The sequence below is a fragment of the Xyrauchen texanus genome, chromosome 11 (genome assembly GCF_025860055.1).
Source record: "Xyrauchen texanus isolate HMW12.3.18 chromosome 11, RBS_HiC_50CHRs, whole genome shotgun sequence".
NCBI lineage: Eukaryota > Metazoa > Chordata > Actinopteri > Cypriniformes > Catostomidae > Xyrauchen > Xyrauchen texanus.
In genome coordinates, this window is record NC_068286.1 from 31,923,080 (window position 1) to 32,067,258 (window position 144,179).

General features: G+C 40.1%; 1 protein-coding gene and 1 long non-coding RNA gene across 3 annotated transcripts in view; both read left to right on the plus strand.

Moving 5' to 3' along the window:
* Positions 1-3,358, plus strand: part of LOC127651221 (uncharacterized) — a 5,044-nt gene extending 1,686 nt beyond the window's left edge. Inside the window, exon 4 of the long non-coding RNA XR_007971538.1 lies at positions 1,306-3,358. This is a non-coding gene — a long non-coding RNA (uncharacterized LOC127651221). The remainder of the gene's footprint in view (positions 1-1,305) is intronic.
* Positions 3,359-41,542: 38,184 nt separating this feature from the next.
* Positions 41,543-101,501, plus strand: LOC127651217 (E3 ubiquitin-protein ligase HECW2-like). Of its 2 annotated transcripts, none has more exons than XM_052136949.1 (29): positions 41,543-41,989; positions 51,265-51,372; positions 52,414-52,508; positions 55,719-55,794; positions 59,454-59,623; positions 62,088-62,230; positions 62,436-62,536; positions 64,034-64,722; positions 66,778-67,090; positions 67,713-67,814; positions 68,233-68,383; positions 69,175-69,275; positions 69,393-69,517; positions 73,476-73,661; positions 74,251-74,403; positions 76,504-76,603; positions 76,868-76,964; positions 77,128-77,211; positions 77,554-77,663; positions 80,089-80,209; positions 80,298-80,411; positions 82,540-82,692; positions 83,775-83,873; positions 84,804-84,933; positions 85,393-85,539; positions 96,045-96,159; positions 96,703-96,788; positions 96,873-96,985; positions 98,420-101,501. In XM_052136949.1, exons 1-29 carry the CDS (start codon positions 41,656-41,658, stop codon positions 98,529-98,531), a joined length of 4,428 nt encoding a protein of 1,475 aa, XP_051992909.1. In that variant the 5' UTR covers positions 41,543-41,655; the 3' UTR covers positions 98,532-101,501. The 2 variants fall into 2 exon arrangements, with proteins under 2 accessions (XP_051992909.1, XP_051992910.1); XM_052136950.1 differs by having other exon boundaries at positions 74,251-74,385.
* The last annotated feature ends 42,678 nt before the right edge of the window (positions 101,502-144,179 follow it).

Consider the following 144,179-nt stretch of genomic DNA (forward strand, 5'->3'; position numbering starts at 1 on the left):
CATTGTTTACTCATTCAGTTTTAACGGATGTTAATCATAGATAAATATAACTTATTATGTTACTTTTGATATTTGATTATAAATATTGCATAATATATTATTGATCAAGATAATTTGGTAACATTGGACTCATTAAAACTACAATATTTGAAAGGCTCATAATAGTGTGATATTATGAATTAATTTTTATTTTGCAAGTTTTTGCACACAGTTTTTCACATTCAATTAATGTGATTAATTGTAACTTAATCATTTCAGGAAATACAGTAACTTTTACTTACAAATCTGATGTACAGTACATTGTACATATATACAATTATTAATTTTAAATGACATTTTTTTTAAGAACATTAAACATTTTGAACTTTTCGTATTATCACCATGACATACCACATACATGACATTACATACAAAAGCCTTCCACAGGGAATGCTAATGCATGCTATGTAGTCTATAAGACAAGTCACCTTGCATTACAGGATTGATAGAATCATAATACAGATCTGCGCACACAGACCTCAACACTTGGTGCACAATATATGGTGATGGTAACAACAACAGGCAATTTTTTTTGCATTAATGGATAAATTTAATAGTACCCATAAGTGGGGTCATTTAAGAAAAAATTACTTATTTATTTACCTCAAATTAGCGAATAAATATGACAAGGTTTTCTACTTTAGGATTGATAAATGTTGATGCATAATTTTAATATAGAATTAGCTAGTAATATTAATCTAATATTTACAACAATAATATTAGTAATAAGTATTTGTAGTTTTTTTGTTGTACATTTCTATTGTTGCTAATGCACCATCATTTTATAATAATTGCTAATAAAATCTTGTTAATGTAACTATTATTAAAACATTATTTATAACAATAATAATAGTAAATTATTATTTTGATTGTTTTTGCTGCTAATGCACCATCATTTCATATACATTATTAATCTTAATACTAAAATTGTTATTACAATATTTGTTTAAATTATTTTAATTGTACAATTTTATTAGTAGTAGTATTGTTGTTGTTGTACCTCTTTATGGCAGCTCATGAACTACAGTTTCACAATGATTATTAATAATATGATTTCAATATCTTAACTATTATTAATATAATATTTATAACAATACTATAAATAATAAATTATTTTAGTAGTAGTATTGTTGTTTTTGTACCTGTCTAACACAGCTATAAACTACCTTATAGAAGAATATCTCAGCTCTGTTGGTCCATACAATGCAAGTGATATGTTCTGAATGGAACCTGTCCTGTTAAACTGCTGTATTGTCTTGGCCGCAGGACAGTATTCCAGCATGAATAACGACCCCAAACACACCTCCAAGATGACCACTGCCTTGCTAAAGAAGCTGAGGGTGAAGGTGATGGACTGGCCAAGCATGTCTCCAGACCTAAACCCTATTGAGCATCTGTGGGTCATACTCAAAAGGAAGGTGGAGGAGCACAAGGTCTCTAACATCCACCAACTCCCAGAGTGCAAGAGGACTCCAGTGGCAACATGTGAAGCTCTGGTGAACTCCATGCCCAAGAGGGTTAAAGCAGTGCTGGAAAATAATGGTGGCCACACAAAATATTGACTTTGGGCCCAAATTGGACATTTTCACTTAGGGGTGTACTCACTTTTGTTGCCAGCGGTTTAAACATTAATGGCTGTGTGTTGAGTTATTTTGAGGGGACAGCAAATTTACACTGTTATACAAGCTGTACACTCACTACTTTACATTGTAGCAAAGTGTAATTTCTTCAGTGTTGTCACATGAAAAGATATAATCAAATATTTACAAAAATGTGAGAGGTGTACTCACTTTTGTGAGATACTGTATATATACGGTGCATCCGGAATGTATTCACAACGCTTCACTTTTTCCACATTTTGTTCTGTTACAGCCTTATTCCAAAATGGATTAAATTAATTATTCTAAAAATCCTAAATTCTAAAAAAACAATACCCCATAATAACAACATGAAGTTTGTTTGAAATATATGCAAATTTATTAAAAATTAAAAACGACAGCCTTTGCTCAATACTTTGTTGAAGCACTTTTGGCACCAATTACAGCCTCAAGTCTTATGAGTATGATGCTACAAGCTTGGCACACCTATTTTTGGGCAGTTTCTCCCATTCTTCTTTGCAGGACCTCTCAAGCTCCATCAGGTTGGATGTGGAGTGTCGGTGCAAAGCCATTTTCAGATCTCTCCAGAGATGTTCAATCGGGTTCAAGTCTGGGCTCTGGCTGGGCTACTCAAGGACATTCCCAGAGTTGTCCCTTAGCTACTCCTTTGTTATCTTGGCTGTGTGCTTAGGGTCATTGTCCTGTTGGAAGATGAACCTTCACCACAGTCTGAGGTCCAGAGCGCTCTGGAGCAGGTTTTCATCAAGGATGTCTCTGTACATTGCTGCTTTCATCTTTCTCTCATTCCTGACAAGTCTCCCAGTTCCTGCCGCTGAAAAACATCCCCGCAGCATGATGCTGCCACCACCATGCTTCACTGTAGGGATGGTATTGGCCAGGTGATGAGTGGTGCCTGGTTTCCTCCAGACACGACGCTTGCCATTTAGGCCAAAGTGTTCATTTCATCTTTGTTTCATCAGACCAGAGAATTTTGTTTCTCATGGTCTGAGAGTCCTTCAGGTTCCTTTTGGCAAACTCCAGCCAGGCTGTCATGTGCCTTTTACTGAAGAGTGGCTTCTGTCTGGGCCCTCTACCATACAGACCTGATTTGTCGAGTGCTGCAGAGATGGTTGTTCTCCTCTCTCCACAGAGAAATGCTGGAGCTCTGTCAGAGTGACCATCGAGTTCTTGGTCACCTCCCTGACTAAGGCCCTTCTCCCCCGATCGCTCAGTTTGGCCGGGCGGCCAGCTCTAGGAAGAGTCCTGGTGGTTCCAAACTTCTTTCATTCACGGATGATGGAGGCCATTGTGCTCATCGGGACCTGCAATGCTGCAGAAATGTTTCTGTACCCTTCCCCAGATCTGTGCCTCGAAACAATCCTGTCTCAGAGGTCTACAGACAATTCCTTGGACTTCATGGCTTGGTTTGTGCTCTGACATGCACTGTTAACTGTGGGACCTTATATAGACAGGTGTGTGCCTTTCCAAATCATGTCCAATCAACTGAATTTACCACAGGTGGACTCCAATCAAGTTGTAGAAACATCTCAAGGATGATCAGTGGAAACAGGATGCACATGAGCTCAATTTTGAGTGTCATGGCAAAGGCTGTGAATACTTATGTATATGAGATTTTTGCGTGTTTTATTTTTAATAAATTTGCAAAGCTTTCAAACAAACTTCTTTCACGTTGTCATTATGGGGTATTGTTTGTAGAATTTTGAGGAAAATAATCAATTTAATCCATTTTGGAATAAGGCTGTAACATAACAAAATGTGGAAAAAGTGAAGCGCTGTGATACTTTTTGGATGCACTGTATATATATATATATATACTCTTTTTGTAAATGGCCTCTGTTATGATTTCAGGAGTTATTATGAGAGCAGTGAGTTGCCGTTTGCTATTGAAGCTCTGGACAGACATCCTGAACTGGTCTTACATGACTGTGTCAATTTGGCTGCTGAACTCTTCATAGCCGATCACCAACATGACAAAGCCTTAGAGGTGAGAGCAGACAAATATATCATGAGTATTTTAAAGGAATAGTTCCCCCTAAAATGAAAATTCTGTCATAATTTTCTTGTTCCAAACCCCTATCACTGTACAATAGTCCAAATATAGTACCTTTTTAAAGGGTTTTCACACTGATGGAAATGCTGAAACTTATGTGTCTTTTGGCCCTGGTGAAGTTTTGTGGCATCACACTGAAGAGGGAGGAGAGGGAAGAAAAAGACATGGGTGACCAGACACCTGAAGCAAGAGAGAACCAAGTGCACAAGCAATTTGTGGAGTTTTGGTTTTCATTAGCCTTTTTTACACTTCAAAGGCAACTCCAAAGCCACATCTGGCATACATTACATACCATGTATTTACACTTGATATCACAGTGTATCTTATACTTGAATGTTGATTCTCGTGCCAAGCAGACAGAAAACAAGTTTTTCTGTTGGTAGTGGCAAATTTAAAGGGATAGTTCACCCCAAAATGAAAATTCTCTTTTAATTTACTCACCCTCATGCCATCTCAGATGTGTATGACTTTCTTATGCTGAACACAAATGAAGATCTTTAGAAGAATATCTCAGCTCTGTAGGTACTCACCATGGAAGCGAATGGTGACCAAAAATTTGCAGCATAAAAGTAATCTATATGACTCCAGTGGTTCAATCCAGGTCTTCTGAAGCAATCTAATTGATTTTGGGTGGGAACAGACCAAAATTGTTCTCCTTTTTTCAGTATAAATCTTGATATCTGCAGTCCCCTTGGCGGTCATGATTTCAAGCTCGATTACATCTAGCGCTCTGCGCATGTGTCAAGCACTAATCAAGCATGTAATCATGATTGTGCCTAGAGACAGCAATGGCAATGGCCATTTGGATTTCTTTAGAAGACATAGATTAAACCACAGGAGTCGTATGGATTATTTTATGTTGCCTTTATGTGCTTTCTGGACCATCAAAATGTTGGTCACCATTCACTTGCATTGTATGGACCAACAGAGCTGAGATATTCTTCTAAAAATCTTTATTTGTGTTCTCCAGAAGAAAGAAAGCCATACACATCTGGAATGGCATGAGAGTGAGTAAATGATGTGAGAATTTTATTTTTGGGTGAACTGTTCCTTTAAGGTGACTGTGATACTAAAGGGTGTGGTGGGTCAGAGCTGATACATTTTATGTGTCATTGCATCTTTACACTAATGCTTTTACATGTGTAAAGGGATCAATGGAAAGGAGGAAGCGAGAACCGGCTTGACGATATAAATAATAGTTTAATGATAAACTCAAAAGACAACATAAACACACACACATGACGGACATGTCCGTAAACGATCTCTCTCTCCCTCACGGTCCCCTGCAGTCAGCATAATTAGCCTAATACGGGACCGGGTGCGTAGGATCACGACTCGGCCCCGCCCTCCGCCCTGCCACATTCCTCCCTCGTTCTCTCAGGCTGGGGAGCCCCCGCCCTGACGTACACCCCCCCCCCCCTTTCCCTGGGGGAGGGCACGCCTTCTGCGCCGTCTGCCGGCAGGTCATCCCCATCTACCTGGACGAGGGAGGGGACAAGGGTAGGGAAACAGAAATAATTAAAATGGGGGGGGGGGGGTACTTCCTGTAACAGTGTAGTACCCCCCAAAAAACTGTAAAATTTTAAAGAGGGAAAAGGCCAACGCAGAGCGACAGTGAGAGAGAGAGAGGAGAGAGAGATGAAAAAAAAATACAAATCTTACTCGCCAGTTCTCCGATACGCCGCAGCTTGTTCCTCGGCCACTCCTCCACCCTCTATCGGACGACAGCCGCGTCTCTCCAGGCGGATCTGAGGCAGTCCTCCAGCCCCTGGCGAACGGAACAACCCGCCGCATTCTTGGGGAACAGAAGGGGTCTCCCCCGCCCCTGGCAGCGGTTCTCTCGCTCCAGGCGGTCGCCTGTGAGCCCCTCCCCGCTCGCGGTCGGCGGTCTTAAAACCCGCCACATTTCAGCGGCCGGTAGGCGACTCCTGCACCCCTGGCAGCGGCCCTGACCGCTCCAGGCGGTCGGCTAGGTCGGCTAGGAGCCCCTTCTCCCCTCGCGGTCGGCGGCGGCGGCTGCTCCATTGGGGTGGACGGTAGTGGCGAGAACTCTACTACCGCGTATCCCTCCTCCTTCCCGGGCTTCGCCACCAGTGTAAAGGGATCAATGGAAAGGAGGAAGCGAGAACCGGCTTGACGATATAAATAATAGTTTAATGATAAACTCAAAAGACAACATAAACACACACACGACGGACATGTCCGTAAACGATCTCTCTCTCCCGCACGTTCCCTTGCAGTCAGCCTTTAACCCTCACGGAGGCATAATTAGCCTAATACGGGACCGGGTGCGTAGGATCAGGACCCGGCCCCACCCTCCGCCCTGCCACAACATGTTTTAGGGAAAATTCTGCCAATCCAGATTTGCCTACTACATAGAGATTTCCCTACTTTTTTTGGATAGTTGAGAAATGTCCATCCCGGTTTGAAAATGCCCACTGATTAGGAAACACACGTTTTTGTTATGCTGAGACCTATACTTTGGAAAAGGCATGAGTGTCATGGAAATTAATTATTCAAGATGTGTGAGAACCCTGAAAGATACACAAACCTTCATTTATATTCAAACATTTATGTTCTGGGAAGACATTTCTTGCCATGTCTTGTTTTAGGCAACAATCTAGTATGCAAAAATGTGTTGATGAGATGTCTGTGAAAGAGTGTTTAATCTAGAAAGCATTGATTGTGTACTTTTTTTTTTTTAAAAAGCAATTGAGTTGGAGCAATGGAGATTTACATGCTTTTTAAATCAAAAACATTCAAAAACATCTGCTCAATGTTTTAACATTCAACTTGGAATTTTTCAGTTTTAATTTAGTTTAGAAGAGTAAACGCTTTAAAAATGACATTTTCCACTTGAGAACGCAGACGTGGCCACCATACTCTGTTGTATTGAACTTTATCTGATTAGTTGGTCTATATTGGTTAATGTCTGATTCATAGGCTGATGTTTGTGGTAGGGCTGTCAACTAGTTCTGTCAAATAATTTGTATAATATTCACATTTTAAAGTCAGCGAATTTTTTTAAATTGACGTTGTTTCCTTAGTCAACAAGAGGACACATTAAATACAATAACCATACAGCACCATTATATTACTGCAAATAACATTCCTGGCTGTTAAATAAAAAGCATTCCATTTTCAATTAATGTGCGTAAAATAAACAAATATAACGTTTTAGCTGGTCCATATTTTCAAATGTTAAGTCAAAATCTTCAATAGACAGTTCACATGGTGTTACACTTACTGATGCCACAGTATACTACCCCTGAGTCACACTTCATAAAAACAGCAAAATACCACATTGTTTTTTATTCATTACAGTGTATGTAGGGTAGCAATATTCCCAGATAGCAGTGGTATTCGGCTGAACTCTGTTGAAGTGGCTCAGACTATGATCCCAGGCAAGGGGCTGTTCAATGTGATGGTACACAACAGAATGGAACCAAACGTGAGGATCGCGAGACAGACCCACATTTCCAAGATTAACTCCTTTCAAAGCATGTAAAAGACTAATTGCTTAATCTGAGAAACGCTTATTAAGAGAGCAAGATGCAACGGCAAAGAACCTCCACCAACTGTAAGGGGCTGTTCACTCCGAACGCTTTTGCAACCATCCATTTGTTTTTCTATGTAAACGCGTACTAGACGAACATCTTTGTTTCGCTTTGTTATTTTTATTCAGCATCTCGAGCTGGAGTGCTGTTATTAGATTCTGTGTCTAATTAAAAATAACTTTAAAAAGCATATTGAGACACCTGCTTTCTGTTAAACTGTATTTGTTGCACTGTGTCTAGCTTTTTTTAACACAAGAATGTGATCGATCTGAAGTCAGCCATGTGCTTGGCACAAAGCCAGAATTTGAATACACAGTTTTAGCATTCGAATGTGCATTTATTTTTTGTGTTTTTAATGTTCATACTGCACTTTTATGCTCAGGTTTTCTATACAGAGGACAGAATATAGCCTCACAATTCATATGGACTCATTTTATGATATATTTATACTGAATTTTTGGAGCTTGACAGCACCGTCCCCATTCACTTCATTATATGGAAAAGCACAGCCAGGACATTTTTCAAAAATCCCTCATTTTGTGTTACCAAGAAGAAAGAAAAACATACACTTTTAGGATGACATGAGGGTGAATAAATGATGTATTTTTAACACTTGCATGTTTTACAGTAAGGCCAAGAGTACATCTGTCTTGCGGCTTTTCATTATAAAAAATGTAGTATAATGTAAAATTCAATAGAGTTCAATAGAGCTTATCTCATATGTATGTATACCAGTGTCTTTTTGCAGCAGGGGAGCCCATTAAGTAAATATTTTTGTTTAAGTTTGTTTACGTTTGTGTATATTTTGACCCAGGAAACACTGACACATATTTAATCAAGCAGTAATATTAATAATGTGTAATATTATTTTTCTTATAATTTATAGGGAATTGATGAGGATCAGGTGGACTTGAGAAGAGAGATTGCCTACAATTTATCAATCCATCATTTATCAGTCAAGTTGAAATAAGGATATGGCTCGACATGTCATCTATACTTGCTGTAATATCTGACTGAATTAACGACTGGACTAACGTGATTGTAGTTTTACAGTTCAGCTCACAGCTGCTTATTTATGCAATATATATATATATTAGAAAAAAATTAAATAAAGTAATTTATTATGGCCATGCTGTATTCAATTTTGATTTACATATAGCTTATAGAATCTTTTATAGAGTATTTCATTGTAACCAGTACATGGAGGAACTAGAATAAAATTATCAGCATATTAGTTAAATATTTATCAATGCCTAATGTATATTTGCAGTCCATGACATCACTTTGTTATATATTTTCGCAAAATTCTACAGCCAGGATCTGTGTTTGATATATGATCTTTGTGTGTGTGTGTGTGTGTGATGAAGTTATACAGCATATAGACAGGACATCTTGCAAGGTAAGCACTGTATTGAAATTCATCATGCTAATGTAACTTTTCTGTAATAATTATTATTTTTTATTTTTTAGATAATTTTATTTTTAAAGAATAACTTTAATGTTTTATTTTACATTTCCACAATTTTATGTGTTAGCATTGCCAATCCATTTTTGCTCCATCAACTAAATCGCAATCTCCTTTTCAGGTTAATTTAAGTGAAAACTTAAATTAACCTGAAATTATCTGGCTTGCAAGCACCGGTATTTCGTTAAATTATTATTATTATTAATACTCTTATTATTATAATTTTTTGTTTTTAGCCAGTAGAAATCCCCTCCGCTCTTGTCCGCCCCCTCTGTGGGATAGCAGTGGGAAGTCGTATTCATTTTAATGAATTAGTTTGTTCAGACGGTTTGTTTCAATGAACTGGTTCAAAAGAATGATTCCTTTAAGCCATCATAAAAATGCATCTGTACTCCCCTCTTGGCATTTTAAGCTGCAATTTTGTACTAAATTAAAGTCAAATATTGCTGTTTATATTATATTTATTTTTTAATTATATTACGTATTTAATGAGGTTGTTAAAGATTGTAAAAAATTTAACTTTTTCAAATGTATTCAGCTCTGTGGAACAGCATGATTGAGTGTGTATTAATGTTTTAACAGCAACTCTAAAAAAAAAAGAAAACATTGTCACATTGTCAACAATTCTAAGTTTCAACTTCAACTTCTCCTTTTCAGGTTAATTTACACAAAAATCTTTTAACCTTTTTTTGGCTGGACACCTTAAAGGGATAGCTCACCCAAAAATGAAAATTCTCTCATTATTTACTCACCCTGATACCATCCCAGATGCGAATGAGTTTATTTCGTCTGCTGAACTCAAATAAAGGTTTTTAGAAGAATATCTCAGCTCTTTTGGTCCACAATGCAAGTGAATGGATGCCAAAAATATTTAAGCTCCAAAAACCACAAAGTCAGCATAAAAGTAATCCATAAGTCTCCAGTGGTTAAACCAAGATTGTCTGAAGCAATATGATAGGTGTGGGTCATGCCAGTGCAGTCATGCCAGTGCAGCTCCTATCTACTTGAATGGGGGAACACCAAAATCTCAAAAAGAAATCTTGGTCAAGATTATGATCAAAAAACATATTTCAAATAAGCAATACAATTTTATAATATTGGAATAATAAAATGTGCTTCTTTACCTCATATTATGCTAAACTCGCAATTTTCACAGCTGTATGGCTAATGTGCATGCGCATTAGCTCATTGATTGACAGGCGATGTCTGTATCTAAAAGGAGATTGGCTCTTTTACCTGTAAGGCAGGACTTCCTTTCTACATCCGTTGTAGCATTGGGCTCCAGCTTCTTCTTCCCATTAATTTAAATAGAAGTGGCCCATCTCTGCTGAATACTCTCTGGTGAGAAACAGATCGCTTTAATATTCTTCTTCTTGTGTTTTTGGTGATTCATATTCTTTATGCATATTGCCCCCTATTGGGCAGGGAGAAGCATTTCAAGCAGAAAAGTGCTTAAATATTGATCTGTTTCTCACCCACACCTATCACATCACTTCTGAAGATATGGATTAAAACACTGGAGTTATTTGGATTACTTTAATACTGTCTTTATGTGCTTTTTGGCATGTCAAATTCTTGGCACCCATTCACGTGAATTGTAAGGATCCACAGAGCTGAAATATTCTTCTGAAAATCTTAGTTTGACTTCTGTAGAAGAAAGTCATACTCATCTGGGATGCATGAGGGTGAGTAAATGATGAGAGAATTTATATTTTTGGGTGAACTATCACTTTAATGAATGTTAGTTTTTTTTTTCTGGTCATAAAGTGTATCAAGACTCAAGAAATACATTTATTTTGATTGAATATTGATGGAGCATCCAAACCTGGGGGAAAAGGTTCTCTAACTTTGTGTAAAAGGCCCCCAGGGGGGTTATGTTGATATGGAGTGTACAGGGCAATAGTTATAGGGCACACTTTGTCATCTTATGCAAATACCTTTAAGACAGCAAGATGCTTTTGAGTAACAAGTTAAGATGCAGCTTCAAAATAACCATTTTAGAAAAAGGAGTATAATTTCTTGTTCATTTCAATCACATTTGGCATTTCATTGCATCTCAAGTATTCAATCAACAAATGAATCTCCTTTGTGATTGAATCAGTCAATGTGAGCCCACTTTAAAAAAAATTCATAACAAATCTATTTGCTCCATTAAGAAAAATAATGTGTTTTATAGGGGCCTTTACCCCCTACAACAGGGAGACTTTTTACCCCAAATACCATCCTTTCACTTTTTGGACAGTCATTGCATTTAATTTAATATTTATATAATCACCTTGGAAAATTCCAAATAAGTATTTTGTATAAAAATAAATATGATACTTTCCAGGATATTCATTAGCTAAATAAATTTGCAGTATCTTAAAAAAAAATATTCAATATTAGATCAAATTGCCTCAAAATTAAACTTTAGATATTACATGCAACATTCTCATGGAACAGGAAAATTTTGCAGTACATTTTTTTAAAGGCGTTTAGGAAAGTAATGTGGTAGTTTTTGTTGCCATAAGGTGTTTTGGGAGAAAATCAAATCAAAAGAGCCTTTAGCCCCGTTTTACCCTAATATTATTCTTGTTATTAGCCAGTAGAAATGACCTCCACCCACCCACCCACACTGTGTGACAGCGGAGAAGTCAGATTAATTTAATGAATCGGTTCGTTCGGACAGTTCTTTTCAATGAACTGGTTCAAAAGAACAACTCATTTAAAGGATCATGGGACCCCCCTACTTTCAGCTCAAGTCTACCTCACACCTGTCAGTGGCCTGGCCCTCACTAAATATCAGGGATAATATGTAACGAATTTTAAGATTTGCAAAGTTAGCAAAGTTACTTAAAACTTAATGCCCTAGTTAATTAAATGAATCATAATATCTTATAAATGTATAAATATAAATGTACATATACATATATTATAAATGTATAAATCTAAATGTAGGCCTATACATACAATATAAATGCATATATTTGAAAATAAATGTCTAATTATTCAAACGACGTCACTAAAATGCGTCTGTATTCGCCTCCTGGTATTTTAAGCTTCAGTTTTGTACTACAATAGAGTGAAATACTAGTACTGTTTATATTATGTAAATAATTAGGTTATACAAGACTGTCAAATGAAACGTCATTCCTCGTTCTTGCATAGAAATCAAACATGGAAAGTGCATCGGAAATGGATTAGAATGTGTTTTTTCAAAGTTAAACGACCTTTTACTCCACACCCTGCCACAGACAGGCCACAAATTTCTCTGTTTGTCTCTTGTCCAATAAAAAGTAATGCAGAGGTAATGCAAGAACACGTTGCTATTGCTAACTCTCGTTGGCTTTTGTATCACAAATTCCTTATTTATAGTCAAAATTTTACGTCGTTTTGGATTAAAGCCTTTGCTAAATGACTAAATGTGAACGCACGTAACAAACATTCAGTTGATTAGAGTAGCGCTTTGCGAATCGGTTCATAAGAACAACTCACTCGCGATTTGAACATTAAAACAGAGTGAGTGAACGCCTCCCTCGCATCATTTGCGCGTATGTATGCTGCTGATGCTCAAAACATAAACAGCAGAGGGCAAAGCCCGTGGAATTAATTTAACACAAATGAAAAGCAACAATCAACATAACGCTATTACGCGTTTAGGTGATGCTTTACGCTTGGCCACGCGTATGTTTTTGTTCCAGTGCGAGGGCTTTCCGCGGGCATGCGGTGGCACAGAGCGGATATGGGGCTCTTTCTAAATTAATAAGAGATGAAAGCAACTGGATCCAGACTGGCACGACGTGCGCACGGATATAGACCGACATTGGGCAGTAAATATAATTTGGGTTTGTTTTAGTCCGGAGTTCAGGAACGTTTGGTCGAGTTGTTGTGCCGTTGACACAGATGGCTTGAGAAGGAAGAGAAGAGGGACGTTCAACACGAAACCCGCGAGAAGCGCTCTGGATCCCGCACTTAAATCCGCACAGAGGCCCGTGGTCCTTTACAGCGACCATCATCTTTTCAATCCATCCCGGTGTTTATGTTTCAGTATACACGCTGTCTGAAATTCATCCTCAGATTCGTTTGATTGTAAGTGATAACATATACCTGTACATTTAATTTGGATTTATTGCTAAAATATTGATTGCCTATGTAACACGCACATTAGAATAATAAAAGAGCATAATACGTCCAGATTTTTTGTGTGGCAAATGTATTATAATCAGCACCCCCATTTTCCTTAGGACATTGATTTAAAAAGAAAATTAATTTATATTTATATAATGTTTTGTAGGTGCAACTTAAAATTTGCCACAGGTTCTGATTCTGAAAGGAATTTCGACTAGGTTCCAGGGTCAATACAAGGTAAGCCGTATTGACAACGTTTCTGGCATGATGTCGATTTCCACAGAAAATTATTTTAACTCTCCCTCGTTTTTGATTTCAATGTACGATTAAAGGAAACGTTGCGACGCATTTAACGATAAATGTGCACCATTTCGAAATTATATCCACAAATCTGAAACATTTTATGTGTTGACATGAGACTAGTGTAATGACAATTCTTACTAACCCTGACTGTGCAAAGTTTTTTTTTTTTTCTTTTTTTTTTTTTACTTGCGTCGTGACTAGGGCTGGGAATTGTAAGGAATTTAACGATTCCGGTTCCGATTCCTCTTAGCGGTTCCAGTAACGATTGTAGTAATTCCTTTAATACCTTTTTAAAAATAATTATTTGGAACTAAAAATGCATTTCTTATTGTATTTACTACCCTCTACTGTCTGTTACCAAATACTGGGATAATTTCTGATTTCTACAGAGCAGATATAACAAATCACAAATACATTTAATGCAATTCTTGTAAAATGTATGTTGGCAGACTTTTTAGAGACATAAATACAATCCAATAATAGATCCTAACTATATTTTAGATAATCAAATCTAAACCAACAAGAAATGCGATGGCATATTTTATTAATTAATTTATTCTTTTATAAAATTCCACTTATTACAACAAAACTTGTGTATCTTTAATTATACATTGTAATATGAACAACCAGTCAGTAACTGCACTGCTTGATTTAAATCTCAAAGGTCATCATTAAATAAACAGAAACAGTTCCAGAGACAGTTAAGACTGTGTTTTGTAAACTAATGTTGTACTTCAGGCTTGTGAGACTTCAACAGATCTTATTGAATTTTGAGTTAGATATTCAAAACGTGCGTATCTGTATAATATTACTTGAATACCAGACTATACTGGAAGAGCTGTCTGCTTCACACTGTAGATTCAAAAGAACCAGCTCATTAGAATGATTCTTTCGGGAATCGGACTATTCCGGAAGCGGTGTATGTTTCGTGCTGTACAGCCAAAAGAGCTGGCTGGAGAATCGTTCGATCGTGAATCAAATACACTGGTAGAGCTGTGTGTTTTATGCTGTAGAGTCTGTAGATGTCAGTGTTGCACTGCTGGAAACACTGTCAGAGTATTTCAGGATGGCGTTTCAGCCGCATCGGTGGAAAATTGCACGGAGAACCATTAACGGAACCAAAATTCACGAAGATCATACGATTCTGGTATTTAATATTTTTTTATTTGTATTTTATCCCCTTTTTCTCCCCAATATGGAATGCCCAATTCGCACTACTTAGTAGGTCCTTGTGTTGGCACTGTTACTCACCTCAATCCGGGTTGCGGAGGACAAGTCTCAGTTGTCTCTGCTTCTGAGACAGTCAATCTGAACAATTTATCACGTGGCTCACTGTGCATGACACCGTGGAGACTCAGAGCATGTGGAGGTTCATGCTATTCTCCACGATCCACTCACAACTTACCACGTGCCTCATTGAGAGCAAGAACCACTAATCACGACCAAGAGGAGGTTACCCAATGTGACTCTACCTTTCCTAGCAACCAGGCCAATTTGATTGCTTAGGAGACCTGGCTGGAGTCACTCAGCATGCCCTGGATTCGAACTCACGACTCCAGGGTTGGTAGTCAGCATCTTTACTCGCTGAGCTACCCAGGACCCCTATAAATGGGTTTTTAAAAGCTGGACTGTTTTTAACTTGATGTGGCTTTTCACAGTTAAAAAACACAGACACGCATGGTCATTGTTGAAGACGCAAAAATGCGTCCTGTCTGAACAGCCCCTTAGGGGGTGGGACATTCTCATTCTAGAGCAGTGGTTCTCAACCTTTTTTGAACAAACGCCCCCCTGACCTCTTCATGATCCTCTTAACGCTGATACCTGAAGCCTGAGTTTTTGGTAAAAAAAAAAAAAAACTGAAACAGAAGTTTCTTATTGTATTTAAACTACATGTAAAAGCCTCAAGTTGAGTAATATTGTGAAAAAAATGCAAAAACACATGGATTGTTTGAAAGGTATTTCAAATGTATTTAGAAATTCAAACAAATTCAGGCTCACACAAATTTTTTTTTAAGATGAACCAATCACGTGAACAATAACGTAACTAACCTAAATGGCCAATGAAAAAGCAGCGGTCGTTCACAGCACTCAATTAGGCTGATATACTAGGCTTCAAATTTGAATAGCCTACAAACGGTCATTTCTACCACTCTGACAGCTGCGGCATTTGTTTTTAGGCGTTGCTATGGAGATCATTTGCCGGTAACTAGCCGAGTGGGTTATTAGTAACATTTAAATATGATTTCATTAATTTGCACAGACATAATTTTATTTTACATTCAAATGAACATTGTATGAGTTGTCAGAGGCTTAAACGTTGTGATGAATAACAGTGAGTAACGTAGGGTGACCACCTGGCTATTGCTCTGTTGCAGGTCAGCAGACCTGATTTTGCGGGACACGAGGGAGAGAACTTAAGTTAATATTAATATACTAGGTGAATAACTGCAGAAAGACAAATAATATAAAATCAATATTTATATTATTATGACTTTATTATTCCCATCGGACAATTACACATTGCAGAGTAGAGATGCGCGGATCAGCTCTAACGTCACCCGAATCAGCTGTTAAAAACAAACTCACCATCACCAATGATTTTCTCCGATTAGATATCCGCACCCGATCATCACATTACAATTAAAATTCTCAGGGCCAGATGTACTAACGCTTTTGCGCCCACTTCAGGCGTATTTGTTTCGGAAAGTGCGCATAAAACCATGGCGAGGTATGTACGAACGTGACGCACCGAGATGAAAGCGCAGATTGCCTGTCGCAATTGAAAATGGCAAAATGCGCTTTTCGTGTCATGCATATGCATTCATGGGATGGACAAGGGGAAAGTGGGAGTGTCACCTAAATAGATGGGAGGGGAAGCGTAAACTGCGCCTAATTATGTATTCCGCGTTATGTACAGAAAAAGCCGGTGAAAGCGCGCCTCTATTTTGCGCTGAAAATTCTCCTCCTATTAAAAGCATGTGTAACTTAGGAAGCGGCTCTCCTGGCATATCCTCCTGGTGAAGTGGCAGCAGTAATCCGAGCAAGATGAAGACATAGGCTAAGGAGAAGAGCTGAAAAGATTTTTGCGCAGGCCGCCTGTTGAGTACCTCTGAGTAACGCCCCCCCATTTGTGCCTTAGCGCCCCCCTCTCTGCTGCCTCGTTCACACTGCCCCCCAACACTGTCCAAACGCCCCCTAGGGGGCGGTACCGCCCCCGTTGAGAAACGCTGTTCTAGAGCATTTTATTGGACAAAACTTTTCAAACACCCCTGAGTTCAAGATGAGTCATGAGTCGTTTCATTGTTGTTTAGGCATGCTATTGCATTACTGTGGTGGAAACATACCTGATTAGGGGGCGATAGAGTTACAGATGTCGGTGTAATTAAGCTGGATGTGTTATTATTTGAGTAGCTAGCTGTATGTCAACAGTTTGGCAAAATTTCAATAAATTCTTAAAATTGTTGCTCTGCCATGACATTACTTAACAAGAACGAGAAAAGTGACTGTAGAGGATGTCCGTTTATGCTAACGCTGGTGATGACACATGATTTTGAGCTTGCGAAGCTAGAAAAACGTGCGTTCTTTATACTTAACGTAAAGTATGTATTCGCCTTCTAGTCGCACACCTTACAGTAACGATAGATTGTATCACAACTGTGAACATCACAACATCAAAACTGTAAACCATGATTAGCTACTTGCTAATTGGTTGGAGGTGGTCTAATGGACCGTTCACACAGAACACATTATAAAAATAGGCTAGATTAAATGAAATTCAGTTGTCTCTAAATGCGTTTTATAAAAAATGAACTGTGCTTAACTTGATGCAGCCTCTTAAAAAAGTGAGACGCTGTAAAAAACACAGAGAAATATTGTCATTGTCAAAGATGCAAAAACACGCCCTGTGTGACCAGCGTTTTAGGGGGAGGAACATTATCATTCTAGAGAGCATTTTAGTGGACAAAATTTTGCAAACACCCCAGAGTGCAAGATTTGTCATGAGTCCAGTTGTTTCGTTATTTATAAGGTGCATTGTTGCATTATTGTGGTGGTAAAAAAGTTAATTACTTTAGGGGCCGATAGAGTTACCTTCAGATATCCGCGTCATTAATTCAGATGGGTTATTATTTGATATGCTAGCTATAAACTGTTGCTTCACCATGACAGTAGTTGACCAGAATGTGGAAACTGACTGTACATATCTTTCTGCTAACGCTTGTGATGGCGCCTTGTGGCAACGCTGAAAATACAATGCATACTTGCATTGCATTATGAAATGAGATGTGTCACATTATGGAATGCAGTGACACACAATGTTGAGCTTGAGTAGCTAGAAGCATTTGCATTCTTATGTAATGTATGTTTTTGCCTTATAGTCACACACATTACAGTAATGATAGATTGTATTACCTTTTGATCTGGTCTGGCTGTTTTTCGTGCTTTTCTTTGGTTGAAATGTTCAAAGAAAGTGATTAATTGAATACAACCGCCCTGTAGAAGGTTCTGTAGACTAGATTTCATCATAAGGAATGAGGTCATACGAGGCTTTGCTTTTTAGAGTATCTCCAGAATCCCAGCACAGGACTATTTAGACCATGAATGTGATCTGTGGATTAGACGACACAGTTAAATCTGGTGGCTCAGTCATTGGCAGCTGTCTCTACCTTCAGACTCAATTTCAGGGTGGCCTGGTTCTCATTCAATCAGATATTCACTTCTCTAACAGGTTCAATTGGCTACATATCCATGCACATTAATTTCCAAACCGGGCCCAAGCATAGTATAATATAATCTACTTTAAAAACAGTTCCTTAGTTTTCTCTCTTAAAGTTGAAGTATGAAACTTGTTCTGTGTTCAAATACTTTTTCCTATCCTGGCTTAATATATATAGGGACAACCACGAGTAAGCCATTCATAGGATAATTTTGTTCAAAACTGTAAACACTGTTTCTGTGGCACAATGAAAATTCCTTGGTTTTTCTAGTGTCCTGTCTTAAGAGAGACAACAATATTGACTGGACCAATGGTGTGAGTTGTGGGCGGGACTATCTGTTTGTTTTGAAAACAATGTTTATTTTTGCAATTCCTTTTGGTGGCGCAGAAATTACACACGTGAGCTTTAAGGAACATCTACTTTGTTTAAATTTGATTTATCGAGAGAATTAAAAGACAAAATTTGTTCACTCACATTTTTAAAAAAAATCGTGTTCCATCCATCCATCCATCTTCAACCGCTTATCCGAAGTCGGGTCGCAGGGGCAGCTGCTCCAGCAGGGGGCCCCAAACTTCCCTATCCCGAGCCACATTAACCAGCTCTGACTGGGCGACCCCGAGGCGTTCCCAGGCCAGTGTGGAGATGTAATCTCTCCACCTAGTCCTGGGTCTTCCCCGAGGCCTCCTCCCAGCTGGACGTGCCTGAAACACCTCCCTAGGGAGGCGGCCAGGGTGCATCCTTACCAGATGCCCAAACCACCTCAACTGACTCCTTTCAACGCAAAGGAGCAGCAGCTCTACTCCGAGCTCCTCACGGATGACTGAGCTCCTCACCCTATCTCTAAGGGAGAAGCCCGCCACCCTTCTGAGGAAGCCCATTTCGGCCGCTTGTACTCGCGACCTAGTTCTTTCGGTCATGACCCAACCTTCATGACCATAGGTGAGGGTAGGAACAAAAATTGACCGGTAGATCGAGAGCTTTGCCTTTCGGCTCAGCTCTCTTTTCGTGACAACGGTGCGATAGAGCGAGTGCAATACCGCCCCTGCTGCCCCGACTCTCCGGCCAACCTCCCGCTCCATTGTCCCCTCACTTGTGAACAAGACCCCGAGGTACTTGAACTCCTTCACTTGGGGCAAAACTTCATTCCCTACCTGGAGTACGCACTCCATCGGTTTCGTGTTCATTATTATATATTCAAATACAAAGTTAAAAACAAAATAGTAATAACAATAAACAGTAATTGCCCATGATTCATTTGTTACCAATATTGAGCTGTTCAAGCTCTTAACCAGAGCACAACAGGGAACATTTTCACATAGGATTAATGGATGATGTCTTGATTCCAGTATTGATTGTTTATCTCTGTGGGTAAGACTGTTATTGGACATTAGATCAGACTCTCTTGGCTAAATAACAGCAGCAGATGCAAAAGATGAGAGACAAAGTCTGACATCATTGGAAACGGAGTGTAACGCAAAGAGTCAGAGATATATGGTCTGACAAGGCTGTATATGACAAAAACACCTTTGAGTAAGGGATCTGATGTAATGGAATTGATTTGGCTCAGTACTGTGCTTTATTGGCATGACAATAAACACAGTATGACTTTCTTTTTGATGACTCAGTTCATAAACACTTACTTTTCACCCTGTTCCACACACAATGCTATCTTGTGACATCCAAAACTTTCGAGCATAACTGGAAAGGTGATATATTTTAACATTTGCATCACATAACTAACTAGTGTAGTGAAATCGCACAGTAGCTCAGATGATGAGTATTGCACTTGCGATGCCAAGGGTCAGGGTACAAATCCTGAAGAGCATGCAAGCTGGAACTTGAGCTGAAAGTGTCATTGGAGCACCACAAATTGACATAGTTGCTTCAGCAATTGTGCTTTTTATCTCACATTTGCTATCTATCTGTTAGGTTTAGATTGAAGGTTTAGAGTAGGGAGGTAGATTTTGTTTATTTAAAACTTGATAGAGTATTAACCTTAATAACCTCTTCTGTTTGGGACTCGTTTTTAGCACCACTCAGTGGACATTTCACATCTAAATGTGTAAGGCAGGGGCGGACTGGCCATCGGTGCCACTGGGCACCAAATGAGCTCAAATGGTACCCCCGCTTTTGGGCCAGAGTCTATGTAAATCCTGGCCCGATTTCTTTTCCCAGTCTGCCCCTGGTGTAAGGTGCCATTCAATATCATTAATCCAAATATTTGGCCACAATTACATAATTTTCACGAGATCAGGCTGGAATAGTTTTGTCGTTTGATGACTATTCGACTATTCTGAACCATTCCTAGTCTAAATGAACATAGACGTGTCTATAAAGTTGACTTTTGTTTACATACATGTGTCATACTCTACAGTTGAACCTTCAGGTTGACGATTCAAAAATTGTACGCAATGGTTTGTGCATGAAATATTTTTACATCTGTTTGTGTTTTGCTGACTTTGAATGGTGTGGACATCTTGTTGGTATCACGTGATTGTTTATGCATGTACATGCAGTTTAGACTGTTAATGCGTCAACAGCATTATAAGCAAGCGTCTAATTTTGTACATTTGTGTGTGTCATTGTTTCTGCGTCATTGTGGTTACTGGCTGTTTTTTGTTTTAAGTTTTTGTTTTTTTTGACTGTGTGTTTTTATGCATACAGTGCAATCGCAGGAAGAAGTCAAGGATTTTCCTGGTGTTTCCTTAAAGAGATTGTACACACACAATTTAAATTCACTTCCCAAAATACATCATGGCCTATTGTTCATCCAAACAGTGCTGTCAGACTGATGTGGTCTCCTTAGCTTTGTCAGTTAAGATGGGACGTTTAATGAATACATTCGCAGTGATATTTGTTGATTTATTCATCAAAAGCCACAATGTTATTGCTGAGCTTTTTCTAAAAATCCATAGAAGTAAAAATAGGCACAAATTAGATCATTGTTGGCATACAGCAAAACCTTAAAGCTTTACAATTAATGTGAATAGCATTGTTCTGGTAACTGGGTCTTAGAAGAATTTAATGAAATATTTGAGGTTATATTGTAGTGACTATTGATTTCTGACTTTTGTGTCTTGGAAAATCTGAGAACATTGTTTGATCTCTTCTGAAATCTTTTATGAAACAGTTGAGATGTTAAAGATAGCTAATTTGTGATTTTTCCATCATATATTGGCCCTCCTTTCTGCTTGCTTGTCCTTTGCTAATTCACTGTTTCTGTCACAACAAACAAATCTTTACAAAGAAAATGTCATTAATCTAATCTATAATGCTAAATAGCCAATATTGTAATGCATATCTGACATCATGTGTGAATCAAAGGACATTAGTACACAGCAATGGTAGCAAACATGTTAACATGCTACATTAGCCTATTGTTTGCCCGTGAGCGGCAGCTGGCATGCACAAACCCACCTCAGATATGGGTCAGTGCTTTGGCATTCGAGTGCCCAGGATGTGCTGGCTCATCTATAAATAGCATCACCCTCAACGCTGTATAAATAAAGGATGAAACGATACAAGGTGTTGCTGCTTGGCGGCTAGGCAAATTTGGGGGAATGTTTGTTCCTGAAAATAAACCATTTATTTACACTTTACCTGAGAACATTAAACACAGGTAGACAATTTTGCAGTTTAATCTGTATTTAAGGTACTTTAAGCCCTGAAGAATTATTGTTAACAGTCAGCATATTGCAGTTAGCATACTAGCTAACTAGAATGCAGCTACTTTTGCTGAATAAATAAAATAGCTATTTTGCCTCTGTCTGTATTTAACTTTTTAGGCTATATTTGAAGTATCTTGCAGTTATTAAGTCATCTTGTTAATTTTTTAGACTGCCGGAGGTGTCATTAAAGTCAACATGAAATGGCCAGCAATTTCATCTGTAATGTGCCGTTTTTCCAACTGAAAAAGGATATTCATCACATTCAAAAAATGTAAGGTTGAACTTAAATTTAATAATATCGCTAATTTGCTACTGTATGTACAGTACACTGATCAGCCATAACATTAAAACCACTGGCAGATGAAGTGAATAAGATTTATTATCTCGTTACAATGGCACCTGACAAGGGGTGGGATATATTAGGCAGCAGGTGAACAGTCAGTTCTTGAATTTTATGCTTTGGAAGCAGAAAAAATGGGCAAACGTAAGGATATGAGCAAGAGTAAGGACTTTGACATGGGCCACATTGTGATGGCTAAATGACTGGGTCAGAGCATCTCCAAAATGGCAGGTCTTGTGGACTGTTCTCGGTATGCAGTGGTTAGTACCTACCAAAAGTGGTCCAAGAAAGGACAACCAGTGAACCAGCATCAAGGTCAAGGCGCCTAATGTTCATTGATGCGCACGGGGATCGAAGACTATCCCGTCTGGTCCGATCCCACAGAAGAGTAGCTATAGCACAAATTGCTGAAAAACGTAATTCTGGCCATGATAGAAAGGTGTCATAACATACAGTGCACCGCCAAAAGTGCCTACAATGCACAATTGAGCGTCAGAACTGGACCATGGATCAATGGAAGAACGTGGCCTGGTCTGATGAATCATGTTTTCTTTTAGATCATGTGGACAGCCGGGTGTGTGTGCGTAGTTTAGCAGTGTGATGCTCTGGGCAATGTTTTGCTGGGAAACCTTGGGTCCTGGCATTCATGTTACTTTGACATGTACTGTACCCCCTACCTAAAGATTGTTGCAGACTACATACACCCCTTTATAGCAACGGATATTCACTGACGGCAGTGGCCTCCTTCAGCAGGATAATGTGGCCTGCCACAGTGCAAAAATTGTTCAGGAATGGTTTGAGGAACATGACAAAGATTTCAAGGTGTTGACATGTCCTCCAAATTCCCCAGATCTCAATCTGATTGAGCATCTCTGGGATGTGCTGGACCAACAAATCTTATCCATGGAGGCGCCACCTCGCAACTTACAGGACTTGAAGATTTGCATCTAATGTCTTGGTGCCAGATACCACAAGACACCTTCAGAGGTCTTGTGGAGTCCATGCCTCGATGGGTCAGAGCTGTTTTTGAGGCACAAGGGGGACCTATACGATATTAGGCAGGTGGATTTAATGTTGTGGATGATCTATGTTTTTGATGTGAAATTACAAGATTTTAGGTTTTTAAATATCTTCCAGTATTAAAGTCATCTTGTTCATTTTTTCAACTATCTCTGGTGTCATTGAAGTCATAATGAAACCCATTTTACACTCATTTTACTTCTGAAACAGGATATTTGTAGAGGAAAAATGTAGAGTGGAATTTTGATGTCAAATGACAAACATTTAGGCGATTTTAAATACACTGAACAAAAATATAAATGCAACATGTAAAGTGTTGGTCCCATGTTTCATGAGCTAAAATAAAAGATCCCAGAAATTTTCCATACGCACAAAAACATATTTCTCTAAAATGTTGTGCACAAATTTGTTTACATCACTGTTAGTGAGCATTTCTCTTTTGCCAAGATAATCCATCCACCTGACAGGTGTGGCATATCAAGAAGCTGATTAAACAGCGTGATCATTACACAGGTGCTCCTTGTGCTGGGGACAATAAAAGACCATTAAAAAATTAGCAGTTTTGTCACAGAACACAATGCCACAGATGTCTCAGGTTTTGAGGGAGCGTGCAGTTGACATGCTTACTGCAGGAATGCCCATCAGAGCTGTTGCCAGAGAATTGAATGTTCATTTCTCTACCATAAGCCGCCTCCAACATCGTTTTATGGAATTTGGCATTACGTCAAACCGGTCTCACAACTGCAGACCATGTGTAACCACGCCAGCCTAGGACTTTCCACATCCGGGATCGTCTGATACCAGCTACTCGGACAACTGATGAAACTGTGGGTTTGCACAACCGAAGAATTTCTGCACAAACTGTCAGAAACCATCTCAGGGAAGCTCACCTGTGTGCTCGTCGTCCTCACCAGGGTCTTTACCTGACTGCAGTTCGGCGTCGTAACCGACTTCAGTGTGAAAATGCTCACCTTCGATGGCCACTGGCACACTGGAGAAGTGTGCTCTTCACGTATGAATTCCGGTTTCAACTGTACTGGGTTTGATTGCAGACAGCGTGTATGGCATTGTGTGTGCGAGCGGTTTGCTGATGTCAACGTTGTGAACACAGTGCCCCATTGTGGCGGTGGGGTTATGGTATGGGCAGGCATAAGCTACGGACAACAAACACAATTGCATTTTATCAATGGCAATTTGAATGCACAAACATACCATGACGAGATCCTGAGGCTCATTGTCATGCCATTCATCTGCCGCCATCACCTCATGTTTCAGCATGAAACCCATGTCGCAAGGATCTGTACACAATTCCAGGAAGCTGAAAATGTCCCAGTTCTTCCATGGCCTGCAAACTCACCAGAAATATCACCCATTGAGCATGTTTGGGATGCTGTGGATCGACGTGTACGACAGCGTGTTCCAGTTCCTGCCAATATCCAGCAACTTCGCACAGCCATTGAAGAGGAGTGGGACAACATTCCACAGGCCCAATCAACAGCCTGATCAACTCTATGAGAAGATGTGTCGCGCTGCATGAGGCAAATGGTGGGCACACCAGATACTGACTGGTTTTCCATGCCTCTACCTTTTTTTTTAAGGGTATCTGTGACCAACAGATGCATATCTGTATTCCCAGTCATGTGAAATCCATAGATTAGGGCCTAATTAATTTATTTCAATTGACTGATTTCCTTACATGAACTGTAACTCAGTAAAATCTTTGAAATTGTTGCATGTTGTGTTTGTATTTTTGTTCAGTGTATATTGCAGTCATAAATTCATCTTGGTAATTATTTCAACTAACACCGGTGTCAATAAAGCCACCTTGAAACAACGTTCCTTGACATTTTACTTCTGTAATGTGACATTTTCCAACTGAAACAAGATATTCATCTGGGACCATGTAGGGTTAACTTTTTTTAATAGCTAATTTGCTTCTGTATTGGTACTTGATGTCAAATTACAAACTTTTAGGCTATATTTTATATTTTAATGGGTGTCCTTATAGTCAATATGAAACAGGAAGAAATAGGAATAGCAATGCTTCCTTAAGCGTGCACCAATAGCCTAATAACTATGGTATTTTGGCATAAACTATGGTTCCCATGGTAACTTTTTGTAAGGGAAGTGACCTGCTGAGCCCAGAAAACCTTTCTGAAACCAATCACAGCATCTGTTTATGTGGTAATTTCCTTATCATGGCTTGAGAAATTATTAAAGGAAAGCAAAAGCTGCATATTGATGATGATTGAGATATATAGCCAGTACGACCTCAGAAATCCCAATTTTATCAAGTAAACTAGTGCCTTTTGCTACTAATGCGTCATTGTATACGTGTCCTCCTGTCAAGCCAGCATTTAACCTGAGTGTTTAGGTTCAAAGGTAATGTCTCTCTGGAGGCACTAGACAGGATTTAGCCTTACTGTGTCAGACCGGGAGAGCTGAGTCAGTCATCCGCTGCCTTACTGGCTTCAGAAGGAAGAGCTCCAAGGAGGGGACAGGATGTAAGATCATTAGCTAATGGATCTCAGGTGAGCTGACAGTTCCTGGCAGAGAAAGAGCCACAGGCATTGGGAAGTGTAGATATCTGCCCTCCCCCAGTGCTTACATTATATTGGCACAGTCCAGTTCACTTGAGGTTATCTGGTCTGTACTAACAATATTGATAGAGGGTAGGAATTACATAAAATACAGATATTAACAAGGCGTTTCATTCCGATGACACTGCTCCCATTGGAATGAATTGAAAACACTCGCTTCACTTCACTTCGACACCCAGCATAATGCGCAGTGTAATGGTTCACACGGAAGCGACTTTATGCACCAAGCATTATATTGAAATTTAAAAAGGGGGTAATTTTTATAGTGGGCATGAATGGAATGTAATGGTGATTGAGAGAAATACCTCAAAGCCTGTTGTATCATATTTGATACATATGGATTTCAACCTTCTTTCAATAAAATAATTTCTATCAGGAAGACTCACAGACTAGAGTGAAATTGAAGATGACATTTATTTGATGAATATAAAACAGAAAAGTAATGTCTCTCTTTGGTGTAAGCCCCGTCTGGTGGTCCGAATTTGTAGTACTCTGAACCGTCATATCCTGCCGGAGATGGGAGTCAGGGGCGAGGAGCCTACTCCCGTGCAGGACGGGACTCAACTGGTGGTGGTGGGGTGGTGGAGGTTGCCGCGCAAGCACACTGAAGCAGCAATGTGATAGATTGTGAGCAGACTTATAAAGCAACGGCTTACATGTGATTGGCTGGGGGAATTACCCAGCTAATAGTGCGATGATGTACAGCTGCTAGTCTTCCCGCTAGAACTACGCTGTGCTTACATTTCTATCAGGAAGACTCGCAGACATGAGTGAAATTGAAGATGACATTTATTTGATGGATATAAAACAGAAAAGTAATGTCTCTCTTTGGTGTAGGCCCCGTCTGGCAGTCTGAAGTTGTAGTACATGGAACAGTCATATCCTGCCGGAGATAGGAGGCAGGGGCGAGGAGCCTACCCCCAAAAGAGAGAGAATGTAAAATACTACCCCAAAAGAGATGATCCGATCTGGTATGAGCCAGGTCTTGTGTTCATTCTTTGCAATAGAAAAAGCCGTGCAATAGGGAAAGCCGCATATTTTTTTTTTCCTTCTCCTTGAGTTTGATTTTGTCCTTGTGCATCGAGGGCCCCTGGTTGTGTAGAATCTTTGCCAAAGACGAACAATGTGGTATGCAGCCCTACGGTAGGCTGGCGTTGCTGTGCAGTGTTTTTGTTTAAAGATAAATAACATTTGATTATGAAAACCCTCCGACGAGGGAAAAGTTGTTTGAGGTATCTTTGCCGAAAGGGGAACAGCATGCATAAAGCCATACAATTATGGTGACGTTGCGTGCAATCCCTTCGTTGAAAGAAATCAACATGTGATTATGGAAACCCTCCGACGAGGGAGAAGTTTGAGGTATCTTTGCCGAAAGGAGAACAACATGCGTAAAGCCATACGATTATGGTGATGTTGCGTGCAATCCCTTCGTTGAAAGAAAACAAAAATTTTTCAAAGTGTCTTCTTTCAAAAGATACTACAACTGTGTCCATACTTCAAAGGGTCCAGTTAATATAACCATTTAAGTTCAGGTATGTCATTTTCATGGTTTGTGCTCAAAAAGGGGGCACGCATCAACAGGTTAAACTGTGATGCCATGCTCCCTTGGAATGCCCACATCATGGGCTCGGTCTTTCCTAGTGAGTAGGGCAAAGGAATGATAAATTGTATTGGAAAGCACCCATTACGTGATTTGGGCGAAACAGGGATATCTTACTTAATGGTGTAATGGGACCCTGTACAAGCTCTGACTTTACATGATGATAGCCCTTATTAATTATCTTAATTCCCTGATGGGGAACGCTCGGGCATGCAGCATGGTGAATGACATGTGAATGAACCTTGACCGAGTTGCCCTCATGAGATCGCGCAATTGCCTGCCATTACTACGAGAGTGAATGCGCTTTTGACATGAAATACTGGCTTTTGATATTGATGCGGATACGTTATGATGAACAGACAGCATTGCAACTTTATGATGAACAGGCATTCAGATGAATACATCTGAATGCATTTGATGGATATGATAATAACTTAGCTTATTTCTGATGGAAACCAGCTGCTGCCGGAGCCGATGATTTTGACGGACTTGACGTGGAGTGCGCTCCTTCTACGCCATGTTTTGTGCACTGGTTCTCCTGTGGCCTGGAGAGGTTGAAACATGTCTATTTGCCGTGTTAGCACACTGAAACAGCAATGTGATAGATTGTGAGCAGACGTATAAAGCAATGTCTTACATGTGATTGGCTAGGAATTACCCAGCTAATAGTGCGATGATGTACAGCTGCTAGTCTTCCCGCTAGAACTACGCTGCACTTACATATATCAAATATTAACCAGGCATAAGTTGCTTATATTCAGCAAATCCTCATTTTAAAATGTAAGTAACAATTTAATCATTAATGTCACTTTTACTTTTGTCCCAAAATAAGAGTCATTTTTCACACAAGTCCGCCGGGATATATATAAATAAAAAAGATTATCCCTTTTCTCCCAATTCCCACTACTTAGTAGGTCCTAGTGGTGGCTCCACTAGGACCTACTAAGAGGTTCTAGGTTACCCCAGATGACTCTACCCTCCCTAGCAACTGGGCTAATTTGGTTGCTTAGGAGACCTGGCTGGTGTCACTCTGCACACCCTGGATTCGAGCTCATGAGTCCAGGCATGGTAGTCAGCTTCAATACTTGCTGAGCTACCGGGCCCCCAGTCCGCTGGCAATTTAAATAGATCGATATAAACATTGAAACCACTTTTTTTCCACAAATAACAACTAGATGGTGCCATAAACATGTGAAACTTACATACCAATCGGTTTCTGGCTTTTCATCTTGAATAGATTGAAACGGACTGTCAAACGTTGTGTGTCATATTTGATACATACGGTGTTATAGGGTTAGTTTATGCAATACAAATGACTGATGTATGTCATTTACCTGTAATATGCTTCTCTGGTCTTGTTCAAAACCTCAATGTTTGCTTTCTTCCATAGTACACAAAAGTTATTATCCTTTTAAAATAATGTTTAGGTTTAGCATTGGGTAAGGGGTCAAATTTAGGATAAATTGTAAAAATGCTCATTCAAAACTACAATGTTCTCTTTCATTAGTACACACAAGTTTTTTCTTATTAAAATCATGGTTATGGACTATATGACTGATCATGAGACCGGGTTGGTTATGTTCTGTACAACAGCACTCTTGCTCGTTTCTATTTCTTAATTATTACACAGAATGCTTAATAGGATGCTTTATTCTGTAAATCATGTAATTTGCTGTCAAAAATGTATTTATTTATTTAGTAAGCAGAAAAATGTTACCTGAATGACTTTGTATAGAGTATAGATGACTTTGTAGAGAGAAGTGTTCTGTACTTCAGTTATTAATATTTTGTTACATTTCAGTATAGTTATCTACAGATAACATGTGCAAAATAGAGAGCAGAAAAAAATTGATTCATTGATTTGAAAAAAAATTTAATAAAAAAAAATTAATAGCATTATAATAATCTATAAAAAGAGAGGCATATGCTGTGTAGTCTGGTGAAAAAACATGCAAGGAAAAAATCCCAACATAATGAAAAACATAAATGAGGAGAGATGCAGGAGGGAGGTAGGGATAAAATGAAAGATAGTTGTTTGTGAGGAGAGAGAGAGAGAGAGAGAGAGAGAGAGAGAGAGAGGGTGGTGGCGGGGCAATCAGGCAACAGAGATGAGACTGGAGTGGTAATACAGGGATTAATAGAAGCGTTCTGTCACCGCTAAATCCAACCATTCTCCCTCTAATCCTCGCCCAGTGATCAGCAAACACACCTACTGTACAACCCAAAATCCGAAAAACATCAAATAACGTTTTACCTTGTGAATTTCTTTTTTTTTATGTACAGTCATTTCAAATCAGATGTTTGCAACTGGGCTAATTTGGTTGCTTAGGAGACGTGGCTGGTTTCACTCAGCATGCCCTGGATTCCAGGGGTGGTTGTCAACGTCAATAAATAGATCGATATAAACATTGAAACCACCTTTTTTCTACAAATAACCACTAGATGGTGCCATAAACATGTGAAATTTACGTACCATACGTTGTTTGGCTTTTCAGCATGAACAGATTGAAACAGGGACCGTCAAACGTTGTAATTTCAAATCAGATGTTTGCAACAAGCTCCAAAAAAGTTGAGACAGAGGCAATTTAAGACTAATGACAATTTGATGAGTTAAAATAACAAGGCAATGTGAAACAGGAGATGTTAAACAGGTGAGACAGTTGTGTTATAGTATATGAGGATCCTCCAAAAACAGCCTAGTCCTTCAAGAGCAAGGATCATTAGATACAGTTGAGTCAATTTTCCAACAGTTGTTTCAGCTAACAATCCAGCACTTTGAGAACAATGTTCCCCAAATACAAATTGGAAGGATTTTGGGCATTTCACCCTCTACAGTGCACAATATAGTTAAAAGATTCAAGGAATCTGGTCAAATCTCTGAACGTAAAGGGCAAGACAAAAAACACTTCTAATTGCGCGTGATCTCTGATCCCTCAGACATCACTGTCTTAAAAAAACATTATTTGGGATTACTTTTGTAAACCTTTGTTAGTCAACACCATTCACTGCTGCAAGTTAAGGATTGACTATGCAAAGCAGAAGCCCTACAGCCATAGACGGAAATTGTGAGGGTTGTCCCCCCCTAAAATATCATTAAAATATGTGTATTGTAAATAATATAATGATATATTCTTAAAATTATTGTTTAAGAAATAAAATAATACAAATGCAAACGGGGCAACAACAAAAAAAACCTTGGTGTTCCCTTCAAAAATTGCTCTTGAGAATTGTTTATTGTCCCCCCCAACATTTTGATGAAATTTTCGCCCCTGCCTACAGCAACACAGTCCAGAAGCACTGCCGACTTCTCTGGGCTCGGTCTCATCTTAGATGGAAAGTAGAATAGTGGAACCATGTTTTTTGGTCAGATGAGTCCACATTTCAAATAGTTTTTGAAAAACACAGCCATCATGCTCTCCAGACCAAAGAGGAAAAGGACCATCTAATCTGTTATCAGCATCAGGTCCAAAAGCCAGTGTCTGTGTGGGTCAGCGGTGTGTCAGTGCCAGTGGCATGGGTAGCTCGAACATCTGTGAAGGCACCATTAATGCAGACAGATATGCACAAATTCTGGAGGAGCATATACTACCATCCATCACAGTCTTTTCCAGGGATATCTTGGAATTTTCAGCAGGACAACTTCAAACCACATACTGGCCGAATAAGCAGAGATTGGCCTGCCAGCAGTCCTGAGCTTCTCAAATTGAGAATGTGTGGTGCATTATGAAGTGCACAATATTGCAACGAAGACCCCGTACAGTTGTGCAGCTGAAGAAATCCATAATGGATGAATGGGGCAAAATTCTGCTTTTTAAACTTAAACTTGTGTCTTCAGTGCCTATATGCTTAATAAGTGTTATTAGAAGAAATGGTGATGTTTCACAGTGGTAAACACATGACTGTCCCAACATTTTTGGAGTGTGTTGCAATCATCTGATTTGAAATTACTGCACATATATATATATATATATATATATATTAAATTTACAAGGTAAAACGTCATAAATCGTTTAGTTGTAGTGCTTTCAATATAGCAAAGGTTGAATATAATTTACAAATCACTCCTTTTTGTTTTTATTTGCATTTTCGGAATTGGGGTTGTATGTGTACCAGTTGATATGCCTTTGTCTAAGCACACGTGCCCATGACAACCTAGCTTAAGTATACGTTGATTTATTGAAAAAAACATTGGGTATAGCTCGAACTTGAAACCGGTGTTAAGTGATTCATCAGAGATAAGGCCGGATTAACACCTGAGAGGCCCATGGGCCAGCACAACATAGGGCCACCTTTAAGCCATGATGAAAAAATCAGCTTTGGAGATGCAGGGAACTTAATTACCTCCAGTGAGTAAGTACAATAATCAAACAAACGCTGTCATAGCTTATCCTTCTTGCTTGACCGTGAAATTGATTATGTGCACCAGCTATTATTCCTTTTCTTTGCATCTTTACATTCTTTGTCTTTCCATCGAGTTCGAGTTTGCTTGCGCCATGAAAGGCAATATACAAATCAATGGTGCAGCTACAAAGTTGGCCGACTGTGCCTGTCGTTCTTTGTTGCGGATGAGTAATATTAAATGGCAAATGTTCTAAACGTGAAAGGTAACGGCTCTACCCGGATCAGTCAGCGTGGCTCAAGGCTCAATGGACAGATCAGTGCAGAGACGTGTATTTACATGTGGACTGGTCTTGAGCGCTCAACCGCTCAGATGATCAGAAACAGCGCTGCGAGAAGTGTGAGCAGGGTCGCATATTCAGCATTGATTATTTGTTTAAAACCTCTATGAAAACCAATAATGTGTTGATGAATAAATGATCTCTCTCTGAGCATTCATTCAACATTAAAAAATGTTAGTCTGGAGCCCTGTAAATAAATACATAAACCAAAAAAATATTTGCTGTGGCATTGCAATAATTAATTTGCATGAACTAATCTAGAAATTAGAAAAGACGCAAATTTGTTGGTTTTTTCATTACCCAGTTAGCTCTCTTGTCAGTTTTGACCTCATTAAACAGCATACCTATGTTATTGTTTTTTGCATAGCTGAATTTTAAACATTACAAGTAAACACGCAACTAAGATGGACAGAAAACATGGCCAAGTTAGATAGCTTATCCACCCCCTGAGTCGATGGGGCTGGAGTCAATATTTTCCTTTTTTTTATCATTTGTTTTTAAATCTTTTCTTTTTTTGGCTCCACTACAGGACCGCTGAAACGCCATTATTACATTCATACACCAACAAACCTCACATCTATATCAACTACAGCTAATGTGAAAAATGTGTGTGGGGTTAAAAACTGTCCTATGATTGGTCCATACTATTTCTGGGAAACGAAAACCAATAAGAAGCTTTTATTTATAAAATGTTCATAAAATGCCATCCATTGGCTAAGAGAAAGCGGACGTGTCTCAGACTGAATCTCTGCAAGTGGGATTCTGCTATTTCAGAACATTGCATTAATTATCTCCTCTCGTAAGCCATAGGGCCTTAGACATCAGAGGCCCCTGGGCACCGGCCCAATCGGCCCCATTGTAGATCCGGCCTTGATCAGAGATGTACTGGGACTAAAATCAGCCCAGCACAGGGAAATGGTGACACAAAATGAAAAATTTTAATAATTATGCTCAGCTAAAAATACAGAATTATGTTAAATATACTGTATACTTTAACATGCTTACATACATTTATAATATTCTAAATTAATATTTTATTTGTCTAAGAAGTGTTTTCACTGATTACATCTCAAATATTGTAATGTACGCTCTAAAATGTAATAAATTCAGGCATCACATTTGACATTAGGATGATATTCCCCCATAGCATTTTTATACATTATATTAAAAATCATATATAGGAGATTAGCATAGCACTATAATTAGACCTCTGTAAATTGTCATTTTCTCTCACAGTGCATATTCATTCTGGCGCTTAAGATAGACATTCGATCCCTCATGCTAAACTGCATTATTGTAGTGTGCTTTCATTGACGTTACATATTAATATTGTTATGAGTGCAGATGAAGGCAGACGTGGAGTGAGGATCTATATGCAGTGTTACTTTATTTGAAACGGTGAAAACTAAACAGACAAAACCAGAACAATGGGGAAATAAAACAAAAACACGAAAAACATTGAAAGGTTGAACAGGCAGGATAAACATAGAAAGAGCACGGAAACAGGCGTCCACAAACATCAACGATCAACAAGGGAATGGAGAACAAACAGGGTTTATATACAATGGAGACATGATGATGACAAACTACAATCAGGTGAGCACAATGACACAGGGCTGGCAGTGATGAGGGCCGGGGATCACGGGAAGTGTAGTTTTGGACAAAGACAAGTGAAACCCAGGGCAGACAACAAGGAAATCGTGACAAATATCATATAGATGTTAATTGAAGAAGCACAAACACCCCCTCGATTGTTTATCAAGAGGATTTAAGTACCTCCGAAGTGCGTGCGCATATCAGCCTGCGAAGCGGATAATATGAGATGATGATCATTGTTTATCATTGCTTGTTCTTTACATCAGTTTCAGCTGAACCCACAACACCTGCTGTTAGTGTGCAATAAAGTTATTTCCATTTACATGCCCGCAAGAAGTAGGTATAGGATGTTGCGTATATTGGATAGAATAGACATGAAAAAAATCTCCACAATGCGCATCATAACATTTTTAACCATGATATATTGTCCCACGATAAACCATTACACTCCTATTATTGCGCGAATATCATATTCATGTGAGTACTTGACGTCAAAGTATGTTAAGATTTTTAAGCGCGGTCACATTTACCTTTGCACGATGAAATTCTGTGGGTGAAGAAAGTGTCCACTGACATTGAGCGCGTGTGAAACCAGCAAAAAACAAATAGCCAAGCAGCCTCTTTTTAATGTTCTGGGAGAGTGGCATTAAAAAGAAACTCACTGCTAAAATGATATCATTGTCCATTCTGAACATTAAGTGTAACTATGTAAGAAGCACTGCCCACACATATGTCACTGCGAAACAAGCAACTTACTATTGATCAGTGCAGAAATTTCACCTGTCAAACAAATTTGAACACCATGCGAAATCCGTGAGGGGAAATTGCCACCGGAAGTCCATCGTGCGAAATTCCATTGAGATGACTGCATTTCACCTGCTGTATTTCACCGTGCAAATTTAAATGTGAAGAGTTTTTTTCTCACCAAAACCTATCCCTTCAGAATACTTAGAATATGGTGCACAATCTGCAAAAATCTTTTGCAAAGTATGCTTTTGTGTTCCAAGTAAGAAAGAAAGTCATTGGTGAGTTATCCCTTTAAATAGAGCGCAACATTGCCCCGCCCACTTAGTCAGCGTGTGGGTTCCAGAATATCTCTTTTATAATCTTTTTTTCATAAAATCCTCAATAAAAGAGTTCTAAGGCATAAACCAAACCAACCAGCTCTGAGGTAAATCACAACATCACAAACTTTGTTTTGAGGGAAAAAAGTACTTGAAAATCTGACAAAAAGACAAAATTACAAAGCTGTGTACTTACCGTCTTTCACGGGGGTACAAACCACAATCCCATGAAGCACTGTGAATGATGTAAATAAAAAAGATTTTTTTGATAGGAATATGTCAAACTATTGATTTTAGGTTGTTGATTATAAGAACAGAAACAATATATTTTATGTTATGTATATTTAGCTAAGTAGTTTAAGTGTAAAGGGAGATCGACTCAATTGCATCACTCACAGTGCATCGTGGGAGTGGGAGGTCGCACCAAGGCACCTTTGCGGGCACCGTTGGCTGAGGTTCTCTTATTTGTGAAGCGTTCTTTACTGTACCTTGGGTAATGTAGCTGTTTACAGCGAATATTTAAATGTCATCAACAGCACGTTCATGAGTCATTCAGTTGAACTCAGAGCTTGACAGAGCAGCACCGCGGATGTCAACCAGAGCAGCTCCTTTCCGGAAGAGCGTGTGCAGTGCTTCTCAAACGCTCTGATGCGTGTGCTGTTAGCATAGGCTCACACAAAACTCCCGTAAAGATTTTCCAAACATAAATATAAACTTCACTTCACTGGTTTTACTATAATTGAATTATCATTTGATGGAAAATGTTCCAGGTCATATCTTGTTCATACAATCAGTGTTAATGACACGCAGTGGAGGAGGAGACGCACGCTTACTTTACATTATTTCTGTGGAGGGATAAAATCTCAAAGGTTATGCTTCAGCAGAAATAAAGGCTTGTTTGTTTAGTCAAAGAGAATTTAAATAACATGTCAAAGTGAAGAAATTAGCATAGAAAATTGTACTATTGCATAACATAATCAAATTTAATGTAATATTATATGTAATAATTATAATAAAAATGTATACAACATTTTAATTTTTTATAAATAAGTAATTTTTTCCTTATTTAAAAAGTTATAATTAAAAATAAATTAATTGTTATTTTGAAACCTATGTATAAAATCATGACCACTCACAGATGAAGACTTAAACCATATATAGGCAAGCTTATTAACGCTGTTTTATTCTACATGGAAAGGGTCTCCTCATGGGTGCTGCCTTATTACGATCACATAACTTGCCGACTAGCTTAATCTTAGTAACCAGCCCTGTTATGGAACACTTTCAATAATGGATTAAATTAGTAATTGCTGACTGTGAATAGTGACTTCCTACAATGGAATCTGTAACTGAAAACTATTGCACTGCATCATGCTGCATCCAAGCCGCCAGGTGTCAGTGTACATACAAGACAACATAAAAACAAAAAGTACTGAGTGCACCTTTAAAGTTGCTAGTTTGTTTATCGTGGAATTTTTATTAAGTTGGGCCAAATTCATGAGCGACTAGGAATTTTTGTGTAAATCGTTTTAAGGTTTGATTATGATTGTTGTTTTTCAGACTGTAGAATATGATTCCAGTGAGATTTTAGGGAAAAAGCACGACACAACATTACGGCAGACTCTACAATGCGTAACTTATGTTATTGGCCCCAATCGTTCTAATTGACAGCTTTGACAGGGTGTTTTATCTCTTTTTATAATTGAAGTTTCAACATTTATTTAGCTACAGTTAGTTACTCTTCAACTAATGACAAATAATGTTTTCAAAGCGTCCCCTCAGTTTAACGTGTGTTGCAATGCATTCCTCAATCTGCTATTGATGTTGTAAAGTAGAGCAGTTGCTCCTCTGAGAATTTGCTCTGACAGCAGCGTACATATAAGCAGATTGGTTGAATTCTTGATGAACACTTTTATCAGAAGCTTTGTGTAACTGTGATGATAGCTAATTTTAGCAGAAAGAAAAGGTGACAACAAAAAAGACTTGAAATGTATGATGTTTCAGTGAACACAACACGCTGCAAGCGAATCAGTGTGCCATCTGAAATACTGTGGTGAACATAATCATCAATATTAGATACTATATTGTTAGGCCACGGCCACACTGTTTTTAGAAACGACCCATTTTCGGTGCTCAAAACGCCGTTCCAGTGATTATGAAAGGCATAAATGTTGCCAGATTAGGGCTCGAGGAAAATCGAGGGGGACAATGACCCCTTTAACCATGTATGCAAACAGTTTTTTTTCTTGCTTATTCGATATAAAAGTATTTGATGTACCATGTAGATTCAAACTTTCAGAACTCCTCAGAACTTCTACCCTTGTCCACCCAGACAATTTATGAAATCTAAGGGGCAAAAATTGTCACAACCATTAACATATGTCCACCCATGTTTACATATAGGTATTAACATTTAATCAATATTCAGCACCTTAACATGGTGTAGTCACTCATAACACATGCAAAAAGATTAGCCAATCATAAACGAGGTCACGACATATCTAACATTATAAGTGTACTTAGAAAATAAAATGCTACAAAAGTGTAGAAATATATTCCCTTTAAGTAATGTGTTATTTAATTATAGTGAAAAAGAATTGACCAATGAGTAGGTTAATACAACATATTACATCATGCAAACCTTAAACCCAATACAAAATTCAAATGTTTTACCAGTTGAGACATTAAACCATGATTTTAATGTTGCCACACCAATGCATGGGGATTTCAGCACATTTTTATAGGTTTGCATGTTCTGTTTGCCAAATGTGTGCTGCAGAATAAGACCAAAGACACAAACACCTCACAAAAAGGTATACATACTCCACCTGTCACCTCCCCATCTTTCCCTCACTTTTAAACAATGCTGCAGAAATGTGTGGGAGAGTGAAAACTGCATGGCAGTTGCATAAGCATCAGACTGCCCATTAGGACCCCCTCAACTCCAGATATAAAGACTGATATACTCACTTGCTCATACTTTTATCACTCACTGTTCTTTAATCACAGTACATCAGGGTATTCACATGCTAAACTGAAGCAACATCATTAGTAAGTCATGAAAAGACTGCTGGATTTATAAGGCTGATATCCCTCTTACTGTTGCTTGTACATAGTTTTGTTTACACCTAGCAGTGTAAACAATATTTATAGCCATTTTTACAATTAACTGCATGCTTCGATTTATATGCTACATCCGAGATATGGTTTTCATCACAGGTTACATTCATTTCTCTCTCTCTCTCTCTCTCTCTCTCTCTCTCTATGTCCCTGCTGTAGTTATGTAACTTCTACTCTTCCATCACACTTTCACTCTCTCTGTTTATCCCTTTGTCTTCTGATTCTCAGTTGCTCAATCTGTCTGTTTCTTTCCATTTCTCTGAATCTGGGTGATTGGATCCGTATTACCAATCCAACCGCTATTTATCACAATGTTCACTCTGTTTAATGCAAACATATGTGGTGTATTTAAAACATAAAATTATCAAATACAATCTTATGTCATTGGCAGTGGACTAAAGTTATTGTTTGCTTTTTATATTGACAGTGTCTAACTGAGGCAGACCTAAATGGGAATCTTGCAGCACTAATGTATTTATAATATGTATTTATTAACTGCCCCACAAAGTACTGTGGTGGTATTAGATGATAATACCATGGTAGTTTAAGTGGTTCCTGTTGCTCAACTTGTAATGCATGGCGCTAGCAAAGCCAAGATCATGGGTTTGATTCAGGGAACACTTAAACTGATAGAATTTATACCTTGAATATACTGAAAGTCACTTTGTATAAAAGAGTCTTCCAAATTCATGAATTTACTTTTAAAACATGGTACTCTTTGATTACTATTTTGATATAACATGGTATTTACTTGCTACTTCAATATACTTCAAATAAAACCATGGTACTAGAATAGCTATAGTGTCCAAAAAACATGGTATTATCATGGTAAATCTTCAAAACACTGGTAATTGGTTGGCGATAAGAAAAACATGTACATCATGAGCCCTGAAATTTTTGGTCAATATCGATATATATCATGTTTGATATATATTGAAATGTGAAGGGATGCCCCGATACGATACTGATATTGGAATCAGTTCCGATGCGCGCTCATGTACATGTACTCATGACTTTTAAAAATGCTGTAGGGTTTCTGTGGGAATCCAAATAGACATAATAAACACAGTGTACACGTAACATGCGACTCTCGTGAGACATTACGTCTGGATGGTTACCTATTAGACATGACCCCAATTGAGCAAGATGTTAGCATGTTGCTAGGGTAATATCACGATACTCTAAAATGCAATAAAATACTCTGATGGACCTATGATGCCTGATGTTCAGTAGGTTTTGGAACAGAGCTACTGTTTGCCATAGAGATATTTGAAATGTTGGTATGTGTTTGCTCATTTTGACAAACCTACGGACATTAGGGTCGTTTGCCAGAAAATACCCTGACCCATTAGCACTGTGAGAAAGCTTGTGGTTGTATACAGAGTCATTTTGGCAGTAGTATGCAGACAGCTCATGTGCTTGTGTTTAGTCTGTTGCCAGGACATGCTGAGGTAAACTGGGCAGGCTGCATTGCTGTTTCACACCCTTTTGAAAACCATCAATGACAACTGATTTAGGAGCCGCATGGGAGACGCACTTTTACAACAGGATGAATGGAGAGAAAGAGAGCGGGAAAATGGGAGGAAAGAGATGGGATAATCTGTGAAGTGTAAGGAGAGATTAAAAAAGAGATAAAATAATATATATCAACGTAAACCTTTTTGCTGTTGAAATGTATTTGAAATTAAGAGTCAATATTCAGCACAATCTTTTTCAAAGGCCAATGCCGATATCTAGAAAGCAGTGTGGCCGATAGCAAATATAAAAATATCATACACATAATATAATTTTATGATAGAAAATAAGATTTTCTGAAATTGAATACTTATTTTACATAATATTTACTATAATACTTGACAGAATTCTCTACAACATTCTGTAAATAGAAAATGTTTATTATGCATTAATAAAGGCAATGGTTGATTTAGAAACAACATTTACAACCTGCATTTAGCCACTTCTGTGTGATGTATTGACTTATCTCAGCATGAAACAGGATATTCAATGAGAAAAAATATATACGCATACAAACGTAGTATAATTTGAATTTTTTGTTCTAGTGTACCTCGTAACCCTGCTATTTAAAGTCATCATGAAATGGCGTTCGCAACCCATTTTACTTCTTTAATGTGAAGTATTTCAAGTGAAACAGGATATTCAATGACATTTTTTTTAAAAGAGGGATTTGGATATCATCCATCAAGCATTGATTGGTATGTGAAAAGTGTTCTCTATATGAAAGGTGTTTGGAGGGGTGGGGTTGAAAAAACAAGAGGCACATGTGATGTCAGCCGAAAAAGGGATGTTGTTTCAGAGGCAGAGCAAGATATTAAATTTTGATTAAGAATTAAGAAAACAAACATATTCTATTTTTAGAATAACTGATGAATCATTCACTAAAACACTGTGAATATGTTTTTAGAAAATCACATAAGGTTAATTTTGATTTCATGTTGATTTTGTTACCAATACCATCATCATTGTCATCAAAATTATTGTCATTGATTCACAAATAGAATCCACTGTTTTTCTACCACATAACATTTACCCCTCCTCTTTTCTCCTTTTTTTAGGTACCATTCTTCCTCCATTTACGTCTATGATATCTGCCCCATTGACCAACCCCAGCATCCCAGGAAACCTTCTGAACCTGAATATAAAGTGGAGATCAGATTTATTATATCACAAATTCAATTCTTATTCCAATTTCGGTTTTCACAAATGGACAGGAGAAATTCAGCCTGCATCAGATAGAGGAAACAATAATGCAGATAGCAGGAGATGTCCAATTTTCATTCAGACAGCAATTTTAAGAGTGATGATATTGAGAAGGTTTTTTGTTCACTTTATTATCTGCTTACTATCTTTCCATGATATTATTCCTTGGAGAGTCTGAATATGGACCTTTGAGAGATCCGGTTGGGATCATATGCCCAGTGAGTTGGGTTTTGGAAGTCCAGCCTTCTTCTGGATTGGATGTCTTTAAGATACCTTAAGATTGTAAACACAAGCGTGTTTTGTATGTTGGAACTGGATAATATATGCCAAACCCAATCTCCAGAGAACTTAGAGAAGGAGAAACACTTTCCAAACTAGGACCAAAGTGGTTTTGTTGGCCCTTTTTGGGCCTCAATCCAAATCTCAACCTTTTTTGTCCCATTTTCTGCATGTTTGTCACCTTTTCCTTACACCCTAACCTCCGCCAATCCTTGAAGACTCTGAATATGGACCTTTTAGATATCCGACTGGGATCTGACATCCAGTGAGTTGGGTTTTGAAGCCCAAGCTTCTTCTGGATTGGATATGTCAAGGTCATAAACTCAAGGGTGTTGGATATTTTGGAAGTGGATTATAGATGCCAAACCCTACTTCCAGAAAACATTTTGAGAAGGAGAAAAACTCTGCAAACTAGGGCTGTGAGTGGGTTTGTTGGCCCCTTTTGGGCCTCAACCCAAATGTCAACTTCTTCGCCCCATTTTTCTGCACATTTGACACCCATTTAATTCTTCCCCGACCTCTACCATTCCTTGAAGACTCTGAATATGGACCTTTAATAGATCAGCCTAGGATCAGACACCCAGTAAATTGGGTTTGAAAGCCCAGGCTTCTTTAGGATTGGATGTGTAAAGGTTGTAAACTCAAAGTTGTTGGATATTTCGGAAGTGGATTATAGATGCCAAACTTTCTTGAAGACCTTCGAGAAATCTAGATGGCATCAGCCACAATGTGAGCTGGATTTGGGATGCCCAGCCCAACTCTTTCTTTCTGGGATTGGATGCTTATTAGATTTCTCAAGGGTGTTGGATATTTTGGAAGTGGATTATCTTTTTAGATCCCAAATCCCACTTCAAGGGAACTTTTATGAGGAGAAGACCTCTGCAAAGTAAGGCTGTGAGTGAGTATTTTGGCCATTTTTGGGCCCAAACCCAAATCTCAACCCTGTTTTGTGCCCATTTGGCACCCATTTCTTGCCCTCGTCTCTATACAACCTCCACCATTCGCCCCTCGCTAGCTACGGCAGTCCTCCCTCCCCGTTCCCGCCCCCACCCTCACCCTTCTCATCACCCGACCCCTTCCCCTCACCACACTCCTCACCCCTCTACCCAAGCCACTATGGCCACCGGCACTACCACCACTGCCCGTGAACATCTCCTAGTGGTGCGGAGGCGCAGCCCACATATGCGCTACATGCTAAGCCCAGAGAATCTCTGCAGCCTCTCAGCACAGAGTGGTTCTGGGAATGTGGGGAGTTCTAGAGGAGGACCCCCAGAACCAATGGGCCTACAGCGTGCCAACAGCGACACCAACCTGGTGACGTCGGACAGCCGTTCCTCTTTAACAGCCTCGATGTACCAGTTCACGCTTGGGCGAGGACAAAACCTTGTCATCTCTTGGGACATTAAGGAGGAAGTGGATGCCACTGACTGGATTGGGTTGTACCATATAGGTGAGTTGTTTGGGCTTAAGGAAGTGATGTTTCAAATGCACGTGATGTGTTGCCACTAGTTTTATCATGTTAATCAACCTCAGGCCATCACTTATACAGTATGTCAAGTAATGTACATATTCACACAGTGTGGGGTTATGGTAAAGCATTCAACTCACATTTGCAAGGTGCTGTCTAAACTGAATTTTCTGTATTTTATTTCAGTTAAAGAAGTACATCATCTAGGTACTTATAGTACAATTCTTTTTCATTGCATTTTCAGTGTGAACACACTATTCCTTACTCTTCAAAATGCCACAGAAGTGTGATGCAGTATGCGATTTGGACATAGCTATTTTAGAATGTCAAACATTGGAGAAAGTGTTTCAAGAGATTGTATAGATCTTTGAACAGTATGTAGAAAGTTTCTTTTAAAAGATAAAATGTAACATTATCACATTACCCCATTATGAACTTAACTACGTACTTTTTCTCATCTGCAGTTTGCTAAAGCTCTCTGTTTCGGAACAGTAGTGCTATGTTTGGCTGGCAGATCTTTTTGTGGACAAGTGATTGGATCCCCTCCATATACTGTAGTTTGCATGCAAGGACTATACCCCTTTATAAACTTTGAGTTGCTTGCAGTTTAGAGAGTTACATGTATTCCATTAGTTCTAAAAAGTAATCTAAGTAAAACATTCGTTAATTATTACGTATTACCCCCCAACATTTGTTTGGAATATCCAAAAAACACAATAAAAATCATTTCTGTGTAAATCAGTCAAAAAACCCAAAAACATTATTACTTAAATGATTGCATCATTTGACAGATTGCACAGAAAATCATTTGGTTTGGGTGATTTTTGAGAGATGTATGAACAGGTTTTGGGAAAAGCATCTTGAGTTACAGTGATGTACTAATCAGGGGAGTCATTTCTGACCTGAAAGGGTGGCTGACTGCTGGAGAATGGATGATTGTCTCTTTTACTGCTCCACTAAGCTAAATATGAACAGGCTGACTTGTGTTTATTATGAGAGAGGCCTAGCATGACAAAGAGCTATTGAAAGTGAATGAGCAAATAAAGACAGAAAAACTGCTGAGTCAGTTATGCATCTGCTTAATTGCACTGTCATTAACTGCCTTTTATCTATTGTTACCCTCTCGCTCTCTTTTTCTCCTTGTACATCAAGCCTTTACATGCACTGAAGGATAAATCTAATTACACAGCATTATTGCTGATGGCCTTGAGAGCTCATAACCGCTGTAGTTTTGATTTGTAGAGGAGAGGTGGGAAGATGAGCTAAACTTTTCCCATGAGATTGTAACCAACCATGAGCAAGCTCAATGCACTAGTAGCCCAAGAGACAGACTGATCAGAACAACTGCAATGGAATTAACCATTAATTGACTTTCTTTTGAATTGGAGTGAATTATTTAATTAAACTGTTATATATTATACAGATTACATGTGTCAGTAAGAATAAGGTTTTGCTCTCATTCTTCTGTAATCTCCACCCTTCTTTGGCAGCAGTAGTATAGAGCACATGGTTTTAAGGGCCAGTTGACAGTCATGGTCAGTGAAAGGCAATCCTTCACATTACTATAGCCATCTGCATGGAGCCATCGATCTGAACTGGGAAAATCCTCTGTGGCCTGTCCCAGGGAAAAGCCTCTCAGGGACTGTGCCAGCCATCAATTCACTCAGAGCCTCTTGAGCTCCATTTATAGCCTTAAGAGTGACTGAGCCTGACGTATGACATGTGTTACAGAGAAACAGAGCTACGGGCTTAATCTAGATAATTTCTTACAGCAGGGTTAAAGTATCAGAGGTGTGATGGATTCATTTGGAGGTTGACGTATAAGTGCCTTATTAGTTGCATTGAAAATGGTTTTGAAAAAGTTAGTTTATTTATTAATGTAGTTATTTTCAGGCTGGCCATTTATCTATAGATATTAAAATAAATTATGATTAATCACATGATTTTCTTTTTTAGTTAATACAATTTATCTTTCTTTTCAAATGTGTTCAAATAAAGTGAATAAATGAACATTACATTTATATAGCACTTTTCTGACACTACACTCAAAACGCTTTAGACAGTGAACAGGGGACTCTCCTCAACCACCACCTTTATGCAGCATCCACCTTAGTGCACAAGTATGCTCACCACACACCAGCTATTGGTGGAGAGGAGAGTTATAGAGCCAATTAATGGTTGGGTATTATTAGCAGGCCATGATTGAGAAGGGCCAATAGGGGGAATTTGGCCAGGACACCAGGGTTACACCCCTACTCTTTTATGAGAAGTGCCCTGGGAATTTTAATGACCACAGAGAGTCAGGACCTTAGTTTAATGTGTCCTCCAAAGGACGGTGTCTTTTTACAGTACAGTGTCCCTATCACTACACTGAGTTGTTAGGACCCACACAGACCGCAGGGTGAGCACCCCCTGCTGGCCTCTCTAACACCTCTCCCATCAGCAACCTTAGTTTTTCCCAGAAGGTCTCACATCTAGGTACTGGCCAAGCTCAACCTTGCTTAGCTTCAGTGGGCAACCGGTCTTACAGGGTGACATAGCTGTATTACTCTTTAAAGGGAAGAAACAAATAATATTTATCAAATATATTTGTATTTCAGCAGTTCATCTCTTCTTATTAACAGGATTTATTACTTGTAGGTGCTATTTCATACTTGAGCTTTTATGATAATTGCATCTCGGCCATACCAAGATTGCAAATTCTAAAATCTCACGAAACCTGTCAAATATATCCTGGGTCATATTTTAATATTTAAAAGAAACAAGAAATTCTATTAAAGCTTTATATATATATATATATATATATTTATAATTTTTTTTTTTCACATTTTAGAATAATAGTAAAGTCATCTAAACTATGGAATAACATAAACGGAACTATGGGAATTACAAACAAAAATCCAAAATAAATTAAAACTGTGTTATATTTTAGCATCTTCAAAGTAGTCACCCTTTGCCAAGAATTTGCAGACATGTTCTATTGACATTTTCTAAACCAATTTCTTGAGGTATCACCCTGGGATGCTTTCTAAACAGTATTGAAGGAGTTCCCATCTATGTTGGGCACTTATTGGCTGCTTTTCTTTATTATATGGTCCAAGTCATCAATTAAAAAAAAATGTAATTACATTTTGGTTTTATAATGAAATAAATGTATTCTGGCACAATTATTTTTTTGTCTACAAACTAATTTCAAACATTTAAGCATACACCTTCAAATCTAATTTTTATATCGTGAGAAACATTTCAGTCAAGTGTTTCAAAGGTTTTGACCGGTAGTGTGTATATATTTATTTTTATTATAAAAGCTTTTGCATTGTTTTAAATATATAATTTTGTAAAATATATTGAAAATATAATGGATATTTAATATATATATATGTATATATATTAGTGCTGTCAATCGATGAAAATTTTTAATCGAATTAATTACATGGTGTCCCGATTAATTAATCGCGATTAATTGCATATACAAATATTTGCTGGGAAAGCCCCTCATATAACAATAACTCAATATATAATAATTATACATAGTTATCTTTAAATATTAAAAAATTATATATATATATATATACAGGTGAAACTCGAAAAATTAGAATATCGTGCAAAAGTTCATTAATTTCAGTAATTGAACTTAAAAGGTGAAACTAATATATTATATAGACTCATTTCAAGCAAAGTAAGATATTTCAAGACTTTATTTGATATAATTTTGATGATTATGGCTTACAGCTTATGAAAACCCCAAATTCAGAATCTCAGAAAATTAGAATATTGTGAAAAGGTTCAGTATTGTAGGCTCAAAGTGTCACACTCTAATCAGCTAATTAATCCAAAACACCTGCAAAGGGTTCCTGAGCCTTTAAATGGTCTCTCAGTCTGGTTCAGTTGAATTCACAATCATGGGGAAGACTGCTGACCTGACAGTTGTGCAGAAATCCATCATTGACACCCTCCACAAGGAGGGAAAGCCTCAAAAGGTAATTGCAAAAGATGTTGGATGTTCTCAAAGTGCTGTATCAAAGCACATTAATAGAAAGTTAAGTGGAAGGGAAAAGTGTGGAAGAAAAAGGTGCACAAGCAGCAGGGATGACCGTAGCCTGGAGAGGATTGTCAGGAAAAGGCCATTCAAATGTGTGGGGAGCTTCACAAGGAGTGGACTGAGGCTTCAAATGTCGTATTCCTCTTGTCAAGCCGCTCCTGAACAACAAACAACGTCAGAAGCGTCTTACCTGGGCTAAAGAAAAAAGAACTGGTCTGTTGCTCAGTGGTCCAAAGTCCTCTTTTCTGATGAGAGCAAATTTTGCATCTCATTTGGAAACCAAGGTCCCAGAGTCTGGAGGAAGAATGGAGAGGCACACAATCCAAGATGCTTGAAGTCCAGTGTGAAGTTTCCACAGTCTGTGTTGGTTTGGGGAGCCATGTCATCGGCTGGTGTTGGTCCACTGTGCTTTATTAAGTCCAGAGTCAACGCAGCCGTCTACCGGGACATTTTAGAGCACTTCATGCTTCCTTCAGCAGACAAGCTTTATGGAGATGCTGACTTCATTTTCCAGCAGGACTTGGCACCTGCCCACACTGCCAAAAGTACCAAAACCTGGTTCAATGACCATGGTATTACTGTGCTTGATTGGCCAGCAAACTCGCCTGACCTGAACCCCATAGAGAATCTATGGGGCATTGCCAAGAGAAAGATGAGAGACATGAGACCAAACAATGCAGAAGAGCTGAAGGCCGCTATTGAAGCATCTTGGTCTTCCATAACACCTCAGCAGTGCCACAGGCTGATAGCATCCATGCCACGCCGCATTGAGGCAGTAATTAATGCAAAAGGGGCCCAAACCAAGTACTGAGTACATATGCATGATTATACTTTTCAGAGGGCTGACATTTCTGTATTTAAATCCTTTTTTTATTGATTTCATGTAATATTCTAATTTTCTGAGATTCTGAATTTGGGGTTTTCATAAGCTGTAAGCCATAATCATCAAAATTATATCAAATAAAGGCTTGAAATATCTTACTTTGCTTGTAATGAGTCTATATAATATATTAGTTTCACCTTTTAAGTTGAATTACTGAAATTAATGAACTTTTGCACGATATTCTAATTTTTCGAGTTTCACCTATATATATATATATATATATATATATATATATATATATATATATATATATATATTCAGATAATTAAAATGCATTACATTCCTGTAGCAGAAGAGTTAATCATTGATAAGACCATACAAAAAGCGTCTTTAGAATACAATGTATTGTTTACTTCCATATTATTTATCATAAGTCAATCATTGGCATACAGTTCACAGCAATCCATTTCACAAGTGAATTTGTCAATCAGTTGGAGATTTATGATGAGGGCTTGTTTAAGAGCCCGTCAATTTACACCTACATCAGACGTCTCTGGTGTGTTGCGTCATAAACATAAAATGTTTAGGTCACTGTGTCAAGTTAAATATAGTTTAATACTCAATCTTTAAACACATCTTGAGATCCCTTAGATCGCATTTGCGCTCTTTCGAGTGTTATGAATGCAAGACCGTAACGCATGTTTGTGTTGTTCTCCCTATTGAAGTGTTTTCTTCACTGTATAAACTGTGCGTTGCTCATACAGGTTAAATTTCACATACTGCCCTCTGGAATAAACAGGTAGTAGTACAAGCTTGCATTTCTCAGGAATCTTCCTTCTTATGGTCCGTGGGCATGCGATTAATTGCCAAATTTGTTTTAACGCGTTATTTTTTGTATAATTAATCGCACTGAATTAACGTGTTAAATCGACAGCCCTAATATATATATATATATATATATATATATATATATATATATATATATATATATATATATATATATATTTAATAGAATATATCATATATTAAATATACTAACAATATATATTTTAACTGTAATACTGAAAAAATACTGTATTACAATAATAACTATGTATTTAAAATCACCACTGAGAACAATGAAAAGGACAAACAAAAAACAAAAAAGTAAAACACATGGCTTGTTCACAGGCTTGGAGCATATATATCCTCACTGAGCTCTAAAGGGATTTAACAAGTTTTTCTGGGAAACATGTTGACGTAAGATGCAACTGATCTCTAGACGAATGTGATTGAATTTTACGGGAGTCATGTGACACAGAAAAGTGAATCGTGGCTCTTGTAGACATAATGTAACTGATGCCCATTGTCAGCTCTGTGATATACTTTTACATGAGTTGCTATAGATCACGGTATACAAGGCTAGTCTGTTCAAAGAGTCACTGACAAAATGAATAGTGTTGTCCCACAATTACACATCACAGACTACCATCATACCTCGAACAAAACCGCTTCTCTAAATCTTTCCTCACCAGCAGGACAGCAGCTTGGCTATTTCCAGCAATTAAATCGCTTTCACTGTGAATGCACCTTTAATCCAAAATCTCACTGGTCAAAATCCCACTACGCATGCACATATTAAACATTATATGTTCTGATTGGCTGTAAATGTTACTTTAAACAGCATGTGCTTTCATTGTGTGAATAAATAACTTTTTGCTGTCTACTTTTGCGTCACTACTGGTTAGGATACAGTGTACGGTAGTACTCCCTAAATAGAACTTATTGGTAATTGGGTGTTTTGTCATTAGATGTTTTTCACTCTTTTTGTTCAGATAATGTTTGTCCTGAAGCACGAAGTGGAAGGGAGAGAGCAAGAGAAACTCATCAGTGGGTCATTGGGTCTTTGGTTTGTGTGGCTGTATTGATTATACAGGCTCAGACTGGAAATTGAAGCTAATGTGCTGATGAACTCAGTTTACCCACAATGCCGTCTGTCTGCTCTGAATAACTGACAATCAATTTGGTAGAGCCTTCTTTTTACCTGCCTCTAGATATTATCGTCTTTCAGGGAGATTAGTATTATACATTGAGCATCAACTATATTCAATTAATAACTAATAACTAAAATTATTAAAGCACTTTATCTATAGAAATACATGCAGCCTGTGCATGAAGTTATGAATTTACTATTGTGACAGGGCGGAGGACAGGGCCGGGTTGTGATGCTGCCCAGCCCCTAATCAGGCTAATCAAGCCTCAGAGAGGGATAAAGGCCGACTGGAGACTGCCGTGGGACAGAGAGAGAGATTTATGGGCAGCTGTCCAACACCTTTGTGTGTTTGTCTTTTTCATTCAGTTTTATATTAAACAATGTTTTATATTGTCAAGCCGGTTCTTGCCTCCTCCTTTCCATTAACCCCTTAATACTGGTGCCGAAACCCGGGAAGGAGGAGGCGAGAACTGGCTTGACAATATATATAATAGTTTGACATAAAAGAGTCACACATAATACCAGTAAAGGAGAGTCCCCTGTTCACTGTGTAAAGCATTTTGAGTGTAGTGTCAGATAAGTGCTATATAAATGTAATGTTCATTCATTCATACAGTAAACCATCACATCACAAATTGTAGGCCAAATCAGAAAAAAATGTTTTGAGCTTAGATTTAAAAATAGGTAGTCTGGGGGCTGTTCTAATTTGACTTGTTAAGCTGTTCCAAAGTTTGGGAGCTGCTACTGCGAATCCCCGATAGACCCTAGACTTTAACCTTGATTTTGGAACCACTAAAAGGCTTTGATCGGCAGATCTGAGAGCTCTCAATGGGCGGTGATCTATCAACAGGTCAGAGATATATGAGGGTGTTAAATTGTGCAATATAGATGCATTCTGTCTCCTAGAGATGAACATAGTTTGGTGCGAAAAGTGCAAATCAATCCCAGAACAACAGCAAAGGACCTTGTTAAGATATTGGAGGAAACAGGTAGACAAGTACTCTATATATATATATATATATATATATATATATATATATATATATATATATATATATATATATATATATGTATATATATATATAAAAATGTGTTTACTTTGTCAGACCCTGAGTTTTAATATTAATCTATGAAATTCTATTATAATAATACAAATATTTACATGTTAAAAGCTATGATAATCTAAACCGAGAGTGAAATAAACATAAAACATTAAAACATTTATTGTGTGAAAATTATTTCTATATATTTTTCAAAAAATACAACTGTCCCAAACATTTTTGTCCTTAATGAAGTTTCTGTACTTTCTAACGAAGTTGATAAAAGTGTCAGCGAAGAACATTTGAGATGAAATATGAGACATGAAGTGATGTTTGAAGGAAACAAAGAATATTTAAGGTGAACATCACTTAATAATTTTTAATAATATTTTTATTGGGCGTCATTTCCAAGCAAGCTTTAATTTTGCCAAATTACGCAAAATGTGTGAAAATATTATTTAATTGTATCTTAAGGATACATCAAATATTAGCTATGATATTAGACTTGTAAAATGCACCTTATTTCAGAGGCAAACAGTTATGTGTTGTATTTTAGAGTGAAACAGGATATGAAATGTGAAAAAGTTTTGTGCATGTTATTTAAAAAAAAAGTGTCCATCCTCTCCTATGACAAATAACATGCACTGATAAGTTGTGCACAATTGGGGCGGCACGGTGGCTAGCACTGTCGCCTCACAATGCCACTGCGATGTGCCAAATGGGCCGCGATATGCAGAAAAAACTTGGGCCAGTTTTCATGTAAAATCCAGGGCAGATGTCTATTCCCACACACATCGTTTCAAAGCAGCTTTACAGAAAATTCAACTACAGAATCTACTGTATTTATTATTATATAAAGTCACTATACTATTTCAAGTATACTGAAGCAAATGCTTGACTCGTTATTGGTTTATATAGAGCTTTTTCTTTATGGTGCATCCACTTGTGTGCTCTGTGTTCATTATACATTCACATTAGTGCATTTAGCCACTGTATATAACTGCTTTCTGTATAGAGTGAGATCTATAAGTGTGCCAAACAGATGGGAGCTGGTAGGAGGTCTGTTTGATCAGGGGCGTGTTCAGTTAAGAAGTTAAAGAACAGGAAAAACTAACTCAGAACATGTTTCTTTATCCTCAGGGCAATACATTTTGGCATCAATTTGTTTTATAAAGACTTTAAACCCTAGCGAGAATAGGTCTGAGGTTTTTCATGGTTGTAACTATGCTCGTGGCACCATTAATCAACCAATCAATCGTGTTGTTCCACAGCCATGTGCTTATAGTGGGAACTATTGACTCCTGGTGGAGGCTTTTCTTCCTCAGTTCATGATTTATTTAGATATAAACCCAATGTTTACACAGTTTTGTGTCTGCACAGATGAGACATGTCCCGCTAACGTTTGGGATTCGAAGAACCGTGGCATAAACGGCACTCAGAGGGGACAGATCGTCTGGAGGTTGGAGCCTGGGCAATACTTCATGGAGCGTAAGTGAAAACTTAAGTTGACCAAAACCACAGTTGATTCACAGGCTTTCTGATAGGTATTGTACAAAAAAAAGTTTAGCTCTTTCTTAATCAGTAAAGCTGTAATCTGATTTGGGCCGATCTGTGTAGTCCAATTCCTGAACGAATGATTCTTATGAGCCGGATCTTTTGAATCTACAGCGCGAAACACACAGTGTGACCAGTGTTGTCCAATTCCTAAACAAATTACTTTTATGAACCAGTATTTTTAACTCTACAGCATGTAACATACAGCGTTACCAGTTTAGTCTGATTCCTGAATTAATGACTCTTATGAGCCGGTTCCTATGAATCTACAGCATGACCAGAATGGTCTGGTTACCGAATGAATGTTTCATTAATGTTTCATTTTTTTTAATCTACAGTGTTAAAAATAATGCACGAGCAATGTAGTTCAATTCCAGAACAAATGACTCTTATGAGCCGATTCTTTTGAATCTACAGCATGACCAATAAAGTCTGGTTTGTGAGTGAATGACTCCAATGAGCCGGTTTTATTTTTAATCTACAACGTGACAAATAATGCGCGACCAATGTAGTTCAATTCCATAACAATTATGAGCCGGTTCTTTTAAATCTAGTGCGTGAAACCGAATGTGACCAGTGTGGTCTAATTCCCGAAGGAATTACTCTTATAAGCCAGTTCTTTTGAATCTACAGCATGAAATAACAAGTAGTAATATAAACCACTATTTATATTAAAACCCTTTCAATCTTGCACTATAACACTTTTTAGCACTATAAAAAAAGCCCAATAAAAAACGTATCCATGAAATATATAAATATATATATACAATAATTCATAAGAAATTCATAAGAAACTCCCAGAAAAATAGCATATAAGCAAGCTAATCAGTTTTGAGAAAATGACATTTCCGTATACAATATGCATTAGCGAGTTATACTTATTCAGTATATAATAATTATACTTAAAATCTATGAGCTTTTGAAAAACACAGGATGACATGTTAATATTTGTATTTCTATATCTCCTTTTCTCAGCTGAGACCAAAATCTGTTTCAAATATTACCATGGAGTGAGTGGAGCATTGAGGGCCACAACATCCTGCATCACAGTCAAAAACCCTGGAGTTACAGTAAGTGTGTGTATAAGTGTGTACAGGCATAGAAGTGTAGCTGATGTGGTAAGATGGGGGTGTGTGTACCCTCCGGTCTTTCTATATCTTTGATTTGTGGTAGGAATGAATCTTTGTCCCTATAATGAATTTTAAATGTGATTCTCGTACAAGATTTCTAAACATCATGAATTCTCAGAGGATTACGTGGCACAACATCTCTTATTCTTTGGAATGGCATGATATTACATTATAATAATAGTGGTTTGTGTATGTTTCATTTTCCTTTTCTTAGTGCATGTGTTCCAACACATTGAGCCATGGTTAGGGCTGCACGATTATGACAAAAATCACAATTGTTGTTTGCCTTGATATTGCAATTGTGATTAATTTTGAATAATAGAATTTACATTCAAATTATTATTTTGGGTGGATCATCTACATGCTTTATTCTTTATGCCTTCAACACATCCAAAACAATCTGAGAACTGTATTCCTAAATTATTTTATTGCTGTTTTATGCATCAGTAAATCAAGAATAATTGAACGATCAACTTTACATTTATAAACATAAAAAAAGTTTAAAATTAAAAATAAAATGGAAACATTTGATGCAACATAGGGAAACCTATGGAATGCTATAATTGACACTATTCATGATTACTTAATTGTGGCAACTGTAATTGTAATCTCGATTATTTATTTGATGAATTGTGCAGCCCTAGCCATGATGCTCATTTGGGCTGCACGAGAATCTGGCTTGTAACATTTCACAATCCCGTCCACCCTTCTTCTTACCATATTTTCTGTCCTCTCCACTACTTTTGATAAAAAAGACAAAAATATAAATATATTCATAATCATTGAACTGGATTTAAGATTATCAATCTAAATTTACCCACTCTAGATTATTTGCATTTTTTAATTAACCAATAAGCCACCAGAAACCATGCTTTACAGTGATTGTACCATGGGCAAAGCTCCTTTTACTATGGTAAAATCACTATAACTCACTATGCAGTGGTTCTTAACCTTTTTGCCCTCTATTGTCCAAGACTATTTATACGAAGGCCCCCTTATGTAAGAATTTCTCTGCTATTTCTGCTGTAATGATGACAAATCTGCTTGATTTCAAACAGGAACACCATAATGATTAAAAACACAAGTGTGTTTTTATTCATCATTATGATGTTCATCATTATGATGTTTCCCCCCAATATTAAAAAGTTATATTTTTATATATGAATAAATATGAATATTTTAATATGAATACATTTAAGTAATAATAATAATTATTATTATTATAACAAGCCTCACTGTAACTGTAGACTATTCTTGATTGCCAAGCAACTAGCAACTAAATGCATTAATATACAGTAGAATTACATTTATATGAATTGATTATTGATATTTTTAAGTGAATTGATTATTAACAAAACCTTTAAAAACAGACCTACCTACCATGTTAATCGATGGTAAATGCTTCAGCTTCAGTCATCAGTCTGCATTGTTTCAGTTAAAAAAAATCATATTAAATAGCTAAATTCTTGGTGAAAAACTACACTAATGATCCAGCAAAGAAAGATCCAATAATCAGAAAATCGTGGCAAACAAAACGCATCAAACTACTTAGATATATGTAAATAACTAAATATTTTGCAATAAACTTAGCGTATTGTTTCTATAATTATAATTGACAACTTTGAATCAAGAGTTTTTAATTGAATTACATCATTTGAAATGCTTCATGGGATTGTAGTTCTTTCCCTCATTAAAGACAGTAATCACACAGTCTTGTGCTTTTCGGTTTTCAAAATCTTTTTCCTTCAAATCAAAGTTTGTAATGTTGTAATTCACCTCAGGGTTGGTTTGTTTGGTTCATGGCTTACAACTCTTGTAAGAAGGACTTAATTAGACCCCTATTAATAGGAGAAACACTATGCTCTGGCAGGCGCTGTTGCATTCAATAAAGGCTTCAAACCAGACTCATCCAATCAGATCTGTGAGAACAGTTTGATAAAGGTCACCATACAGAGATTGATAACACACCATCACTGATGCACTAATGCAACACATGTGCAAATGATCATTGCATGCCTTACAGTTTCACATCACCTGTGTGTGTGTGTGTGCGCGCATTGATCTTTCTTTGCCTTTCAGTCTGAAAGATCCATTACCGTGCAGTAGATTTTGAGTGAACTCCACAGAGACATATCATGTTCAAAGGCATGCAGGGAATGCACAGGAAGAGAGCACTCTTTGAAATGCTTTGAGACTGGCTGACGACACATGGTTAGCCGCACAAAAATAGTGCAAAGGGCGCATTCCACATTCATTGACATGAAACTTACTGTAAACTTCCAGAGATCTCAGTTAACAGACTGAAAGAAAATAAAGAACTGGGGTTGCTCAGACAAATAAAGCATAATCAAATCTAGTGGAATGGAGATATATTTTTGGATCTGAAATGGATATTACTCTTACTCTCTACTTATTTTGTCAATTCACATCATGTGTAGTATGATAACACACCAAAAAATATTAAGCTAATTGTGAATTAAATGAGCATCGAGATTAACATGATGCATATGGAAATATATATTGTAATATTAGAAGTAGTCATGTTAGTGTTCTGTTTCTGAACAAGACTCCATAATCATAAATTACATACTGCCACATTAACGAGAAGGAGCATTATAATGTAGCTGAATTATTCATGAGCTGGAACCTGCACAAGCAAATTACTTCTGTCTGAGCTCTCTCATCCCTCTCTTACAAAAAATAAAAAAATACAAGTAGTATTTGCTGGTGATGTGATCTTAACATGGCATTCTCCATTAGGGGACACACTCCATGTAGAATAAAACAACTTAAAGCTACTGATATCCTGATTTTATACATTTATTTCAAAATTGCTTTATAATTTAAACTTTTTTAATGTGGAAACAATTACACCTTTAAAATAAATAATTTATATACAGTTTCATTTACATGTTATTGTAATTTAAATATAGATTTCTCTGGTTTGTGGCCTCTTTTATTCAGTCCTGTCGCTTTAAAAAATTATTTATTTAAGCCAGTGGTTGCAATAGCTAACTAAAGTGACTGTCCATTTCGTTTGCCAGCCATGACTTAAGTTCTGAAACCAATGACATTTCATATACATCTTCTAGAGATATACATGTATACATCTTGTTTGCAATTAATCATCTGTTATGGTGCCATCTACAGTTGGGCACAGAAGGGCAGGTGGACGGCCAGTCTGTAACAGAACACTGCAGGAAATTGGTCAGCTTTACTCTATCAGGTATGTTTGAGAGCTAATTACTCTTACCCTAGCAGATGAGACATCATGGTTACTGTTGTAACCTCCGTTCCCTGAGGGAAGGAATGAGATGTTGTGTTGAATGAAGTGACACAAGGGGTCTTCCTGGGACGCCAAACGTACCTCTGAACCTGAGAAAAGGCCAATGTCAAGTTGGCAGACAGAATTTGCATGCCCCGCCCCAGACATACAGGTATAAATGGAAGTGGGGCAGTGAGTGCCAGTCAGGATTTTGCACTGAGGAGCCGAAAATAAGGTACGGCCATTTACAGTGGTAGGTCTAGTGCTGTGGCAGGAGGGACACAATATCTCGTTCATTCCCTCGGGGAACGGAGGTTACAACAGTAACCATGACGTTCCCCTTCTGTCACTCACTTGACGTTGTGTTGAATGAAGTGACACAAGGGGTCCCATATAATAACGCCAAGCAATGACCATGTTACGTGAACTGTCGAGACAGGTGCAAGCAGGATACTGCGTGCTAGAGGCAACTGTGTCGGCTGCACGTAGCCCTCCCCAACGCCCCCAAAGAGATGTCACATACAGACCTTAGGTTCCCCGCACCCCTGAGGGTGGGAACAGGAGCTACATGACTAGCATGGGAGCAAGCTCGGCAGCCGTGGCCTTCTCTCTCACTATGTCTCTCACATAGGACGTGAAGTGGATGGGGCTATCATAATGCTATGAAATGCATTGGGGAAGACGATCTTTCACAGTCCTATTCTTTCAGGGGGAAAAGACCCTGTGGGGGCCACATCCTGCCCAGTCTAGGGGGAGGTAACATGTGGCAAATACACCACAAGGGTTGTGAAGCCATACCTGGGAAATGACACAGTGGTAGGTCCAGCCTAATGAGGGGGACTCTACAAGCATGGCGACCGGGGCAGCGGGGCTGCCCAAGGGAAACGCGGGTCCGCTGACAGGTGAATACATCACGGGGAGTTTGCCTGAAAAGGGAACTAAGCCCGTTGAGCCCGACCACAGTACAGAGCACCTGTGACTCGTAGTGGGTCTGGACACCAATTGCTGCCTTTGCAGGCCAGAAGGCTAGGGAGGACGGCCTGGGTGTGATAAGCTAAATACCATCAACGACCCAGTGAGCTAACCTCTGTTTGGAGACGGCGTTCCCTTTCCGCCATCCGCCGAATCAGACAAAGAGCTGCTCAGAACATCTAAAGCTCTGCATGTGGTCCAAACAGATACGCAAATCACATACCGGACACAGCAACAAAAGGGCTGGGTCTGCCTCCTCCCGGGGCAGTGCTTTCAGGTTCACAACCTGGTCCCTGAAGGGGGTCATAAGAACCTTGGGCACATAGCCCAGTCCAGGCTGGTGTCGCTGACAGAGAACGCTTGCAGGTCCCCAACCCTTTTGATGGAGGCTAACGCGATCAGGAGGGCCGTCTTCAGGTAGAGGGCCTTGAGCTCAACTGAATCAAGCAGCTTGAAGGGGGGTCTCTGAAGGCCCGAGAGGACCACTGAGAGATCCCAGGAGGGGAATAGGCTAGGCCGGGGAGGGTTCAGTCTCCGGGCGCCTTTCAGGAACTTGATAATCAAGTCGTGCTTACCTAGGGACTTGCCATCTACTGCGTCATGGAGGGCTGCGATAGCAGCTACATACACCTTCAATGTGGAGGGGGACAGCCTTACAGAAGACTCACTGGGGGAAATGCGTTCTTGCTGTGTGCCAGCACGTCTGTCCCGAGAGGAGCTCCTGTCAGGGAGTACCAGAGCAGGCAGCGGGAGTTGTCTCCGGAGGCAAAGAGATCTATCTCTGCCTTGCCGAATTGGTCCAATATCAGCTGGACCACCTGGTGGTGGAGCCTCCACTCTCCGCAGGGCGAAATCTGCCGCTACAGCGCGTCCGCAGTCGCGCAGGGTTGCCAGGGATGTGAGTGGCACGCAGTGACCTGAGCGGCTGTCTCCAAAGGAGGAGATGGCGGGCAGTTGTGACATATGATGAGATCACACGCCACCTTGGCGATTTATGTACGCTACCATCGCGGTTCTTTCTGAACGGATCAAGACGTGCTTGCCCCGGATTAGTGGGAGAAACCTCTGTAGGGCAAAAGATACAGCCAACAACTCTAGGCAGTTGATGTGCCAACGCTGCCGGGGTCCTGTCCAGGGGCCAGCGGTAGCGTGCACATTGCACACGGCACCCCAACCCTTTCGAGTGACATCTGTGGTTACCGCGATACGTCTGGACAACTGCTGCAAGGGGACTACGGTCCATAGAAAGCAGAGGTCTGTCCAAGGGTTGAAAGTCTGATGGCAAGAAGGGGTGATTGTCACACGGTATGTGCCGTGGCGCCATGCCCATCTCATTACATTTACATTTATGCATTTGGCAGACGCTTTTATCCAAAGCGACTTACAGACCCCTTATTACAGGGACAATCCCCCCGGAGCAACCTGGAGTTAAGTGCCTTGCTCAAGGACACAATGGTGGTGGCTGTGGGGATCGAACCACCGACCTTCTGATTAACAGTTTACCAGTTATGTGGTTTAGACCACTACACACATGGGTGTAGTGGACTCGAGTCTGTAGCCAGCACTGAAGTGGTCTCATATGCATCCCGAGAGGCCATGGCTAAGGATGCCATATGCCCCAGGAGCCTCTGGAATTGTTTTAGAGGAACCGCTGTGCCGGGCTCGAAGAGAGGGAGGCACCTGAGCACTGACGAACTTGCTCTTTTCCCAGTTGACCTTACGTCCTAGACAGCTGAGGTGCCTGAGGCACACGAGGCAGCTTCTGTGGCCGTCTGTCTTGGAGAGAAATCTACCGCATCCAGGAACAACACGGGGCGGAAAGGCATCTTGAAAGACGCGTCCTGAAAGGGACGTTCAACGCCACGGTGTATTGCTCTTTTGTGAGTGGAAAACTCAAACTCTTTTAGAGAAATAAAATCTCTTTTAGGAGGAGAACACAGTGAAAATTTATTTAACAGTGAAAAGAGCTCTCGAAGCGCCCAGGGGCGTAGACTGCACATCCTGCAGAGAGAGAGAACGCCAGCTGGAATCGCACCGTAGATCCAACAGCAATGCTTCTTGCTGACAGAGGTGAGTGAAACAGTGGTGAACTTCAGCTTGCTGTTGCACAACCGTTCGGCTCCGAAGAAAAATTCTGACTGGCACTCGCTTCCCTTTATACCCGTATGTCCGGGGCGGGGCATGCAAATTCTGTCTGCATGCAAAAATGCAAAAACTTGACATTGGCCTTTTTTCAGGTTCAGAGGTACGTTTGGCATCCCAAGAAGACACCCCTTGTGTCACTTCATTCGACACAACGTCGATTGAGTGACAGAAGGGGAACTGAAGATATTGGTTTTTAAAGAAATAGACCATGAAAGGATGTGCTTTACTGTAGCACACCGGCTCGAGTGCCTTATAAAAACATGGCTAATCAAATCAGATTTTGGAGCTTTAACTTTTCGTTTTATTAATTAGAAATGTACTATCTCACATCCAAGTGCTAAAAGACAATGAAGTGTTGTCAACCTTATTAAAACTCTGCTATATAATGGCCCTCTTGTGGTAAAGACTTACAAGTGCATGCAAAATTTCATAGGTTTGTTTACATCATGACCACTCACCTTACTATTTTTATGAGATCTCACATTATGTGTGTGTGTTTGCAGATATCAGGGCTCAGGGTTTGAAGAAGGGAATGTTTTTTAATCCTGACCCCTATCTGAAGATGAGCATTCAGCCAGGCAAGAGGAATGGCTTCCCAAAATTTACCCACCACGGCCAAGAGAGACGAACCTCCATCATATCCAACACCACCAACCCTGAGTGGCACGGAGAGGTCATTAACATGTATATTAATTTGTAATTAACTATGCATTTCAGGCTGTGTTGAAAGCAAAAAAAGTTGGAAAAATGGTAGCGAAATGGTTAAGTATCCAAGTTGGTCACTCAAAGGCTTTGACTGGGGCAGTTAATGATGTGTACTATTGAGCAAGGCACTTAACCTCTCGCTTCAGGGCCATGTGTCTGCAGTTAGTCTGTTGTAATTAGCTGAACAATTGATGAGAGGTAACTAAATAGGGGTGACTCTAAAACTAGATGTAACAATGTCCAAAGTTGGGGGAAATGCATCTCAAACGGTATGTTTATTTTAAACTCAAAATTCACACTTTTTAGCAGGCACACTCAAAAATATGCTTTTCAGCGGGCACAGATCAGTACAGATACCAACAGGTGATCTGCGCGCTGGTATCCTTCATGTGATGGAGCCACTGGATCGGGCCGTGGTCTGAACAGATGGTGAAAACCCATCCTAGGAGGTAGTACCGAAGGGTGAGGACTGCCCACTTGATGGCCAGACACTCCTTCTCAACAGTGCTGTACCTTGCCTCCTTCGTTGAAAACTTCTGGCTGATGTACATCACCAGACGCTCCTTCCCCTCCACCACCTGGGACAACATGGCTCCCAACCCCCTGTCCGACGCATCGGTCTGTACAACAAAAGGAAGAGAAAAATCAGGAGCATGTAACAACGGCCCACCACAAAGTGCAGCTTTCACCTGCATAAAAGCCTATTGGCACGGCTCCGACCACTGGACCAGGTCTGGGGCTCCCTTTTTAGTGAGATCGGTCAGTGGGCTGGTGATGTCCGAATAATTAGGCACAAACCTCCTATAATAACCAGCCAGCCCCAGGAACTGTCTCACCTCATCTCCTTTTTGGTCTTGGGTTTTGAGCAGGCCGCAACCGCTGCGGACTTATCAATTTGGGGGCGCACCTGCCCGTGACCCAAGTGGAACCCCAGATACCGTAAATCCACCCATCTAATTGCATATTTCTTGGGGTTTTCCGTGAGTCCCGCGCCGTCGCAGTGACCTCAGAACCACCCCAGATGCTGCATGCTGTTGCTAATCATTATTGTATATAATGATGTCATCCAGATAGGCAGTGGCGTTCGCTGAGTGCGGTCTGAGGACTCATTCCATAAGGCGGTGAAACTTAGCCAGGGCCCCAAACAAACTGAAAGGAAGGGTTACAAATTGGTATAAGCCAAATGGTGTGGAGACATTGGTGTTAAGGGGATCTGCCAATAAGCCTTCGTTAAATCCAGTTTAGAATAAAAGTGAACCACGCCCAACCAATCGATCAATTCATCAATACGAGGCATTGGATAAGCATCAAATTTAGACATCTCATTGACCTGTCTATAATCCACACAGAACCGGACCGAGCCATTGCTCTTTGTTGCCAGTCGAGGCCTGGTATTTACCCCCCCCCCATCATGGGTATGCAAAACGTCCCAGCTTGATTGGGAGTGGCATGTGGCACATCGGGGACCCAAACCAATGTCCCCACCTCCATCACCGGGCATTGGTCCCGGAAATATCCGAGCTCTCTGCAGCTCCAACAGACCGGCCCAGACTCCCTTCGTGCCCATGACAGCAGATCCACCACCCTTGGAGTGACAATGGAGAGGGGCAGGGTAAACCGGCAGGTAGTGCAGTAGGTAGGAGCTCCTCCCTGTTTCCAGAGAGGAGGAATAGGACTGAAAGCAGGGTGAGGAGGGGAGACAAGAGAATGAGAGAGAGAGAGAGAGAGAGAGAGAGAGAGAGAGAGAGAGAGAGAGAGGATCTCGGGGCTCGCCGGCTCCCGAACAAAGGACGCCTTGTGGTCCTTTGCCAGCTGGATGACTGTTTAGAGCGACGCCGGGCGGTGGCACTGGACCCACTCCGCCGTCCCTCTCGGAGCTGGGACCGGCTTGACAAACACGTAGACATTTAATAAACACATTTCAGTGTGTAACAAAACAAAAACGCACTGCTTTTCAGTCAGCTACATATGAATATAAAGACACAAGCAGACAGGCTTTGTGCATATCTCTCTCCTCACTGGTGTCCGGCTCGCTCTTATTTGAACAGCTGTTAGAGACAATCATTGCCAGGTGATGATTCTTATCGTTCTCATCTCCTGATCTCATTCTCCATTCAGAAGCCAGTGCTCAACCATGCCCCCACCACCACACTGGATTTTTTCAGCCCATGAACAAAACACATAACCCTAAGTTTTTCCAGCAGAACTATTCTTACAATTTGTTGCATTTTGCTAAACACATGTTACTTGAATTTAAGTGTTCGTCTAATTTATGAACAGCTTAAGGATTTATGCAATCTAGCACACAGATATATAGCCAGGAATGTCATCATAGACAACAGTAAAGTAAAAAAGTCAAAGTTTTAGATTGGCTGGGTAGATTGGCTCAGTATCATATAAACGAATACTGTCAATTTCTGTTTCCTTTTCAGAAGTACACTTTTGTTGCATTGATGACGGACGTTTTTGAAATTGTAGTCAAGGACAAATTTGCCAAAAGTCGCCCAATCATCAAACGCTTTTTAGGTCAGCTGATAATACCGGTGCAAAGACTGCTGGAGAGTCATGCAGCGGGGTCAGTATTTCACTAATAAAAAAAATCCCTCAGTATCCTGTATGAGCTCCCTTTAAATAATAGGTTTTTAGGAAGTATTTTGTCTTGCTTTGTATTGCATGTGTGTCACTATAATGTTTAAAAACTTTTGTAAAAGATATTACAAATCTGATTTAATTTGATGTAAACATTTGATTTAAACAAATTTCTCTGCGACTGGAAACAGGGATCAACATGTAAGCTACACACTTTGTCGTCGTTTGCCGACGGAACATGTGAGTGGGCAACTTCACTTCAGAGTGGAGATCACCTCCAACGGACATGAAGGTAAGAATAAGAGTGTGTATGTGTGTGTGTTTAAGTTAAATGTGCTATATGTTATATTTTTACTGTACTAAAATGGTCATAAAATTACCATAATATGTCATTAGAGAATTAGGAAACATGCTAAGTTGAAATACTAGCTTCTCCGATAACAATGTTACAGCCAGTATATTCTACATTTGAAGTTTCCATTCCCGGCCAGGATTTCTGTTTATGTTTTGGCCTTGTGATCCCGCCACTGCAAATACCAATAGTATTTGGTTGCCAGATTTGAACAAGTTTGCCGGCAAACAACACTGCATGCTGCAGCCATGGAAGCCAGCAACAAACTGGATCAGAGATAACAGATTCCACCTGACCTAAAAAGCCTCACCATCCATCTAAAAACCACCCTGACCAGAGGTGTTAGTAAAACAAGAATAAATATTAGAGACACCTTTGGAAGATTGAGATGGCTTAAAGCCTAGAAATCCTTTAAAACGAATGCTGAGTTGGCTAATTTGCATTTCAACATTCTGGCAACCCACAAGAGCTTCGAGTCTGGGGTGGGGCAGACAACTCTCCAATATTTTGAATTTGGACTGCAGTACCCATTTCAAACGCTTTTTGTCAATCTTACCTATAGCACCTTTAATTAATAAATAATAAAGGGCTGTCAATTGTTTAAGATTTTTTATTGAATTAAGTACATTTCAATCAAAAGAATCACAATTAATTGCATACTGATTATCAATATTTGTTAAGGTCCCCAAATATAAATGATTCAGTATGTGATTAAATAATTCTAAATAATAAAATTTACATATTTATAAATATAATTAATGCTATAAATATAATAATTCAGATATTTGAAATACATTACATTATTGGGGTAGACAAGTACAGCATTGATTGACACATCCTCATCTTGTGATGTTGCCTGTACAGCTGGAGTTTCGCTTACTGCCCCCAGTTGAAAACAGGTGGTACATTAAGCCTCAAATGCATATTACAGGCCAGGGACATGATTAATTGTGTACATTTTGTAATGCATTATTTTATACTATTTATAATGAATCTGAATTAACTTGTTAAATTGACAAATCTAATATCATATTATGCTCAAAAATTAAGATTTTACCACTGTATATTGCTTTACAAACAATGCTAGACAATTTCTAGGTTGAAGGATGTAGTATGCATTTCCATTAAAAGTATTACTTCTTACTTAGTTATGCATATCCATAGAGTACAGTATATCCCTATAATGCCTGGCCTTGAGTCAAGTTTGTAAAATCTAAAACTAATTTGCAGTCATTTTTAATAGTAAGTAAGTTTTGGAGTCATGAAAGTGTGTTTACCTTAGTTTAAAGTTGTATTCAATTATATTAGTTTTTATTTTGATGTTAACGAATATGTTTTCGATTAGTTTTCCTTTTAGTTTTTGTTAACAATAATAATGTATGGCCTGTAGTGGCTTATTGCTTTGACAAACCTCTCATCCTTTCACAAACTTCACAGATGGGGTCATGGGGTCACTGCTTGGAGCGTCCTCTGTGAACGGAGACCCTGGGAGCCCATCGGACGATGAAGACATGTTGCATCCTGCCTCTCACATGACCCAAGGCCCCTCGCCCACCGGCTCTGAAGAGTCCCTGCATGGTGATGCCTTTAGGACAGACCAGTGCTCGTTAGACCCTGATGAAGATCGGCTTTTAAGAGATGGGGTCCCAGACTTGGCTGAAGGAACCCTGGGCCTCACTCACCGCCAGGCCTCACTTAATGACTATCTGGATGCCATTGAGGCCCCTAAGGGCCCCGGAGACAGGCCGCTGGGGGCCACATCCCCGAAACTACGTTCAAGTTTCCCAACAGACACTAGACTCAATGCTATGTTACATATAGACTCTGATGAAGATGAGGAAGGACATGCCAACCGTGATACCGCATTGACCAATAGGTCTCAAGGAGCTAATGGACATGCCGCCCCTGAACAGAACAAGGGGAAGGGTCCTTCTAAAGACAGGATGAAAACTGAGTCAGAAGCGGCATGCAGCACCACATATATGGAGGCTACTGTGTCGGGGTCAAGTAATAGCGCAGCAAAAATCCAAAATGGTGGTGCTGAGGGCAGCCAGGAAGGATTTGCCACCTTTGGAGACATGACTCAATCCACTGCCAACTGTCAGCAGACAGCTCCAAAAATAAAGGTCTGTTGGGTTTCTCAGTTTGTTCGATCTGTTGTAGAAATTATGCTGGGGATTTTGATTCATCCCAGTGACTGAAAATTTGAAATTGATCTCTGAAAAGATTTGTTCAGTGACCAGTTATGCAGATGACATATTTATGGCAGTAGTGTGCGACAAATGGGCGAATTTGAATATATTATGAGTGAGTTAAATATTGTTCTGTACAGAAGCCCTAAACCGCAAGGTGGAAAAAAAAAATTTGTGTCTTAAATGTTTTTTTCTCTTTTCAAAAAAAGGAATGCGGTACCGATCTTGGCCACCTCTATCAGTAAACATGTAATCTTGCTTCCTCTGTTGCTATATGTGATGTGCAGACTTTCATGGTGATATTTTATTATAATAATATATTTTAATATAAAAAGTTGTCTATGCTTTTGAAACACACTGTCTACTGTATTTTCCACCCAGTTTATCAAAATGAAATGTTTATGGTGAAATAATTAAGAGAAAGCATTAAAAGCATAAAATTACATGTTTACTGATAGTGTCACTTGGTGGCCAAGGTTGGTACTGCATTCATTTTTTTGAAGAGAAAAAAAAAATTTGAAGAGAGAAAAAAACATTTTGAAGAGAGAAAATATATTTTTTTTTAAAGAGAGAAAACAATTTAAGACTTAGACCTTGCGGTTCAGGGCTTTCATAGTTATGGGACGTTTATGAAGATTACATAATGCCAGTAAAATTTGACAAATGGGTGAATTTTAATGTATTATGAGTAAGTTAAAGATTTGTTCATTGATCGTTTATGCAGATTACATATTTACACCAGTAGGTGGTGAAAAATTGGCATATGTTATGGATTATGAATGAGTTATTGAATCACAGACTCAATCTGATTAGTTAAAAAAAGCACTGAGCCGGCCACGACTGTAACAGTGGACGTGAAAGAGAATGAGTTTTTTTTTTGAGAATTTTGAGAATTTGTTTTTTTCAAAAACACAAGCAAAACACCATTATATGGGAATCTGAAAGCATGTTTTATTGCCCATTTTCCCTGCAAGCTTCACACAGTCATGGAAAACCTAGAAATATCTGAGATCTTTATGGTGGTTTAAAAATATGGAAATTAATAAAATCTTATTGTGTCAGTAGTCGATATTATTTTTTATAGTTAGGCAGCTAGAAATTGCTCATTGTAAATGCATTCACTATAAAATTATTTTATAAAATCCTTATGCTGTAATGACAAACTGTTTCTATTGCTGAAGTAGCTCTTGATTTTTAGCTTAAAATATTTTATATATACACCGATTAGCCACAACATTAAAACCACCTGCCTAATATCATGTAGGTCCCCCTCGTGCAACCAAAACTGCTCTGACCCATCAACGCATGGACTCCTCAAGACCTCTCAAAGTGTCCTGTTGTATCTTGCAAGACGTTTACAGCAGATCCTTTAATTTCCGTAAATTGCAAGGTGGGGCCTCCATGGGTCGGACTTGTTGGTCTAGCACATCACATAGAATTGCAATCTGGGGAATTTGGAGACCAACAACTTGAACACTTTGTCATGTTCCTCATTATCCTGCTGAAGGAGATGATCTGACCCAGTCATCTTGCCATTTCAATCTGGCCCTTGTCAAAGTCACTCAGATCCTTCCGCTTGCCCATTTTTCCTGCTTCCAAAACATGAAATTCAAGAACTGACTGTTCATTTGTTGCCTAGTATATCCCACCCCTTGACAGGTGCCATTGTAACAAAATAATCTGTGTTATTCACTTCACCTGTCAGTTGTTTTAATGTTGTGGCTGATCAGTGAGTTTGTGTGTGTGTGTGTGTGTGTGTGTGTGTGTGTGTGTGTGTGTGTGTGTGTGTGTGTGTGTGTGTGTGTGTGTGTGTGTGTGTGTGTAAAAAGTAATATATATATATTATTTTATTTTTAAATTTTTTTATGTAGAATTTTTATAAAAATCACTGTCACCGATTGCAGCAAGTGGCTTAATCCTTTAATATAACTAATTAGTTCAATTCATAGTCCTTACTTTGTGTCATTACAATAAATACATTTATAACAGGATGAAGATGAAGTTGCACCCAAATCAGGAACCAGGGAAGAGGTTGTTGTACCTTTGGAGACCTCTGAGACATCAGCAACTGCTAGTAATGTTGCTACTGAAGGGGGCGGTGCCACTGCATCAAAGCAATCAGAGCAGGGGTGTTCTAATGAGGCGGCCAATGGGGAGGAGGAAGATGGAGAAATCTGGCAGAGAAGGCGGAGTTTACAGGCATCGGGGAACGCATCGGAGTATGAAGGGATGGAATCAACCAATGAAGCGAGGAGGGCAGCTGACTCAGCACAAGCTGCCACGGTAACAGATGGAGAGACAGGTAACTTCCTGTGTGACGATGCAGGTTATATACAGTATAAAGCAATTGAGTTTTAGGAGTTTCATCCACTTTCCTGTTAAAGTGTACTTTCTTGTACATTAATACTGCAATATTAAATGAAAAGTTCACCCAAATAGGAAAACTGGAACAGAATGGAACAGGATAGTTCACCCAAAAAATGTTAATGGGTGAACTATTCCTAAATATTTTGGTCATTTTATAATTTTATATTATAAGTACAACATTTTTAAATGTTTTAAAAATAAATAAATAATATATTCATTGTAAAATATGCAGTATATTACTAACATAAATTTTTAATACATTTTATTGAATTAATTTAATCTACAATTTTATATATATATATATATATATAGTGTATATATGTTTTTTAAATGTTTTTTTTTTATAATACAGTTATACATTAAATGTATCACTGTAATTTATTAATTAAATTATTAAAACTATTGTATTATTGATTTATTAATTTCCTGTGTGACTGACTATACAGAGTAAACTTTGAGTTTCATCAAACAACTGCTATCTGTGTTTAGTATCTACTTACTGCAGATAATATGTTAACATAAATGTAATAAAATGTACATTTGTTTCATTTGTGTAGGGGCCAGTGCTCAAGTGAATGGCCATCAACCAACTCGTTCAATTCCTTCAATGTGTCATGACATCAGCCGCTATCAGAGAGTGGACGAACCTCTTCCACCAAGTGAGAGAGTGTTTTTTTCTCAATTATTAATGGTATTATTAATGGTATTAATAATAATACAGTTAATACATTTTCAGGCAAAGAAGTTTTATATGAACATCATCTTTTTTGAGAGACACACTTTGCATCTATTGTTAAATAAGTCATGTAACCACTTTCTTAAAGGGGTCATATCATGGAAAACAGTAATTTTATTGCTCCTTTTCATACCATAAGTAATTTACATAAAGAAGTCTTAAATGCACAGCAGCAAAACAGCCTGTTTAATTATTAGGATTAAAGAGTGGTTGGAAAATGTTAATCAAAAAAGATTTTGGTGAAAGAAACCTTCACTACCATGATCAATGGACTTTAGGGAAAATAAATAAAAGTAGAGTATGACTCCTTTAAGGTTGTGATTATGATATGTGTGTTGTAGATTGGGAAGCTCGTATTGACAGCCACGGGAGGATTTTCTATGTGGATCATGTGAACAGAACCACCACCTGGCAGCGGCCCACCGCCCCACCTGCACCTCAGGTCCTTCAGAGATCCAACTCCATTCAACAGATGGAGCAGCTTAACCGAAGGTTAGTCCCACTGACACAAACACACGCAGCCATTAGACACGTTCGTACACATGTGCTTATATAGGCAGATGTATGTCAAGATGGCATGAAACAACCTGTGAGTTTTAACCTTAAGACCTCATACCTTGGAATTTATTTGAGTGTGAAATGTCACTGTGGAAAAACAGCTTGTTTAAAATGTCACAGCAGCAAACACAGCCCTCTCTCACTCTCAATTTTATTCAAATTAGTGTACTTTTTTGAAGTGAAAAAAACTGCATTCATAGAGAATGTATTTGCAGCATAACCTCGTACAATAAGAAATATTGCAAAATAAGTAACATACAGCAAAATAAAAAAGGTGCACATGAAGTGAATATTCTAGTAAAAATAAATTAAATTAAATATATTAAAATGAAAATGAAACAAATTTAATTAAATTAAATAATTTAAATATATTTAAATAAAAATGTGTTGTATTTTATTATTATTTAATAATTTATTATTTTCACTATTTACATTATTTATATTATTGGGTATTCATTTATTTTCCTTTATTTAAACTTGCAATGCAATTTTTACTATAAACATTGCAAAATAAACTAATCTAAACTAAACTAATACCAATCAATAAATTTAACAAAATGAATGAATTCTGCAAGTAACTTTAAACATGAATAATTAAGAAGGATAAAGTAAATATGAACACAAAACGCTAAATATAATATTAAATGTAAAACAAAGTAGAGTAAAGCAGAAACAGATGCAAGGTAAATGATTCTCTCTCCCATTAACATTTCTTGTTTTTATAGGTATCAGAGTATTCGAAGGACAATAACTAATGAGAGGACAGAAGAGCAAGCTGCAGAGATGCCTTCAGATGATACTGACCTGATGCTTCACTCCATACCTGGTACTCTCACATACACATACATGCACAGCATTCTAGAATTATACAAATAGTACCTAAAAAGCATGCACACATACAATATACACACATGCACACTCTGTAAGTTGTTGTCTCTTTCAGAGTACCGTCGGGATGGTGTGGTTGGGCCCAATAGTTCTCGCTCCCGTCTGTCTCTGCTGCTTCAGTCCCCCAGCGCCAAATTTCTCACCAGCCCGGATTTCTTCACCGTACTGCATTCCAACCCTGTTAGTCTCCAAGCGCATTCAATACTCACACGTTACTCAATTATTACCCACAAGCATACTAAAGGTCGACCGATAGTGGATTTTGCAGACAACGATATCTAATGGCACTTTTCCACTGCACATTACGGTTCGACTTGACTCTGTTCGCTTTACTTTTCTGAGCTTACTTTTCCACTGCAGTTTAGTGCAGCGTCAACGGGGTGGTATTATAGGCTGATCATCATTGTTGTGATGCCTCTACTGCCATGACATCATCTTAAACGCGACACAAACATTACTGACCATAAACAATAACACAATCGCTCATTGTGCTGCATAAAGCAGTTGTTACATGGTGATTTTACACAAGTGTAACAGTTACATTGGCCTGGTTGTTTTAGAAGCAAGCTTCCAGTAGCTGGTCAACTAAAAAAAGTGAAGCTTTCAAGCAGAATATAGAGTTAGCATCCTCCATCGTTGTGGCAGGGCAGAGGGCGGGGCCGGGTCGTGATTATACACACCCGGTCCCTTATCAGGCTAATTAAGCCTCAGAGAGGGATAAAGGCCGATGGCAGATGGTGGTGCGAGGATAGAGAGATAGTTTACGGACATGTCCGTCGTGTGTGTGTTTGTCTTTTGGTTTAAGTTATTCATTAAAATATTATTTATATTGCCAAGCCGGTTCTCACCTCCTCCATTCCATTGACTTCTTTACAATCGTGTACTCCAATAATGCCGTGGCTGAGTCCCGGGCACTCTCCCTCCCATTGCTCGCCAGTCTATTGCCATAGATAGCGTCCATTTGGTCGAACCACTTCCACTTTCTTCTGTTTGAACCACTCTGGCTGTTGTGGTCCTTGATGGTTCTGTAGTCACTTTTAATTTTTTTTGTACTTTTCCCTAAACTGTTGGTAGGTCCGGTGGTAGCTGTGTGCAACCAACAGCTGAGATGCTTCCTGAAAGACTTTATCGTTTCACATAATTTCGTTCGTCGCTAAAGAGATGAACGTCTTCTCCTCGTTTATTGACCACGGCGTGGTTTTGCGCACAGCCATTTCTTTTTACAATTCGAAAGTCACATGAACAAATGATACTGCTATCGCTGTTGCAACTAGCGGGTTGATGTCCCGTGTCGCAAATCCAGTAACGCCGGTAGTGAATATTCTCTCTGACTAATCAGTGATCTGCAGGATTTTGACGTCACATTTAATATCGGTGCGGCTCGCTTGGAACCTCGACCGAGGGAGTACTAAAAAAGTACCAGGTACCATGTACTATCCACAGTGGAATACCCCCAAATATTGAGCAGAGTCGAGCTGTACCGTGCAGTGGAAAAGCCCCATAAGGTGGTGGAAAAGACAATAATGAAGAAAAGATTCTTAGTCTTTCCTTATTATGACGGGCACAGACACAGAGAGAATGTCCAAAATTAATAAAATCCCAGATGCAGTTTATTGTGCAACCAAAATATCAATAATAACCATTTATATAAATATTATAGGTCATAACATTTTTCATTATTCACAAGATATGAAGTTGGAGACACAACATATGTGCTGACGGGGCACATTTCTATATAGTTGGATTTTTCTTTGCATGCCCTTATGCTTGTCTAATCAAAAAAACTAAATATGCATTGAAGTGAGGATAAAAAATGAATGTATTCCATCTCTGACAGAAAGACTTTAGAAACACAAAAGGAAAAAAAACTAAAACTCTAAGCAACTGTCAGCATTGATTTTTGCAGATAACTGATAAAAAAGCAACCATCGGCACAAATTAATTATCTGATATATCTATCTAACTCTAAAGCCATATTTATTTCCAGTCTTTTGATGGAGATATGTGGTAAATAATCCCATAAAAATAAGATTCTTTCACCAATTTTTGTTGTTGTTGGGGAACATAACATTTATTACTATTATTGCTTCAGTCCTTCATAAAGTAATTCAATGTATTAAATATTGAGTATTACAGTATATTGCATTATTTGCTATTTGCAGTAGCCTGACAATGTAATGCACATTACCCACAACACTAGTAATTAGTTATCTTTGTTATCCCTTAAAAGGTTTTTGTATCCTGGAGTATACAAACATTTAAGAGGCTGGGAAGAGGAGCAATGAGTTAGTCTGTCAATTTTTTGTTAAAAAATATTGAATAGGGGGTCCCTGCAATTACTGAGGACATGCAAATTTGTACATTAAGTTTGACATCAACTCAATCTTTATCTAAATGTGAAAAGGCAGCATTTTTTGAAAAGGCAGCTGACCTCGAAGCAAATGCTCCTATCTTTTCAATGTTATTTTTTATGATTTATACAAGCTATAAAATTGAAAATAAAAGAAATATTTTAGAAAAAACAAACAAACATGTAAAAGTATTTTGTGGGTCCCAGTGTGTTGAAAAATAGCAATTAATTTTTAAATGTACCTTTTATATGCGTTCCTGTTTTAGAGTTAAAAAGTGGAATTCCAACCATAAAAACCTTCTTTAAGTTTGGAAACTTAATTTAACTACATTTAATACTAAATTACTGCAAACTAAATCTTTTATCAGCCAAAAACAAAGGACACATGCACTACATGCACTTCAGTATAGACTTCAAAGACACTTAATTATTAATCTTGCAGATTCATCAATAACCTTTAGTTTTAAATAGAGCTGTCAAAATTAACGCGTTTACGCATGCGATTAATTAAAAATGTTTAATGCGTTAATAAGTAAGGGATAATGTATGGTCAGCCTGTTGTTATCGCACAATATACCTGACAGGGTGATCAGGACCCTGATGTGAAGTGTACGTGGACCTATAATATTGATTTGCTTTGAAATTATGTAATTTGAGAATGTATAAAGAAATCGCTAAACAGCTGAAATCAACCTCTGGTTTGCATCAGAATTCTGTTGGTGTTTATTTTGTGTAAATGACCGTTTGACTGCTCATTATTCAACCTATTACAAGACTACTTGTCAAAAAACAAAATGGACATAAAACATTGATTTGAGTTGAAATTATTTTATTAGCTTGCTTGTAGAGATCGCACCGTGATCTGAAAAGCAGGAGAGATGGCATGCAGAACATGGATGAGCGGTCTGATAACTTGATGTATGGTTGTTACAGAGCAATTTCGGACCGCTGGATGGTGACATTAACCAATCAGAATCAAGTATTCCAGGGAGCTGTGCAAAAATACAGCATGAACACTGGTTTGAACAGCGGAACCTTTGTGATGCGTCCGCCCGGAGTCATTACACTGATACACACACCACAAAAAACACACAACAGTAAATTTGTGTTACTGATTAAATACTAGTTGATGTACAAAACAAGCCCAGATGGGACCTGTGACAGAAATCAAGTATTTTTCAGTCTATGCAAGGCGCATTTTATTTACCACAGAAACATGTCAAGTCTTAACTATCACCAAAATGCAGAATGATATGTTTTGTCTGAAAGTGCTTTTCACATAGAGTTCAAAGCGGTGATTGAGACTACCTTTGACACCCTTACAGGAATCGTGAACGTGGCTTGAATTGGTGCTATTTTAGTGCATTTCAATCTTTATACTGTGGAAGGCTTTGTTTCGCGATTAATCACGATTAAAAAATATGAATCGAATATGAATCAAGCACTAGTTTTAAACATTACCCACCAAAATCTACTCTGTTTACTCAATTAATACATGACTTGTATTACACATAGATAACTAATATTGGCATTATATTCTTACTATATATCCAGAGGGGAACTGGCCTAAAGACCAATAATTTTTAAGGCATATTTTTCAATTACATTTTTCATTTAACTGCTCAATGAAGATTATCAGACAGTACAGCATAATTTTCTGTAAAGCTGCTTTGAAGCTATATGTGTTGTCAAAAGCCCTATACAAATTAAAGTGACTTAGTTGAAATACAAACTATACCTCAGGCAATTGAATTAAACACTCTGGATGTTTGTTCTCTCGTTTCTTAGAGTGCCTACTGTATGTTTACAAGCAACACATGTCTGAAGCACATGATCAGTAAAGTGCGACGGGACGCGCATCACTTTGAGCGCTACCAGCACAACCGCGACCTGGTGGCCTTCCTTAACATGTTCACCAACAAACAGCTAGAGCTCCCGCGGGGCTGGGAGATGAAACACGACCACACGGGCAAGGTCTGCATCCATTACCTCTGCACTCATTTTTAACATTCTAGTCTTGTGCAATTTACTAAAGAAATAAAATGACAGGGGGCCTTGGTAGCTCAGCAGGTAAAGAGGCTGACTATCCCCCCTGGAGACATGAGTTCGAATCCCAGTCACTCCAGCCAGGTCTCCTAAGCAACAAAATTGGCCCGGTTGCTAGGGAGGGTAGAGTGACATGTGGTAACCTCCACGTGGTTGCTATGATGTTGTTCACTGTCCGTGGGGCGCGTGGTGAGTTGTGCGTGGATGCCGCGGAGAATAGTGGTAAGCCTCCACACGCTCTGTCTCCGTGGTAACACGCTCAACCAGCCATGTGATAAGATGCGCAGATTGACGATCTCAGACACGGAGGCAACTGAGATTCATCCTCTGCCACCCAGATTGAGGCGAGACGCTACGCCACCACAATACTTAGATTGCATTGGGATTTGGGCCTTCCAAATTGGGGAGAAAAAGAGGGAAAAAAATAAATACAAATAAAATGACATAAGATAATTTATGCTTAAAAAACATGGAGCTGGGATTGTGTTTGAATCTCATTATTGTGTCTCCTCCTCAGCCTTTTTTCGTGGATCATAACTGTAGGGCGACCACCTTCACAGACCCGCGACTGCCGCTGCAGAGCGCCCGACCCAGCAGCCTCCTCGCCCACCACCAGCACCTCAGCCGCCAGCGCAGTCACAGCGCAGGGGAGGTGAGCAACCGACGCCTGGTGAGCCTTCCAATTCACCTGCCCACACGCCCTTTACAGTGCAATCAGAAGCCTGAAATTTGAAATAAGGCTCCACCCCTTTAGTTCATAACAATCACCATGGCAAATGGGTTGAACTTGTTAAATAATAATAAAAAGGTTTATCAAAAATAATTTAGAGTGAGAAAGGAATCTTTAGCTGTAATTCAACTATAAAGGAAAGTTTTTTCAGAAAACATACAAATCTTGTTTAGATTAATCATAATGTAAGCCTATATTCAACCAATAATAAAAAGCCAAGCTATTTACATTTAGCCGTTTCTCTCAAATCTTGAATTTGCTAAATTGTCTCAGCAGGGTTTCATTAGGATATCAAATATTCTCTCACGTTGTGCTCGTGTGGAGAACAGATTGCTCTCTCAGGGCTCCTTAGATGTGCTGATTAATTTCATAGCATTGGTCTCCTAGCATGCACCGGTGTCATCTCCTGTGTAAGTGTGTTTGTCAGAGGGCCATATGTGAATGCATGTAAACATTTTGTGCCTAAATATTATTCCACTTTAAATCCTATATCTTTAAATCATCTGTGTATTCATAACATGAAAATGCAAATGAACTTGCTTAATTAAAAACCTCTCCTGCTTATATAAACATCCAGGGAATAAAGGCCAGGGAAGTAAGTTTTACAAACCACCCGGCTTGAGCAAAAGAACCATCAGAAAGGCAAAGGACCCTTAATGAATCTTTCATCTTTATAGTATACTTACAACGGATCAGATATGTGCTGAATTATGCAAAAGCATTCAAAGCATGTTCTTAAAAGCCCTTCTTAAAAGCCATAATAATTCACTGTTTATGGGAACATTTGCCTATGAGACATTCAGTTTTATCTGTATAGAAACCCCCAAATTCTGAAAATGTTGGGACAGTTTAGAAAATGCTAATAACATCAAAATGGAGTGATTTGTAAATTCTGTACACCCTGTGGTATATTGAAGACACTACAGCAACATATTATTTGATATTTTACCTTGCTAATTTAATCATTTTTCAAATCCCATGATTGCAGCACACTCCAAAAAGGTTGGGACATTCGAGTGTTTACCACTGTGTAACATCATCATTTCTTCTAATAACACTTATTAAGCATTTGGGCATTGATGACACAAGCTTGTTAAATTTAGCAAGTGAAATTTTCCCCCATTCATTTACATTTACATTTATTAATTTGGCAGATGCTTCTATCCAAAGCGACTTACAAAAAGAGGATGAATACAACATTTCTTTTTTTTTTAGTGACTGTATGGTCAAGTGCTCATGAAAAAAGATGAGAGAAAAAAAATCTAGCAAATATATAGTGGGATTCACAAGTGAAAATGCATCTTCAGGTCACAGTGAAGAATTTTCAACTCTTTTATAATTTAATGCAAATATTTTCATTTCAATTTATACTATCAGAATAACAATTTGAGTAAAATGAAGTTGTGTAGAAGGTGTCTGTTCTCCCCATTAAGAACAAAGTGCATTTACTTTTAAATTATAACATAATTCGATTTAGGCCCAAGTTTAGCATGTTCTTTAAGATGACCCTCCAAAGAAGGGTGGTAACTTGTCCCAGCTGTCATTTGATTTTTTATAAAATGTATAAAATACATTGGATATCATTTTTGTCATCAGATGTAAAACACTAAAACAAATATTCTGTAATTTTTCACAATTAATTTGATGAATTACATGATACATAAATAATGATAGAAAAATCATTATCCCAGTAAAATGTATTCATTTGAAAGAAAGAAATGTATTCTATGTAATCCAGATTAGACACCCATTTTTTTTTAAATAAAATATATTTTATTAAATGTTTATCAAATACATGGGCAGGTGGCATGATTGCGATATCACCCGATTTTAGGGTTCCCCCACCTCCGAATCCCAATTTAACTCCTGTACATAATCAGTCTCTTACATGTCAACATTCATTAAAATGAATTTCCGCTAGAGAAATAAATATAAAGGCCTTTATCTTTGCTGATACACACTTAATATAGTATCTGTGCAGTCAATAGGTCTCTTCTTGTGTGACAAATAATCATCATTCCCTGTTTTGTTTGTGCTCAGGTGGGTGATGACCCTCGACACGCTGGACCCGCTGTACTGCCCCGCCCCTCCAACACCATCACAGCCAATCGCAACCATTGTCAAGATTTAATTCCTGTTGGTGAGTCATTTCAAACTACTTAAATTCATTTAGCAAATACAGTCAGTAAGTCTTGTTCAGACAGATTTAGATTAGTTTGTGTGGTTCATTTTTTATTTATTTGTATTACTTATTTTTTATGTTTATTTATATATTTTTTAAAGTGGTGCCTCAAATTTTAATTGTATGTAATTAACATATGTGTTCTATTTAAAAAAAAAATGTTTTATTATTATATGTCTTTATTTGACAGTGACTAACTGGTTCGTTCCTTTTTCTTTGTAGCCTATAATGAGAAAATTGTGGCATTTTTGCGGCAGTCGAACATATTTGAGATCCTACAGGAAAAACAGCCTGAGCTCATTAGGAATCATGCACTCAGGTGGGCAAAAAAAGACATTAACACACTGACATTATACTAATGAGTATAATAATTATAAGAAATTTAAATGGTTCTCTATGTCCTTATTATTTTCTATTATTTTATTATTATATATCTTATAGTGCCTGTCTTTCATTTTTGACACTGTGTTAATTCTCCACAGGGAGAAGGTGCAGTTTATTCGTAATGAAGGAGCATCTGGTTTAGCTCGACTGTCCAGTGATGCAGACTTAGTGATTTTGCTCAGGTAGCTCTTTGATAATTACAGTGACATTTACACTACACAAATGGCTGTTGAAAATAAGAAATTAAATAATATTTTTTTTTTTGAATATCATGCTTTAAAACACGTGAAGATATGCAGATGAACAGGACACAATACACTTACAGTATATTCAAGATATAGTATGTCCTCTAAAAACAGAGAAGGATTAAAATCCTAATATCTTGCAAAAAAAAATTCTCAGGTGAATTTATGTTAAGATGTTTAGATATACTGATTAAGAACATGAGTTTCTCCTGCGAATGTTTGAGTCCACCTTCTTTTTAGTTTACTAAAACTCTCATTTTCTCACTTTTTCACTTGTAGCTTGTTTGAGGAGGAAGTAATGTCGTATGTGCCACCTCAGTCCTTACTGCACCCCAGCTACTGTCAATCACCGCGTGGATCTCCAGTCTCTTCCCCTCAGAACTCTCCCGGTCAGTTCTTCTCTATCTCATGTGAAAATGATCTCCTCTAAAACATTCCTCTCCTTCTCTCAGTTTGAATTGCACCACATCTTGTCTTATTGTTCTTTCAATGCGTAAAGCTGAGTTAAATATAAATGTCATTTTTCACATTGCATATATAAAGGAGTATTCCAGGTTCAATGCAAGTTAATAGAATTTGACAGCATTTGTAGCATGATGTTAAACACAAAAAAAGTGATTTTGACTCATCCCTACCATTCTTTAAAAAAAAAAGAGCAAAACTCTAGGTGACAGTGAGGCACTTACAATGGAAGTGAATGGGGCCAATCAGTAAATTTTAAAATACTCACTGTTTTAAAATTAAAGCCTCAAGACATGCTGTAAACATAAGTGTTAACATGATTTTAGTGTGATAAAATTACTTACTAACCTAGCTAACAAATTTTACTACTTCGTTGCCATGACGACATAATGCTGTAAACCCTAAAACGACCATAAAAATAGCAATTTAAACAAACTTAACTGTTCAAATAATGCACAAGTTTTGACAAAATAATTTAAAATATAAGGTTCATATTTCTGCCTTTTAAACCTTCCATAAATTGGCCCCATTCCCTTCCATTGTAACCTCGATTTTTGCTTTTTTAAAGAAAAGAAGGCTTTGAAATTATATTTTTTGGTAATCAACATTATGCCACAAATGCTGTCGATTGAGCTTAACTTGTTTTGAACTCGGAATATTCTTTTAATATAAATCCTCAATTTGTACTAAATTAACAATCAATGCAACCTCATCTCAGAATTGTCAAAAATGTTGCACTGAATATAGTTCTAAAGACAAGAATTGTATAAGCTTAAAGTTTTGGGGAAAGCAACTTTCTTGTAACTGTAGCGCAACTGGTAGAGCATGGCACTAGCAACAGCCAGGTCATGGGTTTGATTCACAGGAAACTTGCCAATAAAATATAAATGTTGAATGCATTGTAAGATGCTTTGGATGAAAGTGCCTGGCAATAGAAATCATGAACTTTAAAGTACATGATAAAGATTAAAGTCACATTTACCTTTGCATGTCGAAATTCCGTGGGCAATGAAGGCGTAGGTGGATGTTTAGCGTGTGTAAAACCAGCAAAAAACGAATTGCCAAGAAGCCTCTTTTTAAATACCGTTTAAAATTAAACCGAAACTTGCAGCTAAAATGATACCCTTGTCCACTGTGAACATTAAGTGTACTGTAGCTGTTTACAAAGCACCGCCCACACAGAGGTCACTGCCAAACTTCCTATTGGTCAACGTGGCAACTTTGCATGTCAAATTTCAATGAAACGCCACACGAAATCCGTGATGGGAAATATTTCATCACCAGAAGTCCATTGCACGGATTCCCATTGAGATGACTGTTTTTCGCTTGTAGAATTTCACCACGCGAAGGTAAATGTGACCGCGCTTTAAGCCTCAAATTACATCTAGCTAACATAGTAAAAAAAAATTCAACATTACCAGTAACAGAACTGAGTGGAAATTTCACAGCATGTGTTTGCTTCTCCTAACCAGCCTTAAAAAACACCGATTCTGTTAAGTGTAATGCTTGACATGCAGTCGACCAGCTTTCCTAGGTATTTTTAGTTAGCTGCCAAAGCATTAAATCTGCTCTTTGGCTTTTGATGTGTAGTTGGAGTCCAGTGATTTTGGTTAATCCCAGAGGATTGGTTTTTAGTCATCATATTGACACTCAGATTTTCACAAGTCTCTTTGGAGTGTGGCAGACTTCACAGTGCCAGAGGGACTTATGGTCTAACTCGGCATGATATGACTTTAGTCACTGTGAAAATGAGCCTTTTACTGGTTAAAGGGGCTTCTGCAAATTCTGCAATTGCTTTTTTGCTCAATTGGAGTCCACAATCTCAAGCTTTTGAACTGCCGCTTAAAGTACATAACAGAGTTCTATCAATAGTGGATTTTGCTGATACCGATAACTAAGGTATAGAAAAGGCAGATAACCTATTAATCTTATTAAAATTTATTTTTTGAATGTTAAAAACATTTCTTAGTCTTTTCTTACTGCGACAGGCACAGACAAAGAGGCTGAAAGAGTTTAAAATGCATACATTCCTAGCTGCATGTTTGTTGTGCAACCAAAATCCCAATAATAACCAGAAAAAATGAAGATTAGGTGCATAACGCAGGACTTCTAATTGTAAACAAGCCTGAAATACACCAGGGACTCTTATTTTGAAGAGTTTTTAAATCATTATTAAGTTATACAGATATTAGCAAGATTTTAGAAATTTAGGGCCATTAAGTTTAGAAAATGAGACCAAAGAATGCCAGAATTGTTCAAATAATCTATATTTGACAACATGTTTCCTGCGATGATAGAAGTTGCAGCTATTTTCAGCTAACCTGTACTGTCACCATTCTGTCTACCTTTCAGGAACACAACGAGCCAATGCACGGGCCCCTGCGCCATACAAAAGAGACTTTGAAGCCAAACTTCGGAATTTCTATCGCAAACTGGAGTCTAAAGGCTACGGACAGGGTCCAGGCAAAGTCAAGTAAGCACTTGTACTGTATACTGAAGCTTTGTTTTGTAATACATGAGCAAATATTCACACACATGGGGACTTGTTATTCCTGTCATAGGTTAATAATCCGCAGAGACCACCTATTGGAGGACGCCTTCAATCAAATCATGTGCTACTCTCGCAAAGATCTACAGAGAAGTAAACTCTACGTCAGCTTTGTTGGAGAGGAGGGGTCAGTTTATAAAGATAACTAAACATCCCATTGGTTGACATTTCCAAATATACGTGAATATAGAATAGTTGGCACTTCCTATGAACAGGGTACTCTTTGGTGTCTAATTACTTTTATTGTTAGAGCATTCAAGGAACAATTCCCATGTTTTTTTGTTGAGAGAACTACTACAGATGGTAGATAAACAATAATCTCACAAACAATTATCCTAGCATGGAAAGCAGCTAGTTTTAAATGCTTTTATTTGTCTGTACACTGCAAAAAACAATTTTCTTACTGAGTATTTTTGTCTTGTTTTTCAGAAAAAAAAATTATTTAACAATTTTGGAATTTCTTAAAACAATAAAATATTATTTGAGAAGCAGAATGACAGGATGTTTTGTCTTGTTTTCAGAGAGATATAACAAATTATGAAGTGTTTATGCTTATAACAAGAAAAACTATTCACTAATGGGGTACAAATTTGTTTTAATTTTTAAATGTATTTTTCTTACGCCATTGGCAAATAGTTTTTACTTGTTTTAAGCATAAAACCAACAAAATATTGTTAGATTGTTCTGAAAACAAGACTTATCTTACTGCATGTCATTCTGTTTCTCAAGTATAGTTTTTTCTTGTTTTAAGCATGTTTAGATATTTTTAACTGGAAAAAAGACAAAAATACTCAAAAAGAAAATTTATTTTAGTAGCAAATCCCTCGCTTAAAATTGAGATTTTGGCATGTACAACCTCAGAGTTCCCTCTCAAATTTATGCAAAATATTTAATCATACAATGGCAATTTTTATAAAATCTGTTTAATTGATGTTCAATTCTAGTAAAAAAAAAAAAGATTTTAGTCATTAGCTAATTTGAATTTCTAAAGCATAATATTTTGCTAACCTAGTCTCATGGAATGAACGTTACTGTAACCATATTTTGTAAACTGACTTTTATGGGCTGCTTTCTACGTTTTTTTGCAGTTTCCTTGTCAAATTAACACTAGAGAATCTGCAACAACTGTGCGCTTTATTCACCTTTACACAAAACACAGTACAACGGCTGATTATGCCTTTATAAACACTGTTACTCACACACTGCTTTATGATGTCAAAACACTTTTACTGCATCATTTAAAACAATATATTTTAACATTTGTATAACAGACCCACCTACATTTACACACTTATTCCAATGTTATTAGCTTTCGCAGTAGCTCACCTGATATAGTGTTGGACTTCGAACTCAGAATTCTGGGGTTCGAGCTCAGTCTAGCATGCTATCATGCACGTGAGATGAAAGTGTCATAGAAGCAACACAAAATCACATTGTTGCAAAATGAGCTTTTCATTTCTCATTTTGTTTTTGGACAGTATCAGTTAGGTTTAGATGTTGGTTTAGTGTTAGGATGTCTGTAGGATGTTCTTGTAGTATATTTCTTCTTCATTTGATTTAAGATCACAATTAGTTAGATTTGGTTAAAGTTTTAAGTTTGGGTGGTACATTTTACTCATTACAACCTTAAACCTAAAAACCTTGTCTGATTACTACACTAGTTCAATCTCTTTTGTCGCCTCTCACCTGACATTTCACGGAAAACTTTAGAAAAACGTGTAATAAGGCATGTAATTTCGTTTTGCAAAAATGTTGCCATGATCACATAACGTTCATGAGATCAGGCAGTATTTAACGGTGTCTCACATTCTGTGTGCAGCCCTTTTACCAAATGTTTTTAGCCCTTTTTTAAAATCAAGGTAACCTACTTTAAATATTTTGTCAAGATATTGATGTTTATTTAATGTTTATTGCCATAAAAGGAACAAAATCAAGCAAATCAGAGTTTGTAAAGCCATTGAAACGTGTCCTAAAGTGTTCATAAAAAAGAAATGGCATAATATTTAGTTTGACCTCCTGAAGTGGACATTCAACGTTTTCTATAGGTTAAGCACCTTCTTTAACTAACCATTTGTTGAAAAAGAAATAAAATGGACTTTATGAGTTTTAGGCCCCATTATGTACGCTATTCATGTGTTGAGTTAAAAATTAACCTTATTGATGCAAAGGTATCCAGTATATCTTACTAAGACTTGTTGAAACAGAACTTCAAGCTTATTTTTAGATCATCACCATTCATTCATTCTCCTGTTCAGACTGGATTACAGTGGCCCATCACGAGAGTTTTTCTTTCTGGTGTCTCGGGAGCTTTTTAACCCATACTATGGTCTGTTTGAGTATTCAGCCAATGACACCTACACCGTCCAGATCAGCCCCATGTCTGCCTTCGTCGACAACCATCATGAGTGGTAAGTGCAGACTTTAGTTACAGTTTCTTGGCCGCATGTGAACCTTGAATGCGTTTTTCAATATGATATTATCATTAAAATGTATATTTAGACGGTATTAAGGCCCCGGCACACTCACAGCAACATGCTTCTTCATTCTTTGCTCATAGCCAATATGAAGTTTGCAACAGCTGAGCAATGACATATTTGCGAACATTCTGACACCAGCCACACCACTGTGGGAGGCATTTAGAGGAACATTTTAATACGAGACCTCTCAAGACATGTAAAACATAAACCAATTGGCATTAAAATGTGTCATGCTAATTCTTTGAGTAGAATTCACACGAGATCTGGAAAAGTAGCTGATGAATTAAAGTTATATATGTGCAGTAGATAATGTTTAATGTCTAATGTTTACCTTTTGCATTTATGGCGCTAATGCGTGAACATTTTATAGCTGCCATTATATGCACCGATTACACTCTGTTATTGTCATTTATGATGATACTGGTACTACTGCAAAGATGGGTGTATAAAAGAGTATAAATGGGTAAAATACAGACAAAAGACTGATGATTAGATGTGTGAATGGCTTTCAGCTGCAGATGGCACATGAGTGAATGGGCACTTTTGAGTATTTGAGTAGAATTGATTTCTTTTGTAGATTTATTAAACAAAAAATCACTACGTTTCTATGTTAATAATTGTACAGATGTTGATAAATTTGCACCAGCTCGCTAATAACTCTGCACGCTGGTTACTGTTGACAAGATGTTGACTGATCTTGAAAGAACAGGAATTAGCTGTTGGCTTCTAAGTAGGTGGAGCTCCAGGTCACACCTACTGATGACTTGGACCAATGGCAGTAAGAATGTGTTTAGCAGCCAGTAAAAAGTTTTCCTAAAAGTATGCTCTTGAGAGCTGTTAAAAACAACTGAAACAAACTCAAAAACTAATTTTTTGGCCAGACTTTGGCCCGTGCCTGGGCCTAAACACATGAACTGTGTCTATGCGATATCTTTTAATGAAACATTCAACCAAACTAGGACGAATTTTGCTCTGTATTGAATGTTTTTTTTTTTATTATGTTGTGTTCTCAGGTTTCGCTTTAGTGGGCGTATACTTGGTCTTGCTCTCATCCACCAATACCTGCTGGATGCCTTCTTCACACGACCCTTCTACAAAGGTCTACTGCGAATGTGAGTCACAGTCACAATGGAAAATACCGAAAACATAACAAGTTTTAACACTTAAAGTATTTCTTCTTGTAGCAATTTTTAGGATTTAATTTTATTTATTTTTTTTAGAGCCATGGCCTATTGATTAAAACGTGCTCTGAAACAATTTTCGAATAGTTACAAATGAGCATTTAGGGGATGGAAACTGTTTATTTGCATAATTGATGACGTGTTATGAACATTAGGTCAATTGTTTCCACTCCTTTTCTGGATTTCTAAGATTTCTTCAATTTCAATATTGTTAAAATTCTTGAAACATAGCCCTGCTTAGTCGGAATTGTTTCACCCACAGCTCGTTGTTAAAGTGGGCCCTCACAATCCGTGAGAACTGTTTTGAACGCGGTTGATCTTAGGCACAGTATATAGAGGCAGGGGGAGTATGGTAATAGCCGTTTGAGCCCTTGTTATATGAGCTATTGCACTTCTATTCTGCAACATATCCTGGTTGCATTTAATAACGTAATGTTTAGTTGCTCTATAACAGCAAATGCTATCCTCCCCAAAGCAAGGAGGTCGTTCAGCTGCTGCATGTCACGAAGTGGGCTCCCTCAAGATAATGTGCATAACACAGTTGATGGAAACACACAATGTTTAGCATTTTCGTAATTATTTTTTTTTAGAAACGTGCATAAAAAAATGTAAAACATTTTGAAGGAAACCCAGCTACTGTAAATTAAAGTGGCAAAAAAAAGAGCTTTTAGTAGATTTTTTTACATAATTAAGGAGTTTAATTCAATATGTTTAACTCTGTTGTATTAATTTTCAATTAAACATTTTAAGATTATAATTGACATTTTTTACCCAACGTGAAGAAATGTAAGTGTGCTAGAACAACACTTTTCACCCAAAAAATATGATTTTGTGTCTTGTCGTTGGTCTGCGTGTGTGTAGTCTGTGTGAGCTGAGTGATTTAGAGTATCTGGACGAAGAGTTCCATCAAAGTCTTCAGTGGATGAAGGACAATGACATCGAGGACACGCTGGACCTTACTTTCACTGTCAACGAGGAAGTCTTCGGACAGGTCAGTGAGTCTCCATTTGTAATGTTAGTCCAGGCTTCTTGTGCCAAAATTTATGATTTAACATTTTCCACTTTCTCTGACACCTACAATTAAACAGGCTTTTTATGTATTGTACTGTATAAAACCAATTACATATACTTTTATATACAGTATGTAAATTACCTCCACAAAACAACACTGTCACACTGTTGTTAATCAGAGTTCAAATATGTTAATATGAAAATATGGGCAGTCATACTGCAAGTTTCGTAACATCATAGACTATATGATTTATGAATTACCTGGTTTTAGCTTGGTTTCTAAAGAGTTGTACATTGTCAGTGTTAGAGAAATATCTACTAAGAACATCAAACTTTTTTGCAAAAAAAAAAAATTTATTTCACATTATGTTGCTTTAAAGTTTTTAAAAATAATGTTAAGCACACATGAAACGGTTCTAAAAGTGTGTATTTATGTTAGATCACAGAGCGGGAGCTGAAGCCGGGTGGTGCGAACATCCCTGTGTCAGAGAAGAATAAGAAAGAGTACATTGAGCGCATGGTGAAATGGCGTATAGAGAGAGGAGTCGTCCAGCAGACTGAGAGTCTCGTACGAGGCTTTTATGAGGTACTCAAATCTAATCAACACTCAGGAAGCTTTCAGTCTGCAGTCATTATTTAAGAAAATTGCATTACTCGTGTCGTACTTGGTTGTCAAGAGATATTCCAGATTGTATATTTCAGATTTCCTAGAGAAAAATTGATAGATTTGGGTCATTGTGTAGTTTTGTTGGCAAATGCTTTTGAAAGAGGTCTTGCTAATTGTAACAGGAAAAGTCTCTGCTTAAGGGAAAGGAGGAGGCGGGAATCGGCTGAGCATTCAACGTAAATTTGAATGGTATAAAGAAACTGAAACATAACATAAAACACACAGACACTCTCACACACACAGTGGCTATGTGTGTCTCTCTCTCGAACTGGTGCCTCTGGCTCATCTTTATCCCCCTCCCTGCTGATTAGGACAATTCAGGCCCGGCCAGGCCCTCCTCCTTGTCACACTCCTCCACCGCCCGATTCAGGCTGAGGAAACCTCTGGCGTGATGTACTCCCTTCCTGGAGGGGAGGAGTTGCCCCTCTGGCCGTCCTTCTGCCGGCAGGTCTTCTCTGCCTCTTTGGAGCCCTGGGAGAGATGAGGGGAGGGAGAGGGGAGAGGGAAAGAGTGAGGGGAAGAGACAGAGAGAGAGGAGAGAGAGAAAAACTTGCTCGCCGGTCCCCGGACATGCCGTCGCCTGGTCCTCAGCCACTCTTCTGTCCTCTGGTGGACAACAGCCGCTCCTCCACTGGCGGACTGCAGTGAGTCCTCCATCCCCTGGTGGATGGTCATGGCTGCTCCACGTCCTTGGTTCCTCCGAATCCCAGCAGCCAGCAGTGACTCCTTTGACTCCCAGTGGACAGCAAGACTCTACAACAGCGCATCCCTCCTCCTTCCCGGGTTTCGGCACCAGTCTAATGGGAAAAGTCTCTGCTTAAGGGAAAGGAGGACAAGGGAACCGGCTGAGCAGTCAACGTAAACTTTTAACGATATAAATAAACTGAAACATAACATAAAACACTCAGACACGCACACACACAGCGGCAATGTGTGTGTCTCTCTCTCGAACTGGTGCCTCCGGCTAGTCTTTATACCCGTCCCAGCTGAATACGACAAGTCAGTGCAGGGCGTGCATCCTCGTGGCCTGGCAGCGCTTGTCCTCCTTGTCACACTAATGTTTGAAGAAAAAAAAAAATCATATAAAATCAAAAAGAAGTAAATGCAGTAAATGTACTTGTAATAGTTTACATCATATCACCAACATTTTTAATAATTGTTTGTTTGTAAATTCTGATGTCACTCCTCCAAAATGGGTTGATGAGAATTCTCCATTTAAAAAATGTAAATTGTTACTAGTGGTTGAACGATATATAACAGTGCCTGATAAATCAGCAGATATTTGGTATATACAGTGCATTCAGAAAGTATTCAGACCCCTTCACAAAATATTTTATATATTTTTTTTCACATCAATCTACACTCCATACCAAATAACGACAAAGCAAAAACCTAATTTTTGAAAACTTTGCAAATGTATTAAAAAGAAAAAACTGAAATATCACATTTACATAAGTATTCAGACCCTTTGCTATGACTCTTGAAATTTAGCTCAGGTGCATCACATTTCTCTGGATCAGAGATGTCTATCTTAGAGATGTTTCTACACTTTGACTGGAGTCCACCTGTGGCAAATTCAGTTGATTGGACCAAGCTACGAGTTCAAAGGAACTGCTTACAGACAGAGGCGTTTCCAGCATTGAAGGACATCCGGGGCTTAGCCCAGACCATTTTATTTTCACACTAGCAACCACTTCTCTGTAGTCCAAAGCTGGTGAGAGGGTATTCTTTGAGTTTTGCTCTTGCTGGGCCTGTTTCTACAGTTCCTAAATCTTCCATTCTAGTGCTATCCTCAACATCCTCTCTCCTCCCTGAATCATCTGTGATGCAAAAGAACAGATACAGCACATAACTTATTGCAAATCAGCTTGAAACAACTAATTCATCAAGTGCTACATATGTCAAATTGTAGACCAATACCATTGAAGAAAATGTATTGGGAAGAGCAGATCAGTGGGATTGCCCTTAGATCTATCATGATTCTTGAATTGTCATGTACATTACCATAAAGTCATCACAAAAGAGTTATATTATAGTGAGTAAAGTGAAGTAAAAAAATGTTTTTATATAAATTATTTATATTTTTTGACATAAATAGTCAAAATGATGTATAAGATACTAAGTTAAATAAATACATGAATGACTTTAGTCTAAGTTCATTGACACACCATGGCATCGAACTGTATATAATTCTCCATGTTCATCTGTCAAAATCCTTTCATTAGGATCATTGGGATAAACAATGTTTCACTTTTAACTTTCTCTAAAGTAAAGTGACTGATTAATTGTTACCAGTTTCCATGCCTGATTCTGGCACATCTTTGCTACCCTCAAAGTGTATATTTACTACAAAGTAATATCACAAAACAAGTCACACATACATTTTATGCTAATGCTTATTGGTTATCCTTAGAGAAAACAACACCTGATAAACAAGAAAATTATGCTCCGAACGGCACTCGAACCACGGTCTCCAGCGTGAGAGGCGAATGCGTTAACCACGAAGCTAGAAGCTATCAGTCAGTAGTGAATGTCTTGAAGGTTTAGCCCACTGTGGGTGAAAGCCAGCCAGATGATGATCTTTAGACTTTAGGGACAAAAACAAATGTGAATTCTTACCCACTGACTTCTTTTGGAAATTTTAGAAGCCTCATTTGCTTCATTTTTGCTGTCTTTCCTGCTAACTGCTGTTAACTCGCCACTAAGTAACGTAAGTTGATGTCAGCTCCTCCCCTACTTGCTGCATATTCAACAGAGAGGAAGAAACGGAGTCGCCCATAGGCTACCGACAGCAAAGAAACTTATTCTATAGGCTAGATTATGCCTATGTCTATATTTACAGGCTGTATGCAGTATGTGCAAAGCCAAAGCACAATGAAATAAGGCAACTTGTGATTTCGGGGGTTTACATAGGCTATTGTCCAGTTTCATATTTGTCAGTCAACTTTTCAAAATTCATTCGGGGCTACACTCAAAACATTCGGGGCTGAAGCCCCGGCAAAATCGGCTACCGCCGCCTCTGCTTACAGAGCTCAGAGACAGGCCTGTGTTGAGGCACAGATCTGGGGAAGGCTACAAAAACATTTCGGCTGCATTGAAGGTTCCCAAGACAGAGTGACCTCCATAATTCTTAAATGGAAGAAGTTTGGAACAACCAGGTCTCTTCCTAGAGCAGGCCGCCTGGCCAAAATGAGCATTCGGGGGAGATGGGCCTTGATAAGAGTGGTGACCAAGAACCTGATGGTCACTCTGGTTGAGCTCCAGAGATCATGTGTGGAGATGGGAGAAACTTGCAGAAGGACAATCATCACTGCAACACTCCACCGGGTCTGGACTTTATGGCAGAGTGGCCAGACGGAAGACTCTCCTCAGTGCAAGACACATGAAAGCACCTTAAAGACTCTCAAACTGTGAGAAACAAGATTCTCTGGTCTGATGAAACAACAATTGAACTGTTTGAACTCAATTCCAAGCGCATTGTCTGGAGAAAATAGGCACCGCTCGTCACCTGCACAATACCATCCCAATGGTGAAGCATGGTGGTGGTAGCACCATGCTGTGGGGGTGTTTTTCAGTGGCAGGGACTGGCAGACTGGTCAGGATTGAAGGAAAGCTGAAAGCAGCAAAATACAGTGATCCTTAAATGAAAACCTGGTCCAGAGCACTCAGAGTCAGGACAACAGACTGGGATGAAGTTTCACCTTCCAACAGGACAATAACCCTAAGCACACAGCCAAGACAATCCAAGAGTGGCTTAGGGACAACACTGGGAATATCCTTGAGTGGCCCAGCCAGAGCCTGGACTTGAATCCATTTGAACATCTCTGAAGAGACCTGAAAATGGCTGTCTACCGACAGTCCCCATCCAACCTGACAGAGCTTGAGAGGATCTGCAGAGAAGAATGGCAGAAAATCTCCAAAAATTGTGGTGTGTAAAGCTTGGTGCATCATACCCAAAAAGACTTGAGACTGTAATCACTGCCAAAGGTGCTTCAACTAAGTACTGAGTTAAGGGTCTGAATAAGTATGTCAATTTGATTTCAGTTTTTTCAGCAAAGTTATCAAAATCAGTATTTCGCTTTGGCATTATGGGGTATGGAGTGTAGATTGATGTGATTTGTTTATTTTTTATAAAACATTTCAGCATAAGGCTGCAACATAACAAAATGTGAAAAAAAATTCATGGGTCTGAATACTTTCTGAATGCACTGTGTGCATTCCTATATATATTCTTATATATATTTTTTATTTTTATTTTTTTTATTATTAATTTATTATTAAATTAGTTTCACAAGCCACGACAGCACTGAGAATCACCTTTGTGCATGTGAAGGAGTTGTCTAAGACATGTAAATGACGTTTATTTTGTTGTTGTGTGCCATTATGTTACCACACTTATCTGATTTCAGTGTCTCATTTAAACAATACCGCAGGCTCAGCAGACGCACATGATGTTTAAAGTGCTCTCATTATCCCTATCTCTCCTCAACAGTTCCCCATACATTTGAAGTGCCTTTTCTGAAGATAAAATCTTGCACAAATCCATTTCTTCCCATGAAGTGCTGGTTGATCTTCCTCTGAAGTACGTTATATAAGCCTGAATCCAAACTTGGTACCTTTTTCTCACCAATGTTGTTACCGTCAGTCCATGACAGTCACACAACCACGAGGTAGTGATCACGGCAGTGCAAACCGAAAGCAGTCAGGAGAATTCTGTTGAAACTTTAAATTCAGTGCGCATCAAATGCACTAGAGGGAACTGGTCGCGATTAATGTCATTTTCACTGTGCACTGTATGATTAGTTTTGGTCTGTCTTTTTGTGAGAAAATATGATTGTGTATGCACACAATACCATCCATTGTTACTGAATTACTGTGTGCACTGTTTATTCATATTTTAACAACTGCTTTATTTATATGGGATGACTAATCCGAAAAAAGGAGAAGCTGCTATCTGCTATCTAAAATGCATTAAAGTTTTGTGTGAAATTAGATCGTCTTGGTTACTGCCACACATGGAAGTGGCGCGTGGTAGGACCTACCTAGCGAGGGAGGAGTTACTACAAACACAGCGAACAGGGGGCAGAGGGTACTGCCCAAGGGAGTCGCGGGTCCGCCGACTGTGGAAAATACAGCACAGGGTGTAAAACATGATGTCGTGATGACAGATACCTGTGGAGCACCTATTCCAGTACAGAGTAGTTAGTACCCGTAGTGGGTCTGGTCGGGAATTTCTCCACTGAATTTGAGAACCAGAGGGCTAGGGATGAAAGACATCCAGGGAGTGCGAGTTTAGAGGACTCTCCTGGGAGAAAGAGTGCACGTGATCACCTCAGTGGAGGGGAAGCCATTCCGCATTACGGAGTTCTACGTGCTCGAACCTGAGAAAAAATGGGAAGAGACCGACTCAATCCTGAGATTATAGAATCTCGTAAAGGTATTGGGTGTTGCCCAGCCCACCGCTCTGCAGATGTCTGCTAGGGAGGTGCCATTGGCCAGTGCCCACGAGAACGCCACACTGCTCGAACCTGCAAGGGGGCGGGCATGGCCAGGGTCTGATAGGCCAGCCATGGCGCTGACGACTCAGTGGGCAACCTCTGTTGGAGACAGTGAACAAAGAGCTGCCCAGAACATCTAAATCTCTGTGTGCGTTCCACATTGGTATGCAAAGCACGCACTGGACACAGCACCGATAAGGCTGGGTCTGCCTCCTCCTGGGGCAGCTTCACTTGCAGGTTCACTACTTCTGAAGGAGTCGTAGGAACCATAGGCACGTAGCCCGGTCGAGGTCTTAGGATGACGTGAGCATCTGCCGGACCGGACTCCAGGCAAGTGTCGCTGACAGAGAATGCATGCAAGTCCCCAACCCTCTTGATGGAAGCGAGTGCAATCAGGAGGGCCGTCTTTGAGGAGAGGGCTCTAAGCTCGACTAACTCTAGCGGCTCGAAAGGTGGTATCTGAAGGCCCTAAAGGATCACAGAGAGATCCCATGAGGGGAACAGGCATGGCATGCGAGGGTTCAGCCTCCGGGTGCCTCTAAGGAACCTGATGATCAGGTCATGCTTCCCTAAGGACTTGCTGTCCACTGCATTGTGGTGAGCCAACATGGCGGCTATATAGACCTTCAAGGTCTCCTGCAGACATGAGAGCACTGACCCGACTGCACATCTCTGTGGGTCTCCAGATCGGGAAGAACACCAATACGTGAACAAGTGCCACTTCGGTGTGTAAAGCTGCCTGGTAGAGGGAGCTCTGGCTTGGTTGATCGTGTCTAGGACAGCAGGTGGTAGGCCATTTGGATCTTCCACAGCCCATCCAAGGGCCAGACATGGAGGTTCCAGAGGTCTGGGCACAGATGCCAGAGGGTGCCCCGTCCCTGAGAATGAAAGTCCCTTCTCAGGGGAATTCTCCAGGGAGGTGCTGTCATGAGGAGCGTAAGATCTGAGAACCGAATGGGCCAATAGGGGGCTACTAGTGTGACTTGTTCCTCGTCCTCCCTTGCCATGCACAGCACCTGTGCAAGTAGGCTCACTGGGGGAAATGCGCATTTGCGCAGCTGTGTGCCAGCGCATCTGTCCAGAGGGAAGCCTCCATTGGGGAGTACCAGAGCAGGCAGTGGGAGGTCTCTTGGGAAGCAAACAGGTGTGGAGTGTGGAGGACCACCTGGGTGTGGAGCCTCCACTCTCCGCTGAGCGTTCCCTGTGGTGACAGCATGTCTGCTGCCGTGTTGCGGCTGCCCGGGATATGAGTGGTGTGCAGCAACCTTAGTCCTGCGAGTTGTGACATGTGACAAGAGCGTACACCACCTTTGAGATTTATGTACGCCACGGTCGTGGGGCTGTCTGAATGGATCAAAACGTGCTCCTCTGCAGGGCAAGAAGTACAGCCAACAAATCTAGGCAGTTGAAGTGCCATCGTAGGCACGGTCATGTCCAGCAGCCAGCATCTCCTGAAACCGAGCTCGCTGCACCCCTCATATCGCCTTTATCACCAGCTGCGCCGGCCTCAATCCCATAGGAAGGAGGCGCGGCATGAGGGGCGGCTGAAGGGGCTTTCTCTCGGAGGAAAGAAACCCGCGACCGCAACGTTGCCATGTTTATGTTCGAGAGGCAGCTCTTATGACTGTCAGAAGCGCAGAAATATCTGCCGCATCCAGGAACTACACAAAGGCGGAAAGACATCTTTAAAAAGATGTTCAATGCCAATGTACACTCACCTAAAGGATTATTAGGAACACCATACTAATACTGTGTTTGACCCCCATTCGCCTTCAGAACTGCCTTAATTCTACGTGGCATTGATTCAACAAGGTGCTGAAAGCATTCTTTAGAAATGTTGGCCCATATTGATAGGATAGCATCTTGCAGTTGATGGAGATTTGTGGGATGCACATCCAGGGCACGAAGCTCCCGTTCCACCACATCCCAAAGATGCTCTATTGGGTTGAGATCTGTTGACAGTGGGGGCCATTTTAGTACAGTGAACTCATTGTCATGTTCAAGAAACCAATTTGAAATGATTCAAGCTTTGTGACATGGTGCTTTATCCTGCTGGAAGTAGCCATCAGAGGATGGGTACATGGTGGCCATAAAGGGATGGACATGGTCAGAAACAATGCTCAGGTTGGCCGTGGCATTTAAACGATGCCCAATTGGCACTAAGGGGCCTAAAGTGTGCCAAGAAAACACCCCCCACACCATTACACCACCACCACCAGCCTGCACAGTGGTAACAAGTCATGATGGATCCATGTTCTCATTCTGTTTACGCCAAATTCTGACTCCATCTGAATGTCTCAACAGAAATCGAGACTCATCAGACCAGGCAACATTTTTCCAGTCTTCAACTGTCCAATTTTGGTGAGCTCTTGCAAATTGTAGCCTCTTTTTCCTATTTGTAGTGGAGATGAGTGGTACCCGGTGGGGTCTTCTGCTGTTGTAGCCCATCCGCCTCAAGGTTGTGCGTGTTGTGGCTTCACAAATGCTTTGCTGCATACGTCGGTTGTAACGAGTGGTTATTTCAGGCAAAGTTGCTCTTCTATCAGCTTGAATCAGTCGGCTCATTCTCCTCTGACCTCTATCATCAACAAGGCATTTTCGCCCACAGGACTGCCGCATACTGGATGTTTTTCCCTTTTCACACCATTCTTTGTAAACCCTAAGAATGGTTGTGCGTGAAAATCCCAGTAACTGAGCAGATTGTGAAATACTCAGACCGGCCCGTCTGGCACCAACAACCATGCCATGCTCAAAATTGCTTAAATCACCTTTCTTTCCCATTCTGACATTCAGTTTGGAGTTCAGGAGATTGTCTTGACCAGGACCACACCCCTAAATGCATTGAAGCAACTGCCATGTGATTGGTTGATTAGATAATTGCATTAATGAGAAATTGAACAGCTGTTCCTAATAATCCTTTAGGTGAGTGTATATACTCTTTTAGAGGAAATATACTCTTTTACAGGACTATTTGCTCTTTAAGGAAACGCTGTCGGAGCACTCAGGTGCGTGGACTGCACTGGCGTGCAGAGAAGGGAGAAAGCCACTGGAAATGCGCCGTAGGATCCAACAGCAATGCTCTTAGAGGCCAGTGGAACAGTAGTGGAACACCAGCTTGCTGAACACACAAACGCTCGGCTCGGAAGATAAAATCTGACTAGACAGATGCACGATTACCTCCTTTTATACCCGTATGTCCGGGGGAGGGACATGCAAATTCTGTCTGCCAATTTCTCATTGGCCTTTTCTCAAGTTCAGAGGTAACCGAGGCCTTCAAGAAGGACCCCTAGTGTCGCTTCAATCGACACAAAGTCGAGTGAGTGACAGAAGGGGAAAAATATTTTACAAAAAAAAGAAAAGATTATTTCATTATTAAAGCAATTTTACGTACATGTCATTAACTGTGTGTGATGTGATATTATATATATATATATATATATATATATATATATATATATATATATATATACGAAATACATGTAATGGGATTACACATTTAAAATACAAAATATAAGTAACTGTATTCCACTACAGTTACAATTTAAATCATTGGTAATTAGAATAGAGTTGAAGCAGAAGAAATAGAAATATACCTTGTATAGAAATGCTATTTCTAGCCATTTTACATGCACGTTACCAGGTACGATCATATTTTTTTATCAAGAAAATTCACGTTGGATCATAATTCATTTTCTTCTAGTAAGACCTTTGATATTAGGGCAAAAATGTTATTCTTGATAATAATTTTTGTATTGTTTTCCGGTAAAAATATTTAAAAATCATTAAACAAGATCAATTTGATTAATCTTGTTTTAGAAACAAAACTGCATAAGATACTTAGGTTTTTAAGAGAATATTTTTAACATGTGTATTTTGTCTTACTGTACTGGCAGAGTTTTTTTATGTCATATTTTATTTGTCAAAACAAGTGAAAAACATCTAGCAGTGCTGAAGAAGTAATCCAAAGTATTTAGAATACGTTACTGCCTTGAGAAATCTAATGGAATACGTTACAAACTACATTTTACAGCATGTATTGTGTAATCTGTGGTGGTACATTTAAAAAGTAACCCTCCAAACCCTGTGTATATATATATATATATATATATATATATATATATATATATATATATATATATATATATATATAAATAAATGTTTTGAAACACTTGACTGAAATGTTTCTCACGATCTTAAAAATCTTTTGATCTGAAGGCGTATGCTTAAATGTTTGAAATGAGTTTTGTAGACAAAAACATAATTGTCCAGAATACATTTATTTAAAACTAAAACTTTACATTATAAAACTAAAATTTAATTAAAATTTTTTTTTTTTTTTTATTGATGACTTGGACCAAATAATTATAAAATGCAGCCGATAAGTGCCCAACTTAGATGGGAACTCCTTCAATACTGTTTAAAATGCATCCCATGATGATACATCAAGAAATTGATTGAGAACATGTCTGCAAATTCTAGGCAAAGGGTGACTACTTTGAAGATGCTAAAATATAACACAGTTTTGATTTATTTTGGATTTTGTTTAGTCACAACATAATTCCCATAGTTCCGTTTATGTTATTCCATAGTTTTGATGACTTTACTATTATTCTAAAATGTGAAAAAATAATATTAAAGAATGAGTGTTTCAAAACTTTTGACTGATAGTGTATAGACACTGTACATCGGTATTATATCTGCCTATGCTCCTTAGTTATCGACATCAGCCATTTCAAAAAGTTATCGGTCGATCACAAATCTTTATTGTAAAATATACCGCAGTATTTAACATAACTTTCAATGTCATTATTTCATAACAAAATTTTGAATTACAATATACATTAATTCCCTAAATGAACCAACAGAAGATGTTTTATGAGCTGTATGGTTTTGTTATCAAATTACTGATATGGGTTTCTGCTGCAGGTTGTAGATGCACGGCTGGTGTCAGTGTTTGATGCGCGAGAGCTGGAGCTGGTGATTGCAGGAACGGCAGAAATTGATTTGGGAGACTGGAGAAACAACACAGAGTACAGAGGAGGTAATGACAGACTGCTGGTATATTCACTACACCAGCAACAAAGCCTTTACATTGCTGTCCATGTCAAAAGAAAGATGCTGTTAAAGCATTTTAGATGTCAAAAGATGTTACAAATATATTCATATATAAAAAAGTACTGTGGCAGTACCATGGTAAAACTATGGCATCAGATGATAATACCATGTTGCTGAATGATTACATATATCCACATAAAATTGTATTTACATAGTACACCAAGGTACTTAAAAGAATACCTTGGGAAACGTCCAAAAACATGGTATTACCATAGTGAATGATGATAATACTAAGGTACTATATATTTATACACCATTAGGTACTATAGTGTTAATATGGTATTATGTCGGCCCCCAAAAAGTTTACTTTTATATAAGTGTAATTAGAGGTATGATGTAACAGTTTCACTGTGTTGAAATGTAATCAGCTCAATAGACTGTAGTGTTTTAATGTGTCCATTTGCCGTTTAGGTCACTTTTATGGTAATTCTTGGTTCACCAGATGTTTATTGGTTTTTCCTCTGTCCAGGTTACCATGACAACCACATTGTGATTCGCTGGTTCTGGGCAGCAGTGGAGAGATTCAACAATGAGCAGAGACTAAGACTGCTTCAAGTGAGTGCTGAACGAGAACTTGTAAAAAGACAGAATACCGTATATGTTCTTGAGTTATGGCTGAATGTCTCCATATTGTTTCAGTTTGTGACAGGGACATCAAGTATTCCGTACGAGGGTTTTGCCTCCCTCAGGGGCAGCAATGGACCACGGCGCTTCTGTGTAGAGAAGTGGGGAAAAATCACATCTCTGCCCAGGTAAACTGAACCTGTATTTCAACTTCAGGTTGCAAATTAAAATTTAAGTCACATTTTTGTCAATGTGTTTAACTGTACCTGTAAAGGGATCAAGCTAACCTATGAGGGGCTGAATAGGCCATAATTCAAACTTTACCTCTCACATACACACAAAAAGCTCGCACATTCACCATTTTTACCTCACATACACACAAAATGATCTCTCATTAACACTTTTTTTTAACCTCACACATAAAATCCTTGCAGTCACAATTTGTTACTTCACATTTTCACAGATTGCTCTCATATTAAAACTTTTTACCTCACGTACAAACAAAATGCACGCACATTCACCAATTTCACCTTTCACATACACAAAACACCAATATGTTCACAATTCTGACCTAAAAAAAAATAAATAAAAAAAAATTGTATTCGCAAAACTCGCATATTCATAATTTTTTAACTTACATTCACATTTCTTACACATGCTTGAAACAAGAAAAAAAAAAAAACTGTTTGCCAATTGGGTGAGAAAAAAATGCTTACATTAATCTTGAATAAAGCTTATTTTTCTTACTACTTTTTTTTCTTGTGTCAAGCATGTATAAGCTTACTTTAAGATATATTCTCTTAAAACAAGTGTTAATATCATGCACAAATTTGCTTCTAAAGTATGTTCATCTTGTTTTATCATGTTTAGATGTTCTTTTGGAAAACATGACAAAATACTTCTTTCTTTTTGCAGTGAACTCTCAAAACACACACACATTTACAATTTTTACCTCAAATACATATAAAACATCTAACATACTGTACACAAAACAATCACACATTCACAATGTTTACCTTATATGCACAAAACACTCACACATTCAAAATTTTTACCTTATATGCACAAAACACTCACACATTCCCAATTGTTTCCTCACATACATGCAAAACATTCGCACATTCACAAATTTTACCTCACATACTAATAAAACGCTCCTACATTCTGTGATGGATGCAATTTTACCTTGCATCCATCACATAGTGAATTGACTCTTTTGAGTCGGTTCTTTTTTTAATGAATCTGTCGAAACCATTTGCCAAATGTTCATCCCTTTTGGTTATGTCTAACCTGAAATGAGCTGAGAACCGTCAGGTGAGCCAAAGGGGTACACTATATGGTTAAAAGTATGTGGACAACCCCTTTTAATGAACAGGTTTGGTTATTTTAGTGATTCCAGTGAAGAGAAATCTTAATGCTACATGATAGAGTGACTCCGGATAATTCTGTTCTTCCAACTGTGTTTCAACATTTTGATGATTTCACAAGATGATGAAATCAGCCAGTTTTGAATATAGTCACATGAAAATGGCCTTTGTCATGTTGAGGAAAAAAAAAATTGCTTGCTGCATTAAAAAAAGTCTCATCAATATAATCATTTTGTGTCTTTATTTATCCTTTAGGGCTCATACGTGTTTCAATCGCTTAGATCTCCCCCCGTATCCCTCATTCTCCATGCTGTACGAGAAGATGCTCACTGCAGTGGAGGAGACCAGCACATTCGGCTTGGAGTGAATGTTGACCTTTGCACTTTGGACTGATCAAATATATACTGCACTCACTTCCTGTTACCCTTCTAGAAGATTCGTAAGGATTCAGAGCAAAGGAAGACTTTCTACCTTTTAAAAAGAAGCACTTACAAGTATATTTTATACACTGTATCACTAAAATAAGGAAATACGTTCTCACTAAAAAACAGAAAACGAACTACGCAGACCGGACAAATAAAACTTATAAACTGGCAAAAAAGACAAACTGGATTCATAGAAGAAAGTGTGAATGTATTCTAGTTGTTCCTTGGAGGTAAACTCAATTTTTTGGTCAGCAGCGCCACTTTGATTCGCTTTGGGCCCAAGGAAGTGGCTGGCCAAAGTTGAGCTATTTACTGTATTTGTTTTACATTTACTCATTAGTAGACGCTTTTAATCCAAAGCGACTTACAAATGAGGAATATAGCAAAAATGAGGAAAACAAACCCAAAGGACTTTCGATATTCAAACACTTTTTATCTGTAAAAAGACTTTTATACAGACCATAGGAATGCAGCGTGAATTAACAAATGTTGTTTTCAGATGCCACCGTTGTCTTGAATTGCCTCAAGTACTATCACACGACACGAATGACTGCATCGCCCAATTTGTTTTGACAAAACACTCTATATTGAATCTAAATGTATCCGTTTGCTCTTCTTTTTTTTAGTCATATTTATACATTTGTTTCTTCTTTTTGCTTTGACACTGTTCTGTTCATACAGGTGCCAGTAGATGTCATGTCAAATTTGTGGCACTTTTTTGAATGAATTGGGTATTCCTATACTCACACAAACACACACATATGTTTTGAAAGGGCATGCTACACAAAAGTGCACTCTCGTTCGCACTCAAACATCATGAATGTGACCACTATGTGCAAATCATCAAACATGTGCTGGAAGCTGACTAGAAGAATTACATTTTGGAGGAGAAAATAATAATTGTATGATATTGAAGCTCTGGAAAAACATCTAGGGGTTTAAACTTGATGGTTTTTATTTCAGTTACCTTGCTTACTTCTCCTTAGAAATCTCAAGTTTGATTTCTGATGACATTATGAAGAGAGGACACAAAACCGATTTTCTACTTGAATGATCACATCCCCTTTAAATAAACCTGTAGATACTCTTAAAAGATAAAACTTCTGTCATTTACACTCATGTCGTTCCAAACCCATATCAATTCTTTCTTTCATTAAATATGAAAAGTAGTCTTGCTGCTCTTTTACATGCAATGAAAGTGGATGATGACTGATGCTGTCAAGCTCTTAAAAATGACCAAAAAAAGCACCTTAAAAGCAGTTTAAAGACTCCTAATAAAAATATAATAGCTTTTTGTGAAGAAAATACATTGTTATTCACTAATAATCTTCCCCTCCGTGGTAGATCGCAAATCTGATTTTATCTTCCGCATATTCAAAATATAAAAATTGTAGTGCTATAATGGTGCTATTTTGTTATTTTTGGAGCTCAGCACTCTCTGCCCTCTTAAATTGTATGGAAAAGAGCACTGTCCACATTCTGCAAAATGTGTCCTTTTGTGCTCCACAGAAGAAAGAACGTTATATGTGTCTGGAATTACATGAGGTTGAGTAAAGTATGATAGTTTTCATTTTGGGTGAACTATTCTTATTTAAAAAAAAATGTATCCCCTTTTCTCCCAATTTGGAATGCCCGATTCCCACTACTTAGTAGGGCCTTGTGGTGGCGCAGTTACTCGCCTCAATCTGGGTGGCGGAGGACAAGTCTCAGTTGCCTCCTCTTCTGAGACAGTCAATCCGCACATCTTATCACGTGGCTCTTTGTGCATGACACCGCAGAGACTTCCAGCACGTGGCAGCTCATGCTACTCTCCAGGATCCACTCACAACTTACCACGCACCCCATTGAGAGCGAGAACCACTAATCGCGACCACAAGGAGGTTACCTCATGTGACTCTATCCTCCCTAGCAACCAGGCCAATTTGATTGCTTAGGAGACCTGGCTGGAGTCACTTAGCACACCCTGGATTCCAACTCGTTACCCAGGGGTGGTAGTCAGCATCAATACTCACTGAGCTACCCAGGCCCCCTACGAACTCCACTTTCTTGAATGTTTTTTTAATCCACTTCTCTTGAATAGTGTTTTCTTGCATTATGTGAAACCGAGAAATATCAACCATCAGAGAAAACATATCAAGACATCCCAGATCTTTCCATTTGAGTTAATGCAACAAAGCCTTTTACAAAATACTGCCATGGCTGTTTGCCGCTGGATTGTACTTTTGTTTGGAATGTTTTGTATTTGGATAAATTTTGAGTACACTATATCGCATATAGTAAAATCTGGTGTAGTTAACACTGCCATGGGGCTTTACGAGGTCTATAAAATTTTGGAATAGCAACAGAAAAAAAGTTGATCATATAATTTTTCATTCAATTTGATTATGGTTGACATTAATGCAGACCAGATACCTGTAGATCTTCCTCTTTTTTGTAATAAGCCTTTTGCTGTGCGTTGCCGATGTTTGTGCTGAATGTACCAAAGGTTAAGGGATGGTTGTCCCAAACCCTGTTTTATGTAATCCCTAATTGTTTTATTTGATTAAACACTTGGAGATTTTAAAGACAAGAATTAAAGAAAAATCGTTTTGATCAATGAGAATTGTTAGTTATCGGTGTTCTGATCAGTGCTGTTGTATATGGATCTAAAACTAATATATGAAGGAAACTACAGTATAAAATATCAGAGGACAGGAGGATAAATTAACAGGAACCGATACAAAAATTGTTCATACTTTTTGAATTACTAGAAAGTTGCTAATCTCACTTCCCTTTTGCACAAATCACATGCTCTGAAAATCGTGACTGTTAATTGGCTTTCGGAGCCCCACTTTTAAGTTTTTATCTTTTTATTTAATCACAGATAATTTTATAAACTGTTAATCTCTAGAGTCTTCATTCTTTAGCTGATATGTGATCATGAGTAGGAAATTACATTAAAACATACAGTTTAATGTTTAGCGGTGCAAATATTTTTTGTTATCATTGTTTTTAATAAAATCATTTATTATTATTATTTTTCATTCAGTAGTTGTAATTTTATATATGTACTTTATTTTAATATACTGAAAAATATAAAAGTTGCTGCAATATTTGATGCTACATATAAAATATAATACTTAACATACAGTTTATTCTATTTTATATCTGTTTTTATTTTTTATATCAGTCTGATAATTAAAAATTAAAGATTTTTTTCTAAGAAACTAATTATATGTATTAGTTTCAATGAAATCAAAATCTCATTTTGTTCCATAGACTTTTAGTCCATGCATATTAACTGATGCATGCTATTATTAAATATGCTAGTGTACTCCTAAATAGTGATTAATACTAACAGTTTTAGCATAAAAAAAGAAACCTTGACAGAAATCTACTTTCAATGAGTGTTGTAGCTACAGTCTAAGGTAAAACCCCCTAGTTTCCCTATGATGTCAATGTATTGTAAGCCTATAATTTTCAAGAAGCATTTTGTTCATTTTTACTAGTTGAATGAATTGTCAAAATTAGTTTTTGTGCTATTCATAGTTTAACTTGTATTGAACCCAGACATTTCCTTTTGAAATAGGCTTCATGTAATATTGAGCTATGTGCATTGTCAGTTACAAACAGCAGATGGCAGAGCATCCATATATGTTTAGAGAGACGCACCCAACTCCTGCCAAATGAACGCATTACGGACTTTGTGCATATCCAATATGAAACGTTTACTTACTACCCTCTCTATCTCATAGAAAGACCTTAAAGTTGCTTTACACACACACACACGCACCATTTGGAGAGTAATGACAGAAACTATTTTAGTAGAGATGGGCTACTTCTATTTAAATGAATGGGAGAAATTAGAACGATCAACCAAGGAGCTCTGAGCGCCCTAAGGTCAACTGATGTAGAAAGGAATTCCCGCCTTTAGTTAAAAGAGTCAATCACCTTTTAGATACAGACATCACCTGTCAATCAACTCTAGAACGATATTAGCTATAAAAGCTAGGAATTTTTATTTTTTTATATTTAATATGAATAAAATATGAGGTAAAGAGATTTTATTGCTGATTTAAAATGTTCTTTGAATGTAGGCTAATCTTGACCAACCGTTTTTGAGATTTTGATCATTCTTCATTCAAATAGATAGGAGCTGCACTGGCATGACTGGAAATAGCCTCCTGAGAGCATTCCAAAGATGGCCGACAGTGGACTGACTTGCTAGAAAGACTTTGGTAATGCTCCTTTGCCACATGAAAACGCATGTTGATGCAACCGCTGAAGAGCTCTTTCTTTAGGATCATACTGAACAGTCATTTGTGTGAACATCAGGTCCAGCAACTCTCCCCTTCAATGAGACAGTATTTTCAGGGTCCCTTAGAAACCTATTTCAGCTGTTTTATCTGTCCGGTAGTGCTTTGCTGATACAATCCATAAACCCTTGTGCTTTTAGTGTGACATGGTCCATGAACTATTTCTGTGTGTGTGTGTAAAGAGTGGGAGTGACCCTAAGCAGCTGGTGTGTAGGATCCCATGGGCTATGAAAAACTCATTGGATATATAATGGAAAATCTGGAAGGTTACTGTGTTTTTGGACAAAATATGGCAAACATAATTACAGATATTCATGCTTTCGTGTGTGTGCATATAGATCCATAATCATGGAAAACCAGATACAGCCATACTGATATAAAGTGTGTAAAAAAAAGACACACTGGCCCTGAAAGACACACTACAAATCATTTAGATTCAGTGAACATGCATCTGGTGCCTTCTTTCCTTCGGCAGAGGAAGGAAAGAGTGTAGTGTGTGTATTTTAAGTTATTAACAACATAATCAAACAGGAACCATGGGAACCAGAAAGTATTTGTTTTCAAGTAAACAATAAGGAGCGTGATTTGGAGGTTGTTTTTTTTTTTTTGCTCTAAAATTACGTCTTCACTCCACTGACGGTTAGGCTTAGGGTTTGGGCTAAGGTGCAGATTTAATCATTTACAACTTAAAAATACAACTTGCTTTTGCAGCCACTCTGTGGACATATCACACAGAAACGGGAGCTAATGCGTGCCCATGCATTCAACAACACTTCCAGCTTCTGCCACTGGGAGCAGTGATTTCAGCAGCGAAACTTTCAACCTGCTGTAGAATTCACAGTGTGATCATTATAATGGCGTTAATATGTTTTTTTGGACATGGTAACAAAATTTAAAATCTATTGTATATAAATATGATAGTCAATTAGTATCATATTATATATTAAAATATGGTTGCACTTTATTTTACAGTATGTGAACTTTCAGTATACTTAGATTGTACTTACCCAATAAAGTACTGAGTAATATTAGTTAAGTACATGTAGTTATTATGGATTAAGTTTAGGGTTAGGTGTAGGGTTAGTACCTAGTAATTACTATAGTTGTTGTAATTATATAGTACGAAATGTAGAACAGTACTGTAAAATAGAGTGCTTCCTAAAGAACCATGACATTAACATCTGATACCACTTATCTCATAAGTCCAAAGTATACTTCAGTTAGACACAAACGTTAGACATCTTATTACAGGATGCGTGATGCAAAATCAATCATCAGCAGAGGGTTCAAAGTATACTTTGAAAGGATGAGCGTTAGACTGTACGCAGACGCTGAGTGTTCATGCAAAACCGAAGTATACTTTGGGCTATAGATTATGGCGAGTCTGAAGGAATATAAAGACATCTTTATGGGTCTAAACTCCTGAAGAGAAATAGTCCAGTATCTTATACCAGTCGTTGCGTGTCAAAGCTTGTCCTAGAGACCCCAAATTTGCTATGGGGACTATTCATGTCCCCATGTGAGTTTGCAAAATGTCATCATTTTCCTATGCAGCGTTAATAGGGCTGCCATAGATTCCCATTGGGGAAGAAGAAGAACAGGAATAATTATAAGATAAAAAATAATGGATGCAATAGGGTCTACAGCCAATTCGTGGCTTGGCCCCTAATGAAACACTAAGAAAGAAATCTATCTCTATTCACAACAATTTAGCACACACAGCTCACCAGACACCTTATCATCACACATTTGCAAAATATCTCTCCTGAAGTTGACATATAGCTCTGTTATGATCAGCTGTGATATGGCACTAACGTCATACTAGGAGAGGAATATGCGTGATAAAATAATGAAGCAGGAACCGTGTGGGTCTATTTTTACAGCCATGGCAGGAGGAAGTGGAATGGAAAGGCTATCTTACATTATGCATGGGCCAAGAGAACGAGAGGATCACAGGACACAGAAAACACATCACTTCATCTAGTGGGCCAACAGACAAAAGAACACCTATGTGTACCATTCTAAACTTCACCATAGTGATGTTTGCCTTAACAAGCACCACTAATGAATCACAATATAACTCTGTTCAGCAAGTTTGGGAAATGCTGTCGTTGATGCAAGGAAGTGACTTTGTGATAAAAGCACAGTTTTATGGCTAGTGAGTAATACATATTTGATATAGCCAAATGGAGAGTGATTTAAATAAAAAGCCCTGTGTGGAGTGTGTCTCTCATACCGCTGTGGGTTTGGATCTCTGGAGACGTGTGCTGACTAATGAGAGGCTTTTTTGGAATCCAACCATGATGATTAAGCGTTAATTACAACAGGTCAGCTTGACACGTTTCCAATAATTGGAAATATTTTGGGGCTTTCTGATTTGCAGGGCAACACAAAAAAATACATCAGGGCACCTAATGAGATGTCTTTTTAGCTCGCAGGCGACCCTCTTGACTTGCTGGCATCTCCTTCAAGGACTATGGAGAGTTTTCAAGGAGCTGTAAGCTTCAATGACCAACTTAGATGAGGAACTGTTTTTATTCATGTTTCCAAGACTACAGCAGCTTCTTTAAACAGGACTTTTATAAGCACACTTAGTGAGAAAATGCATTCAAATATCAAGGACTGTTGTTATTGGTGTTCATTAAAATTTAAGAGACTCAATGATGCCAACATTGTCTTTATGAAAACGTGGTTTTACTATTGCAACACTCCCTGTGGCGATTTTGGTTTGGATTTGCTAAAAACATTTTAGATTCATGCTAAGAAATCTTTAATGGAACTGTTACAAACCCTTTTAGATCTAGGGAAATTAGGGTGCAACAATAAAAAACACTGTGCATGTACTAGGAAGCAATCACACCAACAAGTTTAATATAAGGTAAAGTATCAGTATTTATTATAAAGAATAATGGGAGAAAATTATATATCACACAAGGAAAGGGGAAAGTGAAAAGAACTTAGACCATGCCAAATCAAATGAATAAATAAAACAATAACCAATCTTACTAAATTAAATAAACGCTCCTAATCTAACCCAACAATTAAACTTCACAAAAACCCATATCAAAAGAAAATCTATAGTGCCCTAAATAAACTACTCTCACTATAACCAAAAATACAAGGGATGGCACGTGTCACTAACCTAGTATTCTAACACAATTGAAACCTCAGTGTGGCACATGTATATCACGTATCATGGATCATGGATATCATGGATATCTTACCTGTCCTTTTTCTTTTCCCCGTTTATTAACATCGGTTTTACAACCAGATAAATTAATACAAAGAAAGAAAATAAAGAAAAAGGAATGAACGAGCCATCACATTAAGGGATCAAAGAACACAGACTGTACCACAAACATTACCAATTATCAAAGTAATACAGGGCAAACAATTACAACAGACGCACAAGCATGAATCAAACAAAGAAAGAATCATTTCGCTTTCCACGTAGGCGCCCTCATTGGTGGAGACACCCGATGTCGTCAACATGCGTCTCCACGATTAACAGATGAACGAGCCAATTATATACCATGCCCACCTGCTGAAAACGAAAGTATAGAGTGAGAGACAGAGGGAGAGAGAGAGAAAAAAAACAAAAAAAAAAACAAAACACAAGTCACACTTATCACATGGGACGTAACACTCCTCCCCATAAGAATAAACATACCATGTTTATTATTTTGACTTACAAAGCTACACTAGATAGAGCATCAGCTAACACATTCTCCGACACTTTCCTATGTCTGATATCCAGGTTATATCCCTGGACCACCAACGATTAACGCACAAGTCATTGATTCTTTTTGTACAACCTTGCCAGAAAAACAAGAGGGTTATGGTCTGTAAAAACGACTATAGGTACATTCGAAGAGCCAAGATAAACTTCAAAGAATTGCAGAGCTAATTAAAGAGCCAACGTCTTTTTTTCAATAACAGAATAATTTCTTTGATGTTTTTATGAGAAAAATAACAAATTGGATGATCCACTCCCACATCATCTTCTTGTAAAAGCACTGCTCCAGCTCCCATAGAACTTGCATCTACTTCCAGTTTAAAAGGAGCAGCCAAGACGGGAGTACTGTACAACAAAGCTTTCACCACTTCAAATGCATTTTGACAATCATCAGACCAGATAAAACAATTAGCAGGGCTAAGCAAATTTGTTAAGGGAGTAACCACCGTAGAAAAGTTTTTTCAGAAACTACGATAGTAGCCTGCCATACCCAGAAAACTTTGTAACTCTCTCCGTGAAGTAGGCATGGTAAATTCTGTTATGGCAGTAACCTTAGACTCCACAGGGTTTACCTGCCCTCGCCCCACTTCTTCACCCAGGTAAGTCACACTCGCCTTACCAAAAACACACTTAGCTAGGTTGAGTGTCAACGAAGCCTTTTATAAATGCTCAAACACCATACAAAGGAGTTTCAGGTGTTCTGACCACTCAATTGAATATAGTACAAGGTCATCCAAATAAGCATTACAATGAGGAACCCCAGCCAGCCAACATTGTTTGGATTAATCTTTGAAAGGTGGCAGGTGCATTTCGTAATCCAAAGCGCATCACGTGATATTGCACGTGAGTTACAAAAGCAGAGATGTCAGAAGCACGAGGGGTTAGCGGGACCTGCCAGTACCCTTTTAATAAATCCAACTTTCAGACAAACATGGCTGATCCTAAGTTGTCAATGTAATCTTCCATTCTGGGAAGTGGTTAACAGTCAGGCACTGTAACTGCATTTACACGACGATAGTCCGTGCTAAAAGGAAACAAACCATCAGGCTTGTGTCCTAAAAGGTAAGGAGAACTCCAGGGGCTACTACTATATTTAGTTAACCCATTCTCCAACAGATACTTAGTTTTTTGTTTCATAATAGATCTCTTAACCACATTAACCCGATATGCATGTTGTTTAATAAGAGATGCTACATCAACATTAATATCATGCTGTAACACCGTAGTTTGTGACGGAATATCTCCATATAAAGATGGAAAATCAGTGACAACACTGACAATGTCCTGCATCTGATCATCAGGTAAATGAGTGATATATGTCGGTTAATTCTTCAAAATTTCAGAGTTTTCTGCATTGAACACTGCTGAGAAGTATTCCGCAGAACAACATCACCTACGGTCACCTCAGTAGATCTGCACTGTGAATTTTCTCTGGTGTGGTAAGCCTTCAGCATATTAATATGGCAGACGCGTGTCTGGCGCTTTCGGGAAACCGAGTAGCTCTACACATGATCGTACACAAGAACTGATTACCGGACTTCGTCTTAGGTAATGGTCCGACACAGTCAACAAGCACCTGTTCAAATGCTTCACCCACTGTAGGGATAGGTGAAAGAGGAGCAGGTGGAATCAGCTGATTCGGTTCTCTTGTTAACTGGCAAATGTGGCAAGTATGACAAAATCTAGCAACATCTCTCTTTAATCCTGGCCCAAAAATTAATTCTGAGAATGCGATTATATGTCTTTGTCACTCCCAGATGACCAGATAGTGCATGTTCATGTGCCAAGGATATAATATATTGACGATATTCACTAGGGACAACAAATTGATAGACAGCATTCCAGTCTAAATCCGAGTCAATCACAGAGTTCCATTTTTGCATCAACAGTCTAGCATCTACAAAGTATGCAATGATTCTGTTCCCAACAGCATCAGATCTATCAACATTAGAAAAAAATTTACTTAATGTCTGAGCCTTCTTTTGTGCCGCAATAATCTTCTCACGAGATATAGGCAATTTTAAAAAGCTGGAATCATCGAGTGCACTCTCTAGACCTTTTAAACTAGACCTTTTCACTGACTCAGCCATAGTTATTCTTCACCAACCAGATTCTGAACCATAAAGGTATCTACCAGATCAACAGTATCCAACTTTGTCTTTGACTGTACGCGAGTGATTACGCACGCAGAAAACACCTCCGGATAATCTCTAGCTAACCCATATTTGGTGCATCTGTCACTTCCAGCGTAGGCATGACTTTACCCCCAGCCAAGTCATTCCCCAAAGTGAAAGTTATTCCTTTCACCAGAACCAACCTGCACAAAGCCTGTAATGAGTGCACTCTTTAAGTACACACGATCTAAAGGGACCTTAACCATTCCCATTTCTATACATCGCTCAAAAACACTTGAGCCACAATGTGATTTGGCTGACAATGGTAAAACATCTGCTAAGACAAAAGATTGATTTGCTCCTGTGTCTCTTAAAATCTGTATTTCTTTTTGATCATTTCCATCATCAGACAATGAAACAAACCCTGTCATCACAAAAGTTTTATAACTCACTTCAGGAACATCCTCCTCCTCTGCTGAACTAAATGGTTCTGTATCTGCACGGTTTGTTGCTTTCGTTTTAAAACGTTACAGTCTGCAATTAAATGACCCTGCTTATGGCAATAAAAACACTCCCAAACTTCTTTTGATGACAAAGAAACGACTTTCGTTCAAGGAGATTGATCAGAAACAGGAGAGGATTTAACTTCTACGCTCCTATCTGTGCGTAAAGAAAATACAGTCTTATGCGTAAGGACATGTTTTCATCTGCCAAAACAGCAGCTTGTGAGAGCAATGATACCTTTTGTTTGTTAGAATAGATCTCAACGCGCTCTTGTAGACAACCTTTGAAGCAAGATTAGCTCTCTTAGTGATGCAAAATCATCAACTTTATGTGCCTGACACCACTTATCAAGCAGATTACTTTTCTCTCGAGCGAACTATACAAAAGTAGAATTTGAAAGTTTTTTATGATTTCGGAACCTCTGCCTATAGGCTTCAGGAACTAATTCATATGAGCGGAGAATTGCCAGCTTTACAAGCTCATATTTTAAGCTCTCCTCTACAAGTAAAGTTGAAAAGATCTCTTGTGCCTTAAATACCAACCTACATTGAAGTCAAACGGTCCATACTTCTTTTGGCCAAGAGAGCGAAGTCGCAATACGTTCAAAGGCGTTAAAATAGGAATCAACCTCTGTTTCCCTGAAATGAGGAACTAGCGTGATATATTTACGATACTGAACTCGCAACCGCTACCGAAGGAGCACTCGTAACTTTAGGGGGAACACTCATGACTTGAGGGAGAATGGGCTGCGCGGCTGCACAGCCAACAATTTTCATAGCTTTAAGCTCTAGCTGTTGCATCTTCACCTGCTTCTCCGCCTCAATTTCAAGGGTACGTATTTTAAGACGCAAATCCAATTCTGTTGTGTATGAGCTTTTTCCTGAGCTTCCATCTGTAAACAGGAATGGATTGAATGACGGCAAAACTTCCCTACCCTCGGTCTCAACCACCTTTTCAGATAACAACTCACTTCACACATGGTCTTTATCCATTATATCAGGATCAGGAGCATACCCTACTGTACCCTCTAATTTGATCTCTGAAACATGCCCTACCAGTACCTTTAATTCCACCAGACAACTCCACACAATATTTTTATCTCCTTTTTAAGAGCTTGTCTTGCTACAGGAATTTGAAAATGACCCGCTATAGATAATAAATCATCCTTCCTACATCTATCAAATTGCTCCACAGTTGGATTGTCAATAAAGGTTTGCAAGCTAAACGAAGTCATGTGTATTGTCGCTATCCAACACACACTATAATCCACGATATGAAAACCTTAATCCAACATACAAACCCTCCATAACCTGTATCATTACTATACCTCCAGTACATAAGCAGTATTAAATTGTCTCTGGACAAACCAATAAGGAAATTATTATCCCGGACGAGCCCCCATTAATGTTACAAACCCTTTTAGGTCTAGGGAAATTAGTGTGCAACATTAAAAAACACTGTGCATGTACTGGAAAGCAATCACACCAATGAGTTTAATATAAGGTATCAGTATTTATTATCAGTATAGTATCAGTATTTATTATAAAGAATAATATCCCTTAATAAGTATTTACATGAATTTACAAAAATATACAACTCTGGGCCAAGCAAAAATTATAAATCACACAAGGAAAGGGGAAAGTAAAAAGAACTTGGACTGTGCCAAATCAAATAAATAATTAAAACACTAACCCCGTTTAATAACATCGGTTTTACAACCAGATAATTTAACACAAAAAAAATGAACGAATGGACCAACACATTAAGGGATCAAAGGACACAGACTGTATCACAAACATTACCAATTATCAAAGTAATACAGGGCAAATAATTACAACAGACGTACAAGCATGAATCAAACAAAGAAATAATCATTTCGCTTTCCACGCAGGCGCTCTCTTTTATACTCGCATAGCCTGCCCTCATTGGTGGAAACACGCAATGTAGTCAACATACGTCTCCAAGATTGACAGATGAACGAGCCAATTAAATACCATGGCCACCTGCTGAAAATGAAAGTAAAGAGCGAGAGACAGAGGGAGTCTCTCACTCTTTAAAAAAAAACTCCAAAACACAAGTCACACTTATCACATGGGACGTAACAGGAACCAAGTTACAAAAAAGTACCATGGTAATAGTATGTGTTCTGCTTAAGTAATTTGGTCAAATATTAGTAGGCTTTGAGGTAATGTAGAGAGCTGTATACGGCGTAATAACATATGAATATGCAAAACATACTGTACCACGGTATTATCTTTTTATTTATTTTGTATTTTTTTGACTTGTACCAAGGTAATATAATAGTATGCTTTTTTTCTTGTAGTACCATGTAAAACAATGGTCTCTTTTTTTGGACCTGTACAATACACTAACAACATGCACCAAAAGTTTCATGGTATTACTGTTCTTTTTTCTTCTTCTTTTGTGGACATTTTAAGAAAAAACTTTAATTTCATAGAAATATAATCTTACGCTTTTTAAAAAACACATTTATAGCATTTTCTGCAAAAAAATTAATTAATGAATAAATAAAAAAAATACATTTAATGAGTTTAAAAATGACATGTGGGGTAAACATCAAGTAATGGGAATTTGATAACTTCCTTCAACCTAGAATACATAGATGTTCACAACTTAATAATTATTAAAAAAATCAATTTTTTTAATTTTTTTTTTTAAGTCAAGACATCGGCAGGGCATTTGATTCCTGGATGACCTTTGTTAGGGATCAAAATCGACCCTGAATTGATGTTCTTATTATTGGACACGTAAGCTTACATAACCGCAAAGCATGTGAAATGTAGTGCCATTAGGATTGATCTGTGTAATTGTAGATAACATGATCTTGCCTGCTAATGCTGACGAATTGCAAGCTACCTTGCTTCATAACATTCAAATAATTTAAATCATCTTCTCCTTATTCTAAATGTCAGTGTGGCAGGGCGGAGGGTGGGGTCAGGTCGTGATTATACACACCCAAGCCTCCGAGAGGGATAAATGCCGATGGAAGACGGTGGTGAAATGAGAGAGAGATAGTTTACAGACATGTCCGTCATGTGTGTTTGTGTCTTTGAAGTTATTCATTAAAATATTATTTATATTATCAAGCCGGTTCTCGCCTCCTCCTTCCCATTGAACCTCTTTACAGTCAGTTATGCTGATTCACAGTAACTGACTGAAACAATGTTAATCTGTAATTATTCAGCAAGGTAAACTAAAATAACATATGAAATGAATGCTAGACAATGTTCAAGATAATGCAAAAAGGCCCATTCATTAGTGTAGCGTAACTTGGTTATACAGAAAATATATACATTCTATTATTATAAAACAATAGCGCATTGATATATCAAAATGACATTTGTGATGGAATCACATCAATACTGAATTGTGTCAACATATTTATAATGTACAGTCTATTTTATAAACAGCTACTGTCATCATCCACCAAATTTAGCAAACAGCTATTGATAAACTGGCTTGCTAGCTAACACCGACATAGGCTATTGTATAAATGCAGTCATTGTATCATGCAAAGAAAAGTGATTACTTAAATCTACAGTCTCGCATAGCCAGACCTATATCCGCACTTTGTTTTAGCCCTGTCCCAGCACTGGAGAGTCAAATATAATTTACAGTCTCAAAGTTTGTAGTAAAACAATCATAACTGTGTAATTTTAATTATGCTACCTCATCTGTCAGCATGATGCCAGTAAATCACTTCAGCCTCTTTGTACATTATGTCATTGTTTTGGCTGATGCTCGCTCGCTCACGTCCCAATGGAGTGTGTGCACGATCGCAAGCACAAGCAACCGGTAGCTGGCTGCAGTTCACTTAACGGCCACAGATATCATTAATAACAAGGGTTTCTGAATCTTACATACTGCCCCTTTAAACAATCTATTATTTATAAGGTTTCAAACACATTCTTCAATATGGTCAAAAGCTTTTCAAATACAAATAAATTCTTTGTTCATTGCTCTTTTGAAATAATAATAATAATAATAATAATAATAAAAATAATAACATATTATTCTGCACTACATACACCAAAATGTCTTTCCAAATTTTATAGGTTTTAACACATTTAAAAAAAATATATAATTCTGTCTCTGGATGGTTACACCACTTAGTTGTTTTGATAGTTTTTTTAAGTAAAAAATGTCTTTGAACTCAGTAATTGAAAACATATTCATCACAGTAGAGGTGTATTCAAATATGACACTAGTGGTCACGCTTGGGATAATTGAGAAAAGGCCATTGAGAATTGGCGAGTGGAATTTGCATGCCACTCCCCCGGACATATGGGTATAAAAGGAGCCAGCTTGCAACCACTCATTCAGATTTGTTCTTCGGAGCCGAGCGGTGTTAATGAAATCCACTGCCTTTCAAATCACCTCTGACGAGAGTGAAGCAAAAGTGTTAAAAATGGCTGTTGGATATACGGAGCATTACAGCGGGTTCTCCTGCCTCTTTTTAAAGATGCTTTTCCGTTTATGTGCAGTTCTTGGATGCGGTCATTATCTCTCCGCTTGTGAAGACCATGATTTCTACCTCACATGTATGGGCCATAGGCACGCTGAGACAGCGTTCATGGATGGTTCATGCTCTCAATGTGAGAGGATGATCATGGTAACTTTGTGGTCGCGGCTTTCCTTCTTCAGTTGCTCCACGCCCCGGTCCTTCTGCCTACAGGCACAAGGCCATGACGGTTAGTGCTGGGGGCGATTGGGGGCCCCAATGGGAGTGGTTCCGCTGGGTGAACCCCCACAGACCTCCCATTCCCTAGTACACTCGTTTGCTCTGGTCAAGTTCAGGGATAAGTCAGGCGGCTCGCTCCAGGGTGAGTTTAATGTCTCATTCGGGGCTCAGGAGGAGGAGGAGGAGCTCTCGATTGCAGCATCAGAGACCAGGCTGCTACAGTCTGATGTAGAGGATTCGGCGGGGCTCCCACTTTGTTTGTGGTCGCGCAGTCTGAGGCCAACGCGGAGCTGGTGGCCATTCTTGCCCAAGCTGCCATGAGCATCAGGCTCGAGTGGAACCCTCCACCCTGACCTGAGCCCTCGTGGCTTGATGACTGGTTCCTGGGCCCAGAGCACCGCTCACAACCACGCTCCGCCCCAGTTCCATTCTTCCCGGAGGTGCATGAGGAACTCAAGAAGTTGCGGCAGGCACATTTTACTGCCCGGACCAGGCTTCCGAGTTCATCGGCTCTAACTACCCTCGATGGTGGGGTGGCCAGGGAGTACACAAAAGTTCCTCGGGTGGAGCAGGCAATTGTGGTGCACCTGTGCCCGGAAAATGACGCCACCTGGAGGAAACGCCCTAGGCTCCCATCCAAAGCCTGTAAGAAATGGTGGAGATGAGGGAGGCCGACAAGGTTCTCTTTTTTGGCGCCCCATCTTCCAGGCTTCGGCGACACCACCGAGGAGTTTGCCCAGCAGTTCTCGACGGTCAAGAAGCAGATGGAGGCCATCCAGCACATCTTGCCCCGGAATGGTTCGCCCCGTGGACCGCCGAGATCCTGCACCTTCAAAAAAAAGAGCAGTTTCCTCACTCTCTGGGTCACACACTATGTGTTTATGACCATCGTTGTCACAACAGCCGTACATAGAACATTCGCGGCTAGGGCGCTACAGGCATGGTTTCTCCACCTTTGCGCACCCAGTTTCGACACACACACCCATGCTCAGGTGGTTGTTACGAGCCATGAGGATGCTCAGCCTCCTCCCCCATCGCTGACTGGTCCTATGGTGGGTATGTGGCGCATGGTAAGTGCTCTAACATTTTCCTCAGCACAGCCGAGTTCGGGACACGAGGCCTCTCGACATGGCAGTTCCTGCACCGCCCCACTGCGAAGCCCTATCCACAGGCACGTCAAAGCTGATTGTCCTCTTGGTGTCCCTTGCTCGGAGTTTGGAGGCATGGTTAGCGCTCTCCAACCTTTTGGGCTGGCTGGCCAGGACTACCCGACTCGGCTACGCAATTTATTTCACAAGGCACCTGCCCAGGTTAAATAGCATCCATTTCACCTTGGTAGGAGGCGATTATGCCACTGTCCTGTGTGCAGAAATCGTAGTCCTTCTACAGAAGGATGCGATAGAGCCTGTTCCTCCAGCTGAGATGAAGAAGAGGTTCTACAGCCCCTACTTCATCGTACCAAAGAAAGGCGGTGGGTTGCAGCCAATCTTGGACCTGCGAGCGTTGAATCGGGCCCTGCACAGGCTCTGGTTCAAGATGCTGAAACAGAAGCGCATTCTGTCATGCGGCTGGCATCAAGATTGGTTTGCGGCGGTAGACCTAAAGGACATGTACTTTCATGTCTCGATTTTACCTCGACACGGACCATTCCTTTGGTTTGCCTTCGAGTGCCAAGCATATCAGTATAAGGTCCACCACTTCGCACTGTCCCTGTCACCTCGTGTCTTTACGAAAGTCACAGAGGCAGCCTTTGCCCCATTGAGGGAAGTGGCATCCGCATCCTCATTTATCTTAACGACAGGCTGATTCTAGCTCACTCTCGAGATCTATTGTTGCTCAGGCACCTCAGCCGATTGGGGCTTCATGTCAACTGGGAAAAGAACAAGCTCTCCCTGGTGCAGAGCATCTCATTTCTGGGGATGTAGTTGGACTCGGTTGCTATGACAGTCGGTGCTGAATAGCCTGAAGTCATTCAAGGGAAGAACAGCGATTCCACTGAAACAATTTCAGAGGCTCATGGGGTATATGGTGTCGGCGGCAGTGGTTAAGCTGCTCGGGTTGATGCATATGAGACCGCTTCAGCACTGGCTTCAGACTCGAGTCCCGAGATGGGCATGGAACCATGGTACCTTGCATTTCTACGGGCAGGGGTTCCCCTAGAACAAGTGTCCAGGCATGTCGTCGTCATGACAGATGCCTCCAAGTCAGGCTGGGGCGCTGTTTGCAACGGGCATGCAGCCTCGGGCTCCTGAACTGGACCTCGACTGGATTGGCATATCAACTGCCTCAAGTAGCTGGCAGTATTGCTGGCTCTGTAGGGGCTTCGGCTGTTGATCCAGGGCAAGCATGTTTTGGTCTGGATGGAAAACATGGTGACAGTAGCATACATATATCGGTGGTTTACGCTCACGTCACATGTTGTAACTCGTCTGCCATCTCCTCCTTTGGAGTCAGCAGAGTCTGAAGTCGTTGCAGGCCACTCACATCCCGGGCAAACTCAACCACAGTGGGTGCACTGTCATGGCAAGTGATGCTCAACACAGCTGGCCCTGGGGTCTGCACAAGTATGTGTTTCCCCCAGTGAGCCTGCTTGCACAGACTTTGTGCAAGGTCAGGGAGGACAAAGAACAGGTCATGTTGGTAGCACTGGCCCACTCAGACTTGGTTCTTGGAGCTCATGCACCTCATGACATCCCCTTCCTGGCACCTCAGCACAAACCTGAATGAGTGGTTGCAAGCTGGCTCCTTTTATACCCATATGTCCGGGGGAGTGGCATGCAAATTCCATTTCTCAATTCTTGAGTTGTTTGGTGCTCCCAAGCATGACCCCTAGTGTCACTACAGCAACACACTGTCTCGTTCCCTCCATCAGGAAACTAAATGTGTTTCTAAATGTGTTTGACCAGTTTATTTATATTTGTTTTTTAATAAATGATTGTTTTAGAAACCATAGAGTGATAATAACCATATTATTAAAAAGTCATCCATGGTTTTAACTTTTGTTACTATGGTTTTACAACAAATACCACAATTATAACTATATAACACTGATACAGTGCTGTACGTAAAGTCAAAGTGCTGCAACAGTAATTATGCGCCATTAATGAACCAACACAAATGAAGTAGGCCTCAACTGAATAGAGTGATTGACTGATAAACAATGAGTGAGAATCTAAAAGAGACAAACAACTCTAAATAGAGAAACATAGCATGGCCTCTCAACCACGCCAGACTAGTATATAATAAAGCTGTAGCGAGTGGCAAGATAAGCTGAGACTCTGAACTCTATTTCTAACTTGGCAGGCTTGTAAACACTGCCAAATGTGACAATAATGTCCCAGAGCTGTTGCCAGCTGCCTGCCAAATACCTGACAGCTCTCAATGATTCTGCTGTTTCTCCGCCAATTGGGTTTGTAAGGGCTGTCCTACTGCATTAAGAACACGGAAGCTTCCAGATTTTCCACTGCTTTTACAGAGCGCCCATAGCACAACACTGACAACATCCAAGCAATTCCTAAGGGGCTTGCTTCCATCTAGGATGGGCTGCCAGCCAAATCTCTGAGTGGCATAAAATGTTTTAGTGTTTCTCCAACTTGAGGCCCTTTTATGTCACAGGGGCTGATTTTATTTTATTACAACTAACAGATTTGAACTTTTTTGTTAAAAGGATAAAACATTAGGATTCTGTTTTCATTTTCTCACCCTTGTGTTGTTGTCCACCCATATGACTTTTCCCATGGAACACATTTTAGCCTATTTTTAAGATTTTCAATTTCATAACAAATCTCCATCAAATTGAACTTGTGAGTAATTGAGTAATCTTCAATAAAATAAAATATAGAGTGTCTATTTGCACCCCGGTGTGAAAAGCATCTGCCACACAGTGCAGCTATTTGCACCCCAATAGTCTAGTGGAACCACAGAAATATACAACAAACAAACCAATAGATGTCACTGCAATGGCACGGGGTGTAAAGACAGTGTGTGGATGCATACTGTTGTCCTAGCTACTGTGGTTGGAAATCGAAAATGTGTTTGTCCCACTCTTTTTCACATCTGATTTCCTGTTTCCACTCTTAAAAATTCTGTTAATAATACTTAAGATAATAGATACAAATTTATATAAATTTAAATTTCATCGTGATTTGATTACTGTGAATGTCGAAAAGTGCAGAGAAGGGTTTGATCCGGAGGCGGGGTGTGACGATCGTACTTGTTTCAGCATGAAACCATGGTTACTGTAGTACAAAAAGTGTCTTTGGGACTCTAAATAAACAGTAAACACACTGCAGTGATACCGGTACTGTATGTTAGTACTTAAATATGGGTACAAATAATATCTGACACTATTTGCATCAGGGTGCAATTAGTATCATCCTGGTTAATTCCGTAACCTCCATTCCCTGATGGAGGGAACGAGAAGTTGTGTCGATGTAGTGACACTAGGGGGCACACCTGAGAGCCAAAGACACCTCTGATCTTTGATAAAGGCCAATAGGAATTGGCGAGTGGTATTCGCATGCCCCTCTTCCGGACATACGGGTATAAAACGAGGGGACGTGCACACCGCTCATTAGGGTTAGTGCTTACAAGCCGAGATTAAGTGGAAATACATCACATGGTCTTGCCGAGTCTAGTCGGACATATGTCATGTGGAGAAGTCCCATGGTAGATCCTGCCCAATGGGGGAGGAGGCTCTACAAGCATGAAGACTGGAGCAAAGGGGCCTCTGCCCAAGGAAGATGCAGTTTGCCAACAGGGAAACATATTTGAGCTGAATATACGTCGCAAGGGGTTGCCTATGGGGAACCAGTGCATGCGGAACACCTGTCCAAGTACGGGCCGTAGTTAGCACAAGTACTGGGCTGGAAGTGAGTTTCTCCACAAACTCATCTGCTGCAGGGATAGGAGGAAATCAACCAGAGAACACATCTGTGAACACTACTGGGAATCAACAATGCACATCTTAAGCTCAAGGGAGGGGAAAGCTGCTAAGTGCAAGTGGTATACCCGGCCGGTAGACCCGGATTTACCTGTTCGTTCCTGCTAACACACGGGACGAGACCTGAAGAACCCAGAGATTGTAGAATCTCGTAAAGGTGTTGGGTGTAGCCCAGCCTGCTGCTCTGCAAATGTCAGCTAGAGAGGCGCCACAAGAGCTGCTCATATATCCTAAAGCTCTGCATGCAATCCAAATAGATCCGTAAAGCATGCACCGGACACAGTAACACTAAGGCTGGGTCTGCCTCCTCCTGGGGCAGTGCTTGCAGGTTCACCACTTGGTCCCTGAAAGGGGATGTGGGAACCTTGGCCACATAGCCCGGTCGGGGTCTCAGGATCACGTGAGAGTAGCCCAGACCAAACTCCAGGCATGTTTCACTGACAGAGAATGCTTGCAGGTCCCCAACCCTCTTGATGGAGGTGAGTGCCGTCAGGAGGGCAGTCTTCAAGGAGAGTGCCTTAAGCTCTACTGATTCTAAGGGCTCGAAGGGAGTCCCTCGCAGGCCTTTCAGGACTACGGAGCGGTCCCATGAGGGAACGAGGCATGGTCTATAGGGATTCAACCTCCTAGCGCCTCTCAGGAGCCTGATAATCAGGTGGTGCTTCCCTAAAGTCTTGCTGTCCACTGTGTTGTGGTGTGCAGCTATGGCAGCTACATACACCTTCAAGAAGAACACACTTAATGAACAGATGCCACTTCAAGGCATACAGGCACCTCATAGAGGGTGGCCTAGCCAGAGTGATGGTGTCTACCACGACAGGTGGTAGGCCACTGAGGTCTTCCACGTCCCATCAAGGGCCAAGACATGGAGTTTCCAGAGGTCTGGTCATGGGTGCCAGATGGTGCCCCGTCCCTGAGAAAGAAGGTCCATCCTCAGGAGAATTTGCCAGGGAGGGGGTGTCGTGAGGAGCATGAGGTCCGAGAACCAAGTCACAGACAACCGAGCCCATCCAGGAGCCGGCAGCCATGTGCCCGTTGCATATAGCACCCCAGCCCGTCTTGGAGGCATCGGTTGCGATGCGCCTGGAGACCTGTTCTAAGGGAACCCCTTAGTCATGTGGACTCATGTTAGCCCATAGAAATGCAAGGTCGTTCCAAAGGCTTAAGAGGCGGCGACAGATTGGCATGATGGCCATGCGATGTGTGCCGTGGTGCCATGCCCATCTTGGGACTCGAGTCCGGAGCCAGTGCTGTAGCGGTCTCGTATGCATCAACCCGAGCAGTATAGTTACCGCCTAGGATGCCATATGCCCCAGGAGCCTCTAAAATAGTTTCAGTGGGACCAAGGTCTTCTGTCTGAATGCCTTCAGACAGGTCAGCACTGACTGGGCATGCTTGATTGTGAGGCATGCCGTCATCGAGACTGAGTCCAACTTCAGACTGGGAAAAGAGATGCTCTGAACCCGGAGGAGCTTGCTCTTTTCCCAGCTGACCCGAAGCCCTAGCCGGCTGAGGTGTGCAAGCACCAGGTCCCTGTGTGCACACCACATGTCCTGAGAGTGAGCTAGGATTTGCCAGTCATCGAGGTAGTTGAGAATGCGGATGCCCACTTACCTTAACGGGGCAAGGGCAGCCTCTGCGACCTTCGTGAAGACGCGAGGGGACAAGGACAGGCCGAAAGGGAGGACTTTGTACTGGTACTCCCCAACCTCGAATGCAAACCGGAGGAAGGGTCTGTGTCAAGTTAGAATCGAGACGTGGAAGTACTCGTTCTTCAGGTCTACCGGCGTGAACCAATCTAGATTTCGGACGCTCGCTAGAATGTGCCTTAGCATCAGCATCTTGAACAGGAGTCTATGTAAGGCACAGCTCAGAACTTGTAAGTCCAAGATTGGCCACAACCAACCGCCTTTTGAAGTATGGGTTGTAGGCGCTCTTCATCTCGGCTGGATCTATTGCGTGCTTCCGTAGAAGGGTGGCGATTTCCACGCGCAAGGTGGGGACGTTCTCACCCTTCACCGTGGTGAAGTGGACGCCGGAAAACCTGGGCGGGCATCTGGCGAACTGAGTAGCCGAGTCGGATGGTCCGGGTCAGCCCTGTGGTGGTGCTGAGTCGAGAGACATCAAAGCACTTACCTTCTGATACTCACCAGCAGATTGGTCGAGGAGGGGGAGGATGCGCAGTCCGTCGATGCCATCCGGTTTTGAGTATGTTTGTGTAACAGCTTGGTGCGACGGGGCAGGAGAACTGCCGCTGTGGCATTGGACCTGCCAGAGAGAGACAAAAGCCGGTGGTCGGAGTGACGGCCGAACACACCGGTTATGGTGTGTTATGGTCTGCTTACCAGCTCCAAGGCAGTGGATCCTCGTGTCCCTGGATCGCCCGTCTCAGGGGCACTTTGAAGTCTTCTTTTTAGTGGGCGGCCGAGAGACGGGTGGCGTTTGCTTCCTGAGGGGGGTTCGACGCCGGGGCGGGGCTGCAGGGGCCAGTGCAGCCGCAGCAGGGAGACGCCCTTGGCGACGAGTAGACAGGGTACAGGATCTTGAGCCGTGCTGGGGCAAGATGTGTTGAATGGCCTCCATCTGCTGTTTCACCGCCGAGAACTGCTGGGCAAATTCCCAGACGGTGTCGCCAAATAGGTGTCGCCTGGGAGATGGGTGCATTCAAGAAGCGTGTCTTGTCGGCCTCGCACATCTTGACCATGTTCAGCCACAGATGGCGCTCCTGGACCAACAGAGGGCAATGTCAGTCACCGAGCTACCCTCGTGCAGTTCTTTCAGCGCCTTGATATGGTGGACTTGCAGGAGAGCCATGGCTTGCAGGGCGGAGGCGGCTTTAGCCATCAGGGAAGACATGAACCTACAGGCCTTGGACAGGAACTTTGGGCGCCCGCACCAGGTGGTGGTGCTTCGCGGGCATAGGTGCACCGCAAACGCCTTATCCACTGGGGGCATCGCCGTGTAACCCCTGGCCACTCCGCCATTGGGTAGTGAGGGCGGGGGAGCCGAGAGATCAGGACCGGGCAGAGAAAGGTGCCTCTCCCATGAACTTGTCAGCTCCTTGTGCACTTCCGGGAAGAAAGGCACTGGGGCAGGGCGTGGCTGTGAGCAGCGCTGCGAGCCCAGATACCAATCATCAAGCCACGAGGGTTCAGGGGAGAGCGGAGGGTTCTACTCTAGCCCGATGCTCGCGGCGGCCCAGAAAAGCATGTCCGTCATTTCAGTGTCTGCCTGTGACTGGGCGACCACACCCGAGGGAGGAAGCCCAGCGGAGGTTTCCATGTCAGACGAGCCTGCTCTCTGATGCTGTGCTCGAGAGCTCATTGCCATCACGGGCACCGAATAAGAGGTCGAAGGTCACCCTGGGATGAGCCGGGTGGTACGGGACAGTACAACAAATTACTGATAATGAACAGGACAATAGACACAGTGCAGCGCCGACCAGTACTCAGTAGTGCAAAAAGATGACAGTTTCTAAAAACGTAAACATAACATACTATGAGATAGTGTTCTATGCACATAGCAGTTATTGAGGTAGCAGACAGTTATAAAGTGACAGTAATTAAAGTGCAACTCAGGACACGTGTGTGTGTGTCAAACCAGTCTCTGAGTATTGAGGAGTCTGATGGCTTGGGGGAAGAAGCTGTTACACAGTCTGGCCGTGAGGGCCTGAATGCTTCGGTACCTCTTGCCAGACGGCAGGAGGGTAAAGAGTTTGTGTGAGGGGTGTGTGGGGTCGTCCACAATGCTGGTTGCTTTGCGGATACAGTGTTTTTTGTAAATGTCTTTGATGGAGGGAAGAGAGACCCCAATGATCTTCTCAGTTGTCCTCACTATCCTCTGCAGGGCTTTGCGGTCCGAAACGGTGCAAGTCCCAAACCAGGCAGTGATGCAGCTGCTCAGGATGCTCTCAATAGTCCCTCTATAGAATGTAGTGAGGATGAGGGGTGGAGATGTGCTTTCCTCAGCCTTCGAAGAAAACCACCGGAGGTGGTCCCATTGTGGTCCCCAGTGCTCGATGCGCTGGCCTCATAGCCGTAGGTAGAAGGACTGAGGCAGGGAGCCACTGGGCTCATACGAAAGCGAGCCACGACCACAATGTTGCCATGGTCATGGCCTCGCATTGAGGACATGATGCATCCACAAAAGATGTCTTGGCGTGGGCGGCGCCCAGGCACGAAAGACAACAATCATGGCCATCAGAAGGCGAGAGGTATCAAATGCAACCAGGAATAACACACAATTGGAAAGGCATCTTTAAAAAGACGTGTCTTGAAAAAGACATTCTGATATGTGCCGCTCTTTTAGAATATACTCTTTTTGTGAGGGAAAATGCTCTTTTAGAATATACTCTAGATATGCTGAACTGCCCAGGGTCGATCTCTGCAGAGCACCCATGCAGAGAGAGGAGAAAGCCGCTGTAATATGCTGTAAGGATCCAGTAGAGGTGAACTTGAACCATCGACCATTCGGCTCCAAAGAGAAAATCTAATGACCGGTATGCACGTCCCCTCCTTTTATACCTGTATGTCCAGGGGAGGGGCATGCAAATACCACTCGCCAAGTCAACCAGTCGACCCTTATCCCTCTCGAAGTCTTGATTAGCCTAATACGGGACCGGGTGTGTAGGATCACGACCTGGCCCCGCCCTCCGCCCTGTCACAGTAATATATGATAATTTTTGATTCTGTCACTGATGATCTTTCTGAAAAGCTTGATTTTTGCCTCAGCTCCTCATTTAAACTTCAATGTAAACACCCTCTTTAATGATTGGCTAACAGCATTTGGACCCTCAAAATCGCCCATTTTTGAAACTCAAATGGCACTTTTCCACTGCATGTTATGGTTCAACTCGCCTCAACTCTACTCGCTTTACTTTTCTGAGCATGCATTTCCATTGCATTTTAGTGCCACCTCAACGTGGGTGGGATTATAGGCTGATCGTCATAGATGCGCTGCCGCTACTGCCGTGACATCATCTTAAACACGACACAAACTGACCAAAACAATAACACAACCGCTAGCTGTTAGCTACTAGCTCATTGTGCTGAATAAAGCAGTTGTTGCATGGTGATTTTACACAAGTGTAACAGTTAAATTGGCCTGGTTGTTCCATTAGCTGGTCAACTAAATAAAGTGAAGCTTTCAAGCAGAATAAAGAGTTAACATAACAAAACATACCATCCTCCATCGTGGATCAACAGTCCAGGGCACTCTCCCTCCCATTGCAGCGTCCATTTGGTCGAACCACTTCCAATTTTCCTTGATGGTCCTGTAGCCCAAGAGTAAGCAGGTGTCCCATTGCATTTTGCGCTGGCGCTACAATTGCCAACAACACAAAGAAACGTTTCAGAAAGTTTGTGTCAGTTGACAGCGTGCCAGCATCATAAACAATCATGACTTTTGAAATATTAATGAATGGAACTCTTTACTTACAATTTTAACGGGTCCAATAGTGTTTTTAACTGTCCCATATCCTTCAGTGACAATTTCTTGGAAAAGACTCATTTTACGACTTCTTCACAAATCGCACACTTCCAGTTTATCATCCTGCGATGAGGTGCACATTTCCGGAAACAAATAAAAACAGTCAAAGACATCCATTTAGTGCATTTACATATACCAACAATTAAAAATAACTTATAGGCAAATTAACAGTTTGTTGAGCAGTCAAAGCAACAAAATAACAGGAGCCAAAGCAGATGATGAAACATCGCTCATGTGATTCTTCGAGGATCGAAACATTGGCCAACAGTTACAAGTATCTAATAAAACTTTTCATTTTATGCAAGCGAAATGGCGTGGGAACGTGTGCTGTTATTGATAAAAATTGTGTAATGTTACTTTTTTTAATGTTAGCGAGCAGCAGGGCCGGAGTGGGACTCATTTTCAGCCCAGGAGTTTCATGCCTTAGACCGGCCCACTTTAGTTCATGACTGACTATTAAAATAATGTAATTAAAACCTCAGCATAAGTCTGCAATAGTGCACTGTTCTCTACAGCCTTGTAATTAATTATTTTTTTCTAGACATTTTGTATATTTACTAGGCCTATCTTTTGATTAAAAACATAATGGGTCACTAGAAGCACTTGGGCATAGAAAGTTGTTATAGGCCTAGTGTAACTAATGTGATCATGTTTGCTTATTCTCACAGCTTACCTGTGTCTTCCACAGTGAGAGCATCAATCTCTTGCATAGGCCTACAACTGGGTCCTGGCTCTGCTGACACTAAATCAAATTTGACAAGTTTCTCACCACAAATCTCCCCTTTTTACAAAGCTTTATGATCAAGTCAAGTCAGTTTCAGTAATGTAGTGCTGAATCATCTGGTATCATTAATTATCTCAGAGCATTTTTCATTGAGTAGGTGTACACCATACTAGGGCTGCAACTAACAATTATTTTGATAATCGATAATCGACTAAGCTGCGATTATTGCAATGATTAATCATTAGCTCTTAACCGATTATTCAGATTGTGTCCTGACTTAAAAGGTTGTATTAAACATGCTTACTAACAATAAAGAGGACAAAATCATCTTTTAAAAATACCTCTAAAGGACATTCACTGAATAAAGGGAAAAAATACTTTTTATTAATTTTAATTCAGTAAAGAAATTCACTGCAAAAAAACTATTTCTATCAAGTGTTTTTGTCTTGTTTTCCATTTAAAATAGTCTAAAAATCCTTAAAACAAGATACATTTACTTGAGAAGCATGTACGGTGGTCTGTGTAATTCTTCCTCAGTCAGACAGTTTATTGTGATCTCATTTTACGTTTAATGAGATCAAATGACAAATTCGACTATGAAAATTATTGTCGACAACTTGTTATTGTCGACGTTGTCGATAACGTCAACTAATCATTTCAGCTCTACACCATACTCTTCATTAACATTAATTCTTCTAATTCTTATATTTACTCATTGAGCAATAGAGGCTGCTGCTGCTGAAGAACTACAAGAAAAAGTTTGATAAATAAACATGAACGGTGGTTTGCAGACAACGTTGTTTTACATGGCCTCTAGCATCTTGCACTGCTCTTAACTAGCTTAACAATAGCTTACCGGCCCTCTCATCATCTTCATTTGGTGCGCTGGTAAAAAAGATGCTCAGTTTTGTATATTTGGCCATGTCAGTTTGAAGCGCTTTCTTTTATTTATCTTGCCCTTTCAGCACAGCATTTGCGCTTTCTAATGTCCATTTTAGCCTATATCCTCCTTCAACCACAACCACCACTTACTGAAGTTTACAAGTGACATTTTTTTTAAAGCAAGGTGCCGCTGTCGGGGGAGTCAAAAGATAATTACGTCATTAACCTGCAGGCTGCACTCTGTGTGTGGGCTGCAAAAAACAATAAATTAAAAGAGTGGGGCTGAGGTAAAATAAAAATAAAAAAGAGTGGGCTGCTGTGACTGCAGGCAGCCTAGGGACAGTATCCATATTTCAGCCCAGTGCCATGACAACACCAGCCCTTGCGGCCAAAAAAACAGACCGGCCCACTGGGAATTCTCCCGGTGCACCCGATCAGATAATCCATGTATTGTTTTAATGAAGTCTTGAATTATTAAGTTGAAATGTATGTATAATGCTGTTTAATGAGACATATCATGGAAAGCATTCTTTTCGTGCTCTTTTGAAATGTTTTTTTAAATGGTTTGATGTAAATGCAAAAACGACTTGTGGCACAGACATCATTGATGGTTAGGGTAAGAATGATTAGAGCATTGAACCCCTCAGAAATCCAGGGTTGGAGAATTACAATATTTTTTTTTAAACAATTGAGCATTAAAAAACAATTATCGACATGATTACTGGTTGAAAAATGAGTACACTTTCCTAAAATGTTAACTTGTATAAATTTGATCATCGCGCTGGCCATGGTGAAACTCTTTCTATATTCACACAATGGAGCCTCTTCAGTAAATTACAAACTATAAACATTTTTTTTGCCATTTTTATATGCCATCCCATAACAACAGTTAATAAAATGTTAATTATTGATTTGTTTCTAACACCAACTTATCGATTTTCTTAAGAAGACATTAATTGATCTACTGGAGTCATGTGGATTACTTTTATGCTGCCTAAATATGCCTTTTAGACTGTCAAATAGCCAGCAGCCTGATGGCACCTGTCCTTACATTATAAAGACCTACAATGCTTTTACATTTTTCTAAAAACCTTAATTTGTGTTCTGCTGAATAAAGACAGTCATACACATACACAGTTGAGCTGATGAATAGAGCTGTTCAGTTTGTAGTCCACAAACCCGGAAGAGAATTTGCCATGGGTTCCCTCTGGATTTTCCTATGGGGTTTTATAAAGGAAATTAAGGTCAGTGGTAAACAGTGCTTGACGATATGTGGACATTTTGTTCTGCAACATATATTACGCACTTTCATGCCTCAAACGTGTGCAATATATGTTGTAGAACACAACATCCACGTATTGTCAAGTAATGTTTAGCAGAGACCTTATTTCAATCATAAATCCAAAACTCCAATTTTAAAACCCCATAGGCAATTCCTCAGGGATTCCATGGCAAATTAGACTTCCAAGTTTGACTGCAAATTGATGTCATGCCTGAACAGCTCTATATGACAGTTTTTGAACTTTGCCTATTTAGTTGTATTTTTCTTATGTTTTTATATCAAGATGGACGAAGATTATTAATCACAGTAGTTCCCCTTCTGTCGCTCTCTACACGTTGTGTCAGAGAAGCGACACTAGGGGTCTCTCTTGAGTGCCGATATCTACCTCTGTTCTATGAAAAAAGGCCAATGAGAAGTTGGCAGGTGGTATTTGCATATCCCGCCCCCGGACATACCGGCATTTAAGCGGGGCGAATAAGGGTGTTCATCAGAAAATTTATTCGGAGCCGATGGTCGTGCATGCAGTCTGCTGCGTGTCACACACCAGTTCTTGTTTAATCCTCTGACGCTCTGCATGTTGTTGGATCTGACGGTGCATAACAGCGGCTTTCTCCTTCCTTGCACCGCTGTGCATTTGTTGCCCCTGGGTGCTTCGACAGTGCAGACAACTCGAAAGAGTTATTCTAAAAGTGTAATTTCGCTCTAAAAAGAGCAAAGCACAGTGCCGTTGAACGTCCTTCTCAGGACGCCTCTTGTAGTTTCTGGATGCGGTTGATTTCTCCCCACCTCTGACGGTCATAAAAACTGCCTCGCGTACCTGGGTTGTGATCACACGCAGGCAGCGTTTTTATGAATGTTCTATGTTTTCAGTGTGAGAACATAACCGCGGCAGCGTTGTGATCTCTGCTTTCTCTTATAGTGAGAGGAAGCCACTTTAGCTGCCCCCCCGCGCCTCGCCTCCTTCATACGGGATTGGGGCAGGTGCTGCGGGCGATGAAAGACAATCTGGGGAGAATAACGGGACGCTTTCGCTGGGTAAATTCCCTCGAAACCTCCCGCCTCCCCGGCACGCTTGCCTGCTTCCCTCGAGCTCGGGATTAGTGCGGTCTGCTTAACGGCCTACCGTCCGGTCCCTCGAGCTCCCCGACATTGGATGATGACATCACAGCTGCATCGGAGAGCATAACAGTGGCGTCTGATACGGATAACTCGCCTGGGCCTCCACCTTCGGGTCTGCCGCCCAGTCTGAGCCTGATGCACGGAGGTCTGCTAGGCTTCCCCGGGCTTAATTGGTTCCTTCCTGGACGTGCATGACGAGCTGAGCAATCCCAGCTTCCTCGCTCCTCCGCTCTCGCTACCCTCGGTGGTAGAACGGTCCCAGACCACTCCGCCCTGCACGCCATGGCCCCCTCCTGCAAGTCCACCGGGCCAAGGCAATTCAAAATCTGCACTTGGGTAGTCCTGTTCTTGACGTGCTGCAGGAACTGCACTCGAACAGGCGATGGCCACCCCCCGTGGTCCAGAAACGCAACACATGGACAGGACCTGGTCACAGTACAGGAGGCTGACAAAGCACGCTTTCTCAAAACGCCCCCATCTCTCAGCTCCGTCCATTCGGCGACACCACTTGACGACTCCGCCCAGCAGTCCTCAGTGGTTAAGAAATAGACGGAGGCTATTTCACACATCTTGCCCTGCCGCAAACCTGCCGCCAGGGGCCATGCCCTGTCTGCTCGCCGAGGGCGTCCTCCTGCGGCTTTCAAGAAAGAAAGAAAGTGGTGCTCCGCCTCAACTAACAAAAGTGAGTGGGCCCAGCTCTCAGCCCCAGCGTCGAGCCCCCCCACAGAAGTTGGACGCCCCTCGTCTCACGTACCCCCTCGAAGACCCGGAAGGCTCCCAGGCGCTCCTGAGATGACCGACCCAGAGACCGAGACGGTAGCTCCGGAGCTGGTAAAACCGCTCCGTTCCCTGGTGGAGGGCCGGAAGGAGAATCTTTTGTTAAATTCATTACATTCTCAATAATAGAGCTATTTCCTTTTGTCTCTGGGTCACCTGGCCCGCAAATGCCATTCTCACGGCACTTTGCTTCCAGATCTCAACAGTCCCGGCATGCTGGATGCGGCCATAGTCTGCCTTCAGCCCCACGACTGTTCCCCGGCCGGCCTGTTCAGACGAGTCCAGCGGACGCCAACATCAGACCTCCTCCTCAGTCATGAACCCGCCCCCTGCTGGGTGCGCGGAGCTAAGTAAGTGCTTCGAGTCTGTTCTCAGCACCAGAGCCTCGGGACGCTTCACTGCCTCCCGACACTGTATTACCTGTTCTGCCCCGCTGCGAAGCCCTGCTGGGTACGTCCAAAATACTTGTCCCCTTGGTGCCCCTAGCACCAAGGCGTGGCTTTCACTGCCCAACCCGTCATGCTGGCTGCACCGGACCATTCGACTCGGTTACGCAATTCAGTTTGCCAGGCCTCCGCCCCCCTTCGCGGGCGTCCATTTTTCCCCAGTATACGGCGAACATGCCAAGTCCCTGTGTGAGGAAATCGCCTCTCTTTTACTAAAAAAGCAAAGACGCGATAGAGCCTGTCCCTCCAACCGAAACGAAGAAGGGTTTCTACAGCCCTTTGTTGTACCCAAGAAAGGCGGTGGCTTACGACTGATCTTGGACCTGCGAGTTTTCAACCGGGCTCTGTCCAAACTCCCGCTCCCACCACATGTCACAGCTCGCCCATCGTCTCGTCCTTTGGAGCCAGCAGCGACTCAAGTCACTGCGCGCCACTCACATCCCCGGCAACCTCAATGTGATAGTGGACGCGCTGTCACGACAACGCTTGCCCAGCGGGGAGTGGAGGCTCCACCCCCAGTCAGTCCAGCTGATCTGTGATCGGTTCTGCAAGGCCCAGGTAGACCTTTTTGCCTCCTAAGAAACCTCCCACTGCCCGCTCTGGTATGCCCGGACAGAGGCTCCCCTCGGGGCAGATGCTTTGGCACACAGCTGGCCCATGGGGCTGCGCAAGTACGAATTTCCCCCAGTGAGCCTTCTTGCACAGGTGCTGTGCAATGTCAGGGAGGACGAGGAGCAAGTCACCTTGGTGGCCCCCTATTGGCCCACTTGGACTTGGTTCTCGGACCTCACGTTTCTCGCGACAGCCCCTCCCTGGCGAATCCCCCTGAGGAAGGACCTTCTGTCTCAGGGACGGGGCACGCTCTGGCACCCGCACCCAGACCTCTGGAACCTCCATGTCTGGCCCTTGGACGGGATGCGGGAGATCTAGCCGGTCTACCATCGACCGTCGTAGATACTATCAACCAAGCCAGAGCCCCCTCTACCAGGCATCTTTACGCCCTAAAGTGGCACCTATTCGCAAATTGGTGATCTTCCCGGGCTGAAGACCCACAGAGGTGTGCGGTTAGGTCAGTGCTCGTGTTCCTCAAGGTGTATGTCGCTGCCATCGCAGCTCATCACGACACGATAGACGGCAAGTCTCTAGGTAAGCACATAATTATCAGGTTCCTAAAAGGTGCACGGAGGCTAACTCCCTCCCGGCCAAGCCTGTTCCCCTCCTGGGATCTCTCGGTCGTCCTCATGGAGACCCCCCTTCGAGCCGCTAGATTCAGCTGGACTCAGGGCCCTCTCTCTCAAAACGACCCTGCTGATCGCACTCGCCTCCATCAGGAGCGTTCTCTGTCAGTGACACTTGCCTGGAGTTCGGTCCGGCAGACACATTCGTGATCCTAAGACCGCGACCGGGCTACGTGCCCAAGGTTCCTACCACACCCTTCAGAGATCAGGTAGTGAACCTGCAAGCGCTGCCCCGGAATGAGGCAGACCCAGCCCTTTCGTTGCTGTGTCCGGTACGTGCTTTGCGTATCTATCTGGACCGCACGCAGAGCTCTAGACATTCTGAGCAGCTCTTTGTCTGCTTCGGGGGACAGCAGAAAGGGAACGCTGTCTCCAAACAGAGGCTCGCCCACTGGGTTGTCGACGCCATTTCACTGGCTTATCAAACCCAGGCCGTGCCCCCCCCCCCTTGTGGGCCCGTTCTCACTCAACCAGGAGTGTTGCATCCTCATGGGCACTGGCCAGGGGCACCTCCCTAGCAGACATCTGCAGAGCAGCAGGGTGGGCAACACCTAACACTTTCGCGAGATTCTACAATCTCCGAATTGAGTCAGTATCGTCCCGTGTTCTCTCAGGTCCGAGCCCGTAGAACTCGGTAACACGCTGACGATCTGGCCGGGTGAATCGATTGCGCCTAGCGCCCTTTCCCTCAGCCAAGGTAAAATAGTGCACCTTTGTTCCCAGGAGACCCCATCTTCGGATCCCTGGTTGATTCCTCCCTAACCCTTTTGGGTTTGCAGTTCAGCGGAGGAACTCGCCGACCCAAGCCACTACGGGTACTCAATCTACCCTGTACTGGAATAGGTGCTCCACAGGTTAAGGCCTCCTGTTCGGACTCCCCCTGTGTGTAATTCCACGGTACTGTCCCCTCACGATCGGACCCCCATGTCTCCCTTAGGCAGTTCCAGCTGCCTCGGTCGCCATGCTGTAGCTTCCCCCCTCCACGAGGCTGGATCTACCACTGCGCCAACTTTCCCACGTAGGACCCAAGCAGCCATGTGATGTATTCTCCACTCTTTGCCTCCCCTGCAGGGTAGGTGTGGTCTCCGCAGGGTCTTCTCCCCCTGAAAGAATAGGAAACGGGGTAAGACCCCCTTCCCTTAATGCCCCCTTAGGGCCCCGGCTGTAGTAGCTCTATGCGAGAAACATATAGAGAAAAGAGGCCCAGCCAGGCTTGGCCCTTTCCCAGGTTGGCAAGCATCACCTTGTTCCCCTCACTTGGGTAACCAGAAGGATTCTGATGACTTTAATGGGGCATTGGGGAAGGGTACGTACAGCCTGATACAGCTGGTCGCCTTTGCACGTAAGGCGTAAGAATACCTGCCCGCTCCTGTATCAGCAGTTCACGTCCAAGGCTCAGTGCATGGCATGATTGAAGTGGGACCCCTAGTGTTGCTTCTCCGACACAACGTGGAGAGAAGCGACTGCCTGCCTTCCAACGTGTGTTGGAAGGCCTGCCTTAGTTTTTTCGAGAGGACCGTTCCAAGTTATTCAAGAAATGTAAAGTACCAAAGACTCCAAAAGGCTTAAATTGTTGCCTGATTTTTTTTGTTTATTTCTGTCTTTTAATTATTATTTTCACTATTGCTTAATGATTTTACATTATAATCTGTATACAGTTACAAAGTTGAAAACTAGGATGATACATGGCTTGGCCTGTTCATAGTCAAACATTAAAACCCCACTTGCTTTTTTTTTTTTTTTTTTTTTACAGTTTTATAGTGGTTAACATGCTGTCTTAACTTTTTGATTTGTATGCCCAAATATATTATTTATTGTGTTGATGGGACAAATGGGGCATTCTGTTTGTTTGGTAGGATAACACCAAAACAACTTCACTAATGGTTCAGAACATTGCTATTGTGTTGCAGGAGTATTTTATTCTGGAGCATCTCCTAGACCTGTCTTCTACTTTGGCATATGTTTTTGGCCTTCTCTATGCACTAAAACATTTCCTATCCTAAAGACCTCTTGAACACTTTTGATGCAATTCAGAATTGAATTGGTGGAGCTGTTGTCTGGATGCCCCCAGTGTGTGCTTTCTCTTAAAAACAAACTGTTATTATAACTTAAATCGGATCAGTGTGGTGGGATACATTTCTTGGCCTTCACTGTGTCAAACAAAGATCTCAAGTATAATTTTGTTACCGGAGCTGGGGTCTGGATGCACTCGGCATGTTCTTTCTCTTAAAAACAAAAAATTATTTCTAAGCTGGACATTGATTTTAGTGTAGAAACACTCCAATTACAGTGTTTAAATTTAACCTGATCATTGGTTTTATTTTAGAAACACTACAATACTGCATTATTTGTTCTTTGCAGTTAGTTGTTTCTGATCTATTACAGTGTCAACTCAAACTTGAATTAGATTTACTGACTTTAGTGTCTTGCAAACTTGTGCATTCTTTAGGACTGTTTTTCTGTTCTTTCCAATTGAAATTAATGTATAAAAGTAACAAGGCCATGTTTGTCATTTGTAAATTGATTTAAAATAATTTGAAACGAGGAAAATATGGTGGCTTATAAAACTTTGATTCGCTAATAAAAAAAATGTACATTCACGAAACCGGAAAAAATTAATTGGCTGAACGACAGTAATTGTAGATGTAGTTGCTGTGACAAGAACATCTTTATTGGCAGAGTAAGACAATCAACATTCCATGAACAAACGCGTCTTTTTAATGATGCCTTTCCGTCTCTGTGCCGTTCCTGGATGCGGTCGTGACCTCTCCGCCTCTGATGGTCACAATCACTCCCTCATGTGCCTGGGCAATAAGCATGTTGAGGAAGCGTTCATCAATGGTTCATGTTCTCACTGCAAGAACATGACCATGGCAATGTTGCGGTCGCGGCTTTCCTTCTTCTGAGGGAAAGCCACTTCAGCTGTCCCCCTCACGGCTCCTCCTACCTACGGGGTACGAGACCACCTCGGTTGACACCGGAGGTGATTTGGGGGGCTTCAGTGAGTACGGCTCCGCCGGGTAAATCCCCACGGACTGCCCACTCCCCGATACACTCATTTGCTTCCGTCCAGTACTGGGAGGACGCAGGCTTGCCTTACCGCCAGCCTTGCTCTTCCAGCACTTGCGAGCTGGATGAGATGTCAATTGCTGCATTGGAGAGCGCCTTGGTGATGTCAGACAGTGAGGACTCAACAGGGCTGCCGCCTTCGGGTGCGGCCCTGAGTGTTACCAGCTACGCAAGTATGCGTTCCCCCCAGTGAGCCAACAGGTTCTGTGCAAAGTCAGGGAGGACGAGGAGTAGGTCACCCTCGTGGCTCCATACTGGCCCACTAAGTCCTGGTTCTCGGATCTCACGCTCCTCGTGACAGCTCCTCACTGGAAAGTTCCTCTGAGGAAGGACCTTCTTTCTCAGGGACAGGGCACCCTTTGGCACCCACTCCCAGACATCTGGATACTCCATGTCTGGTCCCTGGACGGGACACGGCGGACCTAACGAGCTGTGGTTAACATGCTCACTCAGGCTAGAGCTCCTTCTAAAAGGCACATCTACTCCCTGAAGTGGTGTATCTTCATTAGGTGGTGTTCTTCCCATGGCGAAGACCCCCAGAGTAGCGCAGTCCGGTCTGTACATTCCTTCCTGCAAGAGAGTCTGGATTTCAACTCATCCAATGTAGGTGAAGCCGTGTGCTCTTTCTCCCATGCGTGTTCCCGACTTGTGAACCCTAGATGCTCTTCCTCATAGCCCTCTGACTCACGAATTCAGTGGAGGAATCCGTAGTTATGAGGTTATGAGGAAGCACCCAACATTTTGGGGCATCTGGGGAGGCTCCATGCAGCCCGAATGTATCTGTTCTTATGCTCATAGTAGCTTGCCTACACCTGCATTGGCAGACCCCTAGAGTCACTATTCGATACAAAGTGAGTGACAGAAAGGGAACGTCTCGGTTACTATCATAACCTCCGTTCCCTGATGGAGGGAACGAGACATTGTGTCCCTCTTTCCACAGGCTGAACTCTACCGCTGTAATGTCCAGGACCTCCTCAGTGCAAAACCGACTGAATCCGCATCCCGATCTCCCTTTTATAGCCGTATGCTGGGGGAGTGGCATGCTAATTCAACTCGCCAATTCGAAACTTCTCATTGGCCTTTTCTCAAAGATCTGAAGGTGGATCAGGCTCCCAAGAGCGACCCCTAGTGTCACTATTCGACACAACGTCTCATTCCCTCCAACGGAGGTTACTACAGTAACCGAGACGATTTTGCTGTTTCTGAAGAAAATTGGTACTTTAATTCACCAAAGTGCCATTCAACTGACCACAAAGTATATTCAGGAGAATACTGATGTGAAAAACAGCACCATCACCATTTGAATAAAGTTAATTTTGATAAAATCTAGACAGACCCCATTTCCAGCAGGCATCACTCCAACACCTTATCCTTGAGGAATCATGCTAAATTGCTAATTTGGTACTAGAAAATCACTTGCCATTATATCAAACACAGTTGAAAGCTATTTGGTTTGTTAAATAAAGCTTAACATTGTCTTTATGATTGTTTTTGAGTTACCACAGTATGCAATAGACTGGCAAAAAAGTTTCTCTAGAAACTCATCAGTCAATCATTATTTTGAGGAATTTAGGCTATACAATGCTTAAAATTGCCAAAAAACTGAAGATTTCAAACAAAGGTGTACACTACAGTCTTCAAAGACAAAGGACAACTGGCTCTAACAAGGACAGAAAGAGATGTGGAAGGTCAGATGTACAGCTAAACAAGAGGATATGTACATCAGAGACTAGTTTGAGAAATAGATGCCTCACATGTCAGCTCCATTGACTTCTAACTGCTCAACACCAGTTTCATGTACAATAGTAAAGAAAAGACTCAGGGGTACAGGCCTTATGGGAAGAATTGCAAAGAAAAAGCCACTTTTGAAGCAGAAAAACTAAAATAAAAGGTTAGATTGGGCAAAGAAACACAGACATTGGACAACAGATAATTGGAAAACAGTGCTATGGATCTTAACCCCATTGAGCTTTTGTGGGATCAGATAGACTGTAAGGTGCGTGAGAAGTACCCGACAAGATAGCCACATCTATGGCAAGTGCTACAGGAAGTGTGGGGTGAATTGTCACCTGAATATCTGGACAAACTGACAGCTACAATGTCAAGGATCTGCAAAGCTGTCATGGCTGCACATGGAGGATTTTTTGAGGAAAATTCTTTAAAGTAGTTTAAGAAATTCTGATTTTTTTTTCAAATTGTAACAGTGATTTTTCATGTTATTAATGTCCTGACTATACATTGTGATCAGTTGAATGCCACTTTGATGAATAGTTTGAAGAAGTGCCAATTTCTTCCCATAAGAGCAAAATCTGTACATTATTCCAAACTTCTGGCCGCCAGTAAATGTTTATTCCATAAACTTCTATGACATGGAATGTTTGTGATGTCTGCTAAATCTCTGATCAGACTATCAAGTGAGACAGAATGTCCACCAAGAAGATGGGAACTTGTAGTCTTGTTATGTACTGTGAAGAGCTGGCTTTTTCATTATTGCATTTTTTATTTTTTATTTGTTTTTGCATGGATGTCATTTTGTGGCAATTTTCTGTTCACTATATATGACTTTACATTTAAGACATGTGTAAAAATGGACATGCAAATGTGAATTTCCTGTTTACATGTAACACATTGCTACAAAAACTAATTTACTGTAAACATACAAATGTGCAAATCCTTTTTCTGTGTATTACAGTATTGTACATTATTGACTTTCCCCAGTAAACTTTTACCTACTTTTGAAATCAATATCTAAAAAGCTCTGTGTGATACACAATAGCATTCAGCTAGACAAAACTGACATACTTGTATAGTAGTGTAAGTCAGTGTTAACTGTAGAACCAAAATGAAATTTATATATAAGAAATATTTCCAGGGTTGACTGCCATAGTGAAAAAACATCTAAATATTTTGACCAGTATGGCTTACACAATGAATTTTAATTTTTTAATTACATTTTGGTGGCATTGGCTAATTTACTGACACAATAACTAGGTTTTGAAGCATTAATTAAATGTTTTGGATGAGTTAATACATTTAGCAGACATGCAATATAGTTGTGATGTCCCATAAAACAGTTGTAACAATAGCATTTACAGTTTAGAAAATGTTAAGTTAAAATTTCCAAACTTTAAAATCTTTAGATAAGATTTGGTCCATTATATTTTGCTCTGCAAATTCACCAATTTCAGTGGTTCCAAATCGGTTGGAAATTGAAACTTGTTCATTCTGGCATTGCACGAAAAGATGCACAATCTTCAATTGCTGCTACTATTCTTCACCTCTAGGTGGTGCAATCAGATATTAGTGAAGACCACGAGCAACAGGGAGAGGTCCTCACCATATAAACCTTGTTAAAAGTTTGTGTCATTATGTTCAGTTCCGAGTAGTAGTATTATCGAAGTTCCACCTGCATTATTGTCAATGGATGGTCACCAGTTCCATCGAAGATATTTGTCGTTAAAATACTTCCATAGTAAAACAAGTAGTTGCTACCAAACAATATAATTAATTCCGATCACAACAGGCATCTCAGTTAAAGGACTAATTAAATTAGTCCAGAGAAGAATTCACCTCTTTGTCTTGGTGCCTTGATGAATTAATGTTTAAATAGACTTGATATGGACTGTCAGAGCCCATTAAAAAACACCAATCTGACAAAGAAAGCGGGAGTGAGAGAGAGCTATAGCACATTGCCAGTAGGACCAAAGTTATTCAGGCTGTTCGTATAAATTAAACTTTGACTCTACTCATACGGCTGCGACATAAAAACGCTCCACTGATTATATGCTGTCAGCGTGCGGCAAACATTGACAGTGAAAGTGAAGGTCAAACATGTAGGCATTTTACATGAGAGACTTCATTTTACCGTTTGATTGATGTCACTGTTTCATGCTACACTCACCTTTTCTCAAGGGCTTTCTAAAATTGAAATGATGCAAGTGATGAGGACAGTTTGTCAAATTTGCCTACCTCAATTCATCTCATAGTCAGCACCATAAAAAAACATTATAAAAACCAATAGCACATCGTAATAGATAGTTTTGAAAATGTAAAAACAAGTTGTAAAGAAGCTTGTTAGACAAATGTTTACAAACACATTTCATCCTAAATTTGAAAAGAAAAAATAAGAAATTGTGTTTTTGCTTGATAAAAAAGTTCTACATTTAAGCTAATTTTTTAAAGACATTGTTTTTGAGCATAAAGCATAATAAGCATAGCCTAATATCCCCCCAAATTGCCATTACCGTAAAGCATCTGAACATTTTACATTAGCATCGAACATGAAAAAAAAAATCCAGTCATCGTCTTTGATCAGTGTATCCCTATAGCCCCCCATGTATCCAGTCAGTAAGCCCCTTTAGCTATTCTGCTGCCATTTTCTCCCCCTTAGATCTTCTTTTCCCTTTCTTTCTATTCCATCTCTTCACAATTCCACCCACCTCAGCCTTTTTAACTCGTTTTCTCCGTCGAACAACAAAGGTAAATTTTGGAAAATTTTCACACATTATTTTCCAACACTATGGCAGTTTTGGTGGTCAAAAATTCAAAATAGTAGTCATGATGACTTGGCTTTGTTTTCTGAAGTCATCTGATAGCTTGTGCATGGAACATACCAAAAAATTCTTGTCAACTTGATAGATTTGTTTGACAGATGTTTTCACTGATATGTTCAGTCACAATTTCCGAAGATCACATCTTTAGTTGGAGACAAATGAGAGTGTTTTATGTGTTATAAGTGAGTACATCATTGTTTCAGCTGATTCATTAAACATCGAGTCGTTCAAGGCAGAACAATGGAAGTAGACGAGAATTAATTGTTCATTCAAAAGATTAATTAAACATACAGGCCAAGTTCGGAATGGCATACTACATACTGCTCTTACTATTTTTGCCATAGACATATATGACAGATGAAGTGCAAGTAGTATGGGTTGTATGTAATTCTGAACTGAGCCACAGTCTTCAAATGGACATATATGGAGGGGTAAATAATCAGTGGATGTTTTGTTGTACTTGTTATCCTTTTTGGAGCCATAGTATGGAAGAACACAGATTAAGAATGACATAAGGGTAAATATGACATAATTTAGAATTTTGGATGAAAAACTATTCCCAGCGGTGGTTTGTGAGGGAATTTACCGGGGTGGCTGATATGCAAATCAACTTTGATTGATCCGACCAATATATGATTGCAAGTTTTATTTTTATATTTTATTTGCTGACAATTGTGTTTCTGCTCACACATGTTCTCTTAAAATAGTCTTGATCATTTAAGATGCGTTTTATCTTCCCTCTCCCAAGTGTATCTGTCTGCATACTGCAAGATGACAAGGAACACCCACTATATGACACGTCTGTCGATTTTGAGAGCCCTGATCACCTCGGATCTTTGAGAAAAGGCCAATCAAAATTGGTGAGTGGAATTTGCATGCCACTCCCCCGGACATACAGTTATAAAAGGGATCTGGAAAGTGGATTCATTCAGGTTTTGTGCTGAGGAGCCGAGACATGGTCCCGGCCATTTCAGCGGCCAGTACACTGTTGTGGCAAGAGATAGCTCTGCCCAAGGGAGATGCGCTGGGTCTGGTAGGCCAATGCAATGGCGTCCACGATCAAGTGGGCAAGCCTCTGTTTGGAGACTGTTTCCCTTTCCGATGTCCACCAAAGCAGACAATGAGTGATTGTGTCTACCACTGCTGGTGATAGGCCACTTAGGTCTTCTGCGTCCTATTCAAGAGCCAGACGTGGAGGTTTCAGAGGTCTGGACGCGGGTGCCAGATGTGCCCCATCACTGAGAAAGAAGGTCCTTCCTCAGAGGAATCTGCCAGGGAGGTGCTGTCTTGAGGAGCGTGAAGTCCGAGAACCAAGTCTAGGTGGGCCAGTAGGATGACTTGTTCCTAGTCCTCCCTGACCTTGCAGGGTCTGTGCAAGAAGGCTTACTGGGGGGAATGCATTATTGTGCAGTCCTTGGGGCCAGCTGTGTGCCAGCACGTCTGTCCCGAAGGGGGCTCCCAGCAGGGTAAACCAGAGCGGGCAGTGGGAGGATTCCCAGGAAGCACATGTGCTTTGCCGAATCAACTCCAATTCAGCTGGACAACCTGGGGGTGGAGTCTCCACTCTCCGCTGAGCGTTGCCTGCCACGACAGCTCACCCACTGTGGCATTGAGGCTGCCCGGGATGAGTGGCCCGCAGCGACCTCAGCTGCTGCTAACTCCAGAGGAGGAGATGGCGGGCGAGTTGCGACATGCAACGAGAGTGTACGCTGCCTTGGCGACTTAAATATGTTACTGTTGCTCTGTTGTTGGACCGGACCAATACATGCTTGCCCTGGATAGGCAATAGCCTCCGCAGGGTTAGTAGTACAGCCAGCAACTCTAGGCAGTTGATGTGCCAACCCAGTCGTGGTCCTGACAAGGAATCTTGCTTGTGAGGCATGCAATCATTGAGACTGTGTCTAACTCCATGCCGAGAATAGAGATGCTTTGAACTGGGGAGAGCTTGCTCTTTTCCCAGTTGACCCAAAGCCCTAGACAGCTGAGATGCCTGAGTGTCAAATTCCTGTGTGCGCACAGCAACTCCCGAATGTGTGCTAGAATCAGCCAGTCATTGAGGTAGTTGAGTATGCGGATGCCCACTTCCCTTAATGGGGCAAGAGCTTCCTCTGCGACTTTAGTGAAGACGTGAGGGGACAGGGACAGGCCGAAGGGGAGGACCTTGTACTGATATGCCTGGCGTTCGAACCGTAGGAAGGGTCTGTGTTGAGGTAGATCCGAGACGTGAAAGTACGCGTCCTTCAGGTCTACCACCACAAACCAATCTTGATGCCGGACGCAGGTCAAAATGTGTTTCTGCATCAGCATCTTCAACTGGAGGGACAGGCTCTATCAAAGCGAAGAAGGGTCGCGATTTCCGCACGGAGGGTGGCCGTGTTCTCACCCTGCACCGGAGTGAAGCGGGCACCTGGCGAACTGAATCATAGAGCCGAGTCCAATGGTCCTGGACAGCCACCGTGACGGGTTGGAATTAGTATTCAGCTCACTGATAGTACAACCGCTTTACTCCGAAGAAAAATATGATTGAATCTGCATTCCAGCTCACTTTTACACCCTTTTATGTCCAGGGGAGTGACATGCAAACTCCACTCGCCAATTTTTCTTTTCCTTTTCTCAAAGATCCGAGGTGATCAGGGCTCTCAAGAGCGACACCTAGTGTCACTACATCGACACAAAGTCATGAGTGACAGAAGGGGAACTGTACTTAAGTAAAATAACAGTCACTTGAAAAATGTATTACTCAAGTAGAATGATGCAAATAATTACTTGAGTAAGAGTAAACAAGTATCCATTTAAAAGAAAACTCAAGTAGCAAGTACAGTATCTAGTTACTTTCATATGTAGCATAATTGGCGTTTACTCCCCAATATTCCATTACATGATACACTTTTAGCATGTATTAAAGAATGATAATAATAATTTACTACTATTAATAATAATGGAGTTTTATAAAAGCAACTGCTTACCTCTATACGGCATCGAGGTTCCGGTCATGTGAGTGCGTGCACATCATCAACTGCTTCCGATAACATTTTCTGCTGAAATGATATGGTTAAAACTTTGCTACAAAACAATCAGGAAAATCTGATGGATGATCTTGGAAGAAAGGTATGTTTGTCAATTACCCCAACTAACAAGAATGGGGAAACCCAATGAGATGAAGAAATCTCTGGTGGGTCAGTATAACTGTGTTGTGAATGGACCAGAGTGCAGAGATTCTGATGTAGTTGATAGTGATGATAGTATGCTGATAAGCCAATGTAGCGAGACTGAAGGGAAAGAGAGTAAATATTTTTGCTGAGACCAGTGCAAAGAAAATCAGGAACAGTGGAGGTTATGGAGGAGGAAGAGAAGATAGAGCTCAAGAAGGTTTGGAGTTTAAGGTTATATTGAGACTTGGCTAGGAAAGGGGAATTACTTCAATGAGTCCAGTGAAATGGACTACTGTTTTGAGAAAGCAGATTGGGGATACACACATGGCTACGGTTTTGAAAGATGGAAATGTTTTGATTGTTTGCAGAAATAAAGAACAGAGAGAGTGGGCTGATAGGATGAAAGAAATAGGGCGGTTTAAAATGATAAGTGCAAGCTGTATTGTAAGAGGAAGTAAGTGGAGTAAGGGAGTGATTTGGGGAGTGCAATTCAGAGTCACAATGGAGGAAATTAAATTAAACCTAAAAGGAGGAATTCTGAAAGGTGCTTGGTGGTTGCAGGTAACTCAAGAGGGAGTGAGGAAAGACAGTGAGTATGTTGTGCTTGATTTTGAGGAGGAAGTGCTTCCTAAAAAAAGTGACTCTAGGCTTCTTGAGTTGTAGCATAAGTGAGTACACACCAAAACCAATGAGGTGTTACAACTGTCAAAAGTTTGGTCATACAGCAAAGACATGTAAAGGCATAAAAGATGTGATAGATGTGGAGAAGATCATGAGTATGGGCAATATAATCATGATCAACCAAAATGCAGAGGCAATCACATTGTGGCTTATGGGGGATGTGAATTGATGAAAAGGGAAGTGGAAAAACAGCGAGTAAGAACTCAGAGTAAGATCACATATGCAGAGACTGTGAAGATGGTGAGTCAGAGAGGAGGAATTAATTAAATCAACCCACCAAAAGAATCAGATCAGGCAAATGAGGGAAAATGAATAGTTGATTTAAAAAAACTAGTCACTTTCATAGCAGGGGTAGTAAAATGCTACAATGGAGGTTAAATCCAAAACAGAGAGAATTAAAATATTCGTAAAGGCAGCAGCTCATCATCTAGATATCAGTGGGTTGACATGAGAGGAGGTGAGGAATGATCTCAGTATTCAAGCAAGCCAGGAGCAATCATGGGCAGGTTAATTCTAATAATGGTCTGGAATGCTAGAAGTTTATTGGCCAATGGACAAGCATTCAACAAGTATGTAGAAGATTTATCCAGTAAACCAGATGTCATCTGTGTAGACCAAATTTGAATTTCAGAATAGTTGGATATGCTTCTGTTAGGTGTGGTGGGGCGACGGGGTAGGGGAGAATGTGCAATATTTATTACAGAGGATATTTCATTTAGAGGGATGGATATAGGAAATGAGCAAGAATATGTAACTGTAGAGATATGGACAAATGATGGAGAGTTTCTAATCATTAATTATTACAATCCTTGTTGGAAATTAGATTTGAGTAGGTTACAACAAATTGAAATGCTGGATGTAAAAGGGTGTTGATATGTGGGGACTTTAATGCACATAGCACGTTATGGGGAGGAACAAGAACAGATACAAATGGTGAGGTAATTGAAGAACTGCTAGAAGAAAAAAAGCATGGTTTGTTTAAATGATGGGCAAGGGACTAGAATAGATGTTCACACAGGGAACACTTCAGTACTAGATTTAACCTTAGCATCTAGAAATTTAGTGGGGATATTTGAATGGGATATATCAGAATCATCAGTATGTAGTGGTAATTTTCCAGTGTTGTGTAGCGTATTGCTATAAAGAATAAGGAACAAGGGGAATGTGGAAGTGGGTATTTTGCAGTGCAAAATGGGAAAGGTTTAAAAATATTTGTGAGATAGAAATGGATTAAATAGACTTAAAATAAGATATTGAGAAGATTAATAAAAAGTTTAAAGCAGCATTACTAGAACCTGCTAATCAGGCAATTTCTAAAAGTAAAGGAAGCGTGAAGAGAAAGGCGGTTCCCTGGTTGACAGATGAGTGTGGTAGAGTAGTTAAAGAAAAGAATAAAGCTCTCAGGATATTAAGGAGAACTCATAATTTTCTGAATATAATTAAATATAAGCAAGCACAAGCAAAGGTTAGGAAAATTGTATGTAAATCAAAAAGGCAAAGCTGGCAGATTATTTGTAATAAAATTGGTATATCAACACCTGTGGGAGATGTTTGGGGCATGATTAGAAGCATGAGAGAAATCAGGAGGGAATGGCAGTATTCTGCTCTGAAGATGGGACAGGAAGCAGCCGTGTCTGATGAAGAGAATGCAGAGATGATAGCGAAGGCACTAACTCATATTCATAGATCTAACAACATGACTGAGGTGAGCAAGAGAGGAAGGGACTTTTTTGAGAGAAGGGACGATATTAACAGTAAAATGGATGCTCCATTAATCTTGGAAGAAATTAAAATGACAATAGTACTGGACTAACATCTGCTGAGATGGATGAAATCTGCTATATAATGCTATAGCATTTAGGTGTTTAGCATCTATGAAGCTGCTAG

What these genes read in the sequence shown, in the direction of transcription:
- LOC127651217 (XM_052136949.1), top strand. Translation starts at nt 41,656, where the DNA reads ATGGCCACCGGCACTACCACCACTGCCCGTGAACATCTCCTAGTGGTG. An exon ending in GGTCAGCTTTACTCTATCAG is followed by an intron (nt 55,795 to 59,453) that starts GTATGTTTGAGA and finishes GTGTGTTTGCAG; the next exon opens with ATATCAGGGCTCAGGGTTTG. An exon ending in ACGAGGAAGTCTTCGGACAG is followed by an intron (nt 84,934 to 85,392) that starts GTCAGTGAGTCT and finishes TATTTATGTTAG; the next exon opens with ATCACAGAGCGGGAGCTGAA.